General features: G+C 39.6%; 2 protein-coding genes across 12 annotated transcripts; one reads left to right on the top strand and one right to left on the bottom strand.

Moving 5' to 3' along the window:
* Positions 1–4166: 4166 nt before the first annotated feature.
* On the bottom strand, positions 4167–36761 carry FYTTD1 (forty-two-three domain containing 1). Its single transcript, XM_032869413.1, has 9 exons — positions 36516–36761; positions 30592–30720; positions 19958–20106; positions 14766–14878; positions 13119–13215; positions 12613–12674; positions 10834–10908; positions 9461–9587; positions 4167–6596 (listed from the first exon to the last, which is right to left on the bottom strand). The coding sequence occupies exons 1-9, from the start codon at positions 36619–36621 to the stop codon at positions 6498–6500; spliced, it is 957 nt and encodes a 318-aa protein (XP_032725304.1). The 5' UTR covers positions 36622–36761; the 3' UTR covers positions 4167–6497.
* Positions 36762–37282: 521 nt separating this feature from the next.
* Positions 37283–100939, top strand: RUBCN (rubicon autophagy regulator). Of its 11 annotated transcripts, none has more exons than XM_032869408.1 (22): positions 37283–37321; positions 64908–65061; positions 75307–75393; positions 76702–76876; positions 77504–77610; positions 79043–79199; positions 79839–80372; positions 81704–81748; positions 83824–83919; positions 84626–84741; positions 85460–85670; positions 86174–86278; positions 88735–88809; positions 94716–94773; positions 95514–95646; positions 96518–96663; positions 97253–97317; positions 97808–98046; positions 98584–98645; positions 99101–99254; positions 100347–100440; positions 100663–100939. In XM_032869408.1, the coding sequence occupies exons 2-22, from the start codon at positions 65023–65025 to the stop codon at positions 100839–100841; spliced, it is 2877 nt and encodes a 958-aa protein (XP_032725299.1). In that variant the 5' UTR covers positions 37283–37321; positions 64908–65022; the 3' UTR covers positions 100842–100939. The 11 variants fall into 11 exon arrangements, with proteins under 11 accessions (XP_032725299.1, XP_032725292.1, XP_032725291.1 ...); XM_032869401.1 differs by lacking the exon at positions 37283–37321 and adding an exon at positions 48026–48276 and having other exon boundaries at positions 86177–86278; XM_032869400.1 differs by lacking the exon at positions 37283–37321 and adding an exon at positions 48026–48276.
* The last annotated feature ends 22855 nt before the right edge of the window (positions 100940–123794 follow it).

Genomic DNA, 123794 nt, shown 5'->3' with positions numbered 1-123794 from the left:
TTTTTTTTTTTTTTTTTTTTTTTTTTTTTTTTTTTTTTTTTTTTTTTAAGATTTTATTTTTTTGACAGACAGAGATCACAAGTAGACGGAGAGTCAGGCAGAGAGAGAGAGAGGGAAGCAGGCTTCTTGCTGAGCAGAGAGCCCGATGCGGGACTCGATCCCAGGACCCTGAGATCATGACCTGAGCTGAAGGCAGCGGCTTAACCCACTGAGCCACCCAGGCGCCCCTCTAGCACGTTCTTTTACATTTAAGCATTTAAGCCATTCCTGCTACATGATGTAAATTCCCCTACAATGAATTAACTAGTATTTATGGGAAATAAAAGAGGCTGTCAGGGTCCTTTACCTAGGAGATTACAATCTAATAATCAAATATACCAATTTGAGAGTTAAGACAAAACAAAAGACTAAGTAGAGGTAGTGGGGTTAAGCTATCAGAATTCAGAGAAAAACAGCAACAGTTAATATCTGCACACAGGGAGGTTATATGGTATAGCAGACAGAAGAGTCAGATGGACCTGGGCTGAAATTCTACCACTAATACTATTACATGACTTACTCTGATGGATTCCTCATCTGTAAATTCCCAGTGCCTCTTCATATGTAAATTGGGGATAAGCCATTCCTGCTATATGATGTAAATTCCCTTACAATCAATCAACTAGTATTTATGGGAAATAAAAAAGGCTGTCAGGGCCCTTTCCCTAGGAGATTACAATCTAATCATCAGACAAATATACCAATTAGAGAACAAGACAAAACAAAAGGCTAAGTAGGGGTAGTGGGGTTAAGCTATCAGAATTCAGAGAAAAGGAATCTGTATCATGGATGAATGCTTTTGAATTAAATCTGAAGGACTATGAAATAGGCAAGGTGAGAGCAATATTCCAGATTGGGAGAAGTATCAACATGAACACACACAAGTATGATTTATAATGGTCCATGTGGAGAACATTTAGGGCCAAAGCCAAAAATTTCATGGGCCAGCAGAAGAAAATAGGGTTGGACAGCCTACCTATCATTCAAAGCCCAACTCTTCAATGAAACTTTGATTAGCACTTCCCGCAACTACTAGATGGGAGAGATGGTAAAAACATTTAATTTTAGAGAACAAAGTTGGTTAGTAACAGTTGCTCAGAGTTGTTCTATGAACTCTTAATACTACATTCCAGGTTCTTCAGCAGCAAGTTGCATGACCAATTATCAATGTCTGTTATGAGCATGGGTTACTGCAATGGCAAGTGATGGGTAAGCTCAAAACAAATCCAATGCATGATTTTGTTGTTGTTGTTGTTCTGATCTTTCTAAATGTTTTGTTCTTCTTAGAAAGATTTTAAGGTATTTAAGAACAGGACCTCATTTTGTATTTTTTTTTTTAAGAAATATTTCAACCTCAAGAAATGTTTCAACTACAGTGACTAAAGCATCATATATTCCATATTAAATGCTACAATGCTAAAGTTATCAGATCTTTATAAAATGCACCATTGTCATCTGAATCTGATTACCTATTACATTCTACATTTACACTAATTTTTTCTAGCAAGTTCTCCATAATATGGCCTCATTTTCCTACCTACCTTCACATGTATCTCATAACTGCAACATACCATGCTAATCCTGGTCTCTAAACTTCTGACCAAGTTTATAGATTGACATTACTTTGCCTATTAAACCGGATTTTAAGGTCATTAATACATTAAAGTCTGTAATTACCTTCCATACTCCAGAGCTGAGTATTTTAATAGGAGCTAAGGATGAACGGAAGCAGACACAAATGAGTTAGGTACTAATACAGAAGTTAAATATTACTATGAAAATGGCAGCTTGGTTAGAGAGAGAAAAAAAAATTTTTAGAACAGGGTAGATAAACCTATAGGTATTTGAAATCCAAAAGAAAAGCCTGTGGATAGGAAGAGAAATGAAGATTCTATATATATCACGAGAACAAGTCCTAGGTAAAGAAAGGCTAGAAGAAAAGTAGATCAAGGTGTTAATTTTTAAGACGTATAAGGATTTCAGTTCTTATCTACAAAGGTAGATTATGAGGGAATTCTCATCCTACTCCTTCAGTCTTCCCCAGAAAATAAGTGAGAAGATCATCTTGTGAGAATGAGATACAGGAAATGGAATCACTGTGAGGATTTCACCAAAGTGTCTAGTGATGAATAAAGGTGATGAGAAACAGTTGCAAAAAGGCTAAGAGCAAAAGGGTTACAGGGGCCTCTAACTTATTCTACAGCTGCTCTGTGGTTTGGAAGCAGGAGCTGAAAAAAATAGGCAGTGAGGGTTAATGAATGTTAGGAATTGATACAGAGAACTTCCTGATTATCTCAAAGTTAACTCATTGAATGAATACCAGGGGCAATAGTTTCACTCTAACCTCAAGAGTCTTCCAGTTCTGTATCTCAGTACCTCACGCAGAAACAAAGTCTTTCCCCCCTTCTACTCACTAGAAGTACGTTGTGGTCACTCCTTTAAGACTCCATTTTTATAAACTCAAAGCAGTAGGATTAAAATCTTGACCAATCTTACCCTCTTCAAATGTAAAGCACAGAAACTGGCTTGATGAATACATTTAATAAATCCCTTTCTGACTCCTTTAATAAGCAGTGCTAATAACTGACTTTTTAAAACTTTATATAAGAAAATTTAGATAGTATGATTTTCTTCTCATTAAAGGAAAGTGGAAATAGTAGAAATCAGACACATACACACTAGGGAAATAATTTCCTATTCATCTTGAAACATCAGTAAACCTCACCCAAAATACAACTCAGAACAAGGGATTTCAGCTCCAGCATGGTATTACTTCCTGGTTTCACCAAGCTTTTTGGTAATAGATATAAGTAACATAAAGCAGGGAAAAAGAGGTGTTAAGAAGTCAACCATTTCTAAGAAAATCTTTAAATCCCTATTCAATGGCCCACAATAGTATAAAATTCCTGTTGTAAATGCTTGGGGTTTATTGTTCTCACTTTTAAAAGGGAATAGCTTCCAATTGATCTATGTAAGAACTGTCTTTAAAAGGAAGCTTAAATCGCTTTTTTTATATACAGGGACAACAGAACAATAATTCTGATGAAACTTCAAAAATCAGAAATGAAGAAATAATTTTCTGCCCTGATAACTGCCTGTATTCAGAATGTATGGTTTTCGTTCTTTGTAGTCCAAAGTCAGCTATTTTCTTCTCACTCTTACCTCTTTAAAGTAGTAAATCTAGACACATTAAGAAACAAAATAAAGGAGCAAAGGGGAAAGAGAAAAAACAAGAAACAGACTCTTTTACTATAAAGAAATGGTTACCACAGGTGAGATAGGTGGAGGGATGGGTGAAATAGGTGATGGGGATTAAGGAGGGCACTTGTCATGATGAGTACTAGGTGATTAAAATATTTTTAAAAAATTAAATTAAAAGTTATCCTGAAACGGTGTATACTGTGTGAATTATAAAGCTGACAGTAAAGCAGGATGTACATATTTATTTGAACAAAAAATTATCATTGGGCAATGCAGCCTACAAGTTTCTTCATACTTAAAAGTATTTTATGATGTGTTTGCAATTTAAATTGTGAAATTTATGCCTATTAGAAAAAAATATATAATGTCTAATTAGGAACACTGGCCTTTTCTAAGACATTTACATAACTTTAATACCAAAATAATTAAGTCTCAAAAATCATGGTAGAGTAGATTTACTTGTCATGCTACAAATGCTAAAGCATGGCTATTACCATTTCTTAGGTATCTGACAACCAAACATCATTCCACTACTTTCTTTGGATGTTCAAGTCACAGAAGCAGTTTATTATGACATGAGAATTAATTTGACCTGAGCTCAAAAAGTGACTCTGCCACATGTAAGTCTTGAAAAGCTGAGCCTCACTTAACTAAGATATAGACCGAGAAGTTGAAATTGATGATCTTAAAAGGTTCATTAGCCTGAAATTCTGCATTCTAAGTAAATTTGATTCTTTATTTTAAACTCCTCCTGGCTTCCTGTTTGGAGCTTACAGATGAAATGGTCAAAAGGCAGTCAGAATAGGAGTCTAGATTGACTTAACAATTTAACTGGTAGTTTTTCAAACCCCCCAAATTATAAATATAATCACTACAAAGTTCTTTGTAACACAGAACAATCTAAAAACCACAACTCGATCTTTATAGCTAAGAATAAATGTGAGACCTGTAAGATTTTATTTGTTAAAAATGAACAGCTTCAGAATAGATCTAAATTTGTAACTTTTCCAAAAAACACCAAAAAGTACAGTGTAAAGCATCTCCTCATTAAATACAAACTTTCATTTTGTGATGCACTGCATCAATGTTTTGCATACACCTTGATGCAAAGGAAATTTTAAGTTGTCCTGTTTAAAAAAAAATTTAAGAACTGAAAAAGGATGACTACAACCACATCCCAAGAAAGGGTATTTTCCTCCAATAAAGCATATTCTTTTGTTTATATACAATGTTAGCACTCAAGAATTTTAATTTAGTTATAACAAAGGCAAAATTTCATATTTAAAAAGAAAATGAAATTAGAGATGCACAAAGAGCAAAAGTTTAATATACCAAAGACACTGTTGTTTGATGCAATTAATGTCAGTATTTGGGACAATTTTTAAGGTTTTCAAGAAAAATGGCATTAATAATAGCTCTGTACAGTATTTAAAATAAAAAAAAAAGAAAGCATCTTTATACCATATTTTCACAAACTGCTCTAAAGACAGCAAATCTGTGCTCAGTTGTTTTTCCTTTGCTTTAAAATAAGCTATCAGTAATTCTAAACCAGTCTAAAGTAAGATGGACTGTTAATGGATGAAATCTAAGCATCTGTACTTACAAAAATGTTTTGCAATGAGTCCTTGGCCTAAGGAGACTAGAGTTTATTTTCAAATCGTGTGACTGGCTTCCAATAATCCTTTATCAGTAGACTTAACTGGCAAAATACCAGGTATTAAGGATCAGATTTAATTCTTTGGTATAAGCATGAAACTGTTAGGTGATACTTTTCCGTGGCTAGCATAAACCAAAGTAACCCAAGGAGCATGAGAGAAAACAGTGACATCTAATATATAATGCAAGGCAGGCAAGAGTGACGACTTAATGTTTTGTTTTGGTCTATAGGGAAAATCAACACCAATATACTCTAGGGAAACTAACACCTATTCTTAGAGGTTTTAACATTACAGCAAAACAAAAAGTTAAGCTACAAAATGACTGGACTTGTAGCTGGACTGTCTTACTGCATTTTGGCATTATAGTGTAACTTATAGTATACAACCATCTGAGAACTTTCAGCACTAGCTTGGCACAACAGATTAATTCCTCCCACTCCTCTAGAGTGTGGGAGAGAAAAAAAAACTCCTCTCACCATAAATGCCTAAACTTTATACATACAAGAAAGGTATGAAACAAGGTTACAGTGTAACTCTATTACCATTTTGGATATTTTTCTTTGTGACATATACAAGTACGTTTTTTATTTTGAAACTGCATACTGTGTCATTAGCAAGCTTAAAAAGCTTATGAAATTTAACTTTTTTGAATAAGTCTAGGACTTTATGGCTATTGATTTTACCATCAAAGTATCTAAGGGAATCATCCATTTTGATAATTTTAATTCTTCTAAATATCGTTTGAAGAATTCTTCAGGGACACTAGATCCAAGGCTACATTAAATTCAAACAGTATATCTGTGCCCTGGGTTTTGAAGTTTTTCACCTCAGTTCCCTGTCCTCAACCTGCTACTTCCCCCTGTTTTCTTCATTTTCTAAACACAATTTTCAGGTTTTTACATTGGACCTTCTCTTCTAAGATAATTTTGTAAACACACATTTATTTATAGCCTTTAAATATTAACATTTTAAACACAGACTAATGCCTAGAGTCACATTTCTTGTTAAAAGTTCAGCATTAAAAATTAACAACTCTGGAGGATTAACCTAATGTCATCTGAAAAGTAACCCAAATTCCAGATATTCCCAAAAATCTTAAAACTCAAAACTGGAATTCTAGTGATTTTTTTTTAATATATCTAATGAAGAAAAGTCAACTGCACTTATTACATCAACACTATTAAAGGATAGGTGACAGCAACAAAGGGACCTACTCATATCTCTGAAGACCAAGATTTACCATGGCAAAGTGTAAAAAAATGAACAAAAGTGATGAGATCCTAAATACCACTATCATAAAAATAATTAATTTCTATCATTCTGTGTTCTTTCTGCTTCATGAGGAACCAAAGAAGTCAAACAGAGAATTGTTCTGTCTGGACCATGAAATCTTAAGAACAGATAGGTATATTCCCTGTTATTCTTTCAGGGAGTTATTTATACATGTTTAAAAAAAAAACACACTTCAAAAATAAAAATAAGAGTTATTTAGCCTTGTGAATATTTTGAAATAAAGTTTCTTGAATTTTTGTGATGAACTCTTCAAGCAATTCAACTTTTAAAACAGAGTCATCACTCAAAAGTCCCTTTGACATGGATCTATCCCACAGTTACAAAACGGCTTCCTCCTTTGTTGAACGTGAGAGTAGCTCTTTGTTCCTTCAGGATCCCAAATCGCTCATTCAAAGTCATCCCTGTCTAGAGAAAACAAAATAAAAAAATTAACAACTTGACTATTAGCCATATTTGCTTAAGAACAATAATGTGATCATAACGGTAATTCAAAGCAACAAGTAACATTTCCTACATATTTATGCATACAAACTCATTTAACTCTAACAAAAACCACATATATGAATAGGTGAATTTAGTGAGGTTCAGAGAAGTTAGTTAACTTGCCTACTTGCAGCTCCAGAATTTCAACCTAGTGATCTGACTCACAATCTCTACCTCCTAACCCCTATAAATGCCTACATTATATACTATATAAAACTCATTACCATAATGCCCACAAGTCATACATCCAAGAGTTTCTCTATATGAATTGTTTTTAGGCTCTACAAACATTGCCACAAATTCTAGTGATGTCTCTGATAAAAGACAAAATCCACTTGTGAATATTTGAAACCTATTTTTTTTAATTTTATTAAAATTTATTTGTTTGACAGAGAGAGAGAGAAAGACTACAAGTAGGCATAGAGGCAGGCAGAGAGAGGTGGGGGAAGCAGGCTCCCTGCCGAATAGAGAGCCCGATGTGGGGCTGGATCCCAAGACCCTGAGATCATGACCTGAGCTGAAAACAGAGGCTTAACGCACTTAGCCACCCAGGCGCCCTGAAACCTATTTTTTTTTTTTTAAGATTTTATTTGTCAGAGAAGAGAGAGGGAGAGAAAAAGTGCAAGTGTGCACACTAGCAGGGGGAGCAGCAGGCAGAGGGAGAAGCAGGCTTCCTGCTGAGCAAGGAGCTCGATGTGGGACTCCATCCAAGGACCCTGGGATCATGACCTTAGCCAAAGGCAGAAGCTTAACTGACTGAGCCACCCAGGCGTCCCTGAAACATACTTTCTTGAATTTCTCTGAGTTTTTGGATTTTGAGGAACTCATAGAAATCCATATCAACATCTGGTTTTTGATTAACAACAGAACACACAACCAAATTATATGTCACCGTTTCTTTTTTTTTTAAATATGTATGTATATATACATATTTTTAAATTTTATTTATTTAAACAACAGAGAGAGAGTGCACAAGCAGGCAGAGTAGCAGGCAGAGGGAGAGGGAGAAGTGGGCTCCCTGAGCCCTCCCCAACACAGGGCTCAGTCCCAGGACCCTGGGATCATGACCCGAGCCGAAGGCAGTCACTTCACCAACTGAGCCACCCAGGTGCCCCTATGTCATCATTTCTGAAAGAAAAGTAACCATGACAAAATAAAATAAAAAGTAAAACAAACTTGGTCAAATTTCTGTCCATACTCCCTATTTCAATTCCACACATATCAATGGATACCAAAAAAAAAAAAAAAAGCATTTGACAAAATCCAACATCCATTCGTGATAAAAATTCTCAGTCAATTATGAATAAAGGGAACTCCCTCAACCTGATAAAGAGAATCTACTAAAAACCCACTGCTAACATCATACACAATGGTGAAATACTTCATGCTTTCTCCTCATGCCTGGGGACAAGGCAAGCATACCATGCTCTCACCACTTCTATTCAACACTGTACAGAAGGTTCTAGCCATCACAATAAAGAAGAAAAAGAAAAGGTTTAAAGATTGGGAAGGAATTTGAAGGATGACATGATTGTTTACAAAGAAAATCCTAAGGAATCTACAAAACTGCTAAAGTAGTTAAGTGAATTTTAGCAAGAATCACAAGACACAAAGTTGAATGTAATATAAAAACTGTCAAAACCACAGTGAGACACACCACCTACAAGCACTTGGAATAATCAAATGACAGGCAATAACAAGTGTAGATGAGGATGTGGAGAAATTTAGAACTCTCATACATGCTGGAAGGAATGTAAACGGTGCAGCCAAATTGGAAAACAAGTCTGGCAGTTCATAGATGATAGGATCTAGGAATTCTGCTGGTAGGTTTTTATCCAGGGGAAACGGAAACACCTACTCATACAAAAGACAGGTATAGGGCACCTGGGTGGCTCAGTGGGTTAAAGCCTCTGCCTTCGGCTCGGGTCATGATCCCAAGGTCCTGGGATTGAGCCCCACATGTTGGGCTCTCTGCTCAGCAGGGAGCCTGCTTCCCTCTCTCTCTCTGCCTGCCTCTCTGACTACTTGTGATCTCTGTCAAATAAAGAAATAAAATCTTAAAAAAAAAAAAAGACATGTACATCAATGTGCAGATGACCATTATTCACAACAGCCACAGAATGGTAATAGCCCAAGTGTCTATCAACTGATGAATGAAAAATTAAATACAGTATATCCATATGATGGAACATTATTCAGTAATAAAAAGATCATACCCTATGGATGAAACATGAAAATACTATGCTAACTGGGTATGGTGCATAAACAATGAATGTTGCAACACTGAAAAAATTAAATTTAAGAAAAAAGAAAAGAAAATACTATGATAAGTAAAAGAAGTCAGTCACAAAAGACCACATGTTTTATAATGCTATTCATATGAAATGTCTACAATAGGCTTATCTATGGAAACAAAAAGTAGGGATGCCTGGGTGGCTCAGTTGGTTAAGCGTCTGCCTTTGGCTCAGGTCATGATCCCACGGTTCCAGGATCAAATCCCACATTGGGCTCCTTGCTCAGCAGGGAACCTGCTTCTTCCTCTGCCTCTCACCCCAACTTGTGCTCGCTCTCTCTCTCTCTCACAAATAATTAAGAAATCAAAATTTTAAAAGTTAAATAAAATAATAATAATAATAATAAAAAAGAAACAAAGTAGATCCATCAGTGGCTTCCCAGGGTTGAAGAGACTTAGGACACCCTATTTAATCCATCACACACTTTTTTAAATTAATTAAGATATTCTCAGTCAATGGCCCACAGAAATACAAACTAACAAAAAAATTTACCTGTTTTCCAACACTATTTATGTCAAATTGTAGGGGGACACCTTTAGGGACTTTCTTTACATCAGACTGTTCCCGTTTTGTCAAGAATGAGGGTACAGCAGTACGAGTTAACCGTGGTTTCTGAGTTCTGTTAGGAAAAAAGTTAATATGAAATCAGATAAGCTTAATAATCAAAAAAGAAAAATAAATTATTTGGTACATAAGACATCTTGATTTGTACACATGTTCCAATGGATAGGGCTAGTCTGTGTTCTCAAAAAAGTACACCAGTCCTCCCTTTTCCATAGGGTATACATTCCTGAACTGCCCCTCACCCCCACCGGCTAATACCTGAAACTGCAGATAGTACTGAACCCCTACACATAACTGTATGTTTTTTCCTATACATACATACCTATGACAAAGCTTAATTTATAAATTAGGAATGGTGTGAGATTAACAATAACTAATAATAAAAAAGAACAACTGTAGCAATATACTGTAATAAAAGTAGTGTGAAAATGGTCTCTCAAAATGGTCTCCTCTCTCAACATGTTATTGTACTCACCATGTGAGATGATAAAATGCCTAAATGATAAGATGAAGTGAGGTGATTAATGTAGGAATTGTGCTGTAGTTGTCAGGCTACTACTGACCTTCTGACAATACATCAAAAGGAGGACCACCTGTTTACAGAGCATGGTTGACTGGGTAACTGAAACCATGAGAAGTGAAATCACAGACAAGGGGGTACTACTAATGTACCTGGTTCTTGACTAATCTAAAGACTAAAATTTATAATCACTCATAGAATACCTCTTTAAGTAGAATTATAAACTTTTCAACAATCTGGAATGATTGGGGACTCATCCTCTGTTTTCTTCATTTACTAAAATGGCTGAAGAGATCAAATACAAAATAAACCTACAAAGTTTATAATGTAATAAACATAATGGAATGGTTAACTAAATTAAGGTCATCCAGATAAAAGAACACACGAGGAAGTCTTTAAAAAGAAGGCAGATCTGTAGGTACTGAAAAGTAAAGACAGAGGAGAAAATAGCAAATACATATATAGCATTCCCTCATTTATCATTATACATAAAAAAGAAATGTATATACTACTTAGTATACATGCACCAACTTTTTTTTTTTTTAAATAAAAACATGAAACTGTTAAAAGTGGCTACTTTGGGACTACAGAACCAGGAATCAAGAGAATTTTAACTTTATAATATACTATTTCCACCCTGTACTACAAGTATTACTTTTATCTTTGGCTCAGTTTATCTTAACTTGGATATCATGAGCAGAAGTCCAATGCTTTTCTATTACCTACTGAATAGGTAACCACTGAGAGGTTATAAGTTCTGCACAATAAAAGGAGGACTTACACTGGACATTGCACTGCTCCAGGATTATCAATAGAGACAGTCAAAATTCCTCCATTCGTGGTGGAAGTCCGCCATCTAGTTTCAAAAACCAAAAACTTCATTGAAGTGCAAGTTTATAAAACCTGTAGTGTATTTCATATAAAAACATGCATTTTAAAGTAGATACCACTTTTTCTTAGCTTTTAAAAAATACTAAGCCCCACAATAATATAATTAATCAGCATCTTAGGTATAGGAACCAGACACTTAAATTTATTATTTTTCAGTGTAATAAATATATGTACATTCAATTAAATACAGAAAAGATTCTAATGAAAAGTAACAGTTCCCAGTTTTCTCCCCCAACTTACTGCTCCCCAGAGGCATACCTTTCCTGCTCTCCAATGGCAGCAATTTTAACCTTTCCTATTTTTACTGTTTGCTAGTTCTTCCAGTTCACTGTTCAAGATGTGTATGTAATATTTTGCTATGATAAAGTTTTAGGTATCACACTATCCTCTAGTTTCCCTACCTACCTCTGAACACTTTGATATCTATATATCACTATTTTACCTCCATTATAACTTCATATATACTTAAATCTCTCTCAGTTTCTTAAATCTCTTTCTTTCAATCTCTCTCAACACCATCCCCTCCCAACTTTGTATGAAAGAACAGTTGTACCTCTACTCCTTCCTTCCACCTCTTCTCCCACTTTGTACCTATTTTTATCAGCTCTACTTTTGTATTTATGTTACTCAAAATCAGACATTTTCACCACATTGTTAACCAAATAAAGTATTATGTGATTTTTTCCCCCTATAGGTTTATTCTCACAAGTTCAAAACAGGGGCACCTGGGTGGCTCAGTGGGTTAAGCCTCTGCCTTTGGCTCAGGTCATGATCCCAGCGTCCTGGGATCGAGCCCCGTCTCGGGCTCTCTGCTCAGCGGGGAGCCTGCTTCCCTCTCTCTCTGCCTGCCTCTCTGCCTACTTGTGATCTGTCTCTCTCTGTCAAATAAATAAATAAAATCTTTAAAAAAAAAAGTTCAAGACAAACAGTATTTATATTATTACAATTATATAAGCATTGTTCATTGCAGAAGCAAACAGCTTATTATTATTTCTTTCCTTATGGTTCCCAATGTCATGACTCCCATGCAAAAGAGTATTGTGAACACCAAGTTCAAACAGTTTCTTTTCTTACACTCTGCTCATTTATAGCTGGCATCACATCTGGACTAACACCATGTTTTATACATTTTGTTTTTCAAAAAGTAGCCATAGTTCTAAATAATTTAATCTCAAAACCTGATCTTATTGATGGAATTAGAGTATTACAACTCACACGTCGGAAGTGCAATTCTAACAGACAAAAAATGTATTTTTAAAAAATTTTTATGGGGTTAGGGGATAGAAAAAGAATATGTGAGGAGGAAAAACATCCTATTATAAAATTAAAGGTTTACAAGTTTTCTAAAATCGCTATTGGATTTTCTTATATTTATTCCCTGAATAGGTTCACTTCTATAAAGGCAGTTACAGATAATAAAGATCTATTTCATTAAAATGAAATAGGTCATTAATTTTTTTTTTTTAAATAGTGTGATGTATTTGTTGCTAAAACTCATAACATGGACATGTGAAAATATAAAAGGCTCTTGGGGGGAAAAAACAAAGAACAAAATGGATTCATCTATTTCAGGTCAAGGGTTAATATACTTTTGGTCTCATTTAATTTCTGGGTTGCTAGTATTCTGGGAATTTTGAAATGACATCTTAAAAAACAAATTGAAACTTACTGACGAGTTCTCTTTGCTACTACATCGTCTAGCAGTTGTTCTGTGTTCAACTGGGCCTGAACCTGAAGGGGAAAAAAAAAGCAGTAGATCCCATAGAAAGCAGAGGATTTGAATCCAAAAAGCGATCCTGCTCTGTAACTTTATAACCCAGTGTGGTGTGTGTATGAATGCAAGAGAGGCATGTGACTATTCTGGCAATACCTCTTTATTGGGGTTCCTATATCAGAACAAGTGGTAAAACAAATTTATACCTAAGTAGCACCTTAAACTCCTAAGATGCTGCTACTGATGACAAGAGAGAGAAAAGAAAAAATAAAACCAAAAGAACTATTCTAATGTCACAGTCTCCATATCCCAAACCCAACCCCTACACCTCAACCACGGGCTATGATTGAGGATTATTCAATCCTATGACTGAGGATTATTATTAAAGGTAGATGTTCAAGATCCCTTGAGTAAAAAGAAAGCACCAGCAAGGGTTTTTTTTTTTTTTTATATATATATACCTTTAGGCCTCTTCTGAAAAGAAAAGTTGCCTGACGAGTATCTTTCTGATGACTTAATTTATTTCCACTCCTGGTAAAACTGGTTGGAATGTTATTTCTGCAACAAAAACACACACATAGTGAATAGTCTCAGCCATTTAACAACTGTCAAACATCCTGAGAAAAAACAAGCAAAAATAGTTAAATTCATAGGTTGGACATTTGAGGTACACTAAACATAAAGACTCTGAATTATTTTCTTATTTACACAAAGCTATTGAGATTCAATTTAAAAATATCTTTCTGTAGCATGCTACATAACAACCTAGTTAATTCTGAATATTCCAACATAGAATATCTCTTCTGAAGACATTAAAAATAACATTTTTAATGCTATTTCTTAAATTTGCTGAAAAACATATATACAGATTTATTTACAGGATTAGTAAAAAGAAAATCACAGCTAGGCCTATCCTAGTCAAACTGCTGAAACCCAAAAGTAAAGAGAAAATCTTGAAAAATAACACCTACAGTTTTCCATTCTCACTCAGAAACCTTTATATATTAATATAAATCACACAGAAACTTACAGTCTTCCACTGCTTGCTCTTCCACACACAGCAATGTACTGTCAATTATGTTTGACTTGACTTTCACCAATTCCCTTCTAATCTCTATGTGAAGTCAGTAAAATATGAGAACAAATTTTTCATATTTATCTAGGTATGTATTTTTTATAAACACTTAACAGATTGCTTAATCTTACCTCCAATTTTAGAGAGACTCAAATTTTCCTAGCTAGCACAATTAAATGGGTCATTAATGCTTCACGTAATGGACAAGTTCTTATTTAAGAAGTTCCCATTTTCCAAAAGCTACTACACCAAATGATTCCCAAAAGAAAAAGAGATGGTAGTTAAGTGAAACTGAAACTCCAGCCATTCCACTTTACTTAGTTTTTGTTTTTGAATTATCTTCCACAAGAGATGAATAAGTGGTATTTGAAAATGAAATAATATAGACACTTAGTTTATCAACTTCCTTTCTGCCCATTTTATCCTTACAGAAAACAGAATGTCATAACAATAGGTCACATTTTTAAGTTTCTGTTATGCTTTCCATTTAACATAATAATCTCAGCTTTGGAGGGCCTGGCTGGCTCAATAGAGCATGTTAACTCTTTATCTTGGGGTTGTGATTGAGAGCCCCACATTACACAACAAGATTACTTTTTTAAAAAATTCAGCTTAAGAAGCATTCATGAAGAATTCTTTGTAGTTTCCTTTTTCAACAAATACCCTGTTCTCTTAAGAGTACTTGAGACCAAATAGCAATTTTAACTTTTAGAATTCCCAATTTTAAATAATTCCTGCAGAGTTGTTTTTACCTAACAATCAATTTTATAATTTTATTCTATATGCAAACAGAGATAATAAAGCAGACAGATGCTTCTTTAAGTTTATAATTTGTTAAATTCATCAATAATAGTGGGTCTAAGAAATAAGAAAGCCATTACTGAATGCTTCCATGTTGGATGTTCAAAGAGACATCCCAAATATCTGTCTTGAAAATGATCACTACAAATATATTCATTTGATCATTTAGGTGCAAGAAGTGTTATCTTTATTTATTCAGGATAACACAGTATTACCATATTTGAGTACTTACTTTCTATTTAACTGGTTAGGTCTCTTGAGAACTGCAACTGCTTTTCTCTGTACTTCATTTTGTCTCAGAAGGCTGGCCTTCCTTTTTAATGCTGGAAAATATCGTTCTATATTCTTTCAGAAGGCAAAAAACTATGTTAAGAGATTGCTTTTTGCTATACACCCTACTACAATAAACATTTCTGAAGCAGAATGAACAGAGACTGCTGAGATGTGCACGTTATTAGAGAAGCTAAAATGACTTGATAATCTCCAGTCTAAGGGACTGAAAAGACAGCAACCACATCCATACTTAAAATACTTTCAGCAAAAGAAGAATCCTTTTTTCTATTTTGAATATGTTCACTTAGGTATTCTGGGGGATGCACAGGGAAACATGGCCCTAGAGCTCAAGAGAAGAATCAGGAAGCCAGAAACATAAATTAAGGAATCACTTATATTAACATGACTTTTGATTACCAAGTGAAGGAAAAGAGGGCCAAGTTCCAAAACAAATGTGTGAAAAAAAGGAGGTTATGACAGCAAAGAAGTCTGAGTAGAGAGTTACAGAGAAGAAAAGGAATCAAGAAAATAAGCATGTGAAATGTATACTTTTTCTCCCTTACATATATAAATTCAATCCAGCATTAAAGCCTAATTCAGATTGCCATATTTTCCATGATTTTTCGAAAGTTCTTGGCAATACAAACTGTTCTCTTTTTTTCCTAAAGATTTTATTTATTTATTTGACAGAGAAACACAGCGAGAGAGGGAACACAAGCAAAGGGAGTGGGAGAAGCAGGCTTCCTGCCAAGCAGGGAGCCCGATGTGGAACTCGATCCCAGGACCATGGAACCATAACCTGAGCCGAAGGCAGACACAGGCAACCTATAAACAGTATCTTAAACTTAATCTAGATTACTTTATCGTATTTCAAAAACATCAACTGACTAAAAAAACATAAAATGTTCATTTTCATGAACATTTGGAAAAGAAGTAAATGTAAAGTCAAGGATAAAGAATATCAAGAGTATAGGGGAAATGTTAGGAAATTAGACTAATAACCCATTTCAAACTTTGTATTCTGTCTTTAATAATAACACCAAGTATCATTTTATGGGTAAATGTAAGTTCCCTCTATGCTACTGTCACATGTTTTCTTCCTTCAAAATACCTCCCATATTACAACCATACAGTTATTTGTATGATAATTTATTTAATGTTTATCTCAGTTCTCCATGAGGGATTTTCTATTGAGCTACTACAGAATTCCTTACATCTGGCACATGGTCAGTACTCAACCACATTAATTAAATGATAAAAACACAGACTAAGATAATAACAATCCATTAATACATGCTGAACATATTCCATGGATCTAAGGTTTGTATATAGGCATAAATGTGTTTTTTTAAAAATGTAAGGGGGGTGCACCTAGGTGGCTCAATTGGTTTAGCGTCTGCCTTCGGCTCAGATCATGATCCCCATGTCCAAGCTCAGTGGGGAGTCCATTTCTCTCTCTCTCTCCCTGCTTGTGCTCACTTTCCCTCAAATGTATAAGTAAAAATAAATAAATAAATAAATAAATGTGAAAAGTTAAGTTTTTCTTTCACAATAATTTTGATATAAAAAATCATACCTTGAGTGGAAAAACTTAAAGGTATTTAAATTTTATGTCAATTTTACTAAGGCATTATTTAACATACAGTAAAATTTTAGGTGTACAATTTGATGAATTTGAGTTATTACATATAATCGCGTAATGACATCATAATCAAGATATAGAACACTGCACTCATCCTAAAACATTTCCTTGTGCCCCCTGCAGTCAATTCCCTTCCATGACCTTACTCCCCCCAAGGCAATGACTGATTTGTCACTACAGTTTAGCCTTTTCTACAATTTCAAATAAATGGAATCATACAGAACATAGTACTATGTTTTCCTTTTGCTTAGCATGATGTTTTGAGGTGTATCTGTGCTGTCATATAATTGATGTATTCCTTTTTTATTGCTAAATAGAATTCCATAGTATGGAGACATTTATTTTTATTGTTAAAACCAGTCAAGTGATTAAAACCATCCATTAAGGGTGCCTGGGTGGCTCAGTGGGTTAAGCCATTGCCTTCGGCTCAGGTCAGGATCTCAGGGTCCTGGGATCGAGCCCCGCATCAGGCTCTCTGCTCAGTGGAGAACCTGCTTCCCCCTCTCTCTCTGCCTGCTTCTCTGCCTACTTGTGTACTTGTGATCTCTCTGTCAAATAAATACATAAAATCTTAAAAAAAAAACAAACAAAAAAACCCATTAGTGGGAAATAGCTTCTATATATATACACACAACAGCAATACAACTTTATTTTTTTTTAAGATTTTATGTAGTTATTTGACACACACACATACACACAGAGATCACAAGTAGGTAGAGAGGCAGGCAGAGAGAAAGGGGGGAAGCAGCTCCCTGCTGAGCAGAGAGCCTGACATGGGACTCGATCCCAGGACCCTGAGATCATGACCCAAGCTGAAGTCAGCAGCTTAACCCACGGAGCCACCCAGGCGCCCCAGCAACACAACTTTTTAAGTTGACAGAAGTACTAAATGGTTTACTATTACCAAAGTCAAGTTAAAAGTAATACAGAACAGGGGCACCTGGTTGCTCAGTTGGTTAAGTGTCTGCCTTCAGCTCAGGTCATGATCCCCAGGTCCTGGGATCAAGTCCTGCATCAGGCTCCTTGTTCAGTGGGGAGTCTGCATCTCCCTCTCCCTCTCTCTCTGCCCCTCCCCCATGCTTACATGTTCTCTCTCTCTCTCAAATAAATAAATAAAATATTTTAAAAATTAAAAAAATTTAAAAAACTTTTTTTAAAGTTCTATGGAACATAACATACTCTTCAAGCTTTGGGAAATTCTGAATTGAACAGAAAAAAGTTACAAAATTGATACTGACGAAATTATATATGTCACTGGAAAAATCTCTAAAGAACATAAACACGACTTTTACCTGATGGGTTATTTTAAATGGACTCTAAACAACAAAGAGAAAAAAAAATTCATTACTGGAGGCAACCATTCCCCTGTTGGCACAGCTACTTGCTCTCAGTAAATACTAGTTTTATAAATGGTAGGCTATCTTCCCAGTCATTCCCCTCACAGATAAGAAAATTTATTTTTGGGGCGCCTGGGTGTCTCAGTGGGTTAAAGCCTCTGCCTTCGGCTTGGGTCATGATCCCAGGGTCCTGGGATCGAGCCCCAAATCAGGCTCTCTGCTCAGAGGGGAGCCTGCTTCCCCCTCTGTCTCTGCCTGTCTCTCTGCCTACTTGTGATCTCTCTCTCTCTGTCAAATAAATAAAAAATCTTTAAAAAAATGTATTTTTATCAAAATAAAATCTCACTAATTCACATAAGTTATGGAAAATGAAAGATAAAGTAACAACATCTAATTATCGTCAGAACTTTTTTAAGGTGTAAAATTCCTAAGTACATATAACAATTCAAGGCCAATTAAGCTATTATGGTAACTTGTTTAAAGAATAGAAAAAGATAATGAGTTATTTATATGGAAAAAGTTTCTAATTTGCTAGAAAATAATCTGCTTCACAAGTACTGTATTTTATCCTAATCAGACTATTAATCTTATTCAGGCTGAGGAAAGGGTTTTAAGAAACAGCACTTTTCAAACTTTACCTTTGCCAAAATCATTCAACTTTGAATAAATAGATCTTACTATTCAATACATTCTTACATTCTATAATTAACATTTTCAATTTTCACTATTTTCTAACAACTCAAAAGACCACATGTAATAATTTAATATTTTTACTGGGTAAAAGTAATTAGATAGCAGTTAAACCCAACCTCCCTTCCAGTATCCGTATCTCATTAACGTTTTCCTATTTTTAACAATCAGTAAACTGTGTGATAAAAGTTTTAGAGGCAAAAACGACTGCTGGTGGTGGCAGAGCTGAGAAGTTATGGAATCTAAGTTGTGGCTCTTAACCAGAATATGCACATTAAAAATAATTTAAAGAATGAGGTCCTGAATTTTTTTTTACAAGTATGTATTACCTGCATGATCAGAGAAACCAAAAAAGTTAAAAAACAGGAGAGCAGTGGCTTGGACTTACTAAACTTAAGAATTGAAGAAAAAATACTTATGAAACTATCTGAAGGAATGCTTCAGCCAATTCAAAAATTACTCATTGAGAAATAAATAAAACTTCACTTAAAATTTGAAAAGTAGGGGCGCCTGGGTGACTCAGTGGGTTGAAGCCTCTGCCTTCGGCTCAGGTCATGATCCCAGGGCCTGGGATTGAGCCCCGCATCAGGCTCTCTGCTCAGTCGGGAGCCTGCTCTTCTCTCTCTCTGCCTGCCTCTCTGCCTACTTGTGTTCTCTGTCAAATAAATAATAAAATCTTAAAAAAAAAAATTGAAAAGTAGTTAACTTACAATGGATAAACCACTGTAGCTTAATTAAAAATTGATATCTATCCCAGAGAAATAAAAACCTGTGACCATACAGACTTACTTACATTCACAGCCACATTATTCATAATACCCAAAACTGGAAATAACCGAAATGTCCAGCAACTGGTGAATGAATAAACAAAATATGGCATATCCATAAAACAGAGTATTATTCAGTAATACAAAAAGGAAAACATCATAACTAAATGCCAGATCACATACTGTCATATGATTCCCTTTATATGAAATGTGCAGAAAAGACAAGTTTATAGAAAACCTACAGAACGTACATTAATGGTTGCCTGAGGCAAACGATGAGGTATGACTACGAATGGACATGAGATTTCTTTTTAGAGTGACACAACTGTTGTAAGGTTAGATAGTTGTGTTAATTGTACAACTCTGTAAATTTTCTAAAATTCACTGAATTGTACACTTAAAAAGATGCATCTTATAGTATAAAATTATACCTCAATAACCTGTTAAAAACTGTACATACACAAACACACACAGGCAAAGGAAATCAGAAACCTATAAAAAATTTCACATTGATTTTATATAAAAACATGGAAATTTAGGTATTCTTCATGAATGACAATGATTTATTTTTTACATAAGATCCAAAGCACTTCATAAAAAAAATCAAAATATTCAAATGAAATACTCTCTCAAGGAAACATTGTACTCATTCACAGAAATATTAGCACAATTAAAGGGAAGGGGTATCTGATGCAGAATTAAGCCATCATCCTACCTTATCACTTAGAGGTGGTCGATTCATAGGACTAATTCCTTTTCGAATTCCAGTTGCTTTCCTAGCTGCAAGGCCAGTGATAACTCCATAAGGACGTCTCTTTCCAGGCATTACTCTTCCTCTACGGCTCAGACTATTCTTGCCAAAACCTGTAGGAGGTTTGGAAAAAAAAAAAAAAAATCAATCTAAGAATGCAATTGAAGGGCACACAGGTTATAGGGTATTCTATTTCTTAAGCAGACTGGAAGGTACGAGGGTTTTATTTTTCATTTATTATTTATATAATATTTCTTATATCACTATTATATAATATTATTGCATTATTTACAAGTACTTCTTTTGAAATTACATATTTCATTTTTAAAGAGGTAATAAACTACACCAGCAAGGGTTTTGTTGGTGTAATGGACGGCAAAGGACTTTAAGATTCTCCTGTCTCCCTGGTAGCTACCCTCTCTCTTGTGTTACTTTCTCAATGAACAACTTTCCCTTTGCAATGTGGTGTCCACTACCATGCACTTACCAAATACTTGAAATATGACTAGTCTGAATTAAGATGTAATAAAAAGGTACAGTATTTCACTAATAACTTTGTATTAATTATATGCTACAAAGATATTTTGGATACATAGCATTAAATAAAATATATTACTCATATGTGGCTCACATTTTATTTCTATTGAAGGACACTGAACTTGAGTGGGTCACTATCTCATATCCCATTTACTATGTTGCAATCTGGCTTATTTTCATTTCTACTGTATTTAAACTACTTTTGCTAAAGACCCTATTGAGTTCCAATGAATATATTTTAATCTCTGTGCCATGTGACACAACTTGACTTTGTCTTTCCACTGTGTATTTTATTTTAATATATTATTTAAAGATTTTACTTATTTATTTGAGAGAGAGAGAGACAGCCAGAGAGAGCACAAACAGGGGAGAGAGGGAGAAGCAGACTCCCCACTGAGCAGGGAGCCCGAAGAAGGGTTTGATCTTAGGGTCCGGGAACATGACCTGAGCCAAAAAGGCAGCTGCTTAACTGACTGAGCCACCCAGGTGCCCCTAAGTATTTTCTAATTACGAAAAAATGAACATGTTCATTGCAGAAATCTTCATATAAAGTACAAATGAAAATAAAAGTCACCCATTATCCCACCATCTTGGGACAACCACTAACATTCCATCTCTTGCTGGTCTTTTCTTTTATCCCTACACATTTAAAAAATTAACGTTTTCAGTTTCAACTTTTTTTTTTTTTAAGATTTTATTTATTTATTTGACAGACAGAGATCACAAGAAGGCAGAAAGGGAGGCAGAGAGAGAGGAGGAAGCGGGCTCTCTGCGGAGCTCGATCCCAGGACCCTGGGATCATGACCTGAGCCGAAGGCAGAGGCTTTAACCCACTGAGCCACCCAGGCGCCCCAGTTTCAATTATTTTTTAAGCAACTCAAAAGACTATCATGGAGCTAATTCACAATTTTGTAGTACCGTCTAGAAGGTACACTGAATCGATCTTCCTGGCAACAATACTTCATAGTCTATGTATTATTTTGTAGTGTGCATTAACACTGCATTGTAAATATTGTAATATTATTGTAAATATTATGTTAATATTCTTTCATTGTATTATTTTTTTTAAGTAGGCTCCAAGCCCAATGAGGAGCTTGAACTCACGACCCTGAGATCAAGAGTCACATGCTCTACAAACTAAGCGAGCCAACAGGCTCCCCTCATTGTATTATTTTTTAATGTGCCTTACCTGATCTAAAAACCTCACAATGACCACTTCAATTACTTCTAATATTAAATTATTATAAATAAGGGACGCCTGGGTGGCTCAGTGGGTTGGGCCTCTGCTTTCGGCTCAGGTCGTGGTCTCAGGGTCCTGGGATCGAGTTCCGCATCGGGCTCTCTGCTCGGCAGAGAGCCTGCTTCCCCTTCTCTCTCTCTGCCTGCCTCTCTGCCTACTTGTGATTTCTGTCTGTCAAATAAATAAATAAAATCTTTAAAAAAAATTATTATAAATAACATTTTTGGGGGGAGGTGAAGATGCAACAAACTTTTATTTAACTCATTAATAAAAGCATAGCAGGGAAACAAAGCCAGTTCCAAAGGATTTTATATTCAGTGGAAGAAAAAAGGAATATTTAAATAAGATAGCTACAAGAAGACAAAAAACCGGTAAATGTCTTACAGGGGTGGAGGGAGCATGATTTTCAGGATTTTTTTCTACGGGACAATTTCAAAAACCCTACTTTATCAATTATATATAAATTTACTTCTGACATTACAGAGTTGCAAAGTATCAGTAATATGCACTACAACTTTGTTACAAGGACATACGTTTATTTTTTTTAATTTTTTAATTTTTTAAAAAAGATTTTATATATTTATTTGACAGAGATCACAAGTAGGCAGAGAGGCAGGCAGAGAGAGAGGAAGGGAAGCAGGCTCCCCGCTGAGCGGAGAGCCCAATGTGGGGCTCAATCCCAGAACCCTGGGATCATGACCTGAGCCGAAGGCAGAGGCTTTAACTCACTGAGCCACCCAGGCACCCCGACAAGGACATACATTTAATCAATACTATATAGCAAGTCAAATTTACATTTCTTTAGATTTCTAGAGGTAATATTTTCATACACATCCGATAATTTCTTCAAGATATAAATTTCTAGAAGTTGAAATGCTATATCAAATAGTAAAACAAATTAAGGAATTTGGTTCGTGTAGTAAAAAATCTCCTTTAGAATGACTGTATTTATTCATATTACCAGGAACATAAGGGTGCCAACTTTTCCCACATCATTGACAATGTTGAATGTTCTTTTTAATCTTTCTCACTTAGTATTTGGAAAAAAAAAAAAAATCTTGTCTCCTTTGGTAGTTCACTATTGAGAATGAACATTTTCCATGTGTTTTTGGCTACTGCTATTCTACCATCCATGAACTATCATGTCATAAGCAGGTTGCCTGGGGTCAAGTTTTAATATCCTTTGATACTTTTTTTAAAAAGATTTTATTTATTTATTTGAGGGAGACACAGAACAACCAGTGGGAGCAAACAGAGGGAGAGGGAGAAGCAGGTTCCCCACTGAGCAAGGAGCCCAATGGATGACTCAGTCCCAAGGACCTGGGATCATGACCTGAGCGAAGGCAGACACCCAAGCAACTGAGCCACCCAGGCGCTCCAAAATCTTTTGATACTTGGAAAGAATTTTATTAAATTTATAATTAATTTTTTAGGAATTGACATCTTTACAATATTCATGAACAAAGTACAATATTCATGAACAAAGCCACTTTATTCAAGTCTTCTCATCACTAAACTCGGTAAAGCTTTAAACTTTTCCTCACGTAAGTTTTATGTCTTTCTTGAGTTTATTACTATGTATTTTATGTATTTTGTTGTCAATCACAAAAAGACCCCTTTTCTAACAATAATTTTCATAATGTCATTCCTGGATTACCAAGAGCTATTAAGTTTTTAATTAATGCCTTTTAATCGGCCATCCCACTGAACTTATTATTTTTTTTAAGATTTTATTTGACAGAGAGAGACACAGCGAGAGAGGGAACACAAGCAGGGGAGTGGGAGAGGGAGAAGGAGGCTTCCCACAGAGCAGGAAGCCAGATGAAGGGCTTGATCCCAGGACCCTAGGATCATGACCTGAGCCAAAGGCAGGTACTCAATGACTGAGCCACCCAGGAGCCCCGCACTGAACTTATTTTTAGTTCTATAGTCTCTCAAATTTTTTCTTGGAGGGAAAAGTGAATTATTTTCTTGGGATTACTGAGCAACAACTGTTATCACCTACAAATGATAGTCTTTTTTCTAATTGCACCCCAAATTCTTCTATTTCTTAATGCAATGGCCAGAAGTTCCAGAGAACCATACTAAGTAACAATTGTGGTATTGGGCACTTTTATTTTTTTCTTAAGATTTTATCTATTTATTTGACAGAGAACACAAGCAGAGAAAGCTGCAGGCAGAGGGAAACAGAGAAGCAGACTCCCCACTGATCAGGGAGGCCAATGAAGGGCTCAATCCCAGGACCCTAGGATTATGACCTGAACTAAAGGCTTAACCAACTGAGCCACCCAGATGCCCTGTGAACTTCTATTTTGGTATTCTAATTTTGGGGGGGAATGTCTTTAGAATGGTATCCTGTATAGTACGACACACCTGCAATATGGTAACAGGTCTTCTAAGGGAAAAGTTTCACAGCCAAACGGAAACAAAAAACCAAAAACAAAACTGGCTTTCTTTACTATAGGATTTCTTAGAACTAATGTGTGTGTTCCATCTCTAAGTTGGGGATAATAGGGTATGTATTCCCAAACTTACCTAATTCCAGAATGCTTTTGTGTAGTGTGCGTATTTTGAGAACGGAGTTCAACAAGACAGGAAAACTTGTTTTAATGGTTGAACCATTTACCAATTTACTGCCCTTCAGCTCCCAATTCACTCTTTACTGCCCTGCTTCTATTATAGGAACATTTCTCTTACCAGCTGGCACAGTGTTAAGTTTTCTAAGTAGAGGGCACTGGAGAGACTCTAGAGAAAGGATTTTTTTTTTTTTTTAAAGATTTTATTTATTTATTTGACAGACAGAGATCACAAGTAGACGGAGAGTCAGGCAGAGAGAGAGAGGGAAGCAAGCAGGCTTCTTGCTGAGCAGAGAGCCCGACGCGGGACTCGATCCCAGGACCCCGAGATCATGACCTGAGCCGAAGGCAGCGGCTCAACCCACTGAGCCACCCAGGCGCCCCTAGAGAAAGGATTTTTTCTTTCAGGTTCCAGTGCACTCCTCAAGACTTATTCTAGGGCATAGAACACCTAGTGGCAGTGATTATCCCTCCCCTGTAAGATGAGACTGGTGAGGCACAAGAAGCACTAAAGGCACAAAATCTAAGTGTGAATTATACCTTAAATGCTGGGCCCTAGGCATCTGTCCGGATCTAGTCCTAGCCATCACTAGTTCTGGCCCTACTCATCCTTCATTGAATTTAAGTTGCATCACCTCCAAAGGTGGCTTCCTAGTGAGTTCCACCAGAATGGCAACTCCGTGTGACAGAGTTCTTCCAGATTTGTTCCCTTCTTGGGTATTCTGCCTCAGTCCTAAAGTACTGATTACTTTTATAACCAGAGGAAAAGCAATAAAGACACAACTTTTTAAATTGTAAAATCAAGTTATTGGGTTTTTTTAAAGTTTTATTTAAGTAATCTCTACACCCAATGTGGGGCTCAAACTTATGACTTTGAGATCAAGAGTCACACACTCTTCTGACTGAGCCAGCCAGGTGCCCTTTGAAACCAAATTACTGTTATTCTATGTGTGATTTCCTTCTAGAATTGAAACCAAATAAAGATTAAGCATGTTGAGGGAACCTGTATACTTCAATTAAATCTACAACTACTGTTATTTTTATTTGTATTAAATATGAAACAGATACCATTAACTCTGTTAACACATTGTGCTGAGTATTTTTTTTTTTAAAGATTTTATTTATTTATTTGACAGACAGAGATCACAAGCAGGCAGAGAGGCAGGCAGGGAGAGAGAGAGGGGGAAGCAGGCTCCCCGCCGAGCAGGGAGCCCGACGCGGGGCTCAATCCCAGGACTCTGGGATCACGACCTGAGCTGAAGGCAGAGGCTTTAACCCACTGAGCCACCCAGGTGCCCCTGTGCTGAGTACTTTAAAGAAGAACTTGATGGGCTGATGACAACATCTTAATTGTGCAGGAGAGCAAAGTGAGGTGAAACACAGTGACTACCCAGATGTCACAGTTACAAAATGGCACAGTCATCAGTCTAGGTGCAAGTTAGTGTGGCTCCAAAACCTGAACACTTTCCAAACTGTAATATAAAAACTAAAGAATAAAAGGTAAAAAATATAAGCTAGGATACATTTCCAAAGAGAAAAAAACAATTATTACAGAAAAAGTGGGCTCTCAGCTAGGCATTATAAAACAGCAAAATTTGATTAGGAACATAAACATAAACTTACAAGTACAAAGACATGGTTAACCACAACATAATGAGATACAGTCTAGGGAAAAGAATAAGAAATAAATGAATGTTGTATCCTCAAATCAGAGGGCTTCATGTGGGGATAAAGAATGTATGTGACAAGGAATGAGGAGTCAAAGAATTCATGATCAAGTTACATCAGTCTTGAAGCAATATCTTTGAATCAAAGAGGGAGAAAGAAGGCAATGAGACCATTTCAGATGCTACTATAGTACTCAAATGTGACATGATAAAAAATGCAGAGTGGAACAAAGAAATCTGAAAGTATTCCAAAAGAATGAATGAATTAGCAAAGAGAAAGATTAAAGTGAGAAGGAATCCATTATTATACCAAAGCTTTCAGTTTAGATGAGAAAGACTCAAGAGAAAAGTCTCATTAACAAGAATGAAACTGATTAAAAGGAGAAAGTAAAAGAATTCTATTCCTGGCTGCCTTCTATTTCTGACTGCTGTAGTCATTGTTACCATACTCATTATCCTTTCCACTTTTATTTCTATGAGTGGCTTCTCAACCTTCTAGCAAGTTTAGATCGTCCATTCCCCCTCCCTCCCTTTATACCTTTAAACAAACTTCACCAGCTGTACCTCAATTTTAGCAATGGTTCTATTTTTCACCCTTTCATGGTCACATTTCATAAAGACAGACCTATACATACTGTCCAATTCTCTCCCCTCTCCCCACTTACCTTCTGTGTCTTATATTCCAAAAAGCATTATAGAGGTACTAAACACATCATCTAATATAGTAAGTCCTTTCTTAGTTTTATTTTTTTAAGTAAGCTCTATGCCCAACATAGGGCTTGCACTCACAACCCCAAGATAAAGAGTAGCATGCTCTATGAACTCAGCCAGCCAGGAGCCCCATCTTTTCTTAGTTTTCATCCATTCCACCCCCTCTAGAAAGTTCTCTCCTGTCTTTTCAGAGCATCTTCATTCTTATTACTTCAACTACTACCACTATGAAGACCCTTTCTTTCACATTTTCAGCTATACTAGAGCAGCAGTTTAACCCTAGCCATGTATCAGAACCATGTATGGAGCTTTAAAAAAAATCCCTAGGCCCAACTTCTGCAGATTCTGCTTCAGTAAAAACAGAGTGTAGCCAGAACATCAGTCTAGTTTATAAAGCTCCACAGGTGTGACAATGAAAAACTAGAGACAGGAATTTTCATTTTATGTTTGAATCCTTACCCCAATCCCTTCGTGATTTCTCTCATATACTTATCAACTTGCCCCAGTAGTTTCTGGAGTCTGATCACTTATACAAAGATTTGAGGGTTTTGGGGAAATGTCAAATCACAAAATGAATGCAATATTACTGGCTCCTTTCCAAAGCAACATACAAATATTCCCCCAATCTCTTCTACCTCTAAAAGAAACCCCATTCTCAAACTTTTTGGTCTCAGGACCTCTGTTTTTTTTTTTTTTTTTTTTTTAAGATTTAATGTGTTTATGTGAGAGAGAAAGAGAAAGACAGTGCACAAGTAGGGGGAAGGGCAGAAAGAGAGGGAGAAGCAGACTCCCCACTGAGCAAGGAGCCTGATGTGGGGCTGGATCCCAGGACCCTGAGATTATGACCTGAGCCAAAGGCAGCCGCTCAACTGACTGAGCCAACCAGGCACCCTCAGAACTCCTTTATACTGTTAGTTATTGAGAACTCCAGAAATTTTATTTCTGTGGGTTTATATTTATTGATATTATCATACTAGAAATGAAAACTAAAACATTTAACTATTTGTTTCATTAAAACAATAATAAACCCAATACAGGGCAAATAACATATTTTTAAAGAAAAAGAACAATTACTTTCCAAAAAAAACCCAAAAGTATTTAAAAGGAATGATAGCACTGTTCTGTACTTTTACAAATCTCTTTGGTGTCTACACAGCTAGATTCTCATATATGCCGCATTCAATTTAATTATCACACGTCATGTAGACTCTGGAAAACATTTGTGAGAGGATAACAGTGAAAACCCAATTAATGTCTTAGTACTATTATAAAAATAGTTTGACCTTGTGAATCCCTTGAGTGTTGGGGATTCCCCAGGATCCCTGGACAACACTTTGAGAACTGAAACTGTATACTATTCTACCACTGAAGAATATTCAGGTTGTTTATACAAATATTTAAGTAAGTGACTAAATTACATTTTGGGCCAAGAGTTGGAAGATTTTATTCACTTATTTGTTCAGCCATCAAAAATAATTTACTCAGAGGGGCGCCTGGCTGGCTCAATCAGTAGAACATGGGACTCTTGATCTTGGGGTTGTAAGTTCAAGCCTCAAAGTTGGGTGCAGAGATTACTTAAAAAAAAAAAAAAAAAAAAAAAAAAAAAACTTAATAAATAAATAAATAAATAAAAATAATTTATTGAGAGTCTGCTAACGGCTATCTATCTTATGTGTTATTTTACCTCAAGCTAACATGCTCATTGACATTACAATGTGGAAATCTGAACTTTCAACCAATCAGAGTTTGAGACAATCTTCCATCTCCCTGCACATTCAGTGACAGAAGCAGATGTTCTATTTTAGGCTCTGCCACATGTAACTGGAGAACAAACAAGCACAGGTTCAATCTTATAAGATCCTAAGCTGCCCCTAGGTATCATTTATCTTAAAGCTCAGATCATAACCTGCATAAAAGGAAAGCTTTTCTGATCCTTCATGGACCAGATCCTATTTCACCTTATCCATAATCACCACTGATTTTCTTAGCACAAAATCTATCTAAAGTCCTATAATACTGTTGGAATTTCTCTCATGACATTTCTCAACTCCATGTTTTTTGTCCTATCTCTGTTACTAGAAATTCCTTGAAGTAAAGAATCACAACTCTAAATACCCAAAGAACCTGGTCAGTTCAGGGCATTTATCATGTATTTAACATGTGGCTAGTGTAAACAAATGTATTTCTGGCTTCTTTGAACTCTGAAATTATTTTAAAGCAAATCATGTACAAAATATGGTATTCTGAGTAACTTTTAAGAATCTTTAAATATAGGGGCACCTGGGTGGCTCAGTGGGTTAAAGCCTCTGCCTTCGGCTCAGGTCATGATCCCAGGGTCCTGGGATCGAGCCCCGCATCAGACTCTCTGCTCAGCGGGGAGACGGCCTCCTCCTCTCTCTCTGCCTACTTCTGATTTCTGTCTGTCAAATAAATAAATTAAAAAATCTAAAAAAAAAAAAAAAAAAAAAAAGAATCTTTAAATATAAATCACTGGGATTAAACATTCATTTGCTATAGCTAAGTATCTTTCCAAAATTTACTTGCTTATGTTCAGTTGTTTAAGGAATTACTAGAGAAGGGGTGCCTTGGGGGTGCTCCGTCACTTGAGCGTCCAATTCTTGATTTCAGCTCAGGTCATGATCTCATGTGACATGGGGTTTAGCCCTGGGTGGAGTTCCTTGTTGGGCTGTGCATCTGGCACTGTGCTCAGCAGAGAATCTGCCTGGGATTCTCTCCCTCTGCCCCTCCCATCACTCATGTGCACACATGCATGCACAGAACATGTATGCTCTCTCTCAAATGAATAAATCTTTTTTATTTTTTTAAAAGAAAGACATTAGAGAACAATAAAATTTTGTGTAGGGTCTAACCTCAGTTACAGACATATTTTGAGGGTATGATGGCATATTAACTATTAGATAATAGAACTAGTTATAATCATCCTCAGCCCACAGATAATTGTTTTTTATGCTTTTTAACATACAGGATAAAAGTCAACTTAGGCTCTAGTTCATCAAGCATTTTTTACATGTGTAAAAAAGAGCTAGAGTTTTTTAATTTGAGTTAAGGTTTATTCTAAAACACTGATAAAACCACTAAAAAAATTAATGAATCATTAATAGCGTTCTGTTACCACCTTAAATCCACTTTGGAACAAGATGGCTGTAAATACATAAGCCTCCAAACTGCGAAAAATAACTGTATATGTAGAGTTCCAAGATCATTAGGTCACATCTGAAGCATCCAATTCTGAGTGTTACCTCTGGAATATTTAACAAATCCTAAAAGCCCTAGATGATAATAAAAAGAATCTGAAAGTATTTTCCAAGCAGAATTGTCTCCACATATTTAAAAAGTTCTCTTATAAGAAAAGAGGTTTGCTTCCTGTAATTCTATGTAGAGTTAACAGTTGGGAAAGATTTAATTCAAATTAAGAAAACTTCCTAGTAAACAGAGTTGTCTCCAATAATGGAGTTGTCTTATGAAGTAGTATGCTCATTCACTAGATATATGTATGCTGGAGTTATGTAATTACCCACCAGATAGACTGTTAAAGAAATACCTAACAGAGAAGGAGATAAAACTTCATGCTATGTAAAATCCTTTGTAATCTGCCCTAAATATAATTTACACTATTTATATACTGAGTGTACCTTAAAAGTATTTTTAAGAAACAGGGTTATCACCTACTTAAAGCAACTTAAAATGTTTACCAGATTTCAAGATTAAACAAAAACCTGAGAGTAGAAAAAATGCAAATCACAAAGTGTGCTAAGATATTTCCTCCATGTTTTAAGTATGTCCTAAAAATAGCATTCTATGACCCAAACGAATAGCTCCTTATTAAAGTTTACTTGTAAAACTTACCAGAATTCTGTTGGAGTCCCCATCGTACTCTCATCCTGAATTGCCGGGCACTACTTTGCTGGAGTTTTCTATTTAGTCTCGGAAAATTCTGCTTCTTTCCTTCCTTTCGATTCAATTTGATGATATCATCTGTGATATAGGAAATGTGATGATTATTTTCATTTTAACCTAATGACTCAATTACTCAGTCTCATTTTCTAGTTAATAGTCATATGTCCCTAACTTCTTTGTTACTTTGAAAGCACTTTTATAAGACAAAAATAAGATAAAAACTCAAATCAGCCAAAATACTTGCAGTACCGAAGAAGTTTTATAGGAAAAGTTCAATTTAGTAACCCAAAGCAGGTCTACCAATTAATGAAGATTTCTGTTATCCACGGTATTTTTTTTTCTTTTTTAAAAGATTTTATTGGGGCGCCTCAGTGGGTTAAGCCTCTGCCTTCAGCTCAGGTCATGATCCCAGAGTCCTGGGATTGAGCCCCGCATCGGGCTCTCTGCTCAGCGCGAAGCCTGCTTCCTCCTCTCTCTCTCTCTGCCTGCCTCTCTGCCTACTTGTGATCTCTCTCTCTCTGTCAATAAATAAAATCTTTAAAAAAAAAAAAAAGTATATTAAAAAAAAAAAGATTTTATTTATTTATTTGGCAGACAGAGATCACGAGTAAACAGACAGGCAGGCACAGAGAGAGGAGGAAGCAGGCTCCCTGCCCCGCCCAGGACCCTGGGATCATGACCTAAGCCGGAGTCAGAGGCTTTAACCCACTGAGCCACGCAGGCGCCCCTATCAGCAGTATTTCTTTATCTAATGCACATAAATAAGTAAAAGCCTATTTACAAAAATTACTCATATTTACTTTCCATAATCACAGAAGTGTCTAGTTTTTAAAGACCACCTTCCAATAAAACCATAGGCAGTAAAAAATCAATAAATAAATCATTCAATTAAGAGTACGTTTCTAAAGAAGTCCACCTCAATTCAGCAAAGATGTATTGAGCATACCTGTGTGCAATGAATGTATGTGACAGGCTGTGCTACAATGAAAACAAACAAAAGTAAAATATGGTCCCTTTCCTCAGTTAAGTTTAAAATTATTGATGGAAACAGACAAGTAAATAGCTAATATGAAATAAAATAAGTACATAATAAAAGGTATAATACAAAAAAAAAATCCACTCCTCTAACAAAATAATTCAGGGTTACCTTACTTTGCTTTCTACCTGATCTTTCAAATCCTCATTGTTTTCAAAAACACTTTTAAACTCTCCAAAGTAATTTACAAACATCACATTGCTCTAATACCACAGCACAACAATATGAAGATCAGGAAACTAAATGTACTTCAGATTTCTATTTACAAATGTAAAAGATTTCTAGAAGCCAAAAATACTCACTTAAGAAATATCCAAATACTCTGTCCACAGTCCCAACTCCAATATTAATTTTGATGACTGATAAAGAAAATAAGCCTGGTCAACAACTTAATAAAATTTCACAAAACTAATTAACCTCAATTATTTTTTCCAAACCTGCTCTAAACACAAGAACCTAACAATTATATTAATATAATTAGTCTTTTCTGAAGTAAAAGAAGGAATTACATATTACAGGAACCCTTTCTTATATATTACACTACCTAACCCATCAGTAATCTTTAAGACTCTTAACCACAAATATTCATTAGAATAATTGAAGTCTCCCCCAAAGTACTTTGTTATCTTCTTGAGGTCAGTCCTTCCCCTAAAATAAATTCGTCCAAGTAAAGACACTCAAAAAGATTTGTTTTAAAATAAAAGGGTTTTGGGGCCCCTGGGTGGCTCAGTTGGTTAAACGTCTGCCTTCAGCTCAGGCCATGATCTCAGGGTCCTGGGACCCATCCCCACATCGGGCTCCCTGCTCAGCGGGGAATCTGCTTCTCCCTCTCCATCTTGCCCCTCCTCACCCCCCATTTGTACACTCTTTCTCTCTCTCTCTCTCTCAAATAAAGAAATAAAATCTTAAAAAAAAAAAGGTTTCATGAAGTCAGATATATGAACATGTTATATTCTCGGGGCGCAGAAAGGGAATACTTTTAAACACTTCTGAAACACTGCTTTCTTCTAACAAGGTGCTACTTACTTTTTTTTTTTTTAATTTTATTTATTTATTTGACAGACAGAGATCACAAGTAGGCAGAGAGACAGGCAGAGAGAGAGGGGAAAGCAGGCTCCCTGCTGAGCAGAGAATGGTGGGGGAGGCTCGATTCCAGGACTTGGCATCATGACCCGAGCCGAAGGCAGAGGCTTTTTAACCCACTGAGCCACCCAGGCGCCCCTGTGCTAGTTATTCTTCACCAGAAGTCTGAAAACTCAGAGCCATGAGAGTACACCAAAAAAAATGAATTTGCTGGGAATCATTTTTAAAAAATAAAAAAAAAAAAAAGGGCAGGGGCACCCGGGTGGCTCAGTGGGTTAAAGCCTCTGCCTTCGGTTCAGGTCTGATCTCAAGGTCCTGGAATCAAGCCCCGCATGGGGCTCTCTGCTCAGCAGGGATCCTGCTTCCCCCTCTCTCTCTCCTTGTCTCTCTGCCCACTTGTGATCTCTGTCTGTCAAATAAATAAATAAAATCTTTTTATTTTTTAAAGATTTTATTTATTTATTTGACAGACAGAGGTCACAAGTAGGCAGAGAGGCAGGCAGAGAGAGAAAGAGGAGGAAGCAGGATCCCTGCTGAGCAGAGAGCCCCATGCGGGGCTTGATCCCAGGACCCCGAGATCATGACCTGAACCGAAGGCAGAGGCTTTAACCCACTGAGCCACCCGGGCGCCCCTAAATAAATAAAATCTTAAAAAAAAAAAAAAAGGCAAAATATAATTTTGACTAACCAGGTTAATTTTAAAACAGCATTTAATAAAGAATAAACATAACAAAATTAAAAGTAGCAAAGCATATTAAAATATGAAATTGCTTTATTTTTAAATGTTTATTATCTAAATCCTCATGTTAAATGATCGACTGCATTCTTCCAATCTAAAAGAAAAAAATGACTTTCTCCTACTCAGGTAGATGGATTATGTATTAAAAAAAAATAATAACCATTATGATGAGGTATTTTATGAAAAAGTTTCTTCCATGACATTAGGAGTATATATAAATGATAATAAAAACAGTAGTAACTAAGAAATGTTGCTCTCACAAGTACTCATTTAATTCTCACAACAATTCTATTAAGTATTATAACATCCATTTTCAAATTAAGAAACTGAGCCAATGAGGCCAGCTATTGGTAACCTTGGTAGATATTCTATATGAATATTCGTACAGCCATAATTTAAAACAAACAAAAATCAGATTCTAAACCACTGTAGACCTGATAAAGTAGAATATTCACAAAGCATAATAACTGTCTAAAATAGGTATCATCTCATGAATCAACCATGACTGGTTGATTCAGTCAGAAAAGCATGCAACTCTTAATCTCAGGGTCATAAAAACTGAGCCCCAGGTCAGGTGTAGAAAGTACTAAAAAAATAAATAAATAAACTTAAAACAGGTACCATTTCTTCATCCCTTTTCTGTAAAATTCTCGTTAAAAAAAAAAGGAACCTGGGGTGCCTGGGTGGCTCAGTGGGTTAAAGTCTCTGCCTTCGGCTCAGGTCATGAGGATGGGACCTCAGGACCCTGGGATTGAGCCCCGCATCAAGCTCTCTGCTTAGCAGGCAGCCTGCTTCCTCCTCTCTCTCTCTCCGCCTGCCTACTTGTGATCTCTGTCTGTTAAATAAATAAATAAAATCTTTTTAAAAAATTAATAAATAAAAATAAAAAATAAAAAAAGGAACCTGAAAGAATGCTATATATTCTTGAAGAAAAGACACCAATGTCTATTTTAACTATCATAGTGCTTGATTTCTACCTTCAAGGACAATTATTCCTTCATTTTCTTCACTTGAACATCCTAACCACCAAAGAAAATACATACAAAAAAACCTAGAAACTTAAGAAATGTATTGGTTATGATAATACATGTTTAAAACTCCCTGCAACATCTATACGGTTTTCTTACTTGTATGATTTGGGGCAAGTTATTTCTCTATGCCTCAGGTTTTATACAACAAGAATAACAGCAAAGGCTTATATAGTATGTTCATGTAAATATAATGCAATATATGTAAATATAATGCAAACCCAGGATTTTGGAGGGGAGGGAGGTGGGAGGTTGGGTGAGCCTGGTGGTGGGTATTATGGAGGGCTTGTATTGCATGGAACACTGGGTGTGGTGTATAAACAATGAATTGTGGAACACTGAAAAGAAATAAACACACACACACATATATATATGTAAAATATATATATAGAGAGAGAGTAAAATATATATATTTTACTCTGTACCGGGTACTGTTCTAAGCAGATTATACATGCCTTTTGACTCATTTAATAGGGCAACCTTCTGAGACAGACAAGCACTGTTATTATCACTTTTTACATATGAAGCACTGAGAAATACTCTGCCTGTAACCACATGGCTATTAAATGGCAGAGGATTTGAACTGAAGACAGTGTGGTTCTGGATTCCATGCTCTGTATCACTAGGAGCACATAGTTATCTCTAATAACTCACAGAGTTATTACAAAGCTAAACCGAGTTAACACACAAAATGTTTAGGTCAGTGCCTGCAAGATGGTAAGCACTCAATAAATATTCGTTATTAAATTCTTCTTGGTCTTAGCTGAAAAGATTTCTCATTTCTTTAGAGTTCACGATTATCAGTAAGACAAGACTTGAGGCCAAACCTATTATTTCTGATGATTTACTTAATTCACATATTAGGTTCTGAAGTGCGGTAACCGCAGCAATCCAAGAGTTCTTGATTTTTTACTTAAAACTCCGCAGATAAACCACAGCAAAAAAGAAAAATACCTTCCTTGGAAAAGTTAACACCTCTGTATCCACCTGTCAGGTACTTTTCAAACACTTATCCGAAAAACTAATTGCCCACAGAAACAGCAGGCAGAGAACCCCAGCTAATAACAGTAACTTGAGTCTTGACAAAGAGAAAATTTTAAACCAGCTAATCCAGAGGCTAGTGCCTCACTAGGATTAGATATGTGTGCTTAATTGAATCACCGACCCTCCCACCTTTTACAAAATCCTCCCCAAACCACCCACTCTTCCTTACAGGGACTGGACCCCATGCTTCACCCGGCTTCCTATTAATCCATGCCAATCTCTCCTTCAGTTTTTGCTTTTTTCCTAATTAGCTAACTTTGAGGCTTAGGTAAGGAGAGCTCGCCTTTCTACGTACCTCCTAATAAAACACCATCTGATGAAGCCCTTGCCTTATGTTTTCTGACAAACGCCCAGGGTGGGCTCCCGATGTGACCCCGAGGTCTGACGCCCCGCAGAAATGGCCAGCTCTCGGGGGCGTCTCTGCGCTGCCCGCACCGCGCCAGGCGTACAGGCCTGGCCGCACAAAATGCCCAACTAAGCCCTCCCCTGAACAGCGACTCTAACCGAACGCAGACCCAGCCGGGCTCTCCAAGGGCTTCTTGGGCGAGGATGGCTCGGTCGGACCTCTCCCCTCGATCCCGACAGCGCCAACGAACGAACACGCTTGAGGGGAAAGCCGCCGAGTTTTCCTCACAAAGAGCCCGGGTCGTCCGCGAGTGGTAGCGCCCCTCGACCCTCCAAACCCCGCCAGCCCACAGCGCCGCCCACTCCCACCGCCCCTCCTCAAACACAGCCCCGCCGAGGGGCGCCCGGGTCCCTCTGGCTCAACCACCGCACCAGGTAGCGCTCCCCGTATCCCCGCGGCCCTCACTTGGTTCCGCCCACCCGCAAGGAAAAACTCGACCGACAACTGCGGCCAACCGCCCCTTCCCCCACAAACCGCGGTACTTGGTTCCACCCACACCCTCCCCCAACTCCAACTCGGTCCAACTCGGCTCCTTACCCAAAGACATATCAATTTTGTCAAGGTTTTCATTGCTGCGGGCTTTCGGCTGCGGCGGCGGCGGGGTCGCCGTGGCTCCCACTAACCGGGTACCAAACCGGTTCATGGCTGGGGACGTCTCGCTGGAACAGTCAGCGGAGAAGGCCGGAGACCGAGGCCTGCCACCTCCCACTCACGCACGCAGACTAGCTGCACCGAGGGAGCGCGCACGCGTGCTGGCGGCGCCCTCGCTCTCCCACCCGCGGCTGCGGCCGGGGGGAGTGGCTACAGAGACGAGCGGCCGGCGAGAGCGGCCCCACGCCCGGGCTTGCTCCTAGCGGCCCTTCCCGGACAGGAGGAAACATTGCACCCGCGGCTCTGGACGCTTACAAAGGCGGCTATTCTTTCTGCCCCAATTGGGGGACACTGGACCCTGAGCACCACGGGATCGCATACCCTAAATGAGATTGTGTTCCTCCGACACCTTCCATTCGTCCTGCTTCAGAAAGGACCCCTAAGCTTTGGTACACACGAAAATTTCACACCCCACTGCAATGAAGCCTCAGAGGCAGGAGAGACCCCATACAGCTTAGAATGCAGAACTACGTCCCAGTTCCCCTCTCCCAGGCAGCTCCTCCACCTGCAATATGCGAAGTCTCCACGTCTGGATGCAGAGCAAAGCTGCAGTAACAATTCTTGCGTCACCTTACCAATAAAAGCAAATGCTAACGTTTCCCGCATCTGTACCACTTCTCAACTGACACTCCCAAAATATTTCACACGGCACTAGCTACCTCAGTAACACTTCACCTTCCCTTAGGAGAGGGGTAAGTACCTCTGCTTGTTTGGCTGCATTTTTCTCTAATTCATTTGCATTGGGAATTGATAGGATTCGCTTTTCTTTCTAATCTTGTAGGAAAACTGAGTATTTGATGAATTCTTGCATAATAACTTTTTTTTCCCTATTTACAAAACATGATATTCCCTCTCTTCTTACCTTTTTCTCTTCCCTCAAAGCAATGTGTTTGTATGGAAGCATTTAGGTTATATCACCCTCATAACAGCTTACAACTATCTAAGACATTTGCATATAAGGAAAAAACCAGGGACAGGCATTCCCTCCATTTAGAAATCTCTGCCACCTTCCTCCTGTCCGCTTCCTAAAATTTCTTTTTGCATGGAGATGAACCAGTGACCTTAAGCATCCCAAAACCACAGTAGCCTGTACTTAATTATTTTCCCCCCAAACCAAAACTATAACCATAGGAGCGTCAATCAGGCCAGGACACACCGATGAAGGGGTGCAAGAAACTTTAATGGTAGAGGAAAGTTTGGATGAAAAATCCCAAGAACAATACTTGGCATGTCAAGGAGAGTAGCATATATGCTCTTAGGACAATGTGCTTGATTTTATTACTATTCCACCCAACAGCCACCACCCCTTCCCCAACTACTAAAAACCAGGGAAAATGGGTTCTAGAGAGAAAAGTATGAGACATCTAGGTTTTACTGAGTGGTACCTTTTTCACTCGCTTCAGTCATTCACTGTACGAACTTGGGAAGCTCGGTCTCATACTCATCTGCAAAACAAGAAGTAGTTATACTAACTACATGCATTATAGGTAATTATTCTTGGATTTCTTATGGTTCTAAAATCTTCTACGCATGAAACATTTTTCTTCACACTATCATTCTCTCCCTAGAAATAATTTCTGTAATCTCTGCTAATTTGTGGGAGTAATCTACAGGAAAGAACATTAAGTTCTTAATGTTGTGGAAGAAAAGTAATGCATTTAGAATATGGATGCATTTTGTACTTCAGATAAGACAGATAAGAAAAATCCCAAATGTATAAAATCCCACCCTCCACCAATACATATAAAGATTCCCTTTTATCCTGATATTCTCCCCAAAACTGAAGCTCAACTCCAAATCTTAACTTTAAAGGGAACATGCCCCAATATTTCATTAAGCAATCCTAGCTGTTGCATTTCAGATTTTGAGATTTCCCCCACAGGCTGAGGGTCTGAATCTCAGAGCAGTCACCCAGATTCCTAAGGGAAAAACAAGGAAATGAGTAGCATTGTATAAGGACAGGTCAATCACACGCAAAATAGTAGAAACCAAAACAGCAGCCTGAGACATATGCAGCAAAAGTGAAGTGGAAGACAAACTGAGAAATCGGAACTGGGGATTGTCTAAGAAGTTCATCTGCCAGCCACAAGGGCTGGAGGTAAAATGCCAACCCTGCATTTTCTGGGGCATGAGAGGCAGGTATTCATTTAATTATATACATTGAGCCCCAGACATTGTAATGGGCTCTGGGGATAAAATGTAAGTGAAGATGGATTCAGCCCCTATCTTCATAGAGCTTGCAGAGCAAAAACAAATTTTTTTGAGCACCTATTGGGAATAAGTACAGTACTGTGCCAGACACTGAACATATAGCCATTGTCTGGAGTACATTAACTCAGCAGCTTCATCTAAGTCAGAATAAACATGGAATTCAAGTAACTACCCTTTTTAGAGGCTTGATTTCATATACTACACATAAGGCAACGTCTAGGATTGTCAGATAAACTACAAGATTGGCTACATTTGAATTTCAGATAAACAATGAATAAACAGCAAATTTCTTTACTACAGGGTGTTGCATGCAATATTTAGGATATATTTATATTAAACAATTATTCATTATTTATCTGAAATTCAAATTTAACTGGGAGTCTTGTATTTTTACTTTCGCTAAATCCAGCAACCTTAACATCATACCTTTCTATCAACATGTTGTGAGTCTCTTCTCACAATGTGCATGGAAATCTACATTCTATTCAAAGGTAAGCACAATTCATGTGTTTCAGTCATTAAGTTATTTCTATCAGTTTTACATTTCTCCCAAATCCCTCTTTTTTCAGCTTTATTGAGGGGTAATTGATAGACAATAAAAGACACATATTTAAAGTGTGCAGTTTATATATGGGCATATGGTGTATAAACCTGCAAAAACACCATCATAAAGAGAATAATAAATACATCTGACATCTCCAGAAGTTTTCCTGTGCTCCTTTATAATCCTTTCCCTAACCACTACTTAAGCAACCACTGATCCCACAGATTAATTTGCATTTTCTAGAATTTTATATAAGTAGAGTCATACAGTATATACTCTTTTTTTAAACTGGATTACTTCACTCAGCACAATTGTTTCCAATCTGTATGACTTTTATTCTTTTGCTTGCCTGATTGCACTGACTGGGGACTCCAGTACCATATTTATTTATTTATTTAAAGATTTTATTTATTTATTTGAGACAGAGAGAGAAAGAGCATGAGTAGGCAGGGAGGGAGAGGGGGAAAGGCGGACTCCCTGCTTAGCAGGGAGACTGATGAAGGCTCCATCCCAGGACCCCGAGAACATGACCTGAGCTAAAGGCAGGAACTTATATGACTGAGCCCCCCAGGTGCCCTCCAGTACCATATTTAAAAGGAGAGGTGAAAGTGACAATCTTTCCCTTATGACAAACCTCAGGGGGAAAGCATTATCTTTCACCAGTAAGTTAGGGGTTTTTTTGGTAGATGCCCTTTTTTATCAGGTTGAAGAAGTTTCCTTCTATTCCTGGTTTGTAGAGTTTTAATCATGAGTGAACATCAAATTTTATCTATCTGCATCTATTGAGATGAGCAAATGGGGTTTTAAAATTTTTATTTTTTTCGAATGTTGGACTATCCTTCCATTTCTAGGAGAAAGCTACTTGGTCATGGTGTACTATCCTTTTTATATATTGTTGGATTTGGTTTGCTAATGCTTTGTCAAGAATATTGTTTTTCTTTTCATGACTGATTTTTTAAAAAAAGATTTTATTTATGTATTTGAGAGAGAGCAGTGGGAGCTGGAGGGGCAGAGGGAAAAGGAGAAGCAGATACCCTGCTGTGCAAGCAGCCTGACACGGGGCTGGATCCCAGGACCCTGGGATCATAACCTGAGCCCAAGGCAGACACCCAACCTACTGAGCCACCAGGGCACCCCTCATGAGTGATACTGAGGTGTAGTTTCCATTCCTTGTAATGTCTGTCTGATTTTGGTATCAACACTTGCTTTTCAGGACAGGATTTTTGTATTTTTGGAAATTTGTAAAATTTATATTACACTGGCATATTAAGTGAGTTAGGTATAATTTTTATCACCTGTAAGTATAGTATGTATTAGTTAGGTATAATTATTATCAGTATACCTGACTCCCTTAAGCTATTTGCATCCACAGTACAGTTTTTTCTTCTCTTTGCTGCTCAGTTTTTATTCTACCCCATTTGCCACTGTCTCTGCCGCAGTAGCTTTTTCTTTGTCATTTTGCTATAGCTTCCTGTTCCTCCTTGTGTTGCCCTTTTCCTTTGTTCTAGATTTTCTAGCTGTTCTAGTCTTCTGCCTTTTAATCTTGGGATTCATTCATTTGTTCAAACAGAGTTTGAGTTCCTACTATGTGCCAGATACTAGTTCAGTGAGAAAACAGTAGAACAGCAGATACATGACAGGCTGGGTTGCAGGCATAGCCAAAGGCATTACTGGTCTCCATGTCCTTGACCATCAGTTTTCTCTGACTCGAGAACTTAATCTAGGCGGGCAGGGGAACTTGAAAGGGGATTCTTCATGGACTCATAGGTTGGATCTCTGGTTCACTCCTTATTAGGCTTTGTCTTCTCTGGGCAGGGTAGGCATCCTGTCAATCAAGAATTCTAGTCAATTCACTGAATGACTAGTTGTGGAATTTTCTAAAGCTACACATATTTATGTCACAGTTTCTCCTTGTTTACACCATGGTTTCCTTTAAAAAGTATATCCTTGATTTGTACTAGACAGTTTGGTGGTCTAGGAAGGCTCTAGAAATTCAGGATTCCAGAGTCATGAGGCCTTGGGGCATTCTTTCTTCTCCCCATGCTTCTTCTCCATTTGCACTTTGGCCTCCTTTTTCTGGGATCAAGAGCCATAGCTGGACTCTCATCTTTCTCTTTCCCTCAGGAGAGGATCCATTCTCTTGGCTCAGGTTTATTCAGCTAGAGTTTCAGAGAGCTGAGACAGAGACATATAGAATATTCTTCAAGTGTGTTAAGGATTTCCTTAGCTCTGAAATAAGATTTTTAAAGATTTCATTGTAATTTCGTAATTTCTGAATTTGTATGTATTACCCATGGAAGACAATGAGCTTTCCCATATAATTGAATAAATGAATGAATACTAAATACTTAAAGTGGGTGGAAAAGTTGCTGTGAAGACAGAATAGAACCAGTCAATAAAGACCTCACGAAATTCTACAAAAGCCTTAAAAATCATCCCATTTGAGAGGTGCCTGGCTGGCTCGGTTGGTAGAACATGTGACTCTTGACCTTGGGGTTGTGAGTTTGAGCCCCCCATTGGGTGTAGAAATTACTTTTAAAAAATATAATCTTTACTAAAAAATAAAGCTTATAGCAGTTCATATCAAATGAAACTTTTTTTAAAAAGTTACCTCCACAGCCAATGGGGTGCTTGAATTCACAACCCTGAGATCAAGAGTAGTATGCTTTACTGACCCAGCCAGCCTGGCAGCCCTGTAAGCTTTATTAAAGAAGAGAAGAGGGGAAAAAAAGGAATTTTGGTAAATCAGTAAATTCAGTAAAGTCAGTGTATTGGTTTTGGCAAAATTGGCTAAAGACTTCTTAAAATGCTAAACTGTGGGAAAAATGGAAATTAACTTAGAAAGATATTCAAAATTAATCATTATAAATGAAGAAATTTCCATGTGAAATACTAAAATTTTAATTACATTGATTTTAGGATGCAGTTACGAGAAAACAAAACCATATTAAAATCCATGTTTATTTTCAAATCTAGAAAAATGTTGTAAACATAGTGTAATACCCCTATACCCTTCACTAAGATTCACCAGTTATTAAAACTTTGCCACATTTGCTTTCTCTATACAGACAATCCCCAACTTACGGTTTGACAGAATTTTTTGACTTTAGGATGGTATGAAAGTGATATGCATTCAGTTGAAACTGAACTTAGTGTTCTAAATTTTGATCTTCTCCCAGGCTATTGATACTCTCAGTAGATACTCTCTCATGGTGCTGGGCAGCAGCACATCTCCCTTTCAGCTAGGTAACTTGGAGGGTAAACAACTGATGCATTTACGTCTGTTCTGCACTCATACAGCCATTTAGTTTCTCACTTTCAGTATTCAATATATTACATGGGATATTCAACCCTTTATTATTAGATAGGCTTTGTGTTATAGGATTTTGGCCAGCTGTAGGCTAATAAATGGATATGTTCTGAGCATTTTTAAGGTAAGCTGAGCTAAGTTGTGATGTTCAGTAGGTTAAGTGCATTTTAAAAAAAATATTTTATTTATTTGAGAGAGAGAGCATGAGCAGGGAGGGGAGAGGCAGGCAGAGGGAGAAGCAGACTCCCTGTTGATTGGGTAACATGATGCAGATCTTGATAACAGGACCCTGAGATCATGACCTGAGCTGAAGGCAGATGCTTAACCAACTGAGCCACTCAGGTGCCCCAGTTGAAGTCTATTGAGTGCAATTTCAATTAATGATATTTTCATTTCAGAATGGGTTTATCAGGATGGAACCCCATTGTAAGTGGAGGCAGATTAGTATACAGATACACTGATAGCTGTAATTCTTTTAATTTTTAAAAAGATTTTTTTAAATTTATTTGAGAGAGGGAGAGCGAGTGAGCAGGGGCAGGAGGAGGGGCAGAGGGAGTCCAAAGACTTGCGGCTCCATCCCAGGGCCCTAGGATCATGACCTGAGCTGAGGCACACACTTGACTGAGTCACCCAGACGTCCCCAGATGGCTGTAATTCTTATTTGTTGTTGTTGGACAATAAGAGAGTAAATTCCAAACATCATATAGAACATATCTCTAAGGATATTCTTTTACATAACCACAGTAAAATGATCAAATTCAAGAAAATAGAACATTGATGCAATTCTTTCTCCGATGTACAGTCTATATTTAAATTTTGCCAATTATTCTAATAAATAGTTATCTTTTATAACTTTTTTTTTCAAACTAAGATCCAACCCAGGTTCACATTTTGCATTTCTTTGTCCTGCCTCTTTTGTCTCCTTTAATCTCATAAAATTTGTCAGCTTTTCTTAGTTTTGTATGATATTTATATTTTTGAAGATTGAAGGCACTTGTTAGACTGTCCTCCATTTTAATTTGTCTTATTGTTAGCCCATGATTAAATTCAGGTTATACACTTTTATCACGAGTACTATGTATGTGATGTTGTGTCCTTCTCAGAACTTAACATTAGGAGGCACAAGATGTCATCCTGTCTTATGCGTAATTTTAACTTTGATCACTTAAGGCTATGTCTGCCAATTTCTCCATTGTAAAGGTACCTCTTTTCCTTATTTCTAGTGAGTAAATGATCTGTGGGGAGATAGTTTGAGACTGTATAAATATCCTACTTCAGAACAAACTCACTAATGGCTTTAGCATCCATCCACGATTCTTGAATGAACCAATTATTACAGTGATGGTTACAAAATAGTGATTTTTTAAGTCTATCATTCATCTGCATTCATTACTTGACATTCTACTGCGGAAAATAGTTTTTCCTTCCCCCCTTTCTTTCTTCCCTTACCTATTTATTTATTATTTGCATACTTATTTATAAATGCATGTAAGTTTCCATAGAAATTCAGACTCATCTGTGTTCAAAAATTATCTTTTGAAAAGTAAAGTGGTAAAGAGTGTAAGGGCCATGCTTGCCTTTTAAAATACTATGGATATGTATACATTTCATGGATTAACTCATTTTGATGCTCAACTTCATTTGACTTGGCCAGTGGGAGCCATTACTTAGCTTTTAAAATTTAAATATTTTTTTAAATGTTGCTAAGAGTAATTTTAGTGAATATAATGAAAAGAACATATTCATGAATATAACTGATATTTAATATATTTAAGAAGACTACTTTTTTTTTTAAAGACTTTATTTGACACAGAGAGAGAGAGAGAGGCAGAGCAACAGGCAGAGAGAGAAGGGGAAGCAGTCTCCCTACTGAGCAGAGCCCAATGCAGGGCTCAATCCCAGGACCCTGAGATCATGATTCGAGCCAAAGGCAGATGCTTGACCCACTAAGCCACCCAGGTGCCCCTAAGAAGTCTACTTCTTAAAGTGAGATGAAAACAGAGGGGGAGGCAAACCAGAAGAGATGCTAAACTCTAGGAAGCAAACTAAGGGTTGCTGGAGGGGAGATGGGTGGGAGGATGGGGTAACTGGGTGATGGGGATTAAGGAGGACACTTGTAATGAGCACAGGGTGTTATATGCAAACTATGAATCACTCAATTCTATCCATAAAACAAATATACAATATATGTTAACTAAATTGAATATAAATAAAAAAATTTTGAAAAAGACCACTTGAAACCAAATTTTGGCAAATTGGTAAATGTAATGGGCTTTAAAAATCCATTATTTGAATAATTGATTTCTTTTTTATTTGACAGAGATCACAAGTAGGCAGAGAAGCAGGTAGAGAGAGGACAGAAAGCAGGCTTCCTGCTGAGCAGAGAGCCCAATGTGGGGCTTGATCCCAGGACCCTGGGATCATGACCTGAGCCAAAGGCAGAGGCTTTAACCCACTGAGCCACCCAGGCATCCCCTGAATAATTGATTCTTGAGTGAATTTGGCCTTCTGCCATTGGTACTCTAGGATCTATCACTGTTTGTATAAAACTAGCATCCTGGTGATCTTGAAAACATTGATCAAGATCAAACAATCTTCTTCAGGTTTTTTGACTTCTAAAATATTACCTCAGCAGCAGTTCTAAGTAAGACCATTACATTTTTGTGACTTATTGAACACTCATGCTAGAAATTTTTGCATATTTGACAATTTTTGCATTTGGGCCTCAGAAGCACAATATTGTACCAACAATCCTTGGTTCATGACATACTTTGGTCATCATCTTCCATGCATGGCCCATTTTTATTTGGTTAGTTAATTTTTTTTAAGATTTTATTTTTTTATTTGACAGAGAGAAAGAGAGAGCGAGAGAGAGAACACAAGCAAGGGGAGCGGGGGAGGGAGAAGCAGGCTTTCCGATGAGCAGGGAGCCAGCTGGATGGGTGGCTTGATCCCAGGACCCTGGGATCATGACCTGAGCCAAAGGCAGTTGCTTAATGACTAAGCCACCCAGGGGCCCTGATTAGTTAATTATTTTATTTTATTTCATTTTTTTGGTTATTTTAAATAACCACTTATAATTAGTTATGACATTATAACTAATTAGTTATTTTGAAAACTGTGTACCTACAAACCCACCACTCAAAACAAAAGCTAGAATAGAAAATAGCCCTATGACCTAGCAATTCCACTTCTAGGTATGTACCCAACAGAAACCTTTGTTTACATACAAGAGGGTACAGTAAGATAATATTAATAGCAGCACTGTTTACAATAGCAAAAACCTAGAAACAACCCAAATGCTTATCAATGAAAGACAGCATGAATAAACTGCTGTATTCACACAATGAACTATTATACAGCAGTCAAAAATCAATGAACTACAGTGACATATGATAATGTGAATAAACCTTATCAATGTAACATTAAGCAAAAAACACCCAAGGCCTCAAAGAATAAATACAGCTCACTATACTTTTTGTGAAGTTAAAACACAAAAATTTAAAAAAATAATAATTTCTAGGTATATAAATTGATACAAAGAAACTATATAAAAAGGGAAGCAGTGAAATCATAAAGCAAGGATTCAGGATATGGCCATCTGGGGTGAGGGAAAGCAGAAGGATAGGACAGGGGGACACATGGCTAATGTAAATCATTATCACATTTATTAACTGCTTTAAATATGTTTAAACCCAGACTTGGGTGTAACCTTTCTCAGAACTTTTACTATAGAACTGAAACTTTTTACAATTTTAGTTCTAGAATTTCCTGATAAAGTGGGCTTTCGTGTAAATATGCTAAGATCATGTGGCGTTATTTTGGGATTACATTGCCCGCCAAAAATAAAGATCATACATTCGTAGAAATAGAAGTGAAATCCCAGTGATCAACACTGCCACTTTCTAAAAAAGTATAACCCTTTAGTAGGATAATATGAAAAAGTTTGAACGAGGTGTATTTTTTATATAAATGGAAGTTGAAAATCATAAGTTGCATTAAAAACCTCCTTCATTTCACTTTTAATTCACGAAGAAGTTTTCTCAAGTTTGAAAATTCCTTTAAGTCATATATTATTTTTAATAGAGTAACTGGTTTTCCACGGAGCTAACCTAGAGATCCCTCTCAGAGTAGTACTGATTCTATTGCTTTACCATTGCACTAATCCCAACCTCCTTATTCCCTACTGCCCCAGTTCAGGCCTGAACTTGCAAACTAGTAATCCAAAGGCACATTTAGCCTATAAACTTTTTTTTTTTTTTTTGGACTGTGTAATGTTTACAATAAAAAAATTGTTACCGATTTTTTCTAAAAATTAAAAGTTGTACTTAAAAATGCAGACTCCAGCTTCTATTGCAAAATCAGAATATTAGGCAATTCTAGGCCTATATACCCATTTTGCAACATTCAATTGTAGAAAAGGTAAGACCTCCCTTCTTGGACGAACTTTCCAGTTCAGAGTTTCTGCCACTCTCCAACAACCAGCTCACTTTTCTCATTGGCATTACTTGCTTGGCCTTTATGGGGATTTTCAATCTCCTCTCATATCCATTTTTCCAGTCTTACCTCCAACATGGTACATTCCCCATTCCCTCTTCACATTGTCAAAAGTAGTTTTCTAAGCAAGTTTGGTCAAACCACTTCTTGATTTGCATATTCTTAATCTGCTCCTAATTGTATTAAAGATAAAATCCAAATTCTTTAAAATGACACTTCACGATTTAGGGTGCTTGCTCACCAACACCATTCTGTTCCCCACCTCTTCCCAGGTCTTATTACTACTGAGAAACAGTACTTCCCAAACCAGCATGCTTCCTTATGCTCGGGCCACTGTTTCCACTTTCTCTTTACCTGGCTAATTCATACTCATCCTTAAAAACTCTGCTCTGACCAGTTCTGCCGGAAAACTTCCCCGCAAAGCCTTTCCCTCCTGCGTTTCCTTTGCGATCCCAAAGCAAGCTGTGCTCTTCAGTTTGTTCTTCATTAAAATGCTTGAGGTCCCCAAACATCACCGATAGGTGTTAAACCCGGGTAGGCTGAAGAGGGGTTAACTGTACTTGGATTAAGATCAGCGTTATTTCCTAGTCTAAACTTCTGATCCCGTCCGGCCCCGAGTGCGAAGCACGACCTGGGTGTGTAAGGATTCGCACCCATACGTATTCCACAACCTAACGCTGGTATTCCCCGCCTAGTGTGCGGTCGCGAGCACGCAGCCAGAGGCGGCATTCGCCGCGAGCGCGGCCTCGGATTGGGCCGGGCGGAGCATGCCGGGAGTGGCCGAGTCTTCGAAGTGCTTCCTGGGAGTTGTAGTTCTTGGAGCCGGAAGTGGGGGTGGCCGGGCTAGAAACCGCAGCTGAGACAGCGATCACCGCTCCTGCTGTCAGCCCGGGTGTAGTGCATCACCCTGAGCCCACCCACCGAGGGTGCCTTCCTCCGCTTCTTAGGGCTTCGGGAGCCCTTAGGGACGAAGGGGCAGGGGCGCCTCTCTTCAGAGAGGAGGCTACCTCGTAGCCCCGGATGCGGCCGGAGGGCGCGGGAATGGAGCTCGGCGGCTGCGAGGAGCGCCTGCCGGAGGAGAGCAGGTGGGTTGGGAAGGGCGCGGGGGGGTCGGAGGCCGATGGTGCCCCGAACCCCCGGGAGGATTGGGAGGGCTCAGAGACCACCGGCAGAAGTGTCGGGCGTGATGGACTTTGGGCGACCTGTTTGGGAAGAAATTGTGAGAAGAAGGACTGGCAGGGCGTGGATAGGACGGGAACGGGTTTAATGTGGGTATGATATGCAGAGGGCAGGGGGAGCAGGAGAGGAGGTAGCTATTGAGAGGTGCTTTTGTGAGATTTTGCAGGCGAGAGTCTATAGATAGGAGTAGGGCACAATGTTGGTAGCCTGAGTGAAACTTGAGGTGACAGCATATCTGACCAATATTAAGAAGGTTGGTGTTGTAAGAATTTCTGGGCGCAAAGGTTAGGCACTATGACTGGCCTAGAAAGAAGCTTCGGCGGAGATGACTGTGAGGAAGACGACGAGAAGGAGGGCCTGTGTATGAAAGTGGACGATTGTAATGGCCATGGTGTGGGGGAGCGGGCTTGCTAATGAAACTAGAAATTGTGTGCGTGCCTCTGTCAGAGTGGCAGGATCTCTCTGTCATTTCCTTTTCGTCTTCAAACCCTTCTCTCTTTCCCCACAATGCAATTTAGCAATTTCGCATTTATTTATACGAAACTATTGACATCTTGTTCATACCCTTTAGAAATGGAGGATTTAAGATTTTACAAACTACTTTGATTAAATGGTGACTTGTTCTCTGTATAAGTGCTTCCCATATTTAGGTTTGCTTCAGTGAGAAAACATCAGCAGGGGGGAAATTAATGAGATACTGTGCCCAGGTGACGACCTGGCTGTTTCTAAGTTTGACTCCTCTTTTATGTACACTGTTAACTTGTGGCCTGTGTACAAAATGTGGACTGACAAGCCTGGGTTCCTGCCTGATATGTATGAAAGATGAATTCAGTGAAATTGAACATCTTACTTCCCTTTTCCACGTTTCAGTTTCTGCTTATGTATATTTGACTATTTATTCTTCCTCCAGATGTCTGTGAAATGCTTCGTGTGAAAGGTCCCATATAAATTTTAAATAAGGTTTTGGTTCAGTTTTCTTTTCCTTTACCAGTTCATGTGGGAGAGGCTGGGTTAAATTTCAAATTCACATTTCCTCCCCATCTAGCTGGGTTAGTTATTTATTTGATGTATTTAAATAAACACTTATCACATGCCAGGCACTACTTAGGAGCCTTACAAGTATTAATTTATTTATTTCTCATGACGACCAAACAAAACAGGTATTATTATTATCCCTGTTTAATAGATGAGGAAGCTGAGACATGAACAGGATAAATAACTTGCCAATTTCCTACAGTGAATCCTGGTGGAACTGGGATTCAAGCCTAGGCAATTTGGCTCCAGAGTCTGAACTTTTAATACTTATGCTATGCTGCCTCAATATGTTAATATACTGGGACAAAGAAATGTATAAGATAATGAATTTTATAGTATTCTTTGCCTATTGTTCAGGACAGTAGGGACAGCTCCTTTGCAGGTATATTTTTCTCTCTATTATTTTTTCCATGCTTACCTTTTTTTCTTTTTAAGATTTATTTATTCACCAGAGAGAGAGAGCACAGGAGGGGCAGAGAGAGAGGGAGAGAATTCCAAGCAGACTCCCCGTGGATTGTGGAGCCCAACATTAGGCTCAGTTGCAATCCCAGTTGGTCGCTCAACCGACTGAGCCACCCAGGTGCCCCTCTAATGCTTGCCTCTTAACCAAGCAACTCTAGTCAAAATTTAATTTCTGCAGTGGGATTATCCCCACGAGGTCACTAGTATTGTTGCTATAGCCTACTCTTTGTTGGTGGCTGAGTTAACTCAGAATGTGTTGTTTGATGAAGTTTCATGGCACCAAGGCCCCCTTAGCTCCAAGTAGACAACTGGCATATACATACCGGTGCCTGAGAATTGAGGCATTGTGGCTGGGTCACTCCTAACCTAACTTTCTATGGTCAATAAAATACCCAGTTCAGAAAAAATCTTCATGATGAGATGGCATCATTTTTTATAAAAGATTTTATTTACTGGAGCACCTGGGTGGCTTAGTCAGTTAAGCGTCTGCTTTTAGCTCAGGGCATGATCCCAGGGTCTTGGGATCAAGCCCCGCATCCGTCTCCCGTCTCTCCGCTCGGCGGGGAATCTGCTTCTCCCTCTGCCCCTCCCACTCTCTCGCTCTCTCTCTGTCAAATAAAAAAAATAAAATATTTTAAAAAGAAAGATTTTATTACTTTTTTGATAGAGTGAAAGGGAGAGCATTAGCGGGGAGGAGCAAAGGGAGAGGGACAAGCAGACTCTGAGCTGAGCACAGAGCCCAATGTGGGGCTCGATCCCATGACCCTGAGTTCATGACCAGAGCTGAAATCGAGAGTCGGATGCTTAACCAACTGAACCACCCAGGCGTTCTGAGATGGCATCCTTTTTATATACAAAGGATAAACTTATCAATATATTTCTGAAAATATCAATATATTTTCTGAAAGCAATTGATGTAGTGAAATGTGCATTATAACCAGGTAGACCTGCCTGTGAATCCTAGCTTTACTGCTTAATTTGGCTCATCCATCTGAGTAGGAAAAATAATGCCCTCCTGACTGGTAACTTGTGAGATTTTGAAAAGATAATTTGCACGAAACTCTTCATGGCGTGCTTGATATGTGCTAAGTGCAAAAAGTGTCTACTTGCTGTCTCCTCCCCAGTTTTCTGGAAATAAGGTGGATATGTGCTTTTCTGGTTGTTGTTCTCAATTGTACTTCTTGTTCTTCTTCCTTCCATGGCTTCTCTGAGTTCAGCACTCCACTCTGAGGATGGGGAGTGTTAGCCTAGCTTTTCACTTTATCCTTGGAGTTTAGTTATTTCATAGGTTCCCTTAATTTTCATCTAGCTAGTTATCACTCTAGCAAAACACTATACTGCTTAGGGATAATGCTTCTCTTTCTTTAGTTGGGTAGTAAGTGCCAGTCATTTGGAGGTTGTTCGGTGAAACTACTAAATGATGAAAGGAATGGTTCTTCTGGCTTTACTCTGCCACCCTACACTGCGTTGGGCTGTGCAGTCTGAACTTGGAACCCAGCTATATGCAGTTTTTCAGGTGCAGTGATCCAGATAGAGTCAAAATTGAAGTATTGAAATCCTTTTTAGGGGCACCTGGGTGGCTCAGTGGGTTGAGGCCTCTGCCTTTGGCTCGGGTCGTGGTTCCAGGGTCCTGGGATCGAGCCCCGCATCGGGCTCTCTGCTCAGTAGGGAGCCTGCTTCCTCCTCTCTCTCTCTCTGCCTGCCTCTCTGCCTACTTGAGATCTCTGTCTGTCAAATAAATAAATAAAATCTTTAAAAAAAAAAAATCCTTTTTAGTGTCTCCAAACTGAGCTCAGTCCATTGGTTAAAACTGTTGCATCTTCTGTTCTCTATCTCAGTTAATAGCATTTCCCACTCAGCAAACCCAGAAGCCTCAAAGTGAAATTTTGCTTTCCTCCTCATTCCCCTTATCCAGGTAGTTTCCAGGTCCTATGAATTTTTTGTTCCTGATTTTTCTCTGGGAGCTTTATTTCTTTCTCCATTTCCAAATATATTTGCTTGTATTACTGAAAAATCCAGGGAGTAGTATTGCTTCAGGCCTGACCAAGTATAGGTGCTTAAATAAGAATTTGTCCCTCTCTGTGGGCTCCTTTTCCCTATGTGTTACCTTCATTCAGACTTTTCTACAGGATAACCCTAAGCAAGTTCAACCAAATCAAACCAAAACAACAACAAACAAACAAAGCAATCCTAATAGGTATAACAAAAACAAAAATTTGGAGGCTGAGTATTTTTGGATTGACCTGAGTTATGTTCCCCTTCTTATAATCAGGGTATGGAATATGCCACTCAGTCAGGCCCAAATTATGTGCCCAACCCTGGATCCTGAGGCAAGGGTATACTTTCTTGGAACTTCATGGACCAGAGTATATGGCAGAGGGGTGATTCCCCTGTGGAAAAGGAGAGTTCTGTTACCAAAAGAAAGGGACATGAATTCTGGGCACATATAACCAATATATTCATCGAGGACCCTTATGATCTCTCATTGTGGGCCGTCTCAGTAGCCTCCTAACTGACCTTCCAGTCTAAACTCTGGCCCTAATTCCAGACAGTCTCCGCATAGCCACCACTTTAATCTTTTGGAAGCAAAGTTATTATACTATTTTACTCGGAAATGTTTAATCTTTTCTTCTTCAAAAATAGAAAATAGTCAAAACTTGTTCCTGACATTTAATCCGTACTTTAATCCCTGTGACATTCCCAGTTACAAAACCATGGCATTCACTCCCTCCTACATGTTCTTCACCACTCTCATCCTTGTGTCTCCACATTCCCTGCAGTCCCTCCTCCTTCACCTGGAAGGCAATTAGTCATCTTTTAAATAATGCTCCTTTAGAAGGCATCCCTGTCCTGCCCTTCTCCATCTCTCTTTGTAACACTTCTCTCTGCAGAACATAGTTATGTAAGTGCCCATTTCCCCCATTTCATTCTGAGTACCTTGAGAGATGGAGACTCTTCGTCTTTAACCACCATAAGCCCAGTGCCTCACCCAGTGCCTCGCCCAGTGCCTAACGTAATTGACATTCTGTGAGTATTTATTCAAGGAATGGAAACGTTAACAGTTTGGTCACGCGTCTTATAGTTGGGCAGCTGCCAGTGGTACTGTTGCCTTTGGAAGGGCCTCTTTTTTCCCTTTATCCCTATCCATTTTCACTTTTTTACATTTATCTTCATTTTCTATTTTCTTCCTTTCTTTCTCTTTTTTCTTTGACCGAGGTAGGGGTTGACAGTTTATATAGAACTTGTAGTAAAGCAGGAGGATCAAATAATTTTTGAGCAATCCATACTGCTAGTCCAGTTATTAGTACACCTACCCCCATTGTCCACTGTCCCCCCACCCCCAACAACATACTGTTGAAGCTTTGGGGGGAAATGCTATTGTGCAGAACACAGGAGAAGGAGGCGTATCAGCAAACAGCAGGGACCCTAAGCTGAAGCTTATCCCAGTATCTATCCTCCCCACAGCTGGTCTGCTTTTTTTTTTTTTTTTTTTAAAGATTTATCCATTTATTAGAGAGAGGGAGAGAGAGAGAGCACAAGCCGGCTGGGGGAGGGGCAGAGGGGGAGAGAGAATCCTGATGCGGACATCATGCTAAGTGTGCAGCCTGACATGGGGCTTGATCTCAGGACCCTGAGATCATGACCTGAGCCAAAGGGAGTCGGCTGGTTAACTGACTGCACCACCTCGGCACTCCTGTTCTGTTTTTTATAGCTCCTTTATCACTTCTTTTATTAAATGGAATCTTTTTGTGTGTGTTTTGTAATCTTTCCTCCCTAAGTTTCACCAGTCTGCCCCTCTGGGTGGTTATAGACTAGCTCTGTCCAACATAATAGCCACTGGCCACATGTGGTGATTTAAGTTTAAATTAATTAAAATTAAATAAAATCTAACATTTCAGTTCTTTAGTCATACTAACCAGATTTCAAGTGCTTAATGGCCCCTGGGGCTACTGGCTGCCATATTGGACAGCATACATATAGAACATTTCCAGCATCATAGAAAGTTCAATTGAACAATGCTGTTACAGATTTAATTCTGAGTTTTTCAGGAAACAACTAGGTCATACATGTTTTTAGTTCCTCTGCATCAGGCTGACTTGAAGTTTAACCCACACTTGATTGAGAGGAGAGAGGATTATTAAAGGAAATCATAAATTATTAGTGACTAAATAGGGACTTGGCAAGCTTCCTTTGTAAGGCCATGAAATTTATAGAAATCCTGCTAGATCACAGGAGTGAAGAGATGATGATTTTTTTACTAGAGAATAGCAGGATCCCATAATTTCTAAAAGATTCTAAGACAGTATCCCTATGAGCTTTCTCACTTGGATGCTTTGGCGAAGAAAGCATTCAGAGCCATAACATCATTCCCTCTCCACCCCCTTCAATGCCATGATTTTATTTTTGCCTCCTCAAGAAACCTTTGAAAGTTTTAAATTTTCCAAGTTTTTTTTCCTCCTCTTTGTTCTACTTTTGTTATCTGCTTATTGTCTTATTGCTTTGTGGACAGAGAATATGCCTTGGAGGATTGATTAACTTTTCTTTATTGTGTGTACTTTAGTACAAGGCTAGTTTTTGTGATTGTCCTATGCTTAAAAAAAATGTTCTTCAGGATGTAGTTTTCTAGATTTAAAGAACAACCTATTACATATAATATTATTCATCTCTTCTAATCACTTTTTTACTTTTGATTTTCATGATTTGATAATTAATCTCCCATTACCATTGTTTTTTCTTTTCTATTTTCACTTTTTTAAAATTTTATTTTTAAGTATTCTCTATATCCAAGGTGGGACTTGAACCCACAACCCTGAGATCAAGAATCTCATGCTCCACTGACTTGGCCAGCCAGGCACCCCTCAATTTTCTTTGTATGTTTTCTGTAGTTTTTGCTTCATGTGTGTGTTTTGTTTTATATATATATGTATATGTATGCACATATATGTAAAATCATATATGTAATTTTTATATATAATTTATATATTTTAATTTATATATAATATATTATTTATATATTTTATATATTTTAATCCATATTATATATATATACCTTTTAGATATATATATACACATATATAAAATTTAAAATTTAATTTTTTTTAAATTTAAAATTTTAATTAAAAAAATTTTTTTTAAAAGATTATTTATTTGAGAGAGAGAAAGAGAGAGAGAGTGCATGAGTGCACAGGATGGGGAGGGGTAGAGGGAGAGAGAGAGAGAGAATCTTAAGCCAACTCCTTGCTGAGCATAGAGCCCAAAGCAGGGCTGGATCTCATGATCCTGAGATCATGACCTAAGTTGAAATCTAGAGTCAGCCACTTAACTGACTGAGCCACCCAGACTCCCTTGTTTTATATTTTGAGGCCATGTTATTAGATACATAAAATTAGTGAGAGCTATATCTTCATTATGGCTTCTTTGTCTTTTTAAATGATTTTTGCCTTAAATGCAATCTTGATGTAATATCATAATTTCTGCCTACCTTTTTGCTTGATTGGTTCTTTGGTTTTAAATAGTTGAGTTTATTTCATTGACTTTTATTTTTATTTCATGTCTGTTTTATCTTAATTCTGTCATCTTTTAAAAATGACTTTTTATTATGTTCTTTTGCTTTTTCTTTGCCTTGGCAATATTTAAGATAATCTAGTTTTAGTTGTAATGATGATTAGCTTTTACTTTAAAATAGTGTCCCTAAAACTGGAGGCCACTGAAGCACTGTCTTTCCTCCCCTGCCTTTGCTATCGAAGGTGGGTGGGGTGCCTCCTTGCTCGTAAAGCATTGTGCTACCCAGATGTGACTGTAAGGTAATGAGATTGGCTTTCTTCTATGACTCAGGAAATTAACCTTACTGTTTTACAATAAAACCTTCTATGTTTCTACCATTCTATTAAGTAAGCAGATTGAATCTCTGTTATATACAAGATACTTCCAAGAGACTTCTGAGGAAGTCTTCTTAGCTTTCCTGCTTAAGCAAGAGTACCCTGAGCATGATCAGGCCTTGGAATCTGTGCTTATGAAGTGGAGATTTAGCCTGGTTTAAAATCAGTTGAGATATTCGTTAGATGCAGAGCACAGTGACAAGTCTTAATTTGTGTTACAGATAGTCCTATCCTAGATAGTTTTGGCAGATTTTTCTCTGAGGCAGAATAGGTAAGAAGGCTTTATTCAGGTACCCCTTCTGATGTAGTTTGACTTACTATATTTATGCACTGGAAATTCGAAGAGGGAAAAGAACAGAGAAAAGAAAAGGAATATGATTATCTACCCTATGATGGTGCTTTCTGTAGATTATCAATCACACTGAGGGAGCTGAAGCTTAAAAAATTTGAATGGCTTACCTAAGACTGCTTGGCTAGTTTGTGGAGAGCTAGGATTCAAATTCAGGTTGGCGTGACTGTGAACCTTGCTGTCTTTCTGCTGCATGACATTTTCTCCCTTTTTCTAATAACAGCACATAAGAAATAGAAAAGACACGGTCTCTATCCTTAAGGAAACAAATCACATACAGCAACAATTAAATAGCATATTTTTAAAGGATCATCAGGAGGAATGGTATATTGACAGCATATATTATGGGGTTTCCAACAAGGGAGTTATAGCTGGTCAAATTATTTAGAACTTCTTAGGAGAAGGTTGAAATAGAGCTGAACCTGAATCCCTGAATGAGACAAGAGGAGAAGTATTTTAAGTGGAAAGATCTGCTAAATAAAACCATGGAAGTAGGTATGAGGTTGGCATGTTTATAATAGAGTGTGGTGGGGAGAGAGACCGTTTTCAAATTGAGGAGTACTGAGTGGGAACATTAGTATTTAGACTGGGGCTACATGATGGAGACTTTTTGAATTCCGTACCAAGGAGTTTATATACCATCAATGGTAAGGTTTCTGACATAAGGGATTTTCCTTTTGGTAAATCTGCTCATTGTTGAAATTCAATAAATTTAATATTCAAATGTAGTGTGATTGGTGAGGGATTTGTTGAATAGATTTGAAATTATAGGCATGCCTAGGAGGACCACTTACAACCCCCTAGACATTAAGATTCTGCTGTCAGCCATTAAAGAGATGGAACTAGCCAATGGTTAGGTTCTCCTAGGTGCCCCAGAGCTGAGAAACTATAGTAAAGTCAAGGATGTTTTTTTCTATGAGCATTATTTATTTAAAAACATCATAAATATTAACTGCATGCTGTACTCATTAAATACTATATAATTGAAACCAGAAAGTATGGAGCCAGATAAGAAAATTAAACAAATTAAATGTAGTAGTCTATTGTTACTTAAGTGTTACCAATAATTATTCACTTAATGATGTTTTCCTCTACTTTAAAGATCACTTCTTTTCAGGGAGTGCTTTTGGTATTAAAAGTCCCGGGTGTTTGCTGGACCACAATCTTTCAACCTAAGATGCCCTTGCCACTTTGTGATTTAAAAATCCGTGATGGTACTTTCCAGCCTCTTGTTTGCTAATTTTGTTCAGATTCTTGATCTTTCATTAATTGCTAGAGTTGTTTAGGAAGGGCTAAACAGGGATGCCTGGGTGGCTCAGTTGGTTGAGCATCTGCCTTCAGCTCAGGTCATGATCCCAGAATCCTGGGATCGAGTCCCTATCAGGCTCCCTGCTTGGCAGGGAACCTACTTCTCCCTTTGCCTGCCACTCTGCCTGCTTGTGTGCTCATGTGCTCTGTCTCTCTCTCTCTCTCTCTCTGACCAATAAATAAGTAAAATCTTTAAAAATAAAAAGAAAAACTAAAAAGAAGGAAGGGCTAAACAGTTTCTCTCCTCTGTATTTCCCTCACAGAACTAGAGGTAACTATTATTACATATCTCTATTTCTCTCAATATTTGTACTTGGGATCATAAATATAATTTTATATTCTGCCTTTTATACTTTAATATATCATTAACTTTGGGAACTTTTTCTAATCAAAGAGTTTAATGGTTTCATGATATTCCATCATTTAGATATCGCATACCTGTCTTCACATTTCAGGGATCAAATCATAATCTGACTTGGGACAACCTGACCTTCAGTCTTAATTTCAGGTAGATACCACAATTCATTGCAGATAAACGGCACACTGTGGAGGGGGTATGCCAATAAGTTGAAGCTATTTCCTTGTCCTTCCTAAAAAGGGCACTGGGGATTGAAGATATGCTTATATGTATTTCTTGGATTGAATCTCACTTTACAATCACTTATTATGTATATATTATTTGTCATATATTTCACTTATTTTTAGTGATTACGTGTTAGTTATATGGCATAGCACTTTTCATTTATTTATGTATTTATTATGTTTTCATTTAAATTCCAGTTAGTTAAATAGTGTAATATTATTTTCAGGTGTACAATATAGTGATTGGACACTTCCATATATCACCTGGGGCATTGCACTGTTTTAAAAAGATAAAATTTGTGGGGCACCTGGGTGGCTCAGTTGGTTAAGCATCCAGTTCTTGATCTTGGCTCAGGTCATGAGATCAGGGTCATGACATCCAGCCCTGTACCAGCTCTGCGCTAGGTTGCATATATCTTTTCAAATTAGTGTTTTCAAATTAGTAAAGAATATGGGTAGTAGAATTACTGTATTATAGGGTAGTTCTATTTTTTCATTTTTTGAGGAAACTCCACACTGTTTTCCACAGTGGCTGCACTACTTTGCATTCCTACCAACAGAGCAGGAGGGTTCCTTTTTCTTCCACATCCTCACCAGCACTTGTTGTTTCTTGTGTTTTTGATTTCAGCCATTCTGGCAGATGTAGAGTGATACCTTATTGTGGTTTTGATTTGCATTCCCTTCATGATAAGTTAGGTTGAGCATCTTTTCATATGTCTGTTGGCTGTCTGTATGTCTTCTTTTTTTTTTTTTTTTTAAAGATTTTATTTATTTACTTATCAGAGAGAATGAGCACAGGCAGAGGAAGAGGGAGAAGCAGGCTCCCTGCTGAGCAAGGAGCCTGATGTGGGACTCGATCCCAGGACGCTGGGATCCTGACCTGAGCTGAAGGCAGCTGCTTAACCAACTGAGCCACCCAGGCGTCCCTCTGTATGTCCTCTTCCCTTTTTTTTTTTTTAATAGATTTTATTTATTTATTTGACAGACAGATCACAAGTAGGCAGAGAAGAGGCAGGCAGAGAGAGAGGGGAAGCAGACTCCCTGCTGAGCAGAGAGCCTGATGCGGGGCTCGATCCCAGGACTCTGGGATCATGACCTGAGCCCAAGGCAGAGGCTTTAACCCACTGAGCCACCCAGGTGCCCCTCTGTATGTCTTCTTTATAGAAATGTCTGTTCATGTCTTGCACCTGCTTTTTAATTGGATTATTTATTTTTTTGATGTTGAATTTTGGAAGTTCTTTATACATTTTGGATACTAACCCTTTATCAGATATGTCATTTGCAAATATTGTCTTCCATTCTATAATTGTCTTTTAGTTTTGCTGGTGGTTTCCTTTGCTGTGCAGAAGCTTTTTATTGTGATGTAGTCCCAGTAGTTTATTTTTGCTTTTGTTTCCCTTGCTTCAGGAGACATATTTAGAAAAGTATTGCTACAGCTAATGTCAGAGAATTACTGCCTGTGCTCTCTTCTAGAGCTCTCAGGTTTCAGGTCTCACATTTAGGTCCTTAATCCATTTTGAGTTTATTTTGTGTATATGTAAATTGGTCCAGTTTCATTCTTTTGCATGTAGCTGTCCGGTTTTCACAACACCATTTTTTGAAGAGACTGTCTTTTTCCAGTTACATCTTCTTGCCTCCTTTGTCAAAAATTAATTGACCATATAATCCTGAGTTTATTTCTGGGCTCTCCATTGTGTTCTATTGATGTGTGCGTCTGTTTTTGTGCCTGTATCATACTGTTTTGATTACAATAGCTTCGTAGTGTATCTTGGAATCTGGGCTTGTGATACTTCCAGTTTTGCTCTTCTTTTTCAAGATTGCTTTGGCTGTTTGGTGTCTTTTGTGTTTCCATGCAATTTTTAGGATTGTTTGTTTTAGTTCTGAGAAGAATGCTATTTATACTTTGCTAGGGATTGCATTAAATCTGTAGATTGTTCTGGATAGTATGGACATTTTAACAGTATTTGTTTTTCCAATCCGTGAGCATGGAATATCTTTCTATTTGTTTGTGTTGTCTTCAATTTCTTTCATCAGTGTTTCATAGTTTTCAGAATACACGTCTTTCACCTACTTGGTTAAGTTTATTCCTAGATATTTTATTGTTTTGGTGTAATTGTAAATAGGATTGTTTTTTTAATTTCTCTTCCTGCTACTTCATTATTAGTGTATAGAAATGCAGCAAATTTCTGTATATTGATTTTGTATCCTGTGATCTTACTGAATTCATTTATTACTACTAACGGTGTTTTGGTGGAATGTTTAGGGTTTTCTGTAAATAGTATCATGTCATCTACAAATAAGGAAATTTTTACTCCTTTTTTTTTTAAACCAATTTGGATGCCTTTTATTTCTTTTTGTTGTCTGATTGCTGTGGCTAGGACTTGCCCTACTATGAATAGAAGGGGTGAAAGTGGACATTCTTGTTTTGTTCCTCTTGTTCCTGATCTTAGGGGAAAAGCTCTGCACTGAGTATGATGTTCGTTGTGTTTTTCATATAAGGCCTCTATTATGTTGAGGTATGTTCCCTCTAAACCTATTTTGCAGAGTGTTTTTATAATAAATGGGTGTTGTACTTTGTTAAATGCTTTTTCTGCATCTATTGAAGTGATCATGTAGTTTTTAATTCTTTCTCTTGTTGATGTGGTATATCATACTGATTGATTTGTGAATATTGAACCACTCTTGTATCCCAGAAATAAATCCCGCTTGATTGTAGTAAATGATTATTGTAACATATCGATACTTTTGGTTTGCTAATATTTTTTGAGGATTTTTATATACATGTTCATCAGAGACATTGGGCTATAGTTCTCTCGCTCTCTCTCTCTCTCTCTCTTTTTTTTTTGTAGCGTATCTGGTTTTAGTATCACGGTAATGCTGACCCCTTTAGTGTTACTTCTGATTGTGACATGACATGACATGACAAGCTTAAGACTGAGCTGGCATTTAGGAAAACTTTTTCCGTGAATAATCTTATTTGAGTTGCTTAAGCAATTTCTGTTCCTCTTTAAAGGAGGAATGAAGTCAAAATTCTCCCCCCCAAAAATATGTGGGACTTTATTCTGAGGTTTTGATGAAAGTGATTCGGGTAGGGATGGATTATGCTGTCCCTTGCCACTTAGGCCTGATTCTTCCTTGGCACAGGGTGAGATGTTTAGAAAGACTTTTAATTTATGGTGATTAAGGGAGAGCACTCTGTGTACTTGCAGAAGTGGCTCTGCAAAGAACTACTTTGAACCTAATATACTTTAAAGACCTTACCTTTGCCCAGGTAAAGATTACATATGAATCCAAGGTGATACTATTCAAATAATTATTACCAAGCAGGTTTATCCCAAGAAAGACTGACCTTACTTGCTGAAAATGTGGTTCAAGAATGCAGAGTCATATTTGATTTCTCATGGTGATCTGTTTACTTGCATCCAAGATTCAGGTATGAATAGATTAGTCCCACCACTGTGTATGGGCTTCAGTTGAGTTTAGCATTTCAACTCTCTGAAAGTGGTAACTGTATCATTAGGGTAAAGGAACCTCAAAAGGTAAAGATACTAAGTAGACTATGTAAATCAAAAATTTTAAAAGCTTACTTTTCTTTGAGCATATACCAAATGTAAGTGATTTGGTATATCTTAGAATAAGAGCCACATTCTTTTGTAGCTTTGGTACCTTAGGGACACTATAGTGTGGGGAAGGAAAGTTCCTTAGCTTTGTCCAGAAGTTGGTAGTAGATGTGAATGCTCAGGTTTCTTGGATTTCAGGATTCCTTATATAATTTTGGAATCGCAGCCTAGTAGGATGATGGGGTATTTGGTGTCTGCTTTCAGAATTTATCACGATAGTTCTTTGACAGTTAAGCTTGTAAGATCAAGAATAAATCAGAAGTATTGCTCAGCCATCAAAAAGAATAAAATCTTGCCATTTTCAATGACATTAATAAAACTAGAGGGTATTATGCTAAATGAAATAAGTCAGAGAAAGACAAATACCATATGATTTCACTCATATGTGGAATTTAAGAAACAAAATAGATGATCATAGGGGAAGGGAAGGAAAAATAAAGTAAGATGAAAACAGAGAGGGAGGCACACCAGAAAAGATGCTGAACTCTAGGAAACAAACTGAGGGTTGCTAGAGGGGAGGTGGGTTGGGGAATGGGATAAATGGGTGATGGGCGTTAAGGAGCGCACCTGATGTAATAATGAGCACTGGGTGTTATATGCAACTGATGAATCACTAAATTCTACTCCTGAAACTAATAATATAGTATATGTTAACTAAACTGAGTTTAAATAAAAAATTTTAAAAAAGATTAAATCAGAATAAATCAGAACATAGATATGCAAAGTTGCTTTAGTAAACAAACTGCTCTCAGGCCTATGAGACGTGATTGTAACCTGTTGGAATGTGAAAACCGTGTCTATCTGAACAGATCAGATTAACCCTAAGGAAGCATAGGAGATGGAGAATCACTGAAGCAGAAGTTGGTAGTCAGTTGGCTTCTGTGATGGTGGTTTCTCACAATGTAACAATAAGTGGCATTTTAATGACCATCTAAGTCCCTTGTGCATCTTAGTTATCTTGAGATATCTCTAAGGACTGGTATGGAAATAGAACAGGGCAGTGGCCAACAAGTACATGGAGGGGTGCTCAGCATCATCAGTCATCAGGGAAATGCAAATCAAAACTGCTATGAGTTATCACCTCACACCTCTTAGAAGGGCCGTTATCAAAAAGATGAATGACAAGTGTTGGTGAGAATGTAGAGAAAAGGGAATCCTTTTGCACTTTTGGTGGGAATGTAGTGGTGCAGCCACTGTAGAAAACGGTATGGAGATTCATCAAAAATTAAAAATAGAAATACATTTGATCCAGCAATTTCATTTCTGGGTCTATATCCAAAGGAAACAAAAACAGGATGCTGAAGAGATATCTGTACCCTGGTATTCACTGAAGCATTATTTATAATAGGCAAGGCATGGAAACAACCTTAGTATCCACTGATAGATGAATGGATAAAGAAAATGTCTCACACACACACACACACACACACACACACACACACGGGAATATTATTCAGCCCTAAAAAAGGGCTGCCATTTTTGACAATATGGATGGACCTTTAGAGCTTTATGTTAAATGAAATAAGTCAGTTCGAGAAAGACAAATACTGTATGCTCTCACTTATATGTGGAGTCTAAAAAAGTCAAACTCATAGAAACAGAGAACAGATTGTTTTTTTTTTTTTAAGATTTTATTTATTTATTTGACAGACAGAGATCACAAGTAGGAAGAGAGGCAGGCAGAGAGAGAGGAAGCAGGCTCCCTGCTGAGCAGAGCACCTGATGCGGAGCTTGATCCCAGGACCCTGAGATCATGACCTGAGCCAAAGGCAGAGGTTTAACCCACTGAGCCACCAGGCGCCCCCAGAGAACATATTGATTGGTGGTTGCTAGAGGTGGGAGTGTGAGGAATGAGGGTGAAGGTGGTCCAAAGATACAAACTTCCAGTAATAAGATAAATAAGTTCTGGGGATGTAATGTACAGCATGGGTGACTATAGTTAACAATACTGTATTGTATATTTGAAAGTTGCTAAGAAAGTAGATCTAAATGTTCTCATCACAAGAAAAAATTTGTAACTATGCTCGGTGATGAATGTTAACTAATTTTATTGTGGTAATCATTTTACAATAGGTATATGAAATCCTTATGTTATACACCTTAAAGTAATATAATATGTCAATTATATCTCAATAAAAGTGGGGAAGAAAGAAATGGCACAAGTGAGTTTGGTGACTTGAATGTTGAATGGTGTAAGGTTGTCTCCCAGTTTGAATAAATTCTTGGTCTTAAGGTCTTGAGAGCGGAAGACCAGATTGAGATTCATCTGACTTTCTCTTTTTAGATGACACTTTTATACTGGACCTAGCTTCGTTCATCTTATTTTGTCTTTACTATACTCATCCACTTTTAAAAATGACTCAGAAAGTGTACAAATAAGTTATAAATAGTTTTGTATACATAGTTTTGTATAAATAGTTTTGAATAAATTTGTATAAATTTTGTATAAATAGTTTTTGTATAAATAGTTTTGAATACAGATAGAAAAGATTCAGAATGCTTCTACCCCATAGGTATTTAAATGATGTAAAATAGTATGATGAAAGTTACCTGAAAAAAATTATTCCTGTGACTGTCCTTGGAAAGTATTAGGAGTAGTATTCTAATGAGAAATGGAAGGACAAGGTAAAGTGTGCAGTATAACAATTTTCAGACTTCCTCTTTAGTACTTCAGATTGTTCAGAATAAGCCAAAAGTTGACTGATTTGGGGGCATGTCCCTAAATGACTTAGTGCAAACAAAACATTTTTGTCTTTATTTTAGCTTAAAAAACTATGGGGGGAAGTCATGGATAATTTGTATTCTTAACCATAATACTTGTGTGCAGGTATATGTACTCAGTGCATGGAAATATAGTGAATAAAAATTCATTTTTGACTTTTTTACTTGGAAAAAGATTTCTGGTTTTGAGTAATGCCCTCATCTCTTTATATGTTGCTCATGTACTATCATTTCCAGAAATGGATCTTAATGGGTCACACTCCTAGAAACATGGGTTATAGGTTATTTATGTGAGAATTAAATGAGATAATAGATGAAGATCACCTTACAATGCATAATATGCCACATTAAGATTGAGGGAGTTTTCTTTGTTTTGTCTTTTTTTTTTTTTTTTTAAATCTTAGTGTTCTTTACAACTTAAGTTCTTTCAGAATTGGGTTTTATGTCCAAGTAAAAAATTAATAGGGGATAAAATGTTAGGATATAGGGCAGGAGGCTTCTTGGCTTAGACTTTCTTTGACATGATTAGGATCAGGTACAACAAAGTTAACTAACCATTGGTATAATTGATGCCCTTTCAGGAGGGAGCACTGGCAGTTGCTGGGTAATTTGAAGACTACTGTGGAGGGTTTGGTGTCAGCCAACAGTCCCAACGTCTGGTCCAAGTATGGTGGCCTGGAACGTCTTTGCCGGGACATGCAAAGCATCCTCTATCATGGGCTCATCCATGACCAGGTATGTGAGGTTCTTCTTTTCTGCCAGATTGACTACACCACTTGTTGGAAAGACAAAATTGCATTAAGGTGTTGGCAGGGAGAAGATGAAGGCTTCTAGTCTGAGAGTCCTTGAGGGTAGCACTGTAACATGATGATCATGAGGAGGACAATAAGGACAATAATGACGAATAACTAGGATTTTTCTCTTAGGAACACCCTAGGAGAAGTATTTACAGAATATTGTCATTTTTAGAATATCCTTTGAGCATCATTTTGTAGGTAACTGGTTGATTCTTGGGAGTGGTAGTTTAAGTTATAGCTTAATTTTTTAAAATATAAACTTTATTAATGTTGAGTTTCTTTTCTGTAATATCCTCAAACACTCTAATAAACTTGGAGTATTGATAATGAGTGGAATGTAATAATACTTAATGGTTTTTGCTTCATCTTTGGCAGTTACTCCATTTGCAGTGTTTTAGATAAGGTTCAGATCTGGGTATAATTAATTGTCAAGTGAGTCATTGGCTCTGGTATCCTACTTTAAAAAAAAATCAGACCTCACAAATATGTGCATAATCATGTATTTCCAAACACTCATGCTCATCCCATGTCAGGGTCTAAGTACTCTTCCCTGGAACTCTCTCCCTTCAGCCAAGCTTGTCTTTTTCTTTTTCTTCTTCTTTTCCTTTTTCTTTATCTCTCTTTTTAAAAAAAGATTTTATTTATTTATTTGACAGAGAGAGAGATCACAAGTAGGCAGAGAGGCAGGTAGAGAGTGGGGAAGCAGGCTTCCCGCTGAGCAGAGAGCCCAATGAGGGGCTCGATCCCAGGACCCTGAGATCATGATCTGAGCCAAAGGCAGAGGCTCAACCCACTGAGCCACCCAGGCGTCCTGTCTTTTTCTTTTTTAATCAGAATTTATTCTCAACTAGACTAGCAGTCACACTGAAAAAGAGCTAACCAAATAATTAGTGTTAAGGAATTCATAATTGATAGGATTTAATATGCTACCCTCCCTTCTAAAAATATGTGTATATTCTGAACAGTATCTTTAAACTAATGTTCTTACTGGATATTTTCAGAACTCAGTGGAGAAGTTGGCTTAAGTTAGATTTTCTTTATTCAGAATAAGTTCTGAAAGTGAGGCTCTCTCAAAGGTTTCTTTTTCTTCTTTTAAAGATTTTACTTACTTATTTGACAGAGAGAGACAGATCACAGGTAGGCAAAGAGGCAGGCAGAGAGAGAGGGGGAAGCAGGCTCCTCTCCAAGCAGAGAGCCTGATGCGGGGCTTGATCCCAGGACCCTGAGATCATGACCTGAGCTAAAGGTAGAGGCTCAACCCACTGAGCCACCTGGGTGCCCCTCCAAGAGTTTCTTAATGGTTACTGTTATTCAAACACCGTTCTAGGAATTTGGAAGCAGCATTGTGTAGTAGAATGATAAAAGTCTTTGGAATCAGATAGAACCCAGATTGAAATCTAGACACAATGCTCAGGTCCTTGAGGAAAAAAGTGAAACAGTAGTTACCGTTACAGATTTCTGAGTTGGACTGTTCATATTTTAATCCCAGCCTCAGCACTATGTGGTATGGATAAGTTACTGCTTTATGCCTCTGTTTACTCATTTGTAAAATGAGGTAACACGGGTACCTACCTCATAGGATTATTGTGAGAATTGAATGAGATGATATACATGAAAAGCTTTAAAAAAAACATAAGAAATTAACAGTTGATCTTAACTATTAGGTAATATTAATTTTTTGAGCCTTGTTTTTCTCATCTATAACAATGAGGATAGGGGCACTTGGGTGGCTCAGTGGGTTAAAGCCTCTGCCTTCAGCTCACGTCATGATCCCTGGGTCCTGGGATCGAGCCCCACATCGGGCTCTCTGCTCACCAGAAAGCCTGCTTCCCCATCTCTCTCTCTCTGCCTGCCTCTCTGCCTACTTGTGATCTCTGTATGTCAAATAAGTAAATAAAAATCTTTTAAAAAAAAATGAGGATAATATTATTTACATCATAATGTTTGATGGAAAGATTAAATAAACTAGTGTAAAAATTTGCATAGTACAGTTTGTGGCACACAGGAAATAATAAATGTTTCTTTCATTTTTTAAGTTTCAAGTTACATGTAGTCTGGTGGGAAAAAAAATGAAGACGGGAATTTATAGAACAAATTAGTTAACCCACTACAGTCTGGTTTTTGGCCATACCACTGGTGATTTTGCTACTGAAATTTAGGTAAAATGATGTCCATGTTATTAGATCCATGAACGTTTCTTCTCCTTTGAACCCTATCTGATGTTCTTTACTGTTGACCATCATCACACCTTGACTTATACAACATTATTATCTTCTAATGTCATAGAGTCTTCCTACCTCTGTGACCATTCCTTCTTAGTTTCTTTCCCTGGAATCTCTTCTTCTTGGATTCTAGCTTTTAATGGGATTCTGTCCTACATCCTTATGTTATCTTACTTTGTACATTTTCCGGAAACAGCCTCATCCACTTGCATTGTTTTAACTATCACCTATGTACTAAAGACCCCCAGCTCAGACACCTCTGCTGAACTCCAGATCCATAAGACTAGCTGTCTGCTATAGGTTACATCTAGCAGTCTGTTGTACAGGCCAAGCAGAACATGACCCAAAACAAACTTATTTTCCTCATGAGATTGCCCTTCCTCCTATTTTTAACACTGATTTGTGGCATTGCCAACCACTCAGTCTCCCAAGCCCGAACCTTGGGAATCATGCCACATGTTGTATAAAAACTCAATATAAGTTTCCCAGGCTGATGACCAAACTAACTACCAGATTAGTGTCGCTACCTTTTAGTGGTTAAGCACTTGCATCTTGATAGCAAAAAGGTTCTTTTCTTGGCTCTGTTACTAATTTTACATTGTCGTCTAGAGTAATCACTTCCCCATATTACAAGACAGTTTTCCCATCTGTGCCAGAAAGAGAAAATGTCATAATGAAATAGTAAAGTAATGGGATTCCAAATGAAGGATGCTTGGTAAATGCAAAACAGTATTAGCGTATCTTGTTAGAATTATTAACGAGTGATATCTGTGAAAGCATGTGGTTATCAGAATGAAAAATATTAAAGTATATGGTCATCTGCAAAAAAGCATTAGTGTTAATAAGTGAAAACAGAGTAAACCAGGCAAAGCTGTCATGCACACACTTTTCAACTGCAGACTGTAATGGAAAGAATCATGACCAGAAGATCCATACCAGTTTCACTGCTACTCTCTTCTGCCTTGTGAAGACCTAACAATTAATGGCTGTGTCAGGGACTTATTTTTCCCTCTCATTTCCTCCCGAAAGATTAAGGCTTTCAAAGGCTTCTGGCTGCTGCGTCATCAGGAAGCTATTCTGGGTGTTGTGCCCTTGGAGAGGGGGAAGGGATACAGTGATTCATGCTGGTCATATCTATTCTGTACTTTCATAAGGATGTGTTATGGAATGTGAACTTTATTTTTTAAATCACTCAGGGCCTTATGAAAGCTATAACATCATGATCATATTTTTAGAGAGATCTCATTTTTCTTGACAGCCTGCATCTGGGCTACCTTTTAGTTTTCCTGTAAGGCAAGGCATATTTGATCTTTTCCTTTCTACTGCTTAGAAATGTGGAGACATTCAGTCCCTAAGATTCCTCAGCTAAATACGAGAAATAAAAAGATCCCCCTCTTTTCCACCACCAAGAAGAAGCCTCTTCTTGGCAATATAGGTGGTCTAATTTTAAAAATAACCATAACAACACAAAAACTTCTGTGTGTTTTTTTTCCCCTGAATATATTAGTTACATATTTTTATTTGTTGGAAAATAGCAAAAAAGAATTTGAAGAAAGTAAATATCACCTTCAAGTCAACACCAAGTATTATTGCTTCTTAACATTTTGGTAGATCTTGTTTTTTTTCTACACATTTATGTGCTTTTTAAAATATTAAGATTATATTATACATGTATATATCATATATACATATCATTCTGTAACTTACTTTAAAATATTTAATTTTTTAAATAAACAATACATCTATATGGTTTTTAAAAAGCATATAACTATAGTCAGTGAAATATCTTGTTTCCTTCCAGAGCTATAGGTAACTACTGTTTACCGGTTTCTTTCCAGAGAATTTTTATGTTTATAAAAGACTTTATGAATAATTTTCTTTGCTACACTTCCTGATTTTTTTCACACAAATAAAAGCATGCTATAATTACTATTCTGCATCTTGGTTTTTTCTCTTGATATATCTTGTGATTCATTCCAATCATTATATAAAGCATTTTTTTTCTTTTTTACATGTATCATTTTATAATATTCCATTGTATGTACCATAATTTATGTAGCCAGTTCCCTGGTGATGGACTTTTAGATTACTTCCAGTCATTTATAGTTAGTAACAGTGCTATAATGGATAAATCCTTTACCATAGGATATTCCTAGAAGTAGAATTTTTAGGCTAAAGGTTATGAGCATTTCAATTCTGATAGATACTGCTAAATTGCCCTTCAGGAAGTTATGCCTATTTACAGCCTCACCAACAAGGTATAAGAGTATTTGCTTCACCAGTATAGCGTGTTATTAAACTGTAAACTATCCCCAATATGATAGGTAAAATGTTACATTTCTCTCATTATGAAAGATGTTTATGAGAGCCTTATTTTTCTGTGAACTTTTTCCAATTTTCCCCCATTTTCCTTAGATTGTTAGTGTTTTCCCAGAGATTTGTAAGAGTTCTTTATTAATGGTATTAATCTTTTGTCTGTAATGTGAATTGCAAATATTTTTTCCTGGTTTGTTTTTTGCCATTTCAAATGGTGGCTTTTATATGCAGAAATATCTGATGGAGGGGGCAGAGGGAGAGGGAGAGAGAATCTTTTATTTATTTATTTATTTGTTTGTTTGTTTTAGAGAGCACACACACATATGCACTCGTGGTGGGGAGGTGCAGAGGGAGAGAGAGAATCTCAAGCAGACTCCCACTCACTGATCATGGAGACCCACACGGAGATTGATCTCACAATCCTGAGATCATGACCTGAGCCGTAATCAAGAATTGGACACTTAGGGACACCTGGGTGGCTCAGTCAGTTAAATAGCTGCCTTCAGCTCAGGCCATGATCCCAGAGTCCTGGGATTAAGTCCCACAGTGGGCTGCTTGCTATGTGCGTGGAGTCTGCTTCTCCCTCTGCCTGCAGCTCTCCCTGCTTGTGCGCTCTCTCTCTCTGTCTCTCTCTCCCTGACAAACAAATAAATAAAATCTTACAAAAAAAAAAAAAAAGAGTTGGACGCTTAACGGAGCCACCCAGGCACCTCTCTGATTTTTAGTAAGTCAGATTGATCATTTCTCTCAGGGCTTCTGGGCTCTGTATGATGCTTTGAAAGGGCTTCCCCACTGTACGATTATTAAAAACATTTCTCCATGGTTTCTTCTATTAATGACCCAATTTTTTACATTTAAACCATTTCATCTGTAATTTATTTTGAATATACTTAATTCTCTTTGACACACAGATCTATTTCTGGTTTTTTATTATTGTCTCTTGTTCTCTATTTTGTGTCATCACCACTCAGTTTTAATTATTGTAGCTTTTCATTATGGTAGGAATAGCCCCTCACTTGTACAAAGACATATGTTGTTGATTTTTTCCCCCGACATTCAAACATTTGTCATTCTATTTACCCTTTAGCTGCTTCATCATTTTTGGATAAGGACAGGAAAATCTTATACAATGTGATCTGAATCATTTTCTGATTGAGGGCAGTTAAGGAGTCACTCACACATTTTATTTTATTTTAAAACATCTAAAATTACATTTGTTCAACAGTCTTTAGATAATAGAGCCAAAACCTTTTCTGGGAGTATGGAGCCACTGATGAAGTTTCATATCCTCTTTCTTGAATACCTTGTACTCATAATCTGTGATACAGGACTTACGATTTTAATTTCTTTATGCTGGACTGGCAATTTAAAGATCCTATAATGTGAGTATAAAACCAACATTTTTAGTTTTTTTTTTCCTTCTAACTTTGAAAGTCATTTTGCCTCTACATAATTTGACATCAAGTTTTTATAGAAGTTTTTGTGTGGCCATAAATTTTCAGCTCCTTTGGGTAAATACCAAGGAATGTAATTGCTGGATCCTATGGTAGGAGTATGTTTAGTTTAATTTAGGTTTTTTTTTTTCAAAGTTGGTAAGTATAGTTATTTTTTTCCTTTTTTTTTATTAACATAATGTATTATTTGTTTCATGGGTACATGTCTGTGATTCATCAGTCTTACACAATTCATAGTACTTACTATAGCAAGAGTATGTTTAGTTTTGGAAGAAACTGCTAAACTGTCTTCCAAAGTAGCTGAACTGGGTCGCCTGGGTGGCTCAGTGGATTAAGCCTCTGCCTTCAGCGCAGGTCATGATCTCAGAGTCCTGGGATCGAGTCCCACATCGGGCTCTCTGCTCGGTGGGGAGCCTGCTTCCCCCTCTCTCTCTGCCTGCTCTTCTGCCTACTTGTGCTCTCTCTCCCTCTGTCAAATAAAAAAATTAAAAATGAGAAAAAATAAAAAGTCCAAAGTAGTTGTACCATTTTGCACTGTCACCAGCAATGAATGAGAGTTCCTTTGCTCCACATCCTCACCAGCAATTAGTGTTCGCATTGTTTGGGGTTTGGGCCATTCTAATATAAGTATATAGTGGTAGTGTGTTGTTTTAATTTACATCTCCCTGATGATATATGATGTGGCATGTCTTTTCATGTGCTTATTTATATATCTGTATATCTTTGGCAAGGTGTCAAAGTCTTTGGCCCATTTTTTAAGTCATATTGTTTGTTTTCTTATTGTTGTGTTTTTAAGAGTTCCTCTTATGTTTTGGATAACATCCCTTTATCATATGCAGCTTTGCAAAAATTTTCTCCCAGTTTGTGGTTTGTCTTTTCCTTCTCTTGACATTGTTGGTCACAGAGCAAAAGTGTTTAATTTTAGGGAAGTCTGCCTTATCAGTTCTTTGTTTCATGAGTCATCCTTTTGGTCTTGTATCAAAAAAGTCATTACCATACCCAAGGTCATCTAGATTTCTAGCTGTGTTATCTTCTAGGAGATTTATAGTTTTGCATTTTACATTTAGGTCTATGGCTCCTTTTGACTTAATTTTTGTGACAGGTGTAAGATCTGTGTCTAGATTCATTTTTTTGCATGTGGATGTCTAATGTTTTAGCACCATGTTGAAAATACTATCATTGATCCATTGTATTGCCTTTGCTCTCTTGTCAAAGATTAGTTGATTTTATTTATGTGTCTGTTTCTGAGCTCTCTATTCTGTTTCACTGATCGGTTTTTCTGTTTTTTTTTTTTTTTTTTTCCCCAATACTACATTGTCTTGATTACTGTGCCTTTATATAAGTCTCCAAGTCAGATAGTGTCAGTCCTTTTTGAAGAAAAAATTTGCTCTTGTCTTTCAATATTGTTTTAGCTATTCTGGGTCTTTTGCTTTTCCATATAAACTTTACAATGAGTTTGTTGATATCCAAAAAATAACTTGCTAGGATTTTGATTGGATTGTATTAAATCTATAGATCAAGTTGGGAAGAACTGACATTTGACAATATTGAGTCTTCCTATCCATGAACATGGATTATCTCTGTATTTATTTAGTTCTTTGCTATCTTTTATCAGTGTTTTATAGTTTTCCTCATACAGATCTTATACATATTTTATTAGATTTATATCTAAGTATCTCATTTTTGGGAGTGCTAGAGTAAATGGTAATGTGTTCTTATTTTCAAATTCCCCTTGCTCGTTGCTGATATATAGGAAGGTGGTTGGTTTTCATACTAACCTTGCATCCTATGATCTGGCTATAATTACTTACTAGTTCCAGGAACTTTGGGGTTGATTATTTAGAATTTTCTACTTAGATAATCATGTCATCTATGAACAAAAGCAGTTTTATTTCTTCCTTCCCAATCTGTTTGTCTTTTATGTCCTTTTTTTCCCCCTTAATGCATTAGTTAGGACTTCCATTAGGATGTTAAAAAGTAGTGGAGGGGAGCCTGAGTGGCTCAGTGGGTTAAAGCCTCTGCCTTCGGTTTAGGTCATGATCCCCGGGTTCTGGGATTGAGCCCCGCATTAGGCTCCCTGATCAGCGGGGAGCCTGCTTCCCTCTCTCTCTCTCTCTGCCTGCCTCTCTGCTTACTTGTGATCTCTGTCTGTCAAATAAATAAATAAAATCTTTAAAAAAAAGAAAGATGTTAAAAAGTAGTGGAAAGAGAAGACACCTTTGTTTTTTTCCTGATCTTAGTGGAAAAGCTTTGAGCTTCTCACCATTAAAGTATAATGATAGCTATAGGTTTTTGTAGGCTCTTTATCAATTTGAAAAAGTTTCCCTCTATTTTTAGTTTACTGAGAGTTTTTATTATGCGTGGGTGTTGGGTTTTGTCACATGCTTTTTCTGCATCTACTGATATGATCATGTGTTGTTTTTTTTTTTTCTTATTTAGCTGTTGATGTAATGAATACCATCACATTCCATTGATGTGATTTGATGTGTTGATTTTGGAATGTTGAACCAGCCTTGCATACTTGGTGTAAATCCTGGTTGGTCATGGTGTATAATTCTTTCTGGATTTGATTTGCTAATTTTTTTTGAGAATTTTGCATCTATGTTCATGAGAGATACTGATCCATAATTTTCTTGTGTTTTTTTCCCTGGTCTTGGTGTTAAGATAATCCTGGCCTCATAGAATGATTTGGAAAAGTATTTTCCTCTGCTTGTATTTTCTTCAAGGGACTATAGGGAATTAGCATGATTAAATGTTTAGTAGAATTCACCAGTGAACCTATCTAGGCCTGGTGCTTTTGGTTTTAGAAAGTTATTAATTGTTGATTCCATTTTTCTTAGGAGATATAGGCCTACTTAGGTTAACTATTTTTTCCTGGTAAGATTTGGCAGATTGTATCTTTCGAGGAATTGATCTGTTTCACCTAGGTTGTCACACTAGTGACCGTAGAGTTGTTGATAGTATTCCTCTGTAACGTCCATAATATCTATAGTGATGTCCCCAGTTTTATTTCTGAGTTAACCTAGAATTTTATCTAAAGAAGGGAAACCAAGTTTAGATCCTATTCACATAGATGTAACTAACCAGAGGACATGCTGGAGTTGATATTCCACTGCTGCCCATCCCTGGCCACTCAGTGTTCACTAAGCCACAGAACAGAGATCAGAACACTGCCACACTGCTGCCAAGATCTTAAAGGTCTCCATGACTCCAGCTGGCAAAAGAGCCTGTACAGTTGACACCTCTTATTATCACTTCTGCCTTACCAGTCTAGGTGAGAACCCACCGATTTGAGATGACATTTCAGTTGCTTTTTGGGTCATATATTAAGTTCCAATTTAAGGACTCCTTCTAGGCTGTTTGTTTTGTAATGTTGGTTAGTCTGTCTCTTAATGCTTGTGCTAGGTTTGTACTTCTCAATTATTTAGATTTCAGTTTTAATCTGTGCCCAGTAATCTTAGAACGGATTCTCAAAAAATAAGAATTAGATTTTCCTAGTATAAGCATTTGCCTTCTCCAGTTCAGGCTTTCTCCAGTATGAGACTGTTTTATCTAGCATCGATCATTTCTTTGACTCTAAATACAGCCCTTTCCTGATGTGGATAGCATGGGAAAAGCAGGTCTTTCCTTACTTGGTTTTGCAGTAAGAACTGAAGACATACATCTCTGATTTTTAACAAATAACTTAAACTCTTCACTAGTTTTAAGATTTACCTTCTAGGGCTGAGTGGTGGAGAGATAAGGGAGAAATCAGGTTATTTTCATTGTGTGACCTTCTATGTATATGCATGCATTAGCTGATCAAAAGAACAATTAAAATGATTTTGGGGGCACCTGGGTGGCTCAGTTGTTAAGCGTCTGCCTTCGGCTCATGTCATGATCCCAGAGTCCTGGAATCAAGTCCCTCATTGGGTTCCCTGTTCCATGAGAAGCCTGTTTCTCCCTCTCCTACTTCCCTTGTTTGTGTTCCCTCTCTCACTGTGTCTCTGTCAAATAAATAAATCTTTTTTTAAATGGTTTTAACATTATCCTTAAAAAGGGTGAACAGGTGTTTATCTCCTGATTGCTGCTGAGAACCTTTGTTGAGGCAGGGAAGGTTAGACTTTTTTCCCTTCTGTCTTTGAATGTCAACACCAGAACTAGATTTGGTCTAAAGTGGTAGTGATTTCTTCACCTTGTATGTTCCCACAGCGGGTTTGTTGCCGCCAGACTGATTACTGGCAGTTTGTGAAGGACATCCGCTGGCTCAGTCCCCACTCAGCCCTTCATGTGGAGAAGGTAAGAAAGGAAAAATAACCACAAGGCTTTGTTGTTTGATATTCTGTCTGAAGAGTCTCCTAGGCTAGAAAGATGGTGTGTGTCAAGGGTCCTATTAACTGAGGAAGTTATTCCTGTAGGACTAATTTGGAAGGGAGGATTATTTGCCTTAAAAAATAAACCCCGTTAGACCCGTTGCCCGAGACCCACTTTCTCTCCTCTGGGGAAGGGGTGAAAAGCTTTGTTATTTTTAAAAGATCTGTATATTAGGATCAGAATGAAACTGCTCAAAATCCTAGGAAAATGTCAAGAGGTTCCCTGAAATGGTTGGGGAAGCGGGACTGAGATTTCCGATCAGGGTAACAGCTCGTGGAGGTTAGTGGCTTGGCCAGCTAGTTCCAGAGCAATCACTGCCTAATGTATGTATATATTTACTTAACTCTTCATGATGGAAGATTTTAAATATATACCAAATTAAGAGAACCCTGAAATATCTATCTGTTATACTTATCAATATCTAGCCAGTTCTGTTTCATGTATATCCCACCCACTGCCAGGTTCATTGCTGAGATGATGTCAGGAAGAGTAATTTGTTTTTAAAAGATCGGGGAACCAAATCACAAGGTGTCAGACTGGCCTTCTTTTGTGAGAAAAATCCAGAGCCCGATCATTTTCTTACATAGACTCTCTTTGTCCTTTTCACATAATTTTTCTTACCACCCCTCCCCTTCACCTCCAGCTAACTTCCTTTTCTAAAATATATTGCTGTGGTTGTTTCTTCTTAGAAGCTGCCTGTGAGACCTTACTTTTAGAAACAGCCAAGTAGAAGGAGCTTCCAAATAGAGAATGCTATGACTAGAGCCAAACGAGATGCTCAGATGGCTTCTCTTTGGTGGCGAATCTTAGGTGACATCCTCCCAGATCCTTTCCCCCCAGGTTTTTGTTGCATTATTTTCCATAGACCACCTGAAATGGAGGACTCTGTGAGAGCAGCCAAGAGGTCAAGTTTATCCTTCCTCTGAGTACCGCAGGCTAGATGCCTCTTCAGATCTAGAACATAAAGAGACATATGTAGCAGCTTTGTCCTCTCCTAGAGCTGCATATCAGGTCACAACTGCTTCAGTCTTCTCCAGTGGTCTAGTTTAGCAGTGGGGCCGCTAATCCCTTCTTCCCCTGTCCTCCCTTTATAACTTTTAGATGCTCCCTGGAGGCAGAGTCCCTCTGATCGCTGCCTCTTCCCTGTCTCCATTTAGTTCTCGGGTCCTTAGGCCTCAGTCTTGCCATCTTTACCAGGATGCGCCTTTTGACCCATGCCTCCTTGCCTCCCAGTTCATCAGCCTGCATGAGAACGGCGAGAGTGGTGCGGATGGTGAGAGCGGGGACAGTGACAGCGGGCACGCCGTGGCTGAGCTGTGGCTGCAGCACAGTTTGCAGCGGCACTGTCTCTCTGCCCAGCTCCGGCCTTTGCTGGGGGACAGGCAGTACATCAGAAAATTCTACACTGGTACGTGGAGGCCCCTCACCCAGGATCCTCGCACACTCTTCTCTATCTCTTCCACTTTACTCTTCCTCGAGAGGCTGACTCTCCCCCCAGGGCCCGATACTTTCACTTGGTGGAACAGAGATTCTAATCAGAAGGATGCCTCTGGTCTTCTCCTTCTTGTGCAGAACACAGTCCAGCTGGATGCCAAGGTCTTCCCCGACTCCCACAGGTGCAAACCGATAAGAACCACCACCATTTACTGCGAGTTTCCTAGGCGCCAGTCACTGTCATGTTCTGTTGATACATGCACCCCTCCCAACAGCCCTGAGAGCTGGGTATTCATACCCCTGTTTTCCGACCAGGGAAGCAGAGCCTGGGGAGGCCAAGTCACCTACAGCCAGGATTCAAATCTGGGACTTTGTGACTTGGAAGCCTCTGGGCATGGCCTCTCCTATACTGCGTGTGTATCACTTAGCCTCTCCTGTACTTATGTATCCCTGGTTCCTCTTCTCCCTGCAGTGGCGTGATTCTCCTTAAGTCGTTTTCACCTGTTGTGTCTTTCCTTCCCTGAGCCTCTCCCAGGCTGTACAGGGAAGTTAAAGATCTCCCTGTTGGGCTCCATTGCAATGGTAGCATTTCTCTCCCCAGACACTGCTTTCCTGCTAAGCAATGCCCACGTCACGGCCATGCTCCAATGCCTGGAAGCCGTGGAACAGAACAACCCCCGCCTCCTGGCTCAGCTGGATGCATCTATGGTAAGGGGCAAGGAGTGATCTCTGTCTGTGCTGGGTCCCTGGGCCTCCCCATGATAGAACCTTCTGTAGCAAACTCTTTCTTTGCCTAGGCAGTTGTGAACTGAAAGGCTTTCGTTTAAAAAAAAAAAAAAATACTTGGAGAAGAAGGGGAGGTACCATTAAGTATCTACTGAAGTAAAAAGTCTAAGCATAAAGTCTGTTTAAGGAAGGAGGTGTCTAGGGGCGCCTGGGTGGCTCAGTGGATTGAGCTGCTGCCTTCGGCTCAGGTCATGATCTCAGTGTCCTGGGATCGAGCCCCGCATCGGACTCTTTGCTCAGCAGGGAGCCTGCTTCTCTCTCTCTCTGTCGGACTCTCTGCATACTTGTGATCTCTCTCTCTGTCAAATAAATAAATAAAATCTTTTAATAAAAAAATAAAAAAAATAAAATTAAAAAAAAAAAAGGAAGGAGGTGTCTATTTTTTTCTAAATCCTTTTTTAAAATCCGTAGCCTGAGTAAGCACTTCCGTAAGGGCAGGCTTGACAAGCCAGGGGAAGAGGATGATTTTGAATGAGGGGTAGGATTGAATCCAGAGTAGGATTGTAGAGTGTCCTACCTGGTAGGACCTAGTGGGACACAGGACCATTTTCATCCTTGAAGTATAAAGAAAATTTTGTTGCTTGATATTGCTTATTGTTAACCGTCCAGTTCACTTACCCCATCACTAATATGAGTGCTTCTGATATGAAGCACTGAGAGGAGCCCCTCTCTCTCGTGGTTTTTTTTTTTTAAATATTTTATTTATTTATTTGACAGACAGAGATCACAAGTAGGCAGAGAGGCAGGCAGAGAGAGAGAGAGAGAGAGAGGAGGAAGCAGATTCCCCGCTGAGCAGAGAGCCCGATGCAGGGCTCGATCCCAGAACCCTGAGATCATGACCTGAGCTGAAGGCAGAGGCTTTAACCCACTGAGCCACCCAGGCACCCCTCTCTCGTGGTTTTTAAATTTTGATTCTTAGTTACCACCTATTAAATGCTTTCTGTGTGCCTGGAACACATGTGTCATCCATTGAATTCTCACGACTCTATAAGGGAGATATTAATCTTATTTTATAAAGGAAGCCAGTGGAGGGACAGAGCAGGTAAGTCACTTGCTCCAAGTTGGTAAGCAGTAGGGTCTGGACATGAACACTGATCTGATTTCTGACTCTATGTGCATAGTCTGAAGAATTTTGTTGTATTGCTTCCATGATAAAGTGCTCCCAGTGTCCCGCCTGGGGTTCCAATTTCAGAAGCTGTGCTGTATCACAGGACTTCAGGGTTTCAAAGTTGTGTGCTTGAATAGAGCAGTAGGGCTGTATGTCCAAAGATCAGCTTCTCCCAGCATTTCTGTGGGGCCGAATGTTCCTCCTCACAGGGCCTCTGTCCTCAGCTCGGACACGTTTGTTTTGCAGTTTGCCCGGAAGCATGAGAGCCCGCTGCTGGTAACCAAGAGCCAGAGCCTGACAGCTCTGCCTGGATCCACGTGCACAACTTCAACCAGTTACGCTCAGCATCCCTACTTTGGGTCCTTCTCTAGCCTCCACCAGTCTGCACCCAACCACGGCTCAGGTATGGGGGCAGGAAGGGGTAGTCAGGACGTGCATGCCCAGCCCCAGAAAGGAGGGAACTTTGTGGGTGCACAAAGGTCTAGATAGAGCTGTGGGTTGGTGCAATTTGGTCACATTCCATGTCTTGATAGTGGATATCTTAAGAAGTTGTATAGTAACTAGCCTAAGGTAATTTAGCAGAATCATGAAAGTAGTAGAGGAAAGAGAAATGTTTTTAGATTCCCCTGGATTTCTAATCCCCATTGCCAAGAAGGTATTTCAGTAATAATAGCTAACACTTACTGAGGGCTCGCCCCATGCCAGGCTCTGTTATAATCAATTTATACGTATTACTTCATCTGATCCTCAGAACAGTCCTTTGCTGTGGGTGTTGTTGTCATTGCTCATTTTATAGGTGGGAAGTGTACACTAAGAAGCACCGAAACCACTGTGTCAAGAGCCCACGCTCTTACCTTACCTTACCCAGCTTACCTGCTTCTAAGCAATTTCTGCTTATTTCGCATGGTGCACCTCTTCTAAGGTGATACCGGTGTCCCAGGCACCCAGTCACGATAGGGAGTTTGGCCCTTAGTTGTCGAGAAGTCCTTCCTATGTACCAGAGCTTTCCAGCTCACCATTTTCTCCCCTTTTTATATCCCAGAAAGAAGATCCACTTCCTTTTCACTCTCTGGCCCTCTCCGGAAACCTCAAGAAAGCAAAGAGCATGTCTTACCAGCGCAGGATCAGACCTTCCAAGCCCCCCTGCTTGCAGTCTCCTCATTAGCTGGGGATCCCCCCTCAACCCCAAATGAGATGAGCTCTAGCACTCTGACCAGCCCCCTAGAAGCATCCCAGGTCAGCAGCCAGAATGATTCTCCAAGCGATGCCAGCGAGGGGCCTGAGTACTTGGCCATTGGCAACCTGGATCCCCGAGGCCGGACTGCCAGCTGTCAGAGTCACAGCAGCAATGCTGAGAGCAGCAGCTCCAACTTGTTCTCCTCCAGCAGCTCGCAGAAGCCGGACTCTGCTGCCTCTTCCCTAGGCGAGCAGGAGGGAGGTGGGCAGAGCCAGCTGTCCAGCGTCCTTCGCAGGTCCAGCTTCTCGGAAGGGCAGACACTCACTACCACCAGCGGAACAAAGAAGAGCCACTCTCGCTCCCATTCGGACACCAACATTGCCTCCAGAGGAGCCCCAGGTAATGATCGTCACCAGCCTCTACTTAGTAAGTTATGTTTCTGATGACATGGTGGGCTGTCCTGCTTATAAAGAAAGAGGAAAGTTGATAGTGTGATATGAATACCCAGGAGATCTCTCTGAGAATATTGATGTTTGTTCCTTTATACATTGCCAAATAGTAAATGTTTCCTTGGATTCTTTTGGCAGTTCCTTAGCATCAGGGGATAGTGCGACTTGTCACAGTTTGAGTTTTTAATGTTTCTCTCAGACAGAGGGGAAATTCTTAGGAGCTTTGAAAATAATCCCATTACATTCCTCCCCTTTCTGTGATTCCTGAGAAATGCGGTCAGGTGTAATATGAGAGAGGCAAAGTGATCTTGGGGTTTCCTCATTAAAACTAGGATATATGATTGTGGGATGATGGGACCGAGGAAACCAGTTGCGGGGGCTGACTGTTGCATCACTAATCCAGGTTGGAAGGCAGCCTGGTAAGGAGGCCCTGGCCATTGAGCCCATCCTCACGCCATCCAAACGCCAGCTGCTAGCAGAGGGCACCCTCAGCATGGGAGACCTGGGGCTCGTTGCTTTTGCCATCTCCCTGCCATCTTCTGTCATGGGTTGTTAGTGTCTGGCAGGCTTTGGTTGGGTTTCATTTGTAGGAAAACTTCCATAACAGCAAGTGTAACAAGGATCTCTGTGCTCAAAGCCAGTTCTGGGTAGGAAAGCTCCAGAAATAAAATACAAAAAAATTTTAAAAAGAGGAAGATTTCCTGTAGCAACTGGAGCTGCCATTGATTTCTCATTATAATTTCTAGCAAGGTGAGATCTGAGGCCCTCATCTGAAATTTGTGAGTGACAAACTTTTTTCTGTTTTCCATTCAAGATGCAGTTTGCCTTATTGGAACTCTCTAGGAAAAAAAAAAAAAAATCTCCATATCAAAGCCTGTCTTCCCACGAACTTTCTTAGATGTGAAGAATACTTGGGTTAGCTCCTCGCTTCACATCTCCTGCTGCAGGCCTGCTGTCTGTGTAGCCCAGGCCCCTGGTCTTTGAGCATGGAAAACTTCCCTGCCCCCGTTCTTGAATCCACATGGATTCCAGAAACCACGGTAACCTGCATTGGAAAGGGGAGCCAGAGAAAACCTAAGCAAAAGGGTCTGAGGGAGAGAGGGTCGTGCGTAGCTTCTTGTGAGTCAGCTGCCTCAGTTCAGTAGCTGAGGATTTCAGCACTACGGTTCCCTCCTGGGGGTTAAGTCCCCACCTCCGCTAGATAAAAGGACGCTCTTTTTCTCACTCTATTCTCATTTCCTCTGTTTGGACTCTGCTCTGCACCTGTCTGTCTACGAACAGGAGGCCCCAGGAATATCACCATTATAGTTGAAGATCCCATTGCAGGTTTGGGAGCCAGTCCTTTCTGTCTGCCACCTCCTCCTCCTCTGTGCCCATCTTGCTTAGTTCAGAACCTCCTTTTCCGTTCTGGTGTCAAATCAAGTCTGGCAAGGCTGGGTAATCCTGCTGCGGTTCTTGGACCTGTCTCTGAGATGCCACCGATACTTTGCATCCTACATTTTCTGCCCATGACTTCCAGATGCCTCAGTCAGTCTCCCAACAGCTTCTGGGAGGCAGAGTCAAGATTTATCAATCCTGATTTGCCTGAAGGTGAAACCGAAGCCTGCTATTTGTCTAAGGCATCATGATGAATCGGTGGGAGAATTTTTTTTTTTAATAACTGAGTACTTACTATGGCTTACTTTATTTTCCTTGAATTAACACCAGAATGTGTTTTCCCCCCTTTCTGTGGTCTTGGATGTGGATGCATGTTTTCTGCCTCTCCCAGAGTCCCATTTCCTTTTTCTTTCACCTATTTTCCTTCCTCCATAAGTCCCATCCCACCCCCATTCCCGTTATTGCACAGGCGTTTTCTAGTGACTTAAGTCTGTTTCTTTAGCTTTCCTGGTGGTGTTCAAATTAAATATTGTGTTCAGTTCTGGGTTCAGGGAGATAGTAGTAGTAGAATATGTCTGCACGACAGAGTAGGGAGGGAGGGCTGAGAGCTGTGGCCTCCTGGGGAAGCCACAGAGTAAATTAGCTTGGAAAGGGGAAAGTTAAAGAGGAGGAGGTTGATAGGACCACTATTTGGAAGAGCATTGTTGTGCTTAAGGAGCTGAGTAAGAAGACTCAAGTGAGTGTGAGGACTAAGAATCAGAGCTGCTCACTTGAAGGAGCAATGTCAGGAGGTAGTTAGCTCAGGAAGCAAAGGCTGGATGGCCTTTACATGTTGTAAAGGAATATGGTGCTGGTGTTGGAGTTTGTGTGGGCACTAAATTTTATTGGGGACCTCAAAGGTCCCAAGTCATAGTTTCTTACCAAGGCATTCTGGTGACTGCTGGTCTGTCTTTAGTAGTGAGGAGGAGAGCCCACTGCCAGGACCAGCAGAAATCTTGGAGACCCAAGGAAAACACAAAGTTACCTCTTATCATATAGTAGCTTTTTTTTTTTTTTTTGAATAAGAGGAGCCGCTGACAAGCTGGCACCATCTCTGGGGGATGTGGGTTGGATGCAGCTCAGTCATTCCCTCTCCAGAGCATCCTGTTCATTTCCCAGGCACCCACCTGCTTTTCTGCCTGCTCTTCCTTAGGTAGCACTGGGAATTTTGTGTTTTCCTTTGGAGAGTATCATTTTCTCATTTCCTGCGAGCCCTGCCTGCCTCTCTTTCTCTACTCCAACCTCTCATTGTTCCTTGAAAACTTCTACCCCGCCACTTCCGACTTTGCCAGGCTTCTCTTGAAACCTCTCCCTTCCTTCTCCAGGAAGGCTGGGCGTGCAGCCCTCTGGCCAAGCCGTTTGGATATAGGGCCATCGTCCTTGGCTTCTCGAGCATTTTCCTGATGCTTCTTTTAAGGAAATTGCTGGATTTTATTTTGTTTTTCTAATTCAGAAGCGGGTTAAATACATAGGTATGACAAATTTCAGGTTCATTTCTGGTTCAAGAGAGGCTGTGTCCTAGTCTTCCTAGTGTAACCATTCTGAGATTGTTTAAAAGCCCAGTGTCAAGGTATCAGAAAAGTTTCAGTGTACCTACCTTTGTTTTACCATATGAGGACTGTTTTCTACATTGGTTCCTGTCAAGAGGATGGAAATTGGCCAATATTCCTAGAACATTTGGTAAGAAGGTGGAAGAAAAAAGAACTGAATTCATGAGTCCATTTTGATTTGATTCTTTTTCACCTTTGTGTTGCTGCATCCTGGGTCATGTTTTCTCTCCTCTTAGAATATACTGAGTCCCCATCTCCTTTCCTCCGTGTGTGTTCCTGCATTCTTGGACTGTTCCCCACTGGTGCGCCACCTCTCTCCTGCGTGGGAGGGCATTGGGAATGGGAGCAGTTAAATGTGGAAACTCCTAAGTTGGGAATGTATGTGTTGCTCACCTCGTATGTGTGTTTTTACTCCCTGGTGGTCACTGACACTAGAATCCTGCAATGATAAGTCGAAGTTGAGAGGCCCCTTGCCCTACTCTGGCCCAAGCAGTGAAGTCAGCACACCCAGCTCTCTGTACATGGAGTATGGTGAGTACTAGGAAGGCCAGGGCTGCAGCTGTGTCTTTCCTCGGCTCTCCCCTCGTGCCTGCGTAGCTCTGAGCTGTCTGGCTCACGTCGGCTCCGTGGAGGGTACACACCACACAGTCTCACCCTTCCTTTCATCATTTATAGCCCCCATGCTAGAAATCACACAGCCCTGCTATTTCTCTTGCTCCTTTCTGACATAAGGGGTACCACCCTCTCTTAGGCTGTGGGTGTTATCACTATGAATGTCTGTCGCTCCAGATGGAATGGCTCTCTGAGTAGGTGAGAGGGACCTTGAAAAGAAGCTTTGAGTGTTGAGGCTGAGGTACCAGAGGATAAGCTCCACATGGAAATCATCCACAGGAGGAAGCTATTTGTTCCCTTGTCTGATTATCAGCACAGGGTTTTTTTGTTTCCTTTTTTGTAGGGTAGGAGGCCAAGTGTGTCATCTTTACATTTTGATGGCAAAAGGATTGTCTCTGGGCTCTCTTCATTTATTCTGTTCTTTAACCAAGAGGCTTAGTGCTTGGGGATTCTGAGATTCAGAGAAATTCCTTTAGAAGGTAGACATCTTCTTTCCAACCTGTTACCCGGGAGAACTTGGGAGTGTCTCTAGTGGTAAAATCATCAGACTTCTTAAGAAGCTTGTCTGTTACTGATTTGCTTTCCAAGTCAGAGCTTTTCACATCCACATTCTGTTTTCCCACAGAGGGTGGTCAGTACCTGTGCTCTGGGGAGGGCATGTTCCGAAGACCATCAGAAGGACAGTCCCTCATCAGCTATCTGTCTGAGCAAGACTTTGGAAGCTGTGCAGACCTGGAAAAGGTGAGGAGTCTAAGGGACACTGAAGAGCTCGTGAGTTAGGGCATCTGGCTTGAGGGGCTGTGGGGCCATTTGCTCTAAAGAGGTTTTGGATACACAGCAGGAAGATGAGCAAAGACAACGGGTGAAAGTGAGTTCAGAGTAAAGATGAGCTCAACAAGTTCAATCTCTAGAGAACTTTTCAGGGAGTCTCTGCTCCTCCCTGAGTCCAAAATACTACTAATTTTGTGTTAGAAGCTGCCTTGGGAAGTATTGAATTTTAGCCATGTAGTTGTTATTTCCTTGACCCTGGAACTTAGGTCAAAGCTGTTTCCAGAATCAGCTTCTCTGTTTTGTTCTAATATGTTCAGATATGTAATGAATAATGTCTCTGTAGCATTTTAGAACTTATAAAGCACTTTATCCTGAGCTATTACATTTACCTTAATGCTTTGTCTACAGGAGTATGGCTTTAGGAAAGACCTAAAAAGGAAGATACCAAATTCTGGATGTCTTCTTTGTCATAGTTTTATGTAGAAAGTAGGACAGGAAGGCCAGGCATAGCAGGTTTGAGAGCAAAGAGGAAGTAGAACAGTTTTTTGGTGTGTTTGTTCACCCTGAGTATTTTGAATGAAAGCAGTGTGTGTGTTAGAAGCTCTGCTTTCCAGCATTCCAACCAGTGAGGGGTTCAGCACATCAAGCCCCTCACTCATCAGCTTCTTTGGTGCTCTCCTTCCCCCAGGAGAATGCGCATTTCAGCATCTCAGAGTCCTTGATTGCTGCCATCGAACTCATGAAGTGTAACATGATGAGCCAGTGCCTAGAAGAGGAGGAGGAAGAGGAGGAGGACAGCGACAGAGAGATCCAGGAACTGAAGCAGAAGATCCGCCTTAGGCGCCAGCAGATCCGCACCAAAAACCTGCTCCCCATGTACCAGGAGACTGAGCATGGAAGTGAGTGGGGCTTCGAGCACCTTATTTCCGCTGCTGCAGGGCTTCGGGCTAAGACTTGGTTCCTCGTGCGCTTCCTTTCTTGTCTGTCTTTGAGATGTAACCAAGCCAAGGGTTCCTCTGGTGTCAGAAAGATTTTTTTTTTTTTTATGTTGTTCTAATTTTTTTTCCTGTCAGACCCAGAGTCCTAGAGTTCATCCATTTCCTACTTCAGAAATATCTTCCAAAAAGTAGGTTTCTAGTATGAGAACTAAGATTGCTGGTCCCAGAGCCACTTCTGAGACAGTAGTATCTCCTGTTTCTGTGAAACTTTCAAAATTTTGGGAATAAAATGGGGGACACCTAGCAAGAAGAGCTGTTTCCATTTCCCCCAGCATCACTCCTGGCCAAGGTTCTATTTCCTTTGCTGTTGAAGGCATACCAGGTGCCTTTCATTGTGACCCTTGGAATAGGTAACCTCCTTCTGTCCCACTTATTACCTTTCTTTCTTTCTTTTTTAAACATAGCAGGCTTTCGGGTCATTTCTAGCAGCTCCCAGTTTAGTTCACGTGATTCAACGCAGTTCTCTGACTCTGGCTCTGCAGACGAGGTTGATGAATTTGAAATCCAAGGTAAGGAGTGACGCTATTTCAAGCTACATTCATTACCTGTTTCTTTCAATTTGAAGTCATAGAGTGAGAAGCTTTCCCTAAGTATAGAGAATCTTCAATATGGCCCATTTTGGAACGTTGTCAGTAGTTGTAAGAGACAGCCTCTCTTGCCAAAAACAAAACCCTTTTAGTAAAATTTAAGCAGCAGAGAACACTGAAAGGAAGTGCTTCAGAGTGGTCTGGCTGCTGGAGCCACCTTGATGGGTCTCAGTTGCACTTTTCTCTTGGATTTTCACTCTGATTTCTCCCGCTTACAGCCTAGGGCTGGCCCATACCTGCTTGAAATTAGAATCCTATTCTCTTGTGTTCCAAAACACAATTGAAATTGTTTCAAAGTGTTTAAAAGGAGCTTTGTTATAATCCTAAGAGAAAAGGACAAAAAGAGTCATTGTGGGGAAGAAAGCAAAACAGGGGGGAAAAAATGAAGTTTAGGAAGTAGAGCTTTATTCTGTTCTATCAGTGCTACTTGCTTAGCAGAATCACAGACCCTCATTGTCGTAGTAGTAGTTGTTGTAAGTATATGCACAGAGAAGGGGAAGGGGTCTAATCTGGGAAGGCAGTTGCATTAAATCAGGTTAGCCCATGATTAGTGGATTAATCCATTACTGCAAATCATAAATTTCTTCAAGTTCCCATCAGTGCAACAAATAAACCAAAAAGCAGTTCTGGGACATTTCCTCCATGAGTTATTTTCTTATAGAGGTGAATTGTATCTGTAGTTCCCCATTGTAAGATGATGATGAATAGATCTTTTTTTAATAGATCTGTTTATATCAATCTAGAGAATTGAGGTAATTTACTTTTCATCTGCACAGACTTCCAATAGTAATATTGGAAGTACCTGGTGGTACTTGGATTTCCTCCCCATTCAGAAATACAATTTTTAGACATATTTTTCCAGGTCTCTAGGTAGTCTTCCTTCTTTGTTCTCTTTAATATATCTGATTTCTGTTCATGACAATAATCGCCACTTAAAACTCCATTTGGGGTTTTTTTTTTTTTTGTATGTGGTTTTCCAATATTTCTCCAGTTCTCTGACACCAACCGAGTATCTTGCAATTTAATTCTGACATGAACACCTGGAGGTAGTATAGACCCCACAGTTTAAGGGCTCAATCCCACAGAATACTCCCATTGCAGATGTCAACCACAAATGGGGTCACCAGGTTACCTGCTCTTCTCCCTAGCCAACTACAAATTCAGGGGTTTTCCACAACCCCCAGTTTCCATAATTTGCTAGAATGACTTACGGAACCCAGGAAAACACTACAGTTAAGATTACTTTTTATCGTAGAGGATACAAATGAGCAGTCAGATGGAGAGGTACTTAGGGCAAGGACCCAGTTTCCCAAGCACAGGAGCCTCTGTGTCTGTGCGTTCAGGGTGGGCCAGACTGCCAGTCCATCAGTATGTTCACCAACCAGGTAGCTCTCCCACTGACAGTCACCAGTGTCAGTGTTTTATCAAGATTTCATTCCATAGGTAGGCATGAGTGCTTAAATCATTGGTTATTGATGATCGAACTCAATCTGCAGTCCCTCTCCCTTTTGGGGGTAATGGGGGGGGGACTAAAAATTCTAATCCTCTAACATGGTGGTTGGTTTTTCTTCTGGCAACCAGCCCCATCCTGAAGTTATCTGGATGCTCCCCAAGCTTGCCTCATTAGCATAAATTCAGATATAACAGAAAGGGACTCATTATGAATAACAAAAGACATTCGTATCACTCTGGAAATTGCCAAGATTTTAGGAGCTCTATGCCGGAAACTAAGCAGAGACCAACTCTATATTGTTTCTTATACCACAATCTGTGATTGACTTGATCTCCAAATTAGAAAAAAATAAAGGGTTCTGCCCTATCTCCCGGATCAGCAGATTCTCACGAGGGTAATATTAAGGTAAATTCAAAACACTGCTTCATTATGTGTAGAGCAGCCCACTTGACTACTAAGTGTTCCTTGCAGCAAAGCAGGGAGCCCCGGGAAGCTGTTCAGTCTGGAAGGAACCTCATTCGAGGTCAGCTCAGGATGGAAATCCTTAAAGGAAAAGACTTTAGGGAAGGGTCTCTCAACCTCTAGGCCAGATAATTCTTTGTTGTAACAGACTGTCCAATGCATCATAGAATGTTTAGCTTCCTCCCTGGCCTGCACCCAAATATCTGCAAGGGTGCAAAAATCTCCCCTGGTTGAGAACCACTACCTTCGAGGTCTTTAAGGCCAGGCTGATTTGGGGAAGCTGCAGTGACTGTGTGCCAGGATATACTGAGTGCCCACCTGTGGATGTGATCCTCTAAGCAGTTCATCTTTTGGAGCAATGTCAAGTCCTGATTCTAGGAACATATGGTACAGAACTGTCATTCTCATCAATTTACCTCCTGTCTGAATACTAAAGGGCCCCCTTTTATAATCATTATCACAGATGGTAGCGAAGGATCTAACCTGACTCACATGTCAAAGAACGGACTCTCAGTGTCAATGGCCTCGATGTTTTCAGGTAGCCTGTGCTGCAAGTGTGGGTGTGCTCATACATGCATGTGTGTGAATGTTCGCATCAGCTTATGTCCATCCTCTATCTTGTGACACCTGTCTATAAGGGTTAGAGAAGTAGTCGGGGAGAACCAGACTTGAGCCAGCAAAGAATATTTCAAATGCTCATTTTCTTCTTCATATGACCCCCAGTAATCCTCCTTCCTGAGATCGTCCTTGTTGATCCTTCCCTACAGCGATATTTATAGACTGAGTGGTCATTACGACTGATGGAGGTAGTAGACAGTTTAGAAAGCAATGGTCAGGTGAAGAGGTTTTAGTTCAAACCACTAGCTAAGCCACGGCTACATGTTCAGACAGCGAAAGTCAGATAGAATGGTGTGGAAGCGGAATGTGTCTTTAGAGTTTTGAATTTGCAGAGTCAGTTTGCAGAAAGCTATCTCTTCTTGGTATTTTGTATACAATTAGGATTTACTGTTGCTTTATGTTTGGCCTTAGTAATTGATTTATGATTCAAACGGGTAGGCTTTCTGTAGGTGGGGTTAAATGAAAGGAGCAATTTTCAACTCAAAGTGCTTTTAAACACACACCAGCAGAACTCAGGACTTTTTATTAAACAGTTCATTTAAAAAAAAATACTTTATTTATTTATTTATTGGACAGAGATTACAAGTAGGCAGAGAGGCGGGAATAGAGAGAGGGGGAAGCAGGCTCCCTGCTGAGCAGACAGCCCAAAGCCGATGCCAATGAGGGCTCCATCATAGGAGCCTGGGATCATGACCTGAGCCAAAGGCAGAGGCTTTAACGCAGAGCCACCCAGGTGCCCCTAAACAGTTCATTTTAACTGTTGATGGTGTCAGCCACTAGAATTTGAAATACTTATGTAAGATTAGGTAAAGATTTGAAGAAATAAGGGTATTTAGGCCCATTTTTCTCTAACCCCAAACAGTTGTAATTTATTCCAACATCATCTTCCCTTGCTTGAGAAGTAATTATCCTATCACTTGTTTAACTGGTTTCTTATGTGTTTACAACCACAGTCCATTTGTGGGTACATTGATTGACTGCCTGCCATTTGTCAGCGCGTGTTCCGTTTGCTTTAACCATAAGGCAGACTTTTATTTGGTCTTCCTGGCATCTTTTCTTTCCCCGTTTTGGGAGCTTTAAAGTTTTTCATACATTTTTATACATTTATACATTTTACATATATGAAACATTTTTCAACTAAAATACTACTTTTTCTTGTACCCGCAATCCTAGCACATTATGGGAGTTAGAGGGAAAGCAATCAGAACAAGTTCTCTCGAAAGTAGTAGCTTGTTTTATCTTCTTTCTACATATGGATTCTTATTTATGAAAATATCATTTATATTTCATCTTTCTTTACTCTAGACTTCTTTATGCTTTCTGTTCCTTTTCATCTGTTTCTGGTTTATTAACAGTACAAAATTCTTCCTAAAAAGTGTCATTATACTTCTCGTTAGCAGTCTTCTGATTATATCCGGAGGTTTACAGATGTGTATCTTTTTGATCATCCAAAGTGATTTATGCTATTGAAGAACCTCTGAGGATACTTTCAGAGGAAGGTCATTAAAATCTATAACACCCTTAGGAAAATTTAAATGCTTAAGCATCATTATGGATGGTAATTTCTTAGATCCTGATTCATTGAGTAGAGCATATGGAACAGAAGTGTTTCTGAAGGAAATAGATTTGGAAATTACTTCCTCCCAGCAATAAAGTAGATATAAACCTTGTGATCACAGAAAGCTTATTCATAGAAAGCTATATATTCATCAGCCTACTCCTTTCAGTAATTTTTAGTAAATTTACCAAGTTGTGCATCCATCACCATAATCCAGTTTTAGAATATTTATATCATCCCAATAAGATTACTTGTGTCCATTTACAGTTAATTTCTGTTTCCACCCCAAGCCCCAGTCCATTGTTAATCTGCTTTTAGTATCTATAGATTTGCCTTTTCTGGACATTTCCTATAAATACATCCTACAACATGTGATCTTTTGCATCTGGCTGCTTTTATTTCATCAGTTCCTTCTGATGGTATCTGCCACACTGGTATGAGGTCGTTCATAAGCTCCCAATCCCAGACAGTCTTTTCAGCCTCTTTAGGTTTGGGGTTTTGTTCTCCACCCCACTTTCCTCTTTTATCACAGCTTTATCAATTGTTCTTTATCTTCCTTTGTTGGTTCTTCTAGAATTTCAGTCTTCCACATGCATGTATCTGGTCATGGTCCAATCAGGAAACAGAAACCACAGAGTAATTTGAATAGGGAAGATTTAAAATAAGAATTATTAACTGTCATGGGGGACTGAAGTAATAGGAGACTGGCTCATAAGGCATGAAAAGAACTCTAAAGAATACAGGAATAGCAGATACAGGTAGCAGTCAGTATCCCTGGGCCCGAGGGAGAGCACCCAGGAAGGAACACGTGTAGAAGGTACCCACATCCCCAAGGCTGAGATCCAGACCTCCTGGCTCCCTAGAGGTGGATACGTTCTCTAAGGCTGTAGAGCTGCCCTAAAAGAGGGCCTGGGGATGCTGTACCAGGCCAACAGCACCAGGAAACCCTTCTGTGAGGAGCTGGCAGAGGCAGCCACTAGGGAGGTGCCGAGATACTCAGAACTGAGCTGAGAGACACTGGGGAAGGTTGTGCATGGGAGGTGCCAACCCTGTGGCACTTGCCTGAAGCTTTCCCAGGAGGTGCCGGGGTAAGCTGTTTATGAGAAGTTCCACTGGTGGCACTCTGCTAGAACGCCACCTTCATGAAGGTGTGCTTCCCCAGGGAAAAGTCATGTGTCCTACATGCAGGAGTCTGCCTAGAGGAGCACAGCAGACTCGGCAAGAGAAACCCCTTCCTCCTCAATGTCCCCACAGTGCCGGCTCCTGACAAAAGCTTAACATGGTGCCGTCTGGTGGAGGGCCACTGTATGAGTCCGGTTCCATCATCATGGAGCAGACAAAATGGAGGGCAGGTTTGGAGCTGAAAGGCAATTAAGTTGATAACTGGCATAATATATAAAGACAGAAGTTCATAAACCATGTTTCCTGACAAGTTTTTCAATTATGTCCAATTCAGGTAATCAATTGCTTCTCCCCACATTGCCCTTCTGAATATTTTTTTTCTTTTTAAAAAAGCAGAGTAACTGTGATTCTCCATTTTAAAATGTTTCCTGTCTAGTCAGCAGTTACAGAAAATTCAATGGAGTTAGACCTTCAAGTGCGTTGGGTATCACCTTATCTGCTGGAAGGAAAGCAGGAAGGAAACCAATGTCAGACTGGCCAGTAAATTCTGAAGACGAATCTCTTCCTGTGCCTCACTTTGTTTAAAAATTTGCAGATTTTGCCGAGGTTTTAACCAGTTCTTTCCTGATCATCCCAATACCAGTGTCTGGGCATATAGAAAATTCATTTCTTATAGCATGTCATTTTGAATTTTTTTCAGTCAGTAGTAATAACCTTATCTAAAGCATCAGGAGCATTTGAAATCAGTTCTCTTAGGAACAGATCCTTGCCAAATAATCAATTAAAAGTTTCATAATTAGGTTAATATCTGTCCAATTGAATGGCCTCCTCTGCTCTTTACTTCTTAATTTTCTGTCTTGGACCCTGGAAAAATCCTTAATTTTCATCCAGATCTTCGACTAGTGTACAACCACATTAACGTAATTACATGCGTGAACTGGCCAGAGAGTTGGCAGAATGCAGCAGAGGCCCAGGACCCACAGGGCCTTCACGGTACTTGGCCAGTGTCAGGTGGGATGTCTCTTTCAATGTCAGGGGCTACTTCTCCCTCTCTGCTCCCAGGGTGAGTGTCACAGCCAAACCTGTGTGGTCCTCCACGCTCTTGAAAGTATTCATGATTAGGTAGGAAGCCATCATACCTCTGGTAAAAAAGAGGAAATGTGGTAAAGTAGGACTTGACTATGTATTCCAAAGAGCAGAGAATGATTTTTTTTTTCTTCTCAAAGAAAAAAATAACTTCTTCTCTGTGAGGTTGAAGAACTACTAAATAGTTTTTCAAAGACGATGGTTTCCTTAGCAACCATGAATTATCACCACTTCTCTCTGATGTGCAGAATTTTCTTTAATAGCCTGGGCCTACAGTAGCAATATTGGTTAGCTCTTTATTCAAAGATATCTAAGATTTTCTCTCATTTTTCTTTCTGTCACTCCCTTAGCAGGCTGGTATTTGCTTTTTTCTTTTAGCCAGTTAATCATTGATTTAGGAAATATTTTCTGAAAACCTATTATGTACAAAACAGTCAGGCTTATAAGAGCAAGACAAGACTTATGTACAAATTCAAAGCAGTATAAGTATTATTCATATAAATGCTACAAACCAAATGGTCTGTGAAGGTCTGCTGTTGCCTAGAATTGTTTTTTCCTTCACTAGTACTATTTAGAATGGAATAGGCAACTAGCAATGTATTGAGATCTGGATTTTGGTGGTATAAAGTCAGATAGAAAATGTGATATAGGTGAACTTTGTTAAATAAAATAGGATTTGCTATTTACTAGTCAAAAATTTTGTTGCTGTCTTAAATCTTTTCTGTGCTTAGAGAGCATATGAAAATTCATTGACAGACATCAATTCTGCTCTCTTGTGTATGTAGCTTTGAAAACATTGATTTGTTAGGAATATTCTTTGAGTATACAGGGCTTATATACAGAGCCCTGTACTAAATATTTTGGGTCAAGCAGAAGAATTAGACATGCTCTCATTTCCTCACAAGGAGATTTTATGATCTGGTGGCACATATAAAAATATATATACAGAGGAAGCATGAAGAACAGTTGAGCTATTTATGGCCAATTGCCAAGTGACAACTAAAGCTCTACTGAGGGGCTCAAATGCAGCAAATTGATCATTGTGTAGCTTTAATTAGGAAAGGAATGTCTTTCCAGCGGGCATCAAAGCAAACGAGGAATGAGACTTACCACAACAGTCTTGTTTTCATGACTTGAATACACTCTATCTGCCTTTCTTGAACATGAGTGTTCTCTTTCACATTTTCCCCATCAAACATATTTGGGAAGACAAGGTCCTTGGAGGTTCAGACATATCGTTATTAGGAATCCTCTTTAAAATCCTTTAGCGGAAAAAAAAAAAAAAATCCTTTAGCGGAAATGGGCTTTAGAAAGTCTGCCATAGATTCCTGCCATTATGCCTTAGAGTTCTATAGAAAAGATCGTGTTGAGTATCTCCATGAACATTTGTTGATTACCAGGCATCCAAGGAGCTGCAAGAGAAGTTCTATTCCCGTTCCACCAGACAGAAAGGAAATCCTTCCATGAAGCTTTTATAAGGATACAGAAGACTTAGCACATTTGGAAGCAGTAGCAATAGTAGTCAGACGTTAGGAGCAAAGCTCCAGTTCCACCTTTGACATCAAATGGGTTACCTCCGTGATCCAACTTCTGCATTAAGTCCGATTTTGATATAAAAAAGAGCTAGACAGAGTTCTTATCTTGAGATTTTATCATTTAAGAGGGCTTGAGATTTAGAGAATGAGGGAGAGATTGGAATAATTTCTTTGTGTTTCTGCTTGATAGAGGGTGTGTCCCTGTGTGCCTTAGGTTGCTTCCTTTTCTCATTCACTGTTTTGCACCAATCTGAGTTTGTGTTCCCACCTTGATTTATAGCCATTTTGACTGTCTCCATGCTGTGCATAACGTCACTAATTCAGCCTTGTTGTGATTTGAACAGAGCCAAACTATAAATTATGTGTAGAGCTTCACTTGGTCTCTGCTCCTTATCCTGTGTAGAATGTAGCTTGTAGTCCCTACCCTGAGCGCTGAGCTGGCAAAAGCTTGGAATGGTTTCCATTACTATCCCTTACCTGCTCCCTTCCCATTTCCTGCTCCCCTTACCTCTGGTTTCCATTTAGATGCTGACATCAGAAGAAGCACAGCCTCAAACAGCAAATCCTTCACTTCTCAATCCTTGTAAGTACTCTCCCTGCCCCCAATAAAACCTTAGGTATATGGAGAAACAAACCCAGTTCTTGGTGTATGGATGGGAAAGGCCATAGATGAAGTAGCCACATTCACAAAGAGACAAGGTAAAAGTTAAATTGATGGGCCTACCTGATGGTGGCAAGCCCCCTGGGATCATTCGTTTAAACGGGGTGGGCTCTGGTGGAGGAAAAGTTTGCAGTATGGATTGTTTCTTCTCTGCTGACTCTGATGATACCAGAGGCCCCCAGAAGATCAGGTCCCCAAAGAGAGAACAGTGATCATGATTTCTGATTATGAAATCTAATTGAACCGATTTCACAATGTAGATCCAACTAGGGGAAATAATGGGCCATTTGGGAGCAACAAATCGTCCTTTATTGTTCGCAAGGCAGTTTTACTCCATTGATTTTGTAAACAGGTCTTATAACCCCCATTTTGCAGTTAAAGAAACTGAAACTTTGAGAAGGGAAGTGATATAGAATCCTTAACTAACAGTGCTATATAATGCTGTTAAGTGGGATTTGAGCCAAAGTCTTCAGACCATAAGATCAATATATTTTCCTCTCTACGTGTGTCTGAAGATGATGAGAAAAGAAGCCAAGCCGACTGGGGGTGCTGGGAGTGTTTTCAGCCTGGAAGTCACAAGGCATAATATCAGATCCTGGAGGGAAGGCTCCCATCTTCCTGTCTTTTCTCTACACTCAGCCTTCCTTGAATCTCCTTTCCAGTTCTCACTGCTTTCTTCACTCCACGTCTGCGGAGGCAGTGGCCATGGGACTCTTGAAGCAGTTCGAAGGCATGCAGCTCCCAGCTGCCTCAGAGCTGGAATGGCTAGTTCCAGAGCACGATGCCCCTCAGAAGGTAGACTGCATCAGCTTTTTTTCTTTTCTTCTTTTTTTTTTCCCAAAGGATTTTATTTATTTGACAGAAAGAGAGAGTGTGTGCAAGTATGAACACGGGGAGTGTCAGAGGGAGAGGGAGATGCAGACTCTCTGATGAGCAGGGAGCCCGATGTGAGATTCGATCCCAGGAGCTGGGATCATGTCTTGAGCCGAAGGCAGATGCTTAACTGACTCTACCACCCAGGCGCTCCTCTTCAGCTGTTTTTTTCTCCCACTGTCCAGCCCCAGGAGGGTGTGAGCCTTTCTGATGCTGTTCTCTTTTGTCACATACCCCTCTTCTAGAGTGAGTCTATGTATTTCTTTCCTTACTCATAGAAGCCATTTGTTACAAGTGTGTTGAGTGAATGAATGAATGAATGAATGAATACATGCTTGCCTGGGTTTTCCCTGGCAATATTCAAAATAAGAGATAATGGCTCCTTCATTCTCCTTATTCCATATGACTGCTTACCAGACCCAGAGGTGGAAGTTCTGTGCTGTGACCACCTTTGAGACACTGAAAAAGTGAACTGTTCATATTCTTCTTTGCTCTACAAGTTGCATATAGCATAGCAAGGGCCCTGGGGTAGGTTCAGGGACAGCATCAGCAATGGGTACCACCGCACTGGAATGCCGTTTCTGTTCCTTTTGCTTCGTGGAATACAAGGCCCACCCTTCTAGTAGCCCGGTGCCTTCGTGGTTTGTTTTGAGGGCCAAGGTTCCTCTAACACTTTTACCTGAAGTGTTCTTGAAATGTCTGTCATTAACTGTGTTTCTGTGATGGCCAACGGGTCAAGTCAGTGTTCCCCCAGACTATCTGTGTTCGATCATCCTGTGCTTTTCTCCTGCAGCTCCTGCCCATCCCTGACTCACTGCCCATCTCACCAGATGACGGGCAGCATGCTGACATCTACAAGCTACGGATTCGTGTTCGTGGCAACTTGGAGTGGGCCCCACCCCGGCCTCAGATCATTTTTAATGTTCATCCAGCCCCGACGTGAGTAGCCAGTGTCTGTGTCCTTTGGGAAACGGATACATCCTCTGGGTTATCGGGGCAGCCTCCTCACCTTTTTGTCTCTGCCTCCGCCCGTAACTCCTGCACAATTCTGTTTACTCAGTAGCAGAGGGAGGGGATTGTCCGTCTTGTCACAAGTCTTACTCCTGCTCCTCCTGTTGCTTCCCAGAGCTAACCGGAGATGAGGTCTGGTATCACTGGCCTTCCCAACTATTGCCTTCCTCCCAGTAGTTTTGTGAGATTTTCTTGGTTTTCTTCTCTTAAGATGAATGCTTTTCTTTCCTCTTGTTCTTTCCCCATGTCCTATTCTCATCTCTTACATTTGTACAGGAAGTGTGATTCATTATTGGGGGCTGTCCCTGCCTAGACCTAAATCCTCACCTAGTAATCCTCAGTTTGAATTGGTTCTCCCAGTGGGTACGTTGGGTCCAACTCTAAAACACAGTATGTGAGCTCCCCCTCTCCCCATACTTACTTAACAGGAGCCCTGTCTTTGCCTCCTTATCCTTGACAAGCCAGAGGCCTTGTGTAGCTGGTATCTGCCAAAGCTGTCCCCTCCCCCTCTCCTCAGGAGGAAGATCGCGGTGGCCAAGCAGAATTACCGCTGCGCAGGGTGTGGCATTCGGACCGACCCTGGTGAGCATCTTCTCCCACCCCCATAGCACCCCCATACCACTTCCAGCGGCTGTACCACCTCACACACTCAGCAGAGGGGCTGGTCAGGGAGATAGTGAGAGGAGGCGGCAGAGCAGAACTAGGAAAGGGAAAGAAGGGGCCTGGACCTGGAAGGTAGGTCTAGGCAAGATCACTGGCAATCAGAGAGAAGTTATTTCTGGGGGCACATTACCAACATTGTGCACTGAAGAAGACTGGGTACTTCAGGCCAGGTGCTTGGAAGTTGGATCTTACCATCTCTGACAAGGTTTGCATCCTCAGTGGCCTTCCGGGGGACACAAAAACCACAGGCCCCACTCCGTGGGTTTCTGCTAGCTTTGGGAGCGCATACTGAGGTGGATGGAGCTGGGTGGTCATCCCTTCCTGCTCTTTGAAAAGGGGCAGGGGTGCTGCCTCCCTGGCTTGTAGATGGGAAAGCCACATCTGACCTTTGATTTTCTGGTTTTTCCAGATTATATCAAGCGGCTGCGGTACTGTGAGTACTTGGGCAAGTACTTCTGTCAGTGCTGCCATGAAAATGCCCAGATGGTCATCCCCAGCCGGGTTCTGCGCAAGTGGGACTTCAGCAAGTACTATGTCAGCAACTTCTCCAAGGACCTTCTCATTAAGATCTGGAACGATCCTCTTTTCAATGTGCAGGACATCAACAGTGCCCTCTATAGGAAGGTCAAGCTGCTCAATCAAGTCCGGGTGAGAGCCTTGAAAGGCAACATCCTAGATTACCCTCCTCATCCCTCATCCCCTCCCTCTGTTCATACAGGCTTTGCCCGGGTCACCACACCCATCTCTGTCATCATGTCAGAGCTGGAACCATCTCCTCAGTCATGCTTTCTCTGCATACGTTCTCAGTCCCCACCCTTCCCCACCTCCACTCTGAAGCCATAGATGGCACTCAGTGACAAAAACAGTTCTCCCTGCCCTGAACGTATACTCAAGGGAGGAGAGGCTAGCAGGTGGGAAATTCAAATTCCGGATTTCTCAGTGGCTCTCAGTTGTGTATGTGATTTGGGAGCCCAGCCAAGCAGAGGGGGGTGCCTCTCTGATGGGAGGTCATTTTAAAGCAAGTTGTTGAGTTACGGATATAGAGAAACGTTGGGCTCTGGCTGCCGCATGCAAAGCTTCTGGGTCCCCGTGGTTCAAGGGTCCTGGTCATTCTAATGGTTTTTCCTCTCGTCTCCATACCTGGTCTTACCCCCCACTCAACCACCACCACATCTTCCTCTTCAGCTGCTGCGGATTCAGCTGTATCATATGAAGAACATGTTCAAGACATGCCGACTGGCCAAAGAGTAAGTCTTGTGTGGAGGCCAGAGGCCTCTTGCTGGGTTAATGTCTCTGAAAGACACATGCCCCTGCAGTTGTCCCTTATTATGTGAAGAGGGAGAATAGAGAGATTTGCAGACAACTCCAGAAATGGTAAACAAGAAGCCTATAGGAGAAACTGTGTCTCTGTTCTTCTCTCTGGAAGGGGAAGTCTCTGGTTCTTCTATCCAGGGCAGACCTACTACGCTTTGCAAGCTGGCATGAATCACTTGCAGAAGGGCATAAAAGGCCCTTCTCCTATCCAGATACCTAGTAGTGTGGAGGGTCTGGGGTGGTCTGGAACACCTAGGCTGGCTGAGTGTTGCCCACCCTCGTTGCCTCTGCCTGGGACCCTTCTCTTCCCTGTCCTGCTTCTCTGTTTTGATGGGCTGCACAAAATGTTCATTTTCTGTGCCTGCTTACTTCCCCTCACTTCCTGTAGGCTTCTGGATTCCTTTGACACAGTTCCAGGCCACCTGACCGAGGATCTTCACCTGTACTCACTGAATGACTTGACTGCAACCAGGAAGGGGGAATTGGGGCCCCGGCTTGCTGAGCTCACCAAGGCAGGGGCTGCCCACGTAGAGCGATGCATGGTGAGATGGTCTCCCTTTAGCACGGAACTGGGCTCTTCCTTAGGGATATGGAGAGTAGGATGGACTCAGGTTCTTGCCATGCATTTCTAGGAAGTTGACATGGCCTGTCAGCACTATGACAGAAACTGGGCAGGATTGCTAATACCTGGGTTGGGGAAAGGCTAAATCATCCAGATCTGAAGAACCTGGAATTCGAAAAGGATGTGGTGCTGGCATAGCCCCTGGGTAACGGGCAGGACTGAGTGGGGCCTTCACTATAGAATTGTCCTCATGTGGGAGGAGAACCTGGAGCTAGAATCTGGACCGGGTCTCTGCTTTATCATTTTCAATCGGTGTGACCAAAGGAAATATGTTGCCCTCTCTGCAGTAAGCCTCAATTTTCTTGTCTTTAAAGCAAAGATAATAATACCCCTTGTCCTTTCCTCTCAGGATTTTTGAGAACTGATGACATAATTTACGTGAAAGCATTTTGTACTCTTCGTTCTATAGATGCGGGTTATTATTGTCCTTGATATACCCAATGTGCCAGAAATTCAGAAGTTCCATTTTTAGAATTTCACATCTTAGAATATGCCTGGTGTATGTTCCTGTGACAGTCCCGGAATTAGAGCCTAAAACAGGGCGTATGTAAAGATCCTGTGTGGCAGGGGGAATGAGACTTCGCTCTAACCTGACTCAAGGCTGGGTGTTATTTTGGAGAAATGCCCTCGTCTTCACATTTTATCTTAATTGGCTGTGGTTCCTATTTCAAAATAGAATCATCACCCACACTGGAATTTTGACTTCATGAAGCCCTTTGTGGCACCATTCCTTCCTTTTCATCCCCACGTCACAAACCACTCTTGTGGCTGGAGTTTCTCAAGCTCTCTTGTAGCCACTTTAAAGCTCTGTCTCACACTGCCCAGTCCTGGCCCCAGTTTGGCTCTCAGGCCCCCGAGTCCAGCTGGCTCTCTTCCCAGAAGGCACGAGAACCCCTGAGAACCCACTCAAGTCTTATTTATATTTTGCTCTTTCCCTCATTTGTGTTCATCCCCTGGTCCCCGTCCCTGGTATGAGGCCTCTCATTTTGCTGCCTGTCCCTCTCCTCTCCAGCTCTGCCAAGCCAAGGGCTTCATCTGTGAGTTCTGTCAGAATGAGGATGACATCATCTTTCCTTTTGAGCTCCATAAGTGCCGGACCTGTGAAGGTAAGGGCCGGTGCCCGCTGTTGAGTGGGCAAACAAGACTGAACCCAAGGCTAATTATTTCCCTCAGCCTTCCCTGTTAACAGGAGTTGAATTTGACTCCACAACTCCCTGTTTTCAGCCCGGGCATACCAAGCCTTGGTGGTGAGAAGGGGCTGTGACAGTGACTTACTTCCAGCCTGAGATAATACAAGTTGTTCTCTGTTCTCTTCCCAACCCGAATAGAGTGTAAAGCGTGTTACCATAAAGCTTGTTTCAAGTCTGGAAGCTGTCCCCGGTGTGAGCGGCTGCAGGCCCGGCGGGAACTGCTGGCCAAACAGAGCCTGGAGTCTTACATGTCAGACTACGAGGAAGAACCCACGGAAGCCTTGGCCCTAGAGGCCACCGTCCTGGAGGCCACCTGAAGAAGGCGCATTAAACCCTCTTTCCAGGGGCCAGGGTCACATGTAATGCAGAACTGAGCCACCCTTTCAAGGACTTTCCCGACTTGGGTTTTTTTTTTCCTTTAATTCTTATCATTATCATTATTTTTTTTTAATGACTTGTCTAACGTCCATGTAAATCAACCTTTGTTAGGTTGGTGGGGTCCAATCTGTTGTGGCAATTGGTAGGTACCGGGTATTTCCATCAGAACTGACACATGAGTCCTTATGTGAAGCTTCTAGTGCCTCTGTCAGGAATGGACGGTGAGACCTGATTCTTCTGACATCCGTGGCCTTCTCTACTTGGACCAGATCTGGTTTCAGCTGCATTTCAAGTATCATTTCCGGTTTTATTTTGTTTTAGTTCTGGAGCTTCTAAGTCAGGCCTTTTGCAACCAACTGACTTCTCCTTTGCTGCTGAAATAGGAGGATGGAGTTTTCTCTCTCTGTCCTGGAATGGAGTCACACTGGGCCCTGAGGAGAAGCAGCAGAGAATGGGACTGCATCATGGGCATCCTGTCCAACTTATGTAGGTCTTTGTGAGGCCATGAAAATAGCGTTCTTACCTGGAATCCTCAATGACCCTGAGGCCTCCTTGACCTCCTTGTTTGAGATCGTCTAGGCATCGAAGATGTCACAGACTGACTTTCTTTACCCCGGTGGGGTTGAAGCAAAGAAGCAGAACTGTTACTTAAGCCAGGCCCCTTCATGGCCTTCCACCAGGCAGAAGCGAGGCTGCAGCTCTGTTGCTTCGAGAGCATTTATTCAGTCAGAGGAGCTGTTGGCCTCCTCTTACGTGATAAGGTCTCTTTTAGTCAACCTAGCTCTGGTGCAGATAATGATCTTTCAAGCTCAGGCAAGTCCCCGATGCCATCCTAAGCTGCAAACAGAAACTCCATCCACCATCTTATTTGTGGGTCTCTTGCCACTGTGTTCTCTGTTAGACGGTCATTTTGGTTCTGAGTGAAGGTATGGCCCCACTCTATTCTCATCCCCTTCCTGCATCAGAGCTGGGACCCTCCTTGGTGGCTGAACTCTTGCCTTAGTTTCTTTTGTTAAAATCAAGGTGGGGGCAGGGAGATTTCTGCCATTAGTGGGGTGAGAAAACTTGGCCATTTGTGGGTGTGAGTGTGAGTGTGAATGTTCCTATTATGCACTGAATTCTGTAGTCTGGTGATATCCATATGTTCACTCGTTCTTTTCATATTACTAATTTTAACAAACGTTTAACATACCTTTTCTTAAAATGTGCATTTTGATGGGACCGTGAATATGTTTGTGGTGTTCTTTACGTTGCCGTAGCCCCGACCCCCACCTAGAACGCCGGTCAGGGCTGCTGTTCTGAGGGCTGGTAGCTCTGTGAACAAGAGCACACAGCACTTTTTCCCTGGGCCTGACTTCTTGTATACCTGTCTTTCCATAACTGGCTGCTGGTAGAAAAAACTTGGTTTGGATGCTGCCCCAAGAAGCTGAACAGAAAGCAGCACACAGTCGGCGGAAGCTGATGAGTGACTGAGCTGGAGACAGCCGGGAGTCTCACAGGAAGTGGAAGGGGCTGTAGGGTAATGACCAGAGCTGAGGCTTCAACCTGGGCCAGAGGTAGCAGGGAATACGTGACCCATGACATTGGTCTCTCTTCCTCAGACTTAGGATCAGGCCAGAAGACCCTGAGGCTCTTCAAGTCATAGAGGAGGCTCTGAGGCCAAGTCCTGTAGCCCAGCCCGGTTTTGAGGGGCTAACTTGGAGCTCTGTTGCCCTTCAAAGAGCTTTGGGAATGGCCTCATACTACTCAAGTCTTACTAAGGGTTAGGCCTCAGATTCAAACTCAGGGGTTTGTTAAAGAAAAAAGCTGAGCTCTGTGTCCAGTTTTGGTATACATTACACATCTAGCTCCTTAGTCTTAAGTCACTACACTGGAGGAGAGAGGCCCTGTCATTATTGTCCCACCTGTTTTGTATTAGCAGAGGACCAAAGGATGGAAAACCTGACAGTTTCCAAAGTTGAGCTCAACGTTCTTACAGGCTCCTGGTTTTTCACTTATTTTTCTCCACCTTCCCCATTCCAACTTCTTAGATTGCATAGCTGTTTTAGGGACCCTGACACTCTGCTGTCATTACTATCCAAATACCCATTTATTTATTTATTTGAGAGGAAAGAGAGAGAAGAGTGAGTATGGGATGTTTTGAAAGCACTTTGCAACTTACAGCAGTATCTAAAAACCCCCAGCTGTTGTGGGGAAAAGTTTGAATGCACTGAAGAGCATTCCTTCTAAATGAAATGGGAGGGAAGAAGTTCTTTTTTATAAATAAAGGGAAAAAAGTTACAAGTTGGCTTACAAGGTAGAGACAAGGTTCAAGACATAGCAGAAGAGTGGAAGGCAGGTCTTTTCCACTTTAATGAGGCTGTTACTGACGTTCTCTGCCAAGGCTTTAGAGTTTCTGTTAATTAACATAAAAGGAGCAAGAGTCTAAATAGAGATGTTCTGTTCATGTACAACTCGTGTTCTGAACTGGATTTCTACTCTCTGTAATTCATACACAGCCTAACAGTCTGTTGTCATCTTCAATAAACTAAGGAAATGAAATTCCCGCTTTTTATTTGTCTGCTTTGACTATCAGGAAATGGTATTGAGTGTCTACTGTAAAGCAGGCATGTTTGAAAATTCAGGAGGTTTCTGAATTCTGATGCAAAGAAAACTGGACCTTCCAAGTCAGGAAAAGTGGCTGTGAGAATGTGTTTTCACTGACTTGCTGTGTGACCTTGAGCAGATCACTTTGCTTCTCTGGATTTCTGTTTCTTCGTGTATCAAAGATACAGGTGCTAGTCCTTACCAGTGCACGAGGTGTGCCCCCTACCCATCCTTTTGATGTGAATATCTTATTTTAAAATGAGGTAGGGGCACCTGGCTGGCTCAGTCAGTGGAGCGTGCGACTCTTGATCTCAGGGTTGTGGGTTCAAGGTGCAGAGGGTACTTCAAAATAACAAATTTTATTGAAAGAAAATTAACAATAAGTGAGGTAAATCTTTCTTTGATTCTCACTTCTGTGAACAACTTGCTCTGAGTTTCTTTCTTATGCTCTTGGCCCACTGGAGCTCCAGCTTCCCCTTTGCAACTTTCTGAACAATTCTGCTTTGATGTCCCTTGGTCATCTCCCACTAATATGTCCAAACCCAACATAAATATCGTATTCCCCCTAATCTAACCAGTAGTCACCCCAGCTTGAAAATTTGGTTTTCTTTAACTCCTTCCTCTCCAAGTTAGCTAGCATGTTTAGCTAACAAAGCATTATCTCCTTCCTACCACCTGTCATCAAGTTCTGCTGATTTTTCTCTTGAAACTAAATCTACCTTGTCCTTTTCTATCATTAGCACACAAATTCAGGTTCTTATCTTACATCTCAACCATCTCTAGCCATTCCAATCTCTTCCTATTTAATCATCTGTCAAACATTTGGGTACCTGCTGTCTGCCAGTTTCTGTACTAGGCTCTATGGCTATTGCTGGGAGAAAAATGGAGGCACTAAAATGAATATTGTAATTACAAGCTCCAATAAGAGCTGTGAAGGAAACGAGTAGATGCTACTACATTAAAAAACATCATAATTTTAATTGGAGACAAGTCCCCTGATGAGGCAGGATAGGGAGAAAAGGATTCCAGATGGGGACTGTCATATGTGTTGGTGCTGACACAGGAGGAGTTTGGGCAAGGAACTGCAGGAAGGACCAAACTGCAAATTTTAGCTTTTATTCTTAGAACACTGGAAAGCCATCGAGGAGTTCTAGTCAGAGGAGTGACTCAGCTGGTTAAAATGTCAGTGTGTACTTTCCAGAGAATAAATAGAGTAAAGCAGGAGTAGAAGCAGTGGGATCTTCTAGAGGGTTGGCTCTAGTGACTCAAGAGAGGAATTATGTTGATTTGGACAAGGGTGTGGAATATTGTCATCACTGTCTGCTCATTACCCCAGACCTTTGAAAACAAAACACATTCCAAATGTTCTACAATGACTCGGACATTTTAAATCAGTGAACGAAAAGGCTGAGGATCAAGAGATTGGAAAGATACTGGGAGAAATGACAGAACCCATGAAAATTAGCAACTAAGTGTCAGAAAGCACAGAGACCAGGACAACCCTAGGAACCTCCGCTGCAGGATTTGCAAACTGCTTGAGCCTGGCTGCCAGTGAGGCAGGCCAAAGGGTAACAACTGTGCTGGGGACTCACTCCCAAGTATTAGGACACATCCCAAAGAAAGGGGAGCTATGAGTTGGGGAGTCATCCATTGGGGCCATGACTATGTTATCAATCCCTGTAGCCCCAGGAGTGTGTACATTTGCTCTATCCTCTAATGGTACAACATAGGCATAGTTTTTATAGCATCTTGGTTAAAGTGAGGCCCAAGCCTGCTTCCTTTTTCCTATGAACTTCTGGCTTAGAGTATGGGGAAAAGGGATCACTCTGCCCATCCCATCCTGCTGACTCTTCTCCCCTGGTCAGCTACAGTCTTCTCCCATATTCAGTCTCCAGGATAGCCAACTGCTTGCTTAAAGTATTAGGGATAGCAGCTGCCAGATGGCCTACGCTTACCCATTGCAAATCCTGATGTTCTCAGGATCAAAGATGAATGTGATTAACAAGGAAAGAGAATCTGCTTAGCACTACTCCTTTAGGAGTATGAAGAACGTTAGGCTGTGTTTTACCTTTACCCTTGCCTCCTTCTTTTCTGTGAACTACTTCTGGAGGCTTTGGAGGGACATCAGAGACTTAGTCATTAATTTGCCATGGATTCTGTCATTTATCCCAATATCATGACCATGTCTTCATACCAGACAAGCGAGGTGAGGGTTAGTGGGTTAAAATAAATCTTGAGTGGTGGGAGGGTTCTTAGGTAGGTGGGAGTTTTAGGGATCAGCCTTCTGAGAGGCTGCAGCAGGCCAGTAAGATGCAAGACTGCGACCCAGCAGTGCAGCCCAGATGACCTGGAATCTTTTAGCCACTTTGTCACTGTAGGTACATCCTGTCGTTTTTTCTCAGTGCCCTGGGAATATCTCACTTGTTTTCCTTTTAAACAGTGATGCTTGTAGTTCTCAACTTGCTTTATCTCCCTACTAGCCCATAGCAGGAACAGAAGCTAGCCTCCAAGCTTCTCCCCCAAACCCCTGTTTCCACAGCCAACCCCAACAGCTTCAGCACTAGCAGTGGCAGGGGGTGGGAGGACAAGCAAGTAGAAGGTTCTTTCTATCCTTTCCCTCCTTACCTCCTAGCCTTTGCCACTTAAAATCTGAGGAAAGGAATTCAGCCTAGATGCCAGCTATAGGTCTCCCTGTGCCATGGACTAAAAGATTTGTAATCTCTGACTTAACCACAAGAAGCCCCACAACCACAGATCTACCTAAAAGAAAGTCCTGACACAGAGAAAAGCAGGAATGAGCCTATAGAGGAAAAGGGAATGAAAGAGAGCTGCTTCTCTCTCTTTCTCTTTTGTTTGTTCAATGGTTACATAATTTCCAATACATTCACATGCTTAAAGTACTCAAAAAAGTATACAGTGAAAAGCCTCCCTTGTCTGTAGCCATCCATGTGCCCAGTTTTTGCCTCACCCCCTTTAGTAGCCCCTCATTACTTTTCCATCTATTCTTAGAGAGTTTCTTTATGGAAAAATAAGCAAATAATATATTCTTTTTATTCTGGGGCTCCTGGGTGGCTCAGTTAGTTAAGCGTCCGACTTTTTTTTTTTGGCTGAGGTTATGATCTCAGGATGCTGAGATCAAACCCCATGTTGGGCTCTGTGCTCAGTGGGGAGTCTGCTTGAAGATTCTCTCCCTCTGCCCCTCCCCCCAATAAATAAATCTTTAAAAACCCCAAAATATATACTTTTTTAAAAAAAGTTTTATTTATTTGAGAGGAAGAGAGTGAGGGAGAGAGACCATGAGTGGAGTTGCGGGAGGGGACGGGGGGAAGAGGGAGAGGGAGAAGCAGACTTCCAGCTGAGCAGGGATCCAGGCTTGGGGCTTGATCCCAGAACCCTGACATCATGGCCTGAGCTGAAGGCAGACACTTAACTGACTGAGCCACCCAGGCGCCCCCAAAATATATACTCCTTATTCTTCACCCTTTAAAAAAAATTGGCCTATTATATATACATTTAGGTACCTTGCTTTTTTTTAAGCAATATCTTAAATAATTTTCTGTATCAGTACATGAAGAGTTTTCTTATTCTTTTTTATAGTGGCACATTTTCCATTGTATGACTGGACAATACTTGGTTCAACAGTTACCTATTGAGCACTTAAGTTGTTTCCTATCTATTGTTGTTACAAACAATGCTGCAGTGAAAAATCTGGTCGTACATTATTTTATATGGGCACAAGTATTTGTAGGATAAATTCTCCAAAGTGGAACAACTGACACAAAATACGGGTGCATTTGTAATTTTGGAAAATATTGTCAAATTGCTCTCCAAAGTGGGGATGAGGAGATTGGAGCAGGGGAGAGGATGGAAAACATTACAGTGAGGTCACACTCCTTTGGCTAAAACTCACCACTGTTTCTGTCTACAAGATAAAGTTTGGTTCCTTCCCCTGGCACATACAAGATCTTAAAAACATGGCTACACTTTAACTTCCTAACTTCACTTCCCGCCATTTCTTGAACTACTCGTGGTTTCCCAACTATGCCTTGATCTTTCTTTCTTTGAAGAGCTAATTCAGCTATATGCCGGTTTTCTCTGATTTATTCTCTACCCATCCTCCGAGAACCCTTAGCACTCTCTCTGGGCCTCTGTTAGAACGCTTCTCACGCGGTCTTGTCGTTTAGCATTTTTTCTAAGAGCACAACAGACAAGTGAATGAACGGGATGAAAGCATGAATGGCCAGGTGGCCATCGGAATGTAAGGAACTGCCTGTTGTACATGGGAACAAGAATGGCCAGAAGTACACTGTGGGACAAAGGACAGGAATGTGCTGACTTTGGCTCTACCACCCCCCTTAGCTCTCTTATTTCTTTCCTTGGGACCAAATCTTTGCGGTGTTTACTTTCCTAAATCTTAAAGTGATAAAAATACACTCATCTCCCTTCTTTTCCCTCAGCTGCTTTGCAACTGTTCATGTGTTGTTTTGTCCAGCAGCCATTATCAGGGAACGTAACATTCCAAATGCCCTTTACTCACCTTATTATTAAACAGCCAGCCTTTCCTTGCCAGGAACTAAACTGGGAGACAGGATGATATTTAGATGCCCTAAAAACACCCTAGGGATTTAAAAATCTTCATGTCTACACGGTAAGCTGAGAGAATGATAAAGCCACATGAAAAACTACTGAAGCTGTTAAATGTCCAAACGTTTTCCACCTAGAGATAGAAAAATAGCTTATAGTACAAAATCTTACTTGTTCTAAGAAGCATAGTTTATTGTTACAAAGTAGTTGTGATTCACACAAAGTCAAAGTCTGATTCCCAGCAAGTTCTCAAGCTTCTCTTCTCAACATTTAATTTAGACTTGAGATCTGCATAGGCTAAGCTCAAGAACACTGTTTAAAAGGTGTGGGGAACACCAGACCAGCAACCAACCACCCATCCATCCATCCATCCATCCGTCATGCTGGACGTGGAGCCTGCTGGAGACTCTCTCTTTCCCTCTGCCTCTCACCGCCCGCCCCCAACCCCACTCTCTCTCTCAAAAAAAAAAAAAAAAAAAAAAAAGTATGGAAATAGAAAAGAGCTAGTTTACAAGAGCTAGTTTACAATGGAGAAACCTAGCCAATACTACCTTAACTAAGTGATTGAGGTTAATACCACCAGTGACATCATATGGATATTATGCATTCTGGATATAATGTGAGGGGAAGGGCATATCACTTCTACGGTGTTCTTTCCAAAAACCCATAACCTCAATCTAGTCATGAGGGACACATAAGACAAAGCCGATTTTGAATTCTACAAAATAGCTGACCTGTACTCCTCAAAACTGGCAAGGTCAGGAAAAACAAGACTGAGAAACTGCTGCACACCAGAAGAGCCTAAGGAGACATGATTAAATACGGTGTTCCATCCTGAATTAGATCCTGGAACAGGAAAAGGACATTAGCAGTAAAACTGGTTAAATCTGAGTAAAATCTGAAGTTTGATTAAATGTAATGTAAAAATGTTGGTTTCTTAGTGTTAAAAAATGTAAGATGATAACATTAGCGAAAACAGAAATTTTCAAGAACTCTCACACTATCTTTGAAACCTTTCTGTAAGTCTAAAATTATTCAAAAATAAATTCATATATAAAAAATATATAAGGAGTACACTTGTGATGAGGCAGGTTTTGTATGGAAGTATTGAATCACTAAATTGTACACGTGAAACAAATATTACACTGTATGTTAACTAACTGGAATTTGAATAAAATTAAAAAAATATATATATATCATTATTACAACTATGAAAAAATATCCCTGGAAAGGAAAAATACATAAAGGAAGAGAAGGAAAGAAATAAAAAAAATACTATAATAAATGAGTTTCTATTGAAATGATGAGATTATGCAGTAATTTTTTTCCCTCTTTGTGTACATATTGAAATATTCGCAAAGTGGTCATTTTATGTTTTAGGATGTAAAGAGCTAATTTTGGTTTGGTTTGGTTTGATTTGATTTTAAGGAAAAAAAATTCTTTCCCATGAAATGCAGAGGGAATGTACAAAAAGTATATAGATATTAAAGGACAGTGAAGACAGCTATTGCTTTAAAATATTACCTAAACATTCTTTAGCACAATATAAGGTGACCCAAATTGGCCCAGAAAATATCCAGGCCTCCTCCCTTCTTGATCTTCCAGTCTTTTGCCCAGTCCCTCTGAGAACTGGTGTATCTCTCTAGGCTTTCTGACCCGAGAGCACACCAGGAAGAGGACACCTTGGAGTTTCCAAAAACGATTTGCACATCCAGACTTAGAAATCTTGGTTTCTATCCTTAATGGTTTGTAGGGTCCCCATCATTACCTTAATCCTGGAGGAACTTTGGCTTCTGGGTTCGTTCCAACTAATTATGGTCCCTGTGAAGGCTGGGACAGGATGAGGTAGGGGCAGAGACAGGACTAGTGGGATGCAAGAAAAGTTCCCCTTACTGCCAAGTTTTAGAGTGGAAGGCTCAGGCAATCTCATCTAACCAGTTTTCCACAGACTTCTCAGATCCTAGCTATTTCAGACTACAAACAGCACTATTTGACTCTGGCATGGGGCTCTCATCGTAAGCAGAAACTAATATGGGCAGAAACTACTCCTTCATTTGCACTTACTTGCCCTTACCATGCCCCCTTTGGACTCAAACAGAAGTAAAATCTTAACACTCAGGATGAAGAGTTTACCAGTCAAACAAATATTTATGCAGTCTGCATTCTTTCCACAACGTACCAGTCAACTCAGGAGCCCCAGAGAAAGGCTAGACAGAGCAAGGCTTCTTTTTAATCCTTAGTGAATATCTTTCCCCACAAAAACCTTACCAGATTTTTGTTTTTAACCCTCTGACCAAGGGGTGGGTACCTGAATCAATCTGGATTGCCTGAATGCTTTCCCTAGACTATGAACCTTAACAAGTTAACCAAAGACCAAAAAAATGGATGGGCACTTATGCAGTCTAGCATGACCATGAGACCGTCTGCCTGACTCTCAGATTCTGGGGCTGCCAGGTTCTTATCCTGTTCTGAGTCTAGTTCTTTAGCCTTCCCTACAAATCTTTTTAGTATATTTCTTTGTTTCTTAAGTTAGCAGGAATAGGCTTTTGTTTCTGACCAAGAATCCTGGTATTGTCAATGAACAGGTGAAAGAGAAGGCAATGATTGGAATAATCCACAAATTATGCAATCAAATACCGACTTTGTCTGATTTAAACTGTTCCAAATCAAAGATGTTGGAGAAGTTGGAGGCTGAGAGGACATCAGGTAGCAGGAGATCAGCTAGACAGCTTATCAAACCATTCAGAACACCTACAAATCCAACAGGAGATCGAAGAGAAGAAGAGCAACAATTCTAGAAACAGAAAATCGACCACTTTCTGAATGGTAGGAACAGCAGAGAAGTGAATCCAAAGCGACGGGAAGATAGACCGTGGGGGGGGAGGCGGCTCCTGGCAAGTGGCAGAACAACGGAGAACAAAATCAGAACTTTTAAAAGTCTGCTCCACGGAGGGACATCGCTCCAGAGGCTAAACCGGGGTGAAGCCCACGCGGGGTCAGCGTGGCCCCAGGTCCCGCGGGGTCACAGAAGGATCAGGGGTGTCTGAGTGTCGCAGAGCTCACAGGTATTAGAGTGGGGAAGCCGGCTACAGAGACAGAGCCGAGGAGTGAGCTCTCAACTCGGGGGTATCTTGAGCCGTAATTCGTGGCACAGGCCACTGCTCTGTGAGTGGAGACCCTGGGGAGACCCCGACCTGGAAGAGCTCAGGGATCTGTGGGGTTTGGAGACTCCAGGCGGGGCCATGTGCCAGAGACAGAGATGCTTGGTCACAGGCTGGGTGAGCTCGGAGCGCGGCCGGAGGCCAGGGAGACAGGAGTGATTGAGCTCTTTTCTCTGACGGTGCACTGAAGAGTGGGGCCCTGAGCTCTCGGCTCCCCTGGGCCAGAAATTGGGAGGCCGCCATTTTCATTCCCGTCCTCTGGAACTCTACGGAAAGAGTTCAGGGAACAAAACTCCTGAAAGCTTTGCTCAGCCCCTGATAAGGGTGAGCAAAGACACTTGAGAATCACTACAACAGGCCCCTCCCCAAGAAGATCAACAAGAAATCCAGCCAAGACCAAGTTCACTTACAAGGAGAACAGCGGGATTCCAGAGGAGGAGAAAGCAAAGCATGGAATTCATGGCTTTCTCCCCATGATTCTTCAGTCTTGCAGTTAATTAATTAATTTTATTTTTTTTTCTGCTAATTTTTTTTAACTTTTACCCTTTCCTCTTTTAACGTTTTTTAGTTTATCTTAACAATACCTTTCATAAAAAAAAATAATCTTTTTTGAACCTTCATTATTATAGTCATATTTTATCCTTCATTGTATCTAACTTTATTTCTTGTATACACATAGGTTTTTTCTTTTAAAAAATTTGGGGTACAACTTCTTCTAATAGATCAAAATATACCCTAAATCTAGCTCCGGGCTTGTTCTAATCTCCAGCCTGAGTAAATTCTCTCCATTTTCTTTTTCTTTATTCTCCCAACCAACTTACTTTATCAACTCCCTTTTTAGAAATTAAAAAATTTTTTTTTTCATCTTTATAAGCATATTCCATCCCTTCATTGTGTTTACCCTTATAAATATTTTTCATTCTTTAAAATTTTGGGAAGTAGTTTCTTCCCAAGAGACCAAAATACTCACAAAATTAAGTGAGTGGCCCTGTTCTAGTCACCAGTCTTTTATATATATATATATATTTATATATAACATATAATATATAAAAGTATATATTTTATATATTATATATAATATATAAATATATATATATTTCTTTTTTATATTTTTTCTTTATTTGTTTTCTTTTTCTAATTTTTTTTTCTGAACTTCTTTTTATCCCCTTTCTCCCCACCATGATTTGGGATCTCTTCTGATTTGGATAAAGCACATTTTCCTGGGGTCTTTGCCACCCTTTTAGTATTTTATTTGCTCATTCATATATTCTTATCTGGACAAAATGACAAGGCAGAAAAACTCACCACAGGAAAAAAAAAAAAAAAAAAAAAAAAAAGAACAAGAGGCAGTACCAAAGGCTAGAAATCTAATCAATACGGACATTGGTAATATCAAGAGTTCAGAATGATGATTCTCAAGGTTCTAGCCGGGCTTGAAAAAGGCATGGAAGATATTAGAGAAATGCTCTCTGGAGAGATAAAAGCCCTTTCTGGAGAAATAAAAGAACTAAAATCTAACCAAGTTGAAATAAAAAAAGCTATTAATGAGGTGCAATAAAAAATGGAGGCTCTTACTGCTAGGATAAATGAGGCAGAAGAAAGAATTAGTGATATAGAAGACCAAATGACAGAGAATAAAGCTGAGCAAAAGAGAGATAAATATGGGACCATGAGGGGAGAATTCGAGAGATAAATGACACCATAAGACAAAACAACATTAGAATAATTGGGATTCCAGAAGAAGAAGAAAGAGAGAGGGGAACAGAAGGTATATTGGAGAGAATTATTGTAGAGAATTTCCCTAATATGGCAAAGGGAACAAGCATCAAAATCCAGGAGGTGCAGAGAAACCCCCCTCAAAATCAATAAGAATAGGTCCACACCCCATCACCTAATAGTAAAATTTACAAGTCTTAGCGACAAGGAGAAAATCCTGAAAGCAGCCCGGGAAAAGAAGTCTGTAACATACAATGGTAAAAATCTTAGACTGGCAGCAGACTTATCCACAGAGACCTGGCAGGCCAGAAAGAGCTGGCATGATATATTCAGAGCACTAAATGAGAAAAACATGCAGCCAAGAATACTATATCCAGCTAGGCTATCATTGAAAATAGAAAGAGAGATAAAAAGCTTCCAGGACAAACAAAAACTGAAAGAATTTGCAAACACCAAACCAGCGCTATAGGGAAAGGGGTCTGTTGGGTCCCCCAAAATTGGGTACCCCAATAATGGGTCCATGATTAAAGGAGTGAGACTGATACAAAGCGAAGGTCAAGCAAAGCTTTATTTCGCGCCAAGCATCAGGAATCAGACCGACCATCAAACAGACCGGTCGGGGCCGCCCCTACAGAAAGAACGACCCCTCCCTGATTTCCAGACTAATTTTTATAGAGCAAAGGCCATGTGGTTGGGCCTGGCCATGCACAGGTGGCCAATGAGATTGTAACACACAGAGAAAGCTGCAGTCATGCCAGGTGACCAATTGAATTACAATTTACCCTAGTAGACATTTGATTTAGCCTATCACACCTTGGTTAGGATTGGCGCCAAAAGGCTCCCAAAGGGTGGGGGCCCATACTCCTTGGTAGCTAGGAGACAGTATGCGCCCCCACTGATTGAATACCTCCACCTGGCCTGACCACCCTTGTACTTGGACTTTGTTACCTGGGACTGGTTTCCGGGACTTCTTTTTTTTTTTTTTTTAATTTTATTTATTTATGTGTCAGACAGAGATCACAAGTAAGCAGAGAGACAGGCAGAGAGAGAGGAAAGGAAGCAGGCTCCCTGCTGGGCAGAGAGCCCGATGTGGGGCTCGATCCCAGGATCCTGGGATCATGACCCGAGCCAAAGGCAGAGGCTTTAACCCACCGAACCACCCAGGTGCCCCATCTGGGACTTGTTTTTAAGTAAGTTCCCCTGGCGGGGGGCAAGGTCAATTTAAGTTTTACAACAAAATGGCCATTCAACTGGGGTGGGGCCGCTCTGGCGGAATAGGCCCTTACAGGGTCCTCTAAGCAAAGAGAGACCCTAAAAGTAGTAGACCAGAAAGGAACAGAGACAATATACAGTAACAGTCACCTTAATTCATACAATGGCACTAAATTCATATCTCTCAATAGTTACCCTGAATGTAAATGGGCTAAATGCCCCAATCAAAAGACACAGGGTATCAGAACGGATAAAAAAACAAAACCATCAATATGCTGCCTACAAGAAACTCATTTTAGACCCGAAGACACCTCCAGATTTAAAGTGAGGGGGTGGAAAACAATTTACCATGATAATGGACATCAGAAGAAAGCTGGGATGGCAATCCTTATATCAGATCAATTAGATTTTAAGCCAAAGACTATAATAAGAGATGAGGAAGGACACTATATCATACTCAAAGAGTCCGTCCAACAAGAATATATAACAATTTTAAATATCTATGCCGCTAACGTGGGAGCAGCCAACTATATAAACCAATTAATAACAAAATCAAAGAAACACATCGACAATAATACAATCATAGCAGGGGACTTTAACACTCCCCTCACTGAAGTGGACAGATCATCCAAGCAAAAGATCAACAAGGAAATAAAGGCCTTAAATGACACACTGCACCAGATGGACATCACAGATATATTCAGAACATTCCATCCCAAAGCAACAGAATACTCATTCTTCTCTAGTGCACATGGAACATTTGCCAGAATAGATCACATCCTGGGTCATAAATCAGGTCTCAACCGGTATCAAAAGATTGGGATCATTCCCTGAATATTTTCAGACCACAATGCTCTGAAGCTAGAACTCAATCACAAGAGGAAATTTGGAAAGAACCCAAATACATGGAGACTAAGGAGCATCCTTCTAAAGAATGAATGGGTCAACCAGGAAATTAAAGAAGAATTGAAAAAATTCATGGAAACAAATTATAATGAAAACACAACAGTTCAAAATCTGTGGGACATAGCAAAGGCAGTCCTGAGAGGGAAATATATAGCAATACAAGCCTTTCTCAAGAAACAAGAAAGGTCTCAATAAACTGTCCCAAATTATGCCTGTGTGATTCTTTTTATCTACTTTGTTTATAACTGAGTTATAAACAAAAGACTGTTCCTGTCCTTTTGGAACATAAAGTTTCGTTATAAAATAGGACTACAGAGGGGCATCTGGTTGGCTCAGTCCATAAGTGTCTGCTTTCAGCTCAAGTCATGATCTCAGGGTCCCGCTCAGCAGGAAATCGGCTTCTTCCTCTCCCACTCCCCAGGCTTATGTTCCCTCTCTGTCAATTAAATAAATAAAATCTTAAAAAAAATAGGACTGCACAAATGAAACCATTGGATATGGAATATTTACTATGTATTGAGAACCCTGCTGAGTTCTTTATATGTATGACCCATTTCGTCCTCCCAACAACCCTATAAAGTCAATACCATCAGCGTTTCCATTGTGAGAAGCAATCAAGGCACAAAGAGTTTAAGTAACCTGCTCAGAGTGACACTGTTAGCAAACAGTGGAGATGGAACCCAAACACAGGCAGCCTGGCTTCATAAACCCCACTCTTCACCACTCCCTTACGCTGCAATGAATGATCATGATGGAGTTCTGGAAGGTCAGAAAAGGGGAGATGAATGTGGCCAGAGTGACTGGGGAGGCCTCGAGGACTTCTTGGTTCTGGAGCTGACTCCCTTAGGCTGAGTGGGATTTCATGTTAAGAGGAGAGGGAAGAGCCTCTTGGGGAAGAGAGAAGTCAGTGCAGCAGGAGCGAAAACACAGAGCTGGGACTAAGAATAGCCTTTAGACAACTAGGAAAGTACAGAGAGAGGTTCCTTTGTTAATTGTTCAAGGAGCAGTTGGATAATGATGGGAGGGGGTCAGATCATCAAGGATCTTGAATGACCTGTAAACCGTTAGGACTTTACCCTGCAGCATTTATAAGGAATGACAGCAAACAACTTTTTTTATGATAGAAATTGCAAACATGCACAAAGATATTGAGAGTAGTATACTAAACCCGTGTCTACCTGTTATCCAGATTTAGCAATTGTCAAGTTACAATTGTATTTCATCTATATCCCTAACCACTATTCCTACCAAGGTTATTTTGAAGCAAATCTCAGACATCATATTACTTCATCTGTATATATTTCAGTGTTATGTAGAAAATTCCAAGAAATCTATTTTTAAAACCCTGTTAGAAATAATAAGTGAGTTAGTTTAGGGGCCCTGGGTGGCTCAGTTGGTTAAGTGTCTATCTTTGGCTCAGGTCATCTTCCCAGGGTCCTGGGATTGAGCCCCACATCGGGCTTCCTGCTCAGCGGGGAGCCTGCTTCTCCCTCCCCCTGCTCTTGTCCGCTCCCTCTCTCTCCCTTTCTCAAATAAAATTTAAAAAAATAAAAGAAAGAAAAGTAGTAATAAGTGAGTTTAGCAATATTGCAGGATATAAAGTAATCATACAAACCCCAATTGCCTTTCTATATTCTAGCAATGAACATGAAAATTACAAATTTATAATCACTAGAAAAAAAAAAACACGTGTAGAGCAAACAAAATATGTACAGGATTGGGGTGCCTGGGTGGCTCAGTCATTAAGCATCTGCCTTTGGCTCAGGTCATGATCCCAGGGTCCTGGGATCAAGCCCCACATCGGGTTCCCTCTCCCACTCCCCTTGCTTGTGTTCCCTCTCTCGCTGTGTCTATAAATGTTTACAAATAAATAAATTCTTTAAAAATATATACAGGATTTTTAAGCTGCAAGTACAAATTGCTGATGAAAGAAAGATCTAGATGAATGGAAAGATAGATTATGTTTGTGGATTGGAAGACTCAACATTGTGAAGATGTCAGTTCTCTCCAAATTTATACACAGATCTGAGGCAACACCTATCAAAACACCAGCAAGATTTTTGTCTATATAAACAAGATTATACTAAATTTTATATGAAAAGACAGAGAAACAAGAATAACTAAAATAATTTTGAAAAAGAATAAAGTGGGAATCAGTCTGTCAATTTCAAGACTTATTATGTAGCTATAGTAATCAAGGACTGTGTGGTATTGGTGGAGGGACAGATACATAGATTAATGGAACAGAATGAGAACCCAGAAATAGACCCACACAATTCTGCCTACCTGATTTTTGACAAAGATGCCAAAGCAATTCAATGGAAGAAAGATAGTCTTCACATAAATGGTGCTGAAGCAATTGGAAATCCATAGGCAAAAAAAAAAAAAAAAAAAAAAAAAGAACCTTGACTTCACACCTATACAAAAATTAATTCAAAATAGATCACATACTTAAATGTAAAATTATAAAACTTTTAGGAAAAAAAAATCTCAGGATCTCTGGTTAGGCACAGAATTCTTATATTTGACACCAAAAACATGATTTATAAAGGGAAAAACTGATAAATTGGACTTCATCAAAATAAAAACTTTTGATCTGCAAAAAACCTTGTTAAAAAGGATGAAAAAGCAAAGCTGCAAATCGGGAGAAAATATTTGCAAACCACACATCGGACAAAGAGAAAGTACTCTCAAAACTCCACAGTAAATGTTGTCTGTCCATTACATCTCCATGGTGAAAGCATTAAAGAAAGGGGCGCCTGAGTGGCTCAGTGGGTTAAAGCCTCTGCCTTCGGCTCGGGTCATGATCCTAGGGACCTGGGATCGAGCCCCACATCGGGCTTTCTGCTCTGCAGGTAGCCCGCTTCCTCCTCTCTCTCTCTGCCTGCCTCTCTGCCTACTTGTGATCTCTCTCTCTGTCAAATAAATAAATAAAATCTTTAAAAAAAAAGAATTAAAGAAAAAACTCAACATAATAAAATAAATAATCCAATTAGAATATAAACAAAAGATAAGAAGAAACATTTCACTGGAAAAGGTATACAGATGACAAAAATAAGCACATGGAAAGATAGCAATATAATTAATCATTAGGGAAATGAAAATTTAAGCCACAAGATATCACTGCATATCTATCAGATCACTAAAATAGAAAATAGTAAAAATTCTAAAGGTTAGCAAGGATGCAAAGAAACTATCACTCATTCATTGCTGGTAGGAATATAAAATAGTATAGCCGATCTGGAAAACATTTTGTCAGTTTCTTGTAAGACGAAACGTGCAACTCTTATACAACCCACCAATTTCAAACTTGCACATTTATCCCAAAGAAGCAAAAGCATATATTCACCCAAAAATATGTGCATGAATGCTGATGGTGACATTATTAGTCAAAAACTGGAAACAACCCAGACTTCCTTCTATAGCAGAATGGTAAAACAAACTATACTATTATCGATATTTCAGAATACTACTTAGAATTAAAAGGAATACATTACTGATACACACAACAACCGGATTAATCTCCAGAAAATTATTATGCTGAGGGAAAAAAGCCAATCCCAGGAGCGCCTAGGTGGTTCAGTTGCTTGAACAACCAACTCTTGATTTCAGCTCAGGTCATGATCTCGGGGTCCTGGGATCAAGCTCCCGTGGGGCTCCCTCCTCAAGGGTGAGTCTGCTCAAGTATTCTCTCTATCCTTCTGCCCCTCCTCCTCCTTAACGTATGCTCTTTCTTTCTAAAATAAATAAATAAATCTTTAAAAGAAAATAAAGAAAAAAAGCCAGTCTCCAAAGGTTACATTCTACAGGATTCCATTTATATAACATTCTTGAAAATGACAAAATTATAGAAATGGAGAACAGATTAGTGGTTGCCAGGAGGTTAAGGAGAGGTGGGGGTAGGAGGGAAGTGAACGTGGCTATAAAAGGACATGCAGGATCTTTGCCATGGCAATGCTCAGTTAATATCCTGTTTGTGCTATTGTATTAAAATTTTCATGAGATGTTATCCTTGAGGAAACTAGGTAAAAGTATGTGGACTGTCTCTGTATTCTTTCTTAACAATTGCATGTGCATCTATAGTAATCTCAAAATAAAAAATTTAATCGAAGAAAATTAATATTATAAATGATTATGAGAAAGAATCAGCAGATGCAGTGGGAAAATTCGTACCCCAGCTATGGAGAATAGAGCAATATGAAAGATAATTCAAAATTCTGTGTAAGGAACCAAAATTAGCCAAGGAAATTCTAATAAGTTTGCTGTAACAGATATCAAAATGTATTCTAAACCTATCATGGGGCACCTGGGTGGCTCAGTGGATTAAAGCCTCTGTCTTCAGCTCAGGTCGTGAAGCCCCACATTTGGCTCTCTGCTTAGCAGGGAGTCTGCTTCCCTTCCCCCCTGCCTGCCTCTCTGCCTACTTGTGATCTCTCCCTGTCAAATAAATAAATAAAATCTTAAAAAAAATTAAACCTATTGTAATTAAGATAGTGTGGCACTTGTACAGGGAAAGACAGACAAATTAGAACAATGAAACAAAATGGAAAGTTCATAAATGGATCCATACAAGTAAGGAAATTTGATATATGACAAAGGTGGTATCACAAATTAATGGGAAAGGGATGCATTATTTGGTACGTGACTGTGCCATGCTGGTTACCCATATGAAAAAAATTATTTTAGATCCATACCTCAAATCAACACAAAAGTTAATTCTAGATAGATTAAGGACTTAAATTTGGAAAATAAAATTTTAATACTGGTGTGGCTTAAACTGTGTCCCCCAGAAAGGTATTTGAGCTCAAGTCCTAACCCCTGGTATCTATGAATATGATCTTTTTGAGAACAGGGTCTTTGCAGATACAGTCCAATCGAGTTTGCACTAGAGTGGAGTGGGCCCTAAGTCCAATATAACAAGATATCTTTAGGAGAAGAAGAGAAGAGCCAGAGACCCACCAGGAGAACCCCATGTGACAGCAGAAGCAGAAACTGGAATGATGAACCTATAAACCATGGAAGGCCAGGGACGGCTACCAATCAGGAAGAGGCAAAGAAGGATCTTTCCCTAGAAACTTCAGACAGTTTGGCCTTCTCAGGACCTGATTTCAGACTGGAACTTCCAGAACTGAGAGAACACAGTTTTCTTGTTCTCAGCCATCCAACTTTGTGGTAATTTGTTACAGCAGCTTTAGGTAATGAATACAAATACTTTTATTTATTTATTTATTTTAAATATTCTTTTTTTAAATTTTATTTATTTATTTATTTATTTTTATTTATTTATTTATTTTAAATATTCTTTTTTTAAAAGATGTTATTTATTTATTTATTTGAGAGAGAGTTAGAGAAAGACAGGTAGTGACAGAGACAGCAAGAGAGAGCACAAGGTGAGGGGAGGAGAGGGAGAAGCAGGCTCCCCACTGAGCAGGGAGCCCGACATGGAGCTCGATCCCAGGACCCTGGGATCATGACCCCAGCCAAAGGCAGACACTTAAATGATTGAGCCAACCAGGCACCCCTACAAATACTTTAGTAGAAAGCCCAGTTTTACTTAAAAAATTAGAGGTAAAGAAAGATTTTATTTTCACTAAGAACAACTTTAATAATGCACATAAAAGTAAAAGTTTTCATCTTACAGATTTTCTGCACTCCAAAAATACAATAGCTTGGAAAAGAACATTGAGAAAATAAAAGCCAGTGTAAAAAGATGGATTGAAACAACTAAAACCGTACAGGTTTTATGTAACCGATTTTATATTTTTCCTACTGTATCATCAATGTCAGAAGTCTGTTCCTTCAGCTGGCTCCGTTGCTCGGGGTTTAAAGAAATACCTTTTCTGGGGTGCCTGGGTGGCTCAGTGGGTTAAGGCCTCTGCCTTCAGCTTGGGTCATGATCCCGGGGTTCTGGAATCGAGCCCCGCATCGGGCTCTCTGCTCAGCGGGGAGCCTGCTTCCTCCTCTCTCTCTGCCTGCCTCTCTGCCTACTTGTGATCTCTGTCTGTCAAATAAATAAATAAAATATTTAAAAAAAAGAAATACCTTTTCTTCCAGGTTTCATTTCACCTTCTGGATCCATCCAATATCCTCTCCTATCCATCAGGACTCTCCCTCTAAAGTCCCGAATGCTGACGTCCCTCATTTCCCCCAACTGGAAGCATGCTGGCATTGCCATTGCTGTTGCTCTGCTTAGGGGCTGACAGGGTTCTTGAAGTTTCACCAATCTCTTGCTTCTTCACAGGTTTTTCTGGAACTCGCTTTTTACTCTTTAACTTTTTGTCTACCTCACCGTCATAATGGCTCTCAGAATAGCTTGAAGGAACAGGGTCCCTTTGATCGAGGCACCGCCCCACTCTTGCCTCCAAGGTGCCTTCTGCTCGCTTGCCCCTGATGGAGAACCCAAAGGGATGGAAGGGATGGAAGCCTTCAAGACAAAGATTTCTTAAAACAACTCGCAGAAAGCACAAGCCACAAAAGAAAAGACTGATAGATTGGCCTTCAATTAAAACATAAAGCTTCTGCATGGCAAAGAAACAAGAGGAAAAGGCAAGCCAGACACAGGGAGGAAGATATTTACAAGACCTGTAACTTGCTGAGGGCTAGTAACTGGAATTTATAGAAGAGTTTCTTATCCTCAGTAAGAAAAAGATAACCTTATATACGCTCATGAAAACAAAGTGATAGAAATGAGCAAAGGCTACAGATAGACAATTTGAAGAAGAGACACCTCGATGGTCAGTAATCTCAAACTTGGCAGTAGTCATGGGAATGCAAATTAAGGCTAGAATTAGTTGTGATATCACACCCATCGAATTGCAGGGAGGGGAAGTGAGATTATCAAGTGTTGATGACTATACAGAGAAGAGCAACAAGAAATCCTTTGGCACTGCCTGTGGGAGATAGAGCCCTGTAACCACTTGGAAGATCTTTGATTGCATTTAGGTATTGAAGATGTGTACCCTCTAAGACTGAACAATTCCATTTCTAGATGGTGGAGGAGGGGAAATGTCTAAGAATGTTTATGGCATCATTCCTTATAGTTATGGAAAACTGGAACCAGACTAAATGTCTATCAATAACAGAATGGCTAAATGTTGAAAACTCATAATGCAGGGTCATGTGGGTGGCTCAGTCAGTCCAACTCTTGGTTTTGGCTGAGGTGATAATGGGTTCATGAGATCAAGTTCCGTGTTGGGCTCTGTGCTCACTCTCTCTCTAAAATAAATAAAATCTTTAAAAAATAATACCCTCATAACACAATAGATTTTATTGTGATAACATATACATAACAAAAAATTCCATTTATTTATTGTGTTTTAATTGAAATATGTTGGCATACAATATCATATTGGTTTCAAGCCTATGACATAATGATTCAACATGTATATACATGACAAAATGCTCACCACAATTAAGTTTAGTCACCATCTGTTGCCTTCAACGCATTTGACTATATTCCCTGTGCTAAGTATATTCACGTTGTTCTGGAGCCTTCATCACTATCCATTCCTGGAACTTTGTCATCACACCATACTGAAACCCTGTACCCATTAAACAGTAGCTCTCTGTTCCCTTGTCCCCCAGCCCCTCATAACTGTGGCTCTACCTTCTTTCTCATTAATTTGACCATTCCTTGTACCTCATGTAAGTGGAGTCATACAGTATTTGTTTTTTGGTATGTGGTTATTTCGTAGCATGTCTTCTTTTTCTTTTAGTTGTCATATCTTTTATTTTATTTTTTATTTAAATTCATGTGATTAACATATAGTGTGTTATTAGTTTCAGAAGTAGAGTTCAGTGATTCTTTAGTTGCATCTAACACCTAGTACTTGTTATATCACGTGCCCTCCTTAATGCCCATCACTCAGTTACCCCATCCCTCTACCCCCTGACCCCCCAGCAACCCTCAGTTTGTTTTCTATGATTAAGAGTCTCTTATGGTTTGTATCCTTCTCTGGTTTTGTCTCGTTTTATTTTTTTCTTCTCTTCCTCTATGATCCAGTTTTGTTTCTTAAATCCCATACATGAGTGAAATCATATAATTGTCTTCTCTGATTGACTTATTTTGCTTAGCATGATATCCTCTAGTCTCATTCATGTCATTGCAAATGGCGAGATTTCTTTTTTTTGATAGCTGAGTAATATTCCATTGTATACATACACCACACCATCTTTATCCATTCATCTGTTGGTGGACATCTAGGTTCTTTCCATAGTTTGGCTATTGTGGACATTGCTGCTATAAATGTTCAGGTGCACATGCTCCTTCAGATCACTACATTTGTATCTTTAGGGTAAATACCCAGTAGTGTGATTGCTGGGTCATAGGGTAGCTCTATTTTCAACTTTTTGAGGAACCTCCATACTCTTTTCCAGAGTGGCTGCACCATCTTGCATTCCCACCAACAGTGTAGAAGGATTACCTTCTCTGCATCCTTGCCAACATCTGTCATTTCCTGACTTCTTAATTTAAGCCATTCTGACTGGTGTGAGATGGTATCTCACTGTGGTTTTGATTTGTGCTTTTCTGATAGCATGATGTTTTCAAGGTCCATCCATGTTGTACTATATATCAGAATTTCCATCCTTTTTAACACTGATAGACTGTGTGCAACTAGCACATTTTGTTTATCCAGTCACTATTGATGAATATTTGGCTATTGTGAATGATGCTGTTGTGAGCATTATTGTACAAATATCTGTTCGAGTCCCTGACTTCCATTCTTT

Source organism: Lontra canadensis, unplaced genomic scaffold (assembly GCF_010015895.1).
Source record: "Lontra canadensis isolate GAN:19392208 unplaced genomic scaffold, GSC_riverotter_1.0 scaffold38, whole genome shotgun sequence".
NCBI classification, from domain to species: Eukaryota; Metazoa; Chordata; class Mammalia; order Carnivora; family Mustelidae; genus Lontra; species Lontra canadensis.
Note: the sequence above shows the minus strand (reverse complement) of the source record. Positions and strands in the feature narration are given on the sequence as shown.

Bases quoted from the DNA above. Each gene is read 5' to 3' on its own strand.
- FYTTD1 (XM_032869413.1), bottom strand. From the start codon at position 36,621: ATGAACCGGTTTGGTACCCGGTTAGTGGGAGCCACGGCGACCCCGCCG. The intron at 20,107-30,591 runs GTAAGTTTTACA...AACCTCCTACAG, and splicing joins GGGACTCCAACAGAATTCTG to GTTTTGGCAAGAATAGTCTG. The intron at 12,675-13,118 runs GTATATATATAT...TTTCCCCTTCAG, and splicing joins TTTTCAGAAGAGGCCTAAAG to GTTCAGGCCCAGTTGAACAC.
- RUBCN (XM_032869400.1), top strand. From the start codon at position 48,212: ATGCGGCCGGAGGGCGCGGGAATGGAGCTCGGCGGCTGCGAGGAGCGC. The intron at 75,394-76,701 runs GTAAGAAAGGAA...CTTGCCTCCCAG, and splicing joins CAGCCCTTCATGTGGAGAAG to TTCATCAGCCTGCATGAGAA. The intron at 84,742-85,459 runs GTGAGGAGTCTA...TCCTTCCCCCAG, and splicing joins GCTGTGCAGACCTGGAAAAG to GAGAATGCGCATTTCAGCAT.